The 127,035-nt window shown below is 45.8% G+C and overlaps 8 protein-coding genes, 1 long non-coding RNA gene and 3 pseudogenes across 11 annotated transcripts; 8 read left to right on the forward strand and 4 right to left on the reverse strand.

Moving 5' to 3' along the window:
* Positions 1-21,244: 21,244 nt before the first annotated feature.
* LOC117862461 (glyoxylate/hydroxypyruvate reductase HPR3) lies at positions 21,245-22,907 on the reverse strand. Its single transcript, XM_034745942.2, has 2 exons — positions 22,289-22,907; positions 21,245-21,890 (listed from the first exon to the last, which is right to left on the reverse strand). The coding sequence occupies exons 1-2, from the start codon at positions 22,766-22,768 to the stop codon at positions 21,366-21,368; spliced, it is 1,005 nt and encodes a 334-aa protein (XP_034601833.1). The 5' UTR covers positions 22,769-22,907; the 3' UTR covers positions 21,245-21,365.
* A 9,093-nt stretch (positions 22,908-32,000) lies between these two features.
* On the forward strand, positions 32,001-33,210 carry LOC140220125 (uncharacterized; annotated as a pseudogene).
* A 393-nt stretch (positions 33,211-33,603) lies between these two features.
* On the forward strand, positions 33,604-34,635 carry LOC117863629 (uncharacterized; annotated as a pseudogene).
* Positions 34,636-49,638: 15,003 nt separating this feature from the next.
* On the reverse strand, positions 49,639-51,065 carry LOC117865020 (uncharacterized). The gene has a single exon (XM_034749097.2). It carries the CDS (start codon positions 50,508-50,510, stop codon positions 49,782-49,784), a length of 729 nt encoding a protein of 242 aa, XP_034604988.1. The 5' UTR covers positions 50,511-51,065; the 3' UTR covers positions 49,639-49,781.
* Positions 51,066-54,703: 3,638 nt separating this feature from the next.
* LOC140223310 (BTB/POZ and MATH domain-containing protein 2-like) lies at positions 54,704-60,987 on the forward strand (annotated as a pseudogene).
* A 1,870-nt stretch (positions 60,988-62,857) lies between these two features.
* LOC117862479 (uncharacterized) lies at positions 62,858-73,982 on the reverse strand. Of its 3 annotated transcripts, XR_011898831.1 has the most exons (4): positions 73,166-73,979; positions 72,950-73,073; positions 64,408-64,489; positions 62,858-63,792 (listed from the first exon to the last, which is right to left on the reverse strand). XR_011898831.1 is itself a non-coding variant. In XM_072295197.1 (2 exons), exon 2 carries the CDS (start codon positions 69,623-69,625, stop codon positions 68,189-68,191), a length of 1,437 nt encoding a protein of 478 aa, XP_072151298.1. In that variant the 5' UTR covers positions 69,626-73,073; positions 73,166-73,982; the 3' UTR covers positions 67,894-68,188. The 3 variants fall into 3 exon arrangements, 2 of the variants coding, with proteins under 2 accessions (XP_072151298.1, XP_072151299.1); XM_072295197.1 differs by lacking the exons at positions 62,858-63,792; positions 64,408-64,489 and having other exon boundaries at positions 67,894-73,073; positions 73,166-73,982; XM_072295198.1 differs by lacking the exons at positions 62,858-63,792; positions 64,408-64,489 and having other exon boundaries at positions 67,894-73,073; positions 73,166-73,970.
* Positions 73,983-76,367: 2,385 nt separating this feature from the next.
* Positions 76,368-86,953, reverse strand: LOC140220087 (uncharacterized). The gene is made up of 3 exons (XR_011898862.1): positions 86,567-86,953; positions 85,983-86,036; positions 76,368-78,018 (listed from the first exon to the last, which is right to left on the reverse strand). It is a non-coding gene; the product is annotated as an uncharacterized lncRNA (long non-coding RNA).
* Positions 86,954-88,668: 1,715 nt separating this feature from the next.
* Positions 88,669-92,815, forward strand: LOC117863630 (uncharacterized). Its single transcript, XM_034747427.1, has 9 exons — positions 88,669-88,725; positions 88,923-89,371; positions 89,532-89,584; positions 89,689-89,720; positions 89,851-89,904; positions 89,980-90,054; positions 91,767-91,867; positions 91,970-92,071; positions 92,498-92,815. The coding sequence occupies exons 1-9, from the start codon at positions 88,669-88,671 to the stop codon at positions 92,670-92,672; spliced, it is 1,098 nt and encodes a 365-aa protein (XP_034603318.1). The 3' UTR covers positions 92,673-92,815.
* Positions 92,816-92,955: 140 nt separating this feature from the next.
* Positions 92,956-99,412, forward strand: LOC117865960 (zinc finger CCCH domain-containing protein 24). Its single transcript, XM_034750237.2, has 14 exons — positions 92,956-93,899; positions 94,068-94,160; positions 94,241-94,522; positions 94,620-94,692; positions 95,728-95,860; positions 95,935-96,088; positions 96,167-96,250; positions 96,352-96,474; positions 97,215-97,376; positions 97,454-97,588; positions 97,742-97,837; positions 97,964-98,473; positions 98,784-98,827; positions 98,909-99,412. Exons 1-14 carry the CDS (start codon positions 93,453-93,455, stop codon positions 99,150-99,152), a joined length of 2,580 nt encoding a protein of 859 aa, XP_034606128.1. The 5' UTR covers positions 92,956-93,452; the 3' UTR covers positions 99,153-99,412.
* Positions 99,413-106,063: 6,651 nt separating this feature from the next.
* Positions 106,064-109,440, forward strand: LOC117865456 (uncharacterized). The gene is made up of 8 exons (XM_034749670.2): positions 106,064-106,422; positions 106,787-107,239; positions 107,338-107,512; positions 107,598-107,898; positions 108,355-108,427; positions 108,537-108,627; positions 108,717-108,796; positions 108,889-109,440. Exons 1-8 carry the CDS (start codon positions 106,405-106,407, stop codon positions 109,159-109,161), a joined length of 1,464 nt encoding a protein of 487 aa, XP_034605561.1. The 5' UTR covers positions 106,064-106,404; the 3' UTR covers positions 109,162-109,440.
* Positions 109,441-114,801: 5,361 nt separating this feature from the next.
* On the forward strand, positions 114,802-115,525 carry LOC117862944 (uncharacterized). The gene has a single exon (XM_034746502.2). The coding sequence runs from the start codon at positions 114,895-114,897 to the stop codon at positions 115,315-115,317; it is 423 nt and encodes a 140-aa protein (XP_034602393.1). The 5' UTR covers positions 114,802-114,894; the 3' UTR covers positions 115,318-115,525.
* A 4,133-nt stretch (positions 115,526-119,658) lies between these two features.
* On the forward strand, positions 119,659-121,167 carry LOC117862895 (uncharacterized protein C594.04c). Its single transcript, XM_034746445.2, has 3 exons — positions 119,659-119,948; positions 120,105-120,368; positions 120,489-121,167. Exons 1-3 carry the CDS (start codon positions 119,730-119,732, stop codon positions 120,966-120,968), a joined length of 963 nt encoding a protein of 320 aa, XP_034602336.1. The 5' UTR covers positions 119,659-119,729; the 3' UTR covers positions 120,969-121,167.
* Positions 121,168-127,035: the final 5,868 nt, after the last annotated feature.

The raw sequence follows: 127,035 nt of genomic DNA on the forward strand, positions 1-127,035 counted from the left end.
GCCATCTTCCCGTCGCTTTTCCTCCTCCCCTCCAATGGCGGCACCTTCAGGCAACTCACCCGCACGCGATGTTCCAGAAATGGCACCTTCGGCGGAAGTAGCGACAGTGATAGCTCCATCATCGGAAGAAGGAGCTTCATCGGAGATCCCAATGGCGATCCCGATAGCGGCCTCATCCTCCGCAGCTGCACCGGCGGTTACGCCGACTACAAGAAACTTCATCCCAGAGGTTATTACCGAATCCTTCCTCTATCGGCAATATATTTACTTTAGATCTATTTCTTACTTTTCGCACCCCCTTTCCCTTTTTAGGTGGTTAGACATCGCATTACTATCCATCTTACAGGAAATCCCGGTCTTGTCTGTCTCGGACCCATGGGGAACCCAGATCCAACCGAGCTCATCAATTTGGAAACCCATAGAATCCCCTTCAAACAATCCACCATGGACCTGGATCACTGGCTAGGCACCTTTAGGTCTTGGCCGAATGAAACCCCTGGTTGGAGGGAGTGGTACCAACGGATAGCCGAACCGAAGAGGGTCCAATGGGATGAACTCAAAATCGGCCAATGCATCAACCTTTCTCTGTCCCAGATGGAGCGAAATGAGCCATTGGTGATAGCAGCCTCTTACTTTTGATCTGATGCCCTCAATGCATTCTTGTTTGGACATGGACCTATGACCCCCACACTGGCCGATGTGGTTCTGCTGACCGGCCTAGACATCTCCTCCCCGGACACACCTTTCCGCCTTTTAACCGCAACATCACATCGGCTGGACACGAGGGGAATCGGCGGGTGGAAAGGATTTTTCAGATGCAACAAAAGGGCCGGGTCGGTTGAGAACAGGGAGCACACGGCCTTTTTGATGATGTGGTTGGAAAAACACTTCTTTTGTGGGAGAGCAGCCGGTCCTTCAACCAATACCCAGGCCTTAGCTGAAGCACTGTCAATAGGAACTCCTGTTCCTCTCAGAAAACACTTGCTAGGAGCGGCATACCACATGCTTCATCAAATCGGCATCAAACTTTCTAAGGGGGAGCCGATTGGAAATCCAGGCGGACCCTGGTGGTTTATTAATTTGTGGTTGAACCTGTATATGAGCAAGATCTCCCAGCAGAGGGTGGAACACATGACGTTCCCCAATATCGAATCGGCAGAAGATCCCACTGCTCGTCGCCGATGCACATCTTTTGGTGAAGCGGCATCGGCCTTCCCCGGTTGCCTGTACTCTGCTACGAAAGTGGCCGAGTACTTCCGATGCTTTTACAACGGCTTCAATGAAGATGCAACCGTCTGGTTTCCTTATCAACGAGACGACCCAATCTTCGAACTCCCAACTTGCTTTGACTCGACCACTGGCCGATTCGACGAGGAGCTCACCGATGAGTTAATTAAACCGGGAATCCTGCCAGCCAACTTCTTCTCAGGGAAAGATGCTCCTACATATGAGTTCTACAATCCCTCTGCTGCAGCACGTCAACTCGGCATGGGTCAGCTGCCGATTCAAGTGTACTTTGCTGGCCGAGCCAAGTTCAGAGATGGGCTTACAACAGGTCTGGACTACAGTCGGCTGCGAGACCGGATCCCAGACTCCACCACCATTGACTTGAACAACTGGATAGTAGCTCCCTTCGCTGTCCAGCCTTTCAAGCTTTGGTGGGCCGAATGGAAACAATTCCTTTTCTGCAACTCCGCATCGGCATACTGCAATCTCCTGGACCCAACCAACATCGACCCGAACGCCGAGGTATTTTTCCTTAGCCGATTTTTACTCTTTTTCTTTTTTCAACGCGGTCGAATACTAATATTTTGCTATTTCTTCAGTCTGAGAATCGTGTCCCCCCAACACACAGCCGGAGTGGTCGGCTAATAGAAGATCATCATCCATACACCACCTACCCTCTCATCGGCTATGATGCCCCGTCCGTGGACGTGATTGCTGGCCGATCGAAGCAAGCACAGAAAAAGGTCACCAAGAAGACCAGTCGCCGAGTCCGGGCCCGTATAGAGTCGGCGGATCCTCCCATGCTCGTATCGGCAGAGACTTCGGCCGCACCACCCCCTCAAGCTACCAGAGAGATCGACACTCAAGTCGTCGCGCAAGCTGGGGCAGCCGCCGCATCACTGCTGTTAGAGGCCGCGCAGGTAAACTTATGTTTAACCCTTCCGATTGTTGTTTCGATATTAATCCCTCTTTTCTTAGACTGCACAGGTTACCCCTATGGACACACAACAATCGGCAGCAACCCAATCGGCCATCGACGCGTCCCCGCTTCCATCCGTTGAGGTATAACACTATTTCACCGATTCCCCTAGTATTTGAATAATGTGCTTATTCAACCTTCTGACACAGGTCATCGGCACGCCAAGCGCCCCTCAACCACTGGTCCCTTCTCGGGAAGCTGGTCCAAGCACAACACCAATCATCGTGGAGTCTTCTTCCTCTGATGAACCCATGGCACCAGCCCCCGAACCGAGGATAACGGCTTCTCAAATGCAGCTCGAGGAAATTCGATTCAAAGAGGTAGGAAATCTTTCAACTTTATTTAGCCGATTTGCTATTACCATCAGCCGATTTATTTTTCTTCTTTACTATTTCCAGGAACAGGACACCCCTGACAACAACCTCTTCTCTTTCGCGGTCGCCCTGTCTGACGACGAAGAAGTCGCCTCTCGCCAGGTCACCTTGAGCTCCATCCCCGATGACGTCCGAGCCAAGCTTACCAGCATCCGATCCCTTCTTCAAGGTGACATCGGCCGATTGGTAGAAGATGCCTCGCCGATTCGGCAACTTTTTGGTGACGTCAGCGGACGAGTGCCAGAAGAAGCGGAGGAAGCCTTGGCGCCGGCCGCATACATCGAGTCGATGAGGATCCCGGTCTTCAGAGCCCTTCGTGACATGGCCGATCGCGCCAAGTTGGCCAAGACTCGTGAAGAAGAGGATGCGTACAAACGTCAGGCTCAAGAGGTGCACCAACGTATTCATTTTCTGGAGGACTCCCGCCCGGGGATCGTCGGCGAGATAGACCGCCTCAAACGCCGAAGGGCAGAGCTCGCCAAGGAGATGGAGCAGGTGACCAAGGCAATCAGTGCCGAAGAGAAGAGGCTCCAAGAACTCCCTTCCGTCATCGCCGATCTAAAATAGGAGAGGCAGCATTTGGCCCATGAAGCCCTAAAACTCCACCGCAGTGCATCAGAAGTCCCCGGATCGATGGATGATGACCAACGGATTTGGGACTCTGCCGATCAGATCCGGCGTCGGGCGATTGCGGCTATCGATGCCCTTCTGGGTAATCTGTAAAAGCACTGACTATTTTTTACGAACCTTTAATAACTGCTTTGACCGTCCTTCGTGACGCCTCTTTTATTTATTACCTTTCCCACTTCCGACGGGACGCACCTTTACGCCTCTTTTTCTTATAAATGCCGGCCTAGACCCTCCTTCCGAGAGTACCAGTTTGGCTCGGCTTTGTTTTCTCAACCTGCTCTCGTCAGCGCGACCTTCAGTTATGTCTTCATCATCTTCTTCTTCCTCTGTCAACCAGGTGAAAATCTGGCCTTGATCCTTCTTCTGTTATTTAACTCTTTTGAAGGGGATCACCTTTTTAATCGTCCTTTTCTCCAGCCACGGCGTCTTTGCCCCAAACTTGAACGCGCCATCGAGCTCATGCACTCTGGTGAACCGTTGTCGTCAGAGGACAAGGATTTAATCAGGGCTCATCATGACGAACTTCAAGAACATGTCCCTGCTGACATCCGTCGGATCTGGGACTTTCTGGACGGCAACGCCCGCCGGCGACCTCAAGCCGACCGAAGTCATCCGCTTCCTCCACGAGTCGCCATTGAAGATGCGGCGGCAGGAACTTCGCGCCCGGCCATGGACCGGAGCCACCCTCTCCCCCGTCAAGTCGAAGCGGAGGCTTCAATGAAAGAGACAGAAGAAGAGTACATCCGTCGTATGATAGAGTTAGGTCGGGCTGAGAGAGAGCGTAAGAAAAAGAATGGTGAGGCTTCAATGAGAGAGATGGACGAAGAGTACGTCCGTCTTATGATAGAATTAGGTCGGGCTGAGAGAGAGCGTAAGAAGAAGAATGGTTAATTATTTTTTGTTCTAAGGGCGACTTGTACCTTGTCGGCCGTGTAACCCACCGTCCGTACCAAATGAATACATCGGCCGATTTGGACGATTACATGTTTTTTTTCTAGACGAACCGTTTTGTATCGGCTGTGTACTGTTGTTTTGTGGTCAATCCTTTATGCTCCGACCCATATACTAGGGTAGTATCTTTTCAGGTACCTTCCGTTCAGAGCCCTAGTAAACTCTTCTCCCTCGATTGTTTCTAAAATATAAGCATTTCCTGGAGCACATCTGCCGATTTTATACGGCCCTTCCCATGTAGGGGACCATTTTCCGAATTTAGGATCTTTCGACCCAATCGGCAATACTAACTTCCAAACCAGGTCCCCTGGGGAGAATTGTTTGACTTTGACCTTCTTATCGTACCACCTGGCCACTTTCTTCTTGTTTTCCTCAATGCTTATCAAAGCTCTCAATCGCTGGCCAGCCAAGTCATCAAGTTCCCTTTTCATGAGTGACGAGTAGTCGTCGGCCGTTAGCTGGTCTTGGAGCGAAATGCGCCTCGACCCCGCCCTTGACTCCCACGGTAGTACTGCATCATGACCGTACACCAACTGATAAGGGGATAACTTGGTGGCCCCATGGCAAGCCATCCTGTACGCCCATAGGGCTTCAGTTAAACATAGGTGCTATTTCTTCGCCTGCTTCTCTATTTTCCTTTTGATTAACTTAATTATCCCTTTGTTGGAGGATTCGGCCTGGCCGTTAGCTTGGGCGTAATATGGAGAGGAGTTTAACAATTTGATTCCCATATCGGCTGTGAATTCCTCGAATTCCCCTGATGTGAACATTGTTCCCTGATCGGTTGTAATAGTCTGGGGAATGCCGAATCGGTAGACGATATGGTCTCTCACGAAGTCGGCCATGGTAGCTGATGTCACGGCTCTTAACGGAATTGCTTCCACCCATTTGGTAAAGTAATCGGTAGCCACAAGAATAAATTTGTGCCCTTTGCTTGATGGAGGGTAAATTTGGCCGATAAGGTCTATTCCCCATCCTCTGAACGGCCATGGCTTGATAATGGGATTCATGGCCGATGCGGGCACACGTTGGACATTCCCGAACTTCTGACAATCCTGGCATCCCTTATAATATTTGAAGCAATCTTCGAGGATCGTTGGCCAGTAATACCCATTATTCCTAATCATCCATTTCATCTTATGTGCCGATTGGTGTGCTCCACATACCCCTTCATGGATTTCTCCCATTAGAGTCTTAGCCTCCTCTGTTCCCAGACACTTGAGTAGGACGCCTTCAATTGTTCGGTAGAATAAGTCGTCTTCAAGAAGTACGTATTTGGTGGCATGGAAACGCACTCGTCGATCCACTTTCTTAGACGGATCTTTCAGGTAGTCGGCAATTTCTCTTCGCCAGTCATCGGCCGCGAGTTCCAGAGCCATAGCGCCTAGAATTGGCCGATATCCAGATGCGTGCTGGGCGAGTTTGTTGGCATCTTCGTTGTGATCCCTTGGGATGTGCTCGATTACCGCCGATTTAAACTCTTTTAAGAGCTGCAAGCAGTCTTCGTAATAAATTCTCAATACATCATCCTTGCATTCGGATCTCCCCGTTAATTGATCCATAATAAGCATGGAATCTCCAAAGACTTCAACAGAATCGGCCTTGACTTCTCTTAGTAGTTGCAATCCCTTCAATACAGCCCGGTACTCTGCTTGATTATTAGTGGTGGTTGCTTCTATCGGTAGAGAAAAATCATAACTTGCCCCCCGAGGCGATATGAGAACGATGCCGATTCCTGATCCGACTCCACATGATGATCCGTCAAAGTATAAAGTCCAAGGTACCGGTTCCACGAAGGTGGTCTCTGGTCCGCAGTGTTGGGCGACGAAATCGGCCATGACCTGACCCTTGACGGCTTTCGCCGACTCATACCGTAGGTCAAACTCTGACAAAGCTAAGATCCATTTGCCGATTCGTCCTTTCAAGATCGGCAGTGACAGCATGTATTTGACCACGTCATCTTTGCATACGACCACACATTCCGCCGACAGTAAATAGTGCCTGAGCTTGGTGCATGAGAAGTATAGACATAGGCACAACCGCTCCACTGGAGGATATCTTGTTTCGGCGTCCAGAAGTCTTCTACTGACATAATAAATTACTCGTTCCTTTCCTTCGAACTCCTGGACTAGGGCCGACCCAATAGCTTTTTCATCGGCTGATAAGTATAATTTAAATGGCTTACCAGTTTGAGGAGGGACCAATACCGGTGGTGAGACCAAGTACTGCTTGATATCTTCCAGTGCCTTGCGCTGCTCCTCCCCCCATATGAATTCCTAGTCGGGCTTCAACTTTAATAGTGGTGTGAAAGCCTGGATCCGCCCAGATAGATTAGATATGAATCTTCTGATGAAATTCACCTTGCCGATTAAAGACTGCAATTCAGTCTTATTCTGTGGGGCCACGACTTTGTTGATAGCCGCTATAGTCTTCCGATTGACTTCTATTCCCCGCTCGTGCACCATGAATCCTAAGAACTGTCCGGCGGACACGCCGAAGGCACATTTATTCGGGTTCATCTTCAGCCCATGTTTCTTAGTGCATTCCAGCACTTTTCGCCAATCGGCCAGATGCTCTTCATGTCCTTTGGACTTGACTACGATGTCGTCGATGTAGATTTCTACCAGTATGCCGATGAGTTTGTGAAATATGTAGTTCATGGCTCTCTGATATGTGGCGCCGGCGTTTTTCAAGCCAAAAGTCATCACCACCCACTCGAATAAACCAAGGTGGCCTGGGCATCTGAAGGCCATTTTGGGTATGTCCTCTTCGGCCATAAGTATTTGATTGTACCCAGCGTTTCCGTCCATGAAGCTAATAATCTTGTGTCCCGCGGCAGCGTCTATCAGCACATCGGCCGTTGGCATGGGGTACCCGTCCATCGGTGTGGCCTGATTAAGATTCCTGAAATCAACGCACACGCGTAGTTTTCCGTTCTTCTTGTACACTGGTACAATGTTGGAGATCCACTCGGCATAACGGCATTGCCGAATAAATTTTGCTTCGATTAGCCGAGTTATTTCGGCTTTTATGTTTGGTAGAATTTTAGGATTGCACCGCCGTGCAGGCTGTTGGTACGGCCGATACCCTGGTTTTATGGGTAGCCGATGTTCAACAATAGATCGATCTAAACCGGGCATCTCATGATACTCCCAAGCAAAACAATCCTTAAATTCTCTTAACAAATTTGTCAGTTTACATTTGTATTCCGAGTCTAAATTTGCACTAATATAAGTCGGCCTTGGTTTGGTGCCATCGCCTAGATCTATCATCTCCAACGAATCGGCCGACGTGAACCCGTGCCCTAGCTTCCCATCTTCTCGGGCGTACTGATCCATTTAATCTGAGTCTTCGGAGCCGACTGCTCGGATCGGCTGTAGGCCAAAATCGGACACCTTCAAGAAGTCGGTATCCCATACTCTACCGGATATGCACTTGACAGTTTCGCAGCTCCACTGCTTCGTGTCGGCTGCCGCGATGCTGTATGCGGAATCGGCATTGACTACCTCGATGTTGTCGCCGACCCATTGTACGAGACATTGATGCATTGTTGATGGGATGCAGCAATTTGCGTGTATCCAATCCCGGCCGAGTAGCATGTTGTAGGACCCCTTGCCATTAATAATAAAGAAAGTAGTGGGGAGGGTCTTACTGCCGATGGTGAGGTCGACGCAGAGGGCACCGCGAGCGGGGGATACGTTGCCCTCGAAGTCTTTGAGCATCATGTTTGTCCTGGTCAAGTCATCATCGCTTTTCCCAAGCTTCCGGAGCACGGCATATGGCATGATGTTGACTGCGGCTCCTCCATCTACCATTAATCTGGTGAGGGGGCGGCCGTTGACGTGCCCTTTGAGGAACAACGCTTTCAGGTGTTGCCGTCTGTCGTCTTCGGGCTTCTCGAACGTGGCTATCATTGGCTCCAAAGCCAATTGTGCCATCTGTTCTTCTATTGCCGACACATCCTGTCGGTCGGCAGGAGTCATAAATTCCATCGGCAGTATGAAAACCATACCGATATCTGCTGCCGATTCGTCGCCTCCTCTGTCGTTTCTTTTGGGGCGCCATACCCGAGACCTGCCTTCCCTCTTGTCCGACGCGCACTGTTGTTCTTCCTCCTGCTGTTCCCACTGGCGGAGACGTTGGATCCTTCGTTTTTGACTTTTGGTCAATCCGTCGGGACACCACCTGGGGTTTACTGGTTTGGTTCTTGGCCTGGCACGTTCCCATTCCGGCTCACGTCCTAAGGGGTTTTCGTCTGTCACCCGAGCATCGGCCATCTCTTCAAGCCGACTATGAACGTTGGCCCTGTTTTCTGATTGGTCATGTAGATCAAACCTGCCCCCCGGCCTGTCATGGCATCTGTCTTCCGACCGGTCATATCGGTCACTTCTGCCCCCCAGCCGATCACGCACGGGAGGGCTCCGGTCATCTCGGTCGCGCCAGTTCCTGCTGATCGGTTCTGGTCTTCCGTCTCTGGAGCAAGACCTGTTGAATGGCCGATTGTTACGATATGGGCCGTTGCATTCCGGGCAATTATCGGCCGAAGGTAGCCTGAGGTTGCTCTCCCAACAATGGATGAAGAACGGGCACCTCCAGTGATCTTCGTGTCGCCGCATCGCTTCTTCCCGGGATCTTGAATGTTCATGTTGGCGCTGATACTTTTGGAGCAGGAATTGGGAAGTAATGCGTGGCTCACCTGATTCGCCATCATCGTCCTCCATCCGCCGCTTCCCCTTGACGTCTTCAGGCGTCGCTTGATTTTTGGGGTCTACGGCACCACTCTTTTTAGCCGATTCGGACGTTAGCACCTTTGTTTGGAGCGAGTTCTTCCCTGTGTCAACCATGTTGGTGGGGAAGGGGTGCTGGTCGATCTTCATCGGCTTGGCTGATTTTGTTGGCACATCAAATTTAAGTCTGCCCTGCTCAATGGCCGACTGTATCTGCTGCCGGAAGATTTTGCACTCATTAGTGTCATGGGATGTAGCGTTGTGCCACTTGCAATATTTCATCTTTTTTAGTTGTTCAGCAGAAGGTATCGTATGATATGGCGAGAGCTTGATCTGTCCTTCCTGGAGGAGAAGGTCGAAAATTTTATCAGCTTTTGACGTGTCAAAGCTGAAAGTTTCTGGCTCCTTCTTGCCGAACGGGCATGAAATCGGCTTCTTTCCCTTAACCCATTCCGCAAGACCGACTTCTGCGTCTTCTTCAGCTTCAACCTCTTCTAGGAATGCGACCTTCTTCTGGAAGTTCCTCCGTGGATCGAAAGAACGTACCTCCTGTCCAGACAATCGGTGGACAATTTGGCTTAAGCTCTCAAACTCCTGCGAGGCGTATTTTTCTTTGATGTGGGGCAGGAGACCTTGAAAGGCTATATCAGCCAGCTGTGCGTCGTTTAGAGCCAAAGAGTAGCATTTGTTCCTGATCTCCCGAAACCTCTGTATATATGAGGATATCGGCTCATCGCTTCTCTGCTTGAGGCTGGTCAAATCGGACAGCTTCATCTCATGCACCCCGGTGTAGAAGTATTTATGAAACTGTCTCTCCAAATCGGCCCATGTAATAATCGAGTTGGGCGGTAAAGTTGTGAACCATTGGAAGACCGACCCAGACAAGGATGATGAGAATAGCCGTACCCGTAGAGCATCTTGCGTAGCTGCCTCCCCGCATTGGATGATGAATCTATTCACGTGTTCCACGGTTGAAGTGTCATTCATCCCCGAGAACTTGGTGAAGTCAGGAACTTTATACCGATGGGGAAACGGTAGTAGGTCGTATGTAGACGGGTACGGTGTCCTGTAAGTGTAAGTCTGTACCTTCGGCTTCAAGCCGAATTGTTCCTGAATCACTTCTGCTATACGTGCCGACCAGTCCGGCTGTTGCTGGTAAACTGTCGGCTGGGGAACTGGCACGTGCTGGTATATCGGAGGCAAAACGGCTTGATGCTGAGTGAAAGTATGTGGCATCTGAGTGAAAGTCGGCTGTGTATTCAGGGTCGGCTGTTTGAATGAGCCACTCGTCTCATCGTATAGAACGAGCTCCGCTGCTTTGCTCATCTCTGGTGCGACAGGCTGATACGGCGGCATGGTTGGTCGAGTGGCTGCTTGAAAAGATGCCTGGAATTGGGGACTTCCCTGACTGGCTGATTGATCCTGAACGCCCGTAGCTGATGGTGCCCCCCAAGGCCCTAGGCTAACTGGAGGGAACGGCGTAGAGGACAGCTGGACGGGGTGTGGCTGAATGTGTTGTGTACCATTATACCCCATAGGAATTGATGATGAGGAAGCGCCTGAACCCCCAACAGGAAATTGGATCGGCTGAGAAACCGAATAACCCTTGTTTGGTGGAATCGGCTGAGTATATGCCGGTCCCTTGTATCCTTGAGGTACTCCGCTAGCGAAGGAGCTGATGACGGCATCGTATACCGTATTTGCAAGCACCGGGGATTGATCAATGAAGGCGTGATAAACGGACTGTTGGACCATCTCGGCCATCTTGTCCTTGTCCTCGGTGATTGTGATCTGGCGGGGAGTTGGAAACGGAGACTTTTTGATAGTCTCCCCGCTTCTGGTGCGACTGAAAGATTGCAGGCAAGCCTTCCGGAATTGTGCCGTATGCTTCTCCAGTTCTTCCTTCTGATCGTCCCTGAGATCTGCTTCCGTCACTTCGATGACGTTATCTTCAGAGACTTCAGCAGCTTTCGACATGGTGGCGGTTGTATAGGTCCCACCGGGCGTGCCAAAAGTGTGTTGGCGCTAGAAATCGGTCAACCGAATCCCCAGCGTCTGACACACGACCCGGGAGAATCTTCTTAACTCCTGTTCGGGTGATTGCCCTGGTGCGGTTCGCACGGCGTGCCAGCCAATCTGACCTGTTGATTGGCAAGGAAGAATACGTGTCAGATCCAGAAGTCACGATCGGCTAAATTTCCGATCTCGAGAGAGCTTATCAGCGAATCGGCCGATTTGCCGTAATAAAGAAATCGGCTATGAAGCAGCCAATTACTGTAGCAGTGTAGACAAAAAACTACTGGAGTAATCAACACAATGCTATAGCAACAACACCAGGAATAGATCTAATCGGCTATGTGTAAAATAAGTAAATTAAATAGCAAAATATAAGGAAAGCCGAAACTGCCGATTCCTAGCTGGATAACTGGTGATAAAACTAGAAAAACAGGTTAAACCTATGATTCTAGTAAATATCGATAACTAGTGAATAAATCTAAATGAAACAACAGCGATGCGCCCGAAGTTAAAGCTTAGAATTTACTCGGTAAACGGAACTTACAAGATCGGCCGGAGGTCAAGTTGATGCAGCCCCGCCAACCCGTACGAACTCGTGAAAAAGAAGAAAGTATTTGGCGAAGTCGCCTGCTTGAAAGTAAGTACGAGGAAATAGTAACTTGTTGTATTGAGTTTGTTGATGATTACAGATCTACAAAGGTAGCTATTTATAGCCCCGTACAGACGACTCCTTATCTGACTAGAACTCTATCCCTAATTCAAATAGAAAACGAATATTTACAGGTACGATTCGTACTAGGTTGGTTATTATACACTTTATGGGCTGATTTCCTCTTCATCTTCCTGCTCCCTTCCAAGCCCATACCGGCCCAATTACTCCAACCTCCTAATCGGCCGATTCCTTATTGGCAAAGGGTAACCGATCGGGAACCTGGCGCGTCCGATCCAAACCCCAAGGGTTAAGCGAGGCAGAATTCCTAAAGATCCATCGGCCGATCCTGTACTGTAGCATCAGCCGATCCTGGACTGTAGCACCAACCAACCGATCTCTAACTGTAGCGCACTTCGGCCAATTTCCACCTGTCACCCCTGTATTCTACTGTACCTTCCCATTTCTTCTTCTCCTGACGCCGATTTTGCTTGCGACGAAATCTGGCGTCAACACATTAATACAAAAAGGACTCAACCAAATGATTTGAATCCCACTTTTATTTGGCATTGTCGCTTAGGTCATATAAATGAGAAACACATTGAAAAATTCCATACAAATGGTTTGTTGAGCTCATTTGATTTTGAATCACTTGACACGTGCGAGTCTTGTTTCCTTGGAAAAATGACTAAAGCGCCTTTCACTAGTCAAAGTGAGAGGGCAAGTGACTTGTTGGGACTTGTACATACTGATGTATGTCGACCAATGAGCTTTGTAGCCAGAGGTTTTTTCAGTACTTCATCACTTTTACTGATGACTTTAGTAGATATGGGTATATCTATCTAATGAGGCATAAGTCTGAATCGTTTGAAAAGTTCAAAGAATTTTAGAATGAAGTACAGAATCAACTAGGCAAGATAATTAAATTTTTGCAACCTGATCGTGGACGTGAATATTTGAGCCATGAATTTGGTGATCATCTAAAACAATGTGGAATTGTTTCACAGTTGACACCACCTAGAACGCCTCAATGAAATGGGGTCTCTGAGCGGAGGAACCAAACCTTGTTAGACATGGTTAGGTCGATGATGAGCCAAACTGATCTTCCACTGTCCTTTGGTGGTCATGCTCTAGAAATTGCTGCGTTTACACTTAACAGGGTTCCAACTAAATCTATTGAGAAGACACCATATGAGATGCGGACCAGGAAACGTCCTGGATTGTCTTTCCTCAAAGTTTGGGGATGTGAGTTTTATGTCAAACGTTTGATGTCAGACAAACTCACTCCAAAATTAGACAAATGCTTATTTGTAGGGTATCCTAGGGAAACTAAAGGATATTATTTTTATAATAAAGCGGAAGACAAAGTGTTTGTCGCTCGCGTGTCTTCTTGGAGAAAGAGTTTCTCTCAAAAGGAGTTAGTGGGAGCAAGGTGCAACTTGATGAAATTCAAGAAACACCTGAAAACATTTCAGCACCCACTGAACCTACACGGTATGTACAAGATGTTGTGCAACCTGAACCTGTTGTTGAAGCACCAACCCCACGGACGTCTACAAAGGCACGTCGCGCACCTCAAAAGTTGACACTCCTAACTACGGAGCAGCGTGACATATTATTGTTGGACAATTTTGAGCCCATGACCTACAATGAAGCAATGATCGGACTCGACTCTAAAAAATAGCTTGGAGCCATGGAATCTGAGATAGAATCCATGCATGGCAATCAAGTTTGGAACTTGGTTGATCCGATCGATGGTGTGAGACCTATCGATTGCAAATGGGTCTTTAAGAAAAAGATAGACATGGATGGAAATGTTCACGTCTATAAGGCACAATTGGTGGCTACAGGTTTCAAACAAATTCAAGTTGTTGATTATGATGAAACATTTTTGACCGTCGCAATGCTAAAGTCTGTTCGAATTCTCTTAGCAATTGTTGCATATTTGGATTATGAGATATGGAAAATGGATGTCAAAATGGCTTTTCTTAATGGAAACCTAAGTGAGGATGAGTACATGACACTGCCTTAGGGTTTTGTCGATCCTAAAAATACTAAGAAGTTATGCAAACTTCAAAAGTCCATTTATGGATTGATGCAAGCATCTCAGAGTTGGAATCTTCATTTTGATGAAGTGGTCAAAGGGTTTGATTTCATCAAGAACGGAGAAGAACCTTGTATTTACAAAAAGGTTAGTGGGAGCGCACTTGTTTTTCTGATCCTATATGTAGATGACATATTGCTAATTGGAAATGATGTTTCAATGCTTGAGGCTGTTAAATCTTCATTAAGAAAGAGTTTCTCAATGAAAGACTTAGGAGAGGCAGCATATATTTTGAGCATAAAGATCTATAGGGATAGATCAAAAAGAATAATTGGATTAAGCCAAGACACGTACATTGACAAGATATTGCATCGGTTCAATATGCAAGATTCTAAGAAAGGTTTCTTGCAATGTCACATGGCATTACTCTTAGCAAGGATCAGAGCAAGAGAGGATGAGAGCGATTCCTTATGCTTTGGCCATTGGATCCATCATGTATGCCATGCTATGCACGCGCCCAAATGTCTCCTATGCTCTAAGTGTTACGAGCAAGTATCAATCAAATTATGGTGAGACTCATTGGACAGTTGTAAAGAGCATTCTCAAGTACTTCAAATGAACTAAGGATGTGTTCCTAGTGTTTGGAGATGAAGAAGAACTTGTTGTAACATTTTACACTGATGCTAGCTTCCAAACAGATAAGGATGATTCCAAATCACAGTGGTTTGTTTTTCTGCCTCAATGGAGGGGTAGTGAGATGGAAAAATTCCAAGCAAGAGATGGTAGCTGATTCGAAGATGGAGGCTGAGTATATTGCGGCTTCTGAAGCTGCAAAGGAAGTTGTTTGGATCACAAAGTTTGTTTCTGAGTTGGGTGTTGTTCCTAGTGCGTCCAGTCCAATGGATCTCTATTGTGATAATAGCGGAGCTATTGCACAAGCAAAGGTGCCTAGGTCATACCAAAAGTCCAAACATATACTGCGGCGCTATCACCTCATCCGTGAGATCATTGATCGAGGTAATGTGAGGATTTGCAAGGTGCACACAGATTTGAATGTTGCTGATCCATTGACCAAGCCTCTTCCACAACCAAAGCATGAGGCGTACACCAGATCTATGGGTATTAGATACTTACATCAGTGATCCTAGTGTGTGTGGGAGATTTGAGTCATGACTATGTTTATGTACCATTGAATAAAGTGTTATTTGTTCCTTGAGTAACTATTATTTATATTGATGAACAAGTATGTGACTTGGTTCGTGGAACTCTTTGTTGATTATGATGTTATTCTAAATGATCCCTAGTCTATATCATTATGTGGGACAATAATTACACAGAATGGCACATGTATTAATATGATCATGTTTCACGGATCATAGATATGGAGATATCAGATTAATAATGTGAACACATGTTAGTGAACATGGTGTTGGATTGACCCACCCTGAGACACTACCGGGATTGTTATTCTATCTGTACCATCAATTGGTCTCGAGTGGTACACTTGCTAGATCCTTAGACCTAAGATTGCCATTGTTTCTCACTATGTGTAGTGGTGCACTTTGGGACTTCCAAACGCTACTCCGTAAATAATTATAAAAGTAGTCTTCGGGTCTATCATGAAACATGGAATGGAATGTGAGCGGATCAAGATGGAATCTGCCCCCCTAATAACAGAAGAGATATCTCTGGGCCCCTTGAGATAGTTGGATTAGGAAGTGCATGGCCATGCCAATATGTTTAAGGAGTTAATCACAATAACTAAAGGTTAGTCATGAATTGAATCCACTATTTGATCGAGTGAATGGTCGAGCTATCACAAGGGTGGCACATATCTCTGTAAGAAAAATGGCCCTCTAGGCCATGACTATGATTTTAGTGATTGAATGATAATATAGTCATTAAGACTAACATGTGTATCATGAATGAGCACTTTCAGGGTTTCATAGGTTCCATGCATGCATCACAAAGAAAGATACCAAAGCCGAGACAAGGAGAGGAATAAATTGGACTTGTCCCATTAATAATTATTTTTGGGTTGATCAAATGGCTTGGATTTTTACAGAATCATGTATAATACTTCATAAGATTTCCATAGAGTCCAAGATTATTAAAATCGGACTCCGGAGTAGAAAGTTATGCCCAAAATAAGATGTGCTGAAAAATGGGCACAGGAAGTTTCGACGGTACCAGCAAACAAAGCAGAAGAACATCCGGTGCTTACAAAAATACACTCAACGGATGATTTGATGAACATAAAAGGGCATGCACCGGATCATCCGATGCTACCATCAGAGTTTGCATATTTACTTTGTCAAAATCTCTAGAGAGGTTGACAAATGGGTAAGGGGGGCACCGGAAGGTCCGACGCTCAAAATTGTATGCGTCGGATTTTTAGGTCATTCATCAATGGTAAAAGTTGATCAAAAGGTCTAGATTTTTTTGAGAATATTTTGTAGAATTTCATAATCTTTCTAACAAGTACAAGACCATCAAAAATAGAGTTCAGAGTAAAAAGTTATGACCAAAATATGAAGAGTAGCGACGTGGTGACCAGAAGGTCCGATGGTGCTCAAAAAGTGATTGATGGTCTGGATTTTTTGAGAATCTTGTGTAGAATTTTATAAGCTTTCCGGCAAGTACAAGTTCATCGAAATCGAAGTTTGGAGTTGGGAGTAATGGTCAAAATACGGAGCAGCATACGGTAGCACCACTTATTCCCATGCTAAAAATACATACCATCGGAACATCCAATGGTACACTTTAACTAGCTGTTGCAGCAACATCTCTTTGATGCCTTGGGCTATTTATACCCCCTTCACTCGTCCATTTGAAGTTGTTGGAGTGTGTAGGAGTCCACTGGAGTGCAAGACACATCAAGAACATCTAAGCCACCAAAAGTGCATAAGTGAGCTTAGCACAAGCTTAGAAGAGTGATTAATGCTAGGATATGCCTAGAGAGGAGAGAGTGCATGGTGTGTCTGCCTTGTGATCAGTTCAAGGAGTGAACCACAAGTGTACAAGGTGTGCCAGCGTCTTGGAGCCTTGGTGGCTCGCTGGTAAGTCTTCGACCCTTCGGCTTGGTGTGGAACGGCATCGACAATCGTGTACGGGGGACTAGGAGATCCCCTCCTTCATGGAGAAGCTCCGTAGTGATACGGTGTCAAGGTGATGGGAGGAGAGGGAGTGGTGAGCCTTGCCTTAGTGGCAAACTTTTCATCCGGCTTGGCACAAGCCTTTGTGGTGAGTCCAAAACCTTGACCAGGAGAGACTTGGTGACCAGGAGCATATCCTTGGTGGAGCTCCAATGTGGACTAGGGGTGGCATTTGCCTACCGATACCACGGAATAAATCATCGTGCCGAGATTGCATTCTTCCTAACCCACTCCTTTACGTTTCCGCATTTCATACTTGCAACTTGGGTGCTTTACTTTCTGGAGTAGTATCTTACTAGGATTGACTTTAGGTTGCAAAACTTGTTTTGGGTGGGAAGAATCACTAGATCAACCATAGATTGCACATCTAGATAGCATGATCTAGTTTATGTTTTGAAGCAAATAGTGGAAGCCAAAAGTTAAGGATTTTAAGTTGCCTAATTCACCCCCTCCCCCTTAGGCTACAATCAGCGATTCCTTACAATCTCTCCTTGAGCTTGACTGGTATCGTGTGGCGGTGGGATTAGTATGTAAATGAATGTACCTAGGTTTGGTCAATAAGATCTTTATGTACATTTGGAAGTCAGTGTCCTGCTAGGTACCGCTGATGACTTGTGGTTCAGAAACGGTTTCCGGTCACAGGGGTTGGAATGTTGAAAACTTGCGATTGTCTCTAGTGCAAGTGGGAGATTGTATGTGATATACTCAAGAGGCAATCATAACAATTCAGATTAAAGACCCAAAGGATATTGATCCATGAGCGATTATGGTACTAATGGGCCTACAAGGTGAAAGCCCATTAGCACGCTCTATATATATGTGGAGGGGGCTGGGGGCGCCACCACCCATCTGGCCCAAACCCTAGCCGCCCTTCCCCACTCGACTTACACCTGAAACCCTAGCCGGGCACGCGGTGCTAGCACATCGGCACACGACATTCCATCCTTGCACGTGTGGACTCTGTGGAGGCGTTGCTGCTGTGCTGATTGGCTACGGCGGCGCGAGATTGCTGCTAAGACGAGGACGTGGAGATCGGTTCGTGGGACGAGATCGACTACTTCCTCTACACCGACGCGCAACTACGTTGGATCGGCTCTGCTCCAACTTTTCTTCCGCTACGCTACGCGTCTAGTGGTAACGATACATGACCCCTTTACTCGCAAGTTTTCTGGGTGATGCGGCTTGTGAAAGTCACACAATACTTCCAAGTGTATTGATTTTCCTCATTTGGTTCCTTCTTGAGTTCTTGTTGTGCTACTTATTTATGCCTGTATCACACTTATAACCTGTATGTGTTTTATTCTTGTAAAACCATTTTATCCTTAACAAATGGTGGAATTTTTTCATCCCACTTATCTGACCAGACCAATGCATCGAGCAGGCTTGCATTTACCTGGCCAAAGATTATCAGCACCTTGCATTTACCAGGCCGGCTTATGCCCGTAAGTTAAGTGTGAAAACCCAAGAAAATCCAAAAGCATTTGGGAAATACTATAAGCCTGATCCAAAAGACCTAGTATCATTGTAGGGCTCGAGCCTGAATTTTCAACACGTCGGGCTCATTGTGTTTTTTGGTTTAGTGCGGCTTATAATCAGGTCTACTTCCACTTGAATCCCTCCAACAAATCTAAATCGATTAACATGCCAATTATTCAAACCAATACAAGTAGGCTAACAATTTTGTCATCTTGTTTTTTTCCCTCAAATCCACCTAGAAGACCTTTGTATAGCTAAGTGAGACCCGTGGATTTGCGCCGAGTTTAACCCCAAGTGTGCATGGGTGAAGAGACAATTAAATAAAAAAAATCAATTTCTCTATTCTGTGTCAAACTACTAACCACGTGGTCGTGTGAGATTATTTTGAGGCCAGTTGCTCCGTGGAGGATAATATACAATGATTTTTCTCTTTTTCCAGAGCAGCGGAGTGCTGACTGCCGGGCTGCATAATTTGCATAATCACGGGCGGGCGGGCGCTACAGAATAGTATCTTCTCTTCCGTTCGAAAGTGCTGTCTCTATAATCGTCTTCGTAATAGATGGAGTAAAATTAATTTTGCGAAATGAGACACGGACTATATTCCGAAAAGAAGAGGAAAAAAAATAGAGAGAGAAAGATGTAGACTATAAGCATGGATTAATTGGATGCCGCGAACCTCTTTAAGTTTCCTGGCAAGCACTTTTTTGTTTCCGTGATGATGATGTGTACAGGCCACCAAAAACCATTATTTTCTGTGACTTTATTTAATAACTACTCCGTGGCCGACCTTTTTGGGTTGTTGTATTACATAGCATGTAGTCTGGTTTTCGCCTGTTTTTTAATATAAACGATAACTCTTGTTTTAGAATTGTATATGCCACAGTACAGTAAAATAAGTGTATATCAAAAGGTTAGAGAAAATAGAAGAGTGTTACCAGAAAATCAGAGGAGACGACGACTTCTCACCTACCAGTTGTTGACATGGAAAACACGAGGGTTTCGTGCTCTAGTGGCTCTTAACATATCTTTAGAGTTTTGATGAAGAACAACACTAGCTCGATAGACTTAAATAACCTGTCAAAGGCTCGACGCATTTCTACTTCTAAGTAAAACCTGATAAATACATATTAACATGAATTTCAACATCTTTCTGTCATTAATAACAGATGCTCCCTCCGCCCCAGAATTCTATTCATTTTAGCTTTTTTAGGTACATGATTTTTTCTATGTATCTAAACATAATATCAATCAAAATGCGTATCAAAAGCTATGCACCTATAAAAGCCAAAACAAATAGCAATTGGGACGCAGGGAGTAAATTTCAAACCTTAAGTTTTAAGAGAATTATTGCACCATCATCAACATAGCATGCTAATCTCCCATATGCAAGAGGACACACTGAACACCTACGTACCTACAAGAGTTGCTAATGATCTGCAAGCCTGTAACGAGCAAAATCTGATACACCATTTTCGGAAAATAACAAATATCAGAGAAATATGGCACCATTTGTGAATGGAGAAACACAGCTCAGGCTAGAAGGAAAAAGGTTACCTTCATTACTCATGACTGATTGCACGAAAAGTGAAGTACTAGATGAAAAATCTATAAATCATTCTGCTACTTCACTTTGCGTGCAAATAGATGAGATGAACATTAGGTCATGTAAGTATTATCATCTGTTCAGCAACCTAAAAATTCAACTCATATCATAGTAGACTTACACCATTGGATTGAAAATGAGATAGTCACAAATTTCCTCTGCTTTTTGCAAGGAGATTCTTATGAAGTTTCCTCTGTTTCTTGCATGGAGATTCCTACAAAATTTCTTATCTCTTTGGATTCTTACAAAATTCCTGTTGAGCATACAAACATCTTCAAAGAATTATCTATTTTGTATTCACTATAGAAACTATTAAAGAAGGGTATCACAACCAATTTTCCGTCAATTAATGTTTTTTTCAGAGAATTCATTCATATTCTTTCTTAGATAGCAGATAAATCATGGGCAGATTAATAGAAGGCACATCAAAGAGCAAGTAAGTACACCTGTAGTGCTGATATACTCTGAAATGTAGATAGCATATCATCCAAAATTTGTGAACACTATCCCAAGGTTAGGCAAAGATCGAAATTCTGCTGGCCATCAACTGCTAAAATATCAAATCACAAAAATTACATTGCTGGGCACGCACATTCTTTTGAATACATTGCTGTAGATGGCTTTTGAGACATTTTGCATGGGCTGAAAACAGTAAAAATGCAAAAATGAAATAGTATAAAATGGAAAGCACACTCTTTAGCGTGTCATTATAACTAGAGTGGTGTTTTACAGAATATCTTCATGAGACAAGGTAGTAAAGCGATACATTTTTCAGATGCAGTGCAGTAACTTTGTACTACTATTCAGCTTTTCAGCATGCGTATCGGTTCCATCTTAAAAGGAACTATTTTGTATGCACCTTTTTTTTTTACTGTAAATGAAAAGATATATTTTCAGAGTACACTTTACAACAGCCCAAATGGTGACTAAAACTACCTGTAATCATCTAGATCGGAGAAAATAAATATATTGGTGAAAAATGAAGCATTCACCGTCCAATAGTTGGACTGATCGACTGACCTGCGATACGACCTGCCTTTTCAGGGCAGCACCTGCGATACGATTCTGGAGCAAATGCCGGGTCAAGGCAGTCCACATCAACTGAGACATACACTCCCTTGCCAGTAGTATACCATGCATCCAGAATCCTTAGTTACCTTAAAAAGGAGTTCTTGGATCATTATCCAGATCTGACTATTGATCAACACCTATATTAACTGGACTGCATCTACAGGCAATGGGGTTAGCTGTTTCTGAGCCATCTTCCTTCCAAGATACCTATTACATCCACAATTTCTTCTTTTTTGTAAAAGGAAACTATTAATCTACAACGTTACCCAAGCTCAAGTTAGTACAATTGAAACAAAAAGAATTTTATGAGCTAGAAATAATTCGTGTGATGAACAGATGATGTGTGAAATAATTTACTTTATTAAATAGGATCCTTACTGCCTTCAAGAAAAACTGTCACCACAAAGAAGACAACACTCTCGCATGGGGTATGCTTTTTTCATTTCTTGCAATGTGACCTTACTTACCAGGGAAGCACCTGCGTGAGCAACGGCTTCCCGGAGAAGAAGGCTTCAAGGTTACCGATTGTGGTGTCACACAAGTCAGACCTGGACTCTGATGTGAAAACTGCAACATGGGACGTCATTACCACATTGTCCATGGAGAAGAGCTCTGCTGGCACCTTGGGTTCATTCTCAAAGACATCAAGGCCAGCTCCTGCAATCCTTCCCTCTTTCAGCGCCCTGACCAACTCTGCCTCATCAATGTTTGCTCCTCGACCGATGTTTATGATGATCCCATCCTTTCCCAGGGCCTCTAGAACATCCTTGTTGACAATGTGCCGTGTGTCCTTATTCAATGCACATGCCACAACAAGCACATCTGATTCTGAAGCGAGATCGTGAACGTTAAAGAAGTATTTGTAGGGGACTGAATCCCTCGATCTTCTAGAGTTGTAGTGGATGATACAGCCAAATGCTTCAAGCCTCTTTGCAATCAGGGAACCGATGTTCCCTAATCCAATGATGCCAACACGCTTGCCACCTAGCTGAAAGCATCAAAGTAAGAATGTATTATTGTAGGGTTATTGGACTGGAAGTTGAGAACACTACATGAACTCCATAAGGTTAAAGCTTCACACGAACTTGAATCAGCGGCACTGGATGGTATAAAATGTCTAAAGGATCCTGCTGTGATATCAAGCCGGTTAATTCAAGAGTGTAACCAATCTAAAGGTCAATCCAACTATATAAATCTTCATCCTTTCATGATAAACAAGTTCTTGATACTAGTTCCGGCGTTCTGTCAAACATTTGAACCCAAAATATTCCAGGGTGGGTGTGCAGATCTCTTCAAATTTTGTACCACTTGATTATAAAGAAATGAAAAGATCAGTTCAAGACGCTAATAAATAAAGTATGACTCCAGTCAAGAAAAGATCCGGACCTTGGTGCCGAGGGGGAAGTCCCCCTGCGCCGGCCAGAGGCCGCTGCGGACGAAGCGCTCGGCCGCCGAGACGCGCCTCAGCACGTCGATGAGCATGCCGACGGCGTGGTCGGCGACGTCGGCGGAGTAGACCGTGCCGGAGTTGGCAACGGCGACGCTGCGCCGCGCGCACTCGCAGAGGTCGATGTGGTCGACGCCCGCGCCGGTGCTGAAGACGAAGCCAAGGGACGGGACGGCGTCGAGGAGCGCGGCGTCCACGCGGACGGCGCCGCCTCCCATGACGACGGCGGCGCGGGGCGGGTCCGGCAAGGCCGCGGCGCCGGCGAGAAAAGCCGGGAGGGGCTCGCCCGACGCGAAGAAGTCGAGGACGCGGAAGCGCTGGCGCAGCGCGGCGGCGAAGTCGGCGTCCAGGCGGCGGAAGAGGAGGAGGGCCGGGAGGAGAGGGGCCGGCTCCTCGCCTGACGCCGCGGAGGATGCCATGGCTGGTTCTGGTTGACAGTGACAGAGACCTGGAAGCCTCGAGGCCACACCGAGCGACGCCGTCCGCAATGTCCTGGGAGTAGTCGAACAAGTTGTGAGCTCATGTCAGCTGCAGCAACCAACTTGTGGTCCAAGATTTGACTTCCCGAATTTCGCTGGAAACTGCCACTTATCTTAGAGCTAGATTCCTTTGACAGAGCTTCGGAAAGGTGCTTCTCTACCAACTTCAGCTTCTAAAAAAAAATCCTCAAATCCCACTGAGAGGAGAGGAGCGGGAGTAAAAAAAATGTAGCTCCCAATAGTTCCTTATTTTTTCCATCATTATCCTCGGGAGGAGCTCGTAGGTGGAGCGAGGAAGCTGGTAGAAGGTAGCATAAGGTGGGCAGCAACGGGAGGTGGGGGCAGCAGCAGGACGATCGAGGGACGTCGCGGTGGTTAGAGCATGAAGGCGGCGAATCGGATCCCTGTGCAGGTGCTGAGGCTATATGTCGCATACGCGACAAAAAAATAGTGTGTCACCATCATCCTTTTTCTCCGCTCGCCACCGGCGCCACTAGGGTCTTCGGACGCGGGGTTGTTAGGGAGCTCCAATAGATTTCGACCTTGAAAAGGGAGGAGAGGAGCGCGGCAACGGAGGTGGGTTGTGGGGCGGCACGGCGTGGCGGCGGGGACGCCACCGGCCGAGGGTGGCGGCTTGACAACCGGTGGGCTAGGGATTGGCCAGGGGGTGGGACGTGGGCTCTCTCTGGTGAGCGGCCACCGGGTAAGCACGCGGTGGGGAGCGGCCGCCGAATCCAGCGGTGAGAGCTGCCGGAAACGGTGCTGGAGGCGACGCGGGGGCGAGCAGCCGAGGTGGAGGTGGCGGCGGCGCATGGATTAGCCCGCGGCGGTCGTTGGCCGCACTCTTTTTTCTTCAGGTGAATTGTGCGGTTTTATCACCTTCGGTGATATGTAACCGCACCCCTGCGCAGGAGCTACCCTGGAGTGGCGGTGATGGACGCCATGGCGTGGTCTGCCGGCTCCAGCTCCGGTGCTTGGCGCGCGGCCTGCCCTCCACACCTTAGGGCGTGTTTGGTGTCCTGCACCGGCGTGAACCAGGCTCACCGCATGCACCCTCCTTTTAGTTTGGTTGCCTGGTCGACCCCGCGAGCCAGGTCCTGCGCGTGCAAAACACCCCCCGCAGCCAGGCTCCGTGGATACGAGGGGAGCGGCCGTTCCGCCGGGCATGGCTCCCGCGGTGCGACAACGGGCACGCGGGAGGCGAAAAGTTGGCTGGCGGGAGCTCGCGCCATTTTGCTAGGGTTACCTCCCCCTTTCGCGCCACTCACCGCAGATATATCCCCCTCCCCGCCGCCTCCGCTCCCCATCGGTCACCATTCGTCTTCTTCGCTAGATCTGAGGTGCTCCCCTCCCCTCTCTTCCTCTGGTTTTCATTGATTCGGTTCATCGATTCACGTCGTATTGATCCTCTCCCTCCTTCATTGCTTCCTAGGTGCTTTGGATCTGAGTTCTTGCGCAGGTAATCTGGTTCGCCTCCCCCTCCCACCCCCGTGTTCTTGATCTCCTTATTGGAGGTATGCCCTAGAGGCAATCATAGAGATGATGATATTCCATTTGTATCCATGATTTGTATATTGTGTTCATTGAATATCCATTAAAGGCTACTTGAATTGATTTGCAATTATGTGAATTGTATGTGAAACTCTTTACTTGTATGGTTATTCTAAAGTTGTCCCTAGTCGGAGTTCATGTGAGGACACACATGAATATTAGACTAGCACATGTATTAGTTGATGACTATGTTTCACAAGTCATGGACATGGAGATGTTGAACTAATAATGTGGACACATGTGGAGACATGTGTTAGGACTGACCCAACACGAGAAGTAGTTCTCTCTTTAAAACAACATATACGCTTTGTCCTTAGACCTGAGATTGTCGCATGTATTCTAGATGTGGATCGACCTACTTAGGGGCTATCAAACGCTACACCGTAACAGGGTAGTTATAAAGGTAGTTTTCGGGTTTGTCAAGAAGCATGCTATGAGACATGGTCAATCAAGATGGGATTTGCCCCTCTCTGATTGAGAGTGATATCTCTGGGCCCCTCGAGTGATCGGATCCGAAAATGCATGGCCATGCTACGTACGGTTAAGAGTTAACCTACAAAGGGATTCCGAATCACAGGATCGAGAAAGAGCGGTCGGCTTGAAGCTAGACCAAATATCGTGAGGCAAAGGGAATAGCATGTATATTATGTTGTGATGGTTCGTCTGATATGATCTTCGTGTGCGTATAGGAGTTGGCACGTCTTGCTAGAGGCCGCTACCGACTATTGGGCCGAGTAGGAGTACTCGGGCCATGTCTATGCGTATCCGAACCCATAGGGTCACACACTTAAGGGGCTGGAAGCCCAATTCGGATCAGATCCGAGTTGGATTAGGTTTGGAAGTGCTAATGGGCCTCGGATCCAGAGGCCCGTCAGGAACCTCTATAAATAGAGGGGTGGGGGCGCCCTACGGTTTACACCTTTTGGCGAAACACACCTGCATGCTGTGAATAGGTTCTATGGAGATGGAGATCACCATATGAAAACGGGCCATACTGTGTCACAACTGTGTGAATGCTATTCTGTTTTACTTTCTGCATGCTGTGATGTTAGAAGTAGAACGATCCCTCACAAAGTTTAAGTTAGTATGCCCTCCCAACTAAAACTTGCACCGTCCCATGTCTTGTACAATTAGTGGTGGGTCTATGAAATTAGGGTGCCACTAGTTTTCCTTGACTAGACGGGTTTGTGTCGGACACTTACACGCATAAGGGTTGGTTTGCTTAACAAGGTTATCTTAACAGTTAAGGACCTTGGGGCATAGAGGTTGGGCGCCGAGACATAGAGATGTCACCCAACAACAGGAGTCATATGTGATATGATTAGCAAAAGTTGCTTACCGATCTACCTCGTTTGCTAGCGGTGATGCTAAAGCTCACTAGTGGACTTGTTAGTTGTGGATCCTGAATCACTAAGTTTCAATAGAGGGATATTGATTTTAGTGGGAGTAGATTCTGTTAAAATAGTTTAATGTCATTTGCTCTATCATGGATACGTTTGTCTTAGTGTATTTTGCATTACTTTTGTTGTAGATTAAATGGCACCTAGCAACACCACCACGTCGTTTGCTTTGCGTTCGGTCCTTGAGAAGGACAAGTTGAATGGAACAAACTACTCGGATTGGATCCGTAACCTGAGAATTGTTCTCAGGGCTGAGAAAAAGGAAGATGTTCTAGACAATCCACTACCAGAAGAACCTGCTGATGATGCACCCGCTGCTGCTAAGAATGCTTACAAGAAAGCATGTGATGCTAACCTCGAAGTAAGCTGCCTTATGCTTGCTTGCATGGAACCCGAGCTGCAGATGCAGTTCGAAACAAACCATGAGGCACACGATATGATCGTGGCGCTTAGAGACATGTTCCAAACACAGGCCAGGACTGAAAGGTTCAATGTGTCTAAGGCCTTTGTTGAGAGCAAGTTAGCAGAAGGCGCTGCAGTAGGACCACACGTAATCAAGATGGTTGGTTACACTCAACGGTTGGAGAAGCTAGGCTTCGCACTGGGCCAAGAGTTGGCCACTGATTTCATTCTTTCGTCTCTTCCGCCTAGCTATGGGAACTTCATCTCGAACTACCATATGCATGGGACGGAGAAGGGTCTGAATGAGCTGTGTGGCATGCTTAAAACAGCAGAGGCTGACATCAAGAAAAGCGCTAGTACCAGCCATGTGATGGCGATACAGAACAAGCCCAGCTTTAAGAAGAAGGGCAATTCTTGGAAGAAGAAGGGCAAGGCTGGAACGTCCAAGCCAAACCCACCGCCCAAGGTTAAAGCTGGAACTGGACCTGCTCCAGACAAAGAGTGCTTTTACTGTCATGAACTTGGTCACTGGAAGAGAAACTGCAAGCAGTACCTAGCTTCCTTGAAGAATGGCGGAAGTAAGAGTACTTCTACCTCAGGTACGCTTGTTGTTAATGTTATAGACAACATATTTCTCGCTGATACAATTATTAATTCTTGGGTATTTGATACCGGATCGGTTGCTCATATTTGCAATTCGATGCAGGGAATGATAAGAAGTAGAAGCGTGGAAAGAGGAGAAGTTGATTTCCGCGTGGGCAATAATGCAAGAGTTGCTGCTTTGACCGTCGGGACGATGCAACTCCACCTCCCGTCAGGATTTATTATGGAGTTGAATAATTGTTATTTTGTTCCTAGTTTAAGTCGAAACATTTTATCTCCTTCATGCTTGATGAAGGATGGTTATTCATTTGCGAGTGAAAACAATGGTTGTGTGATCTCTAAAAATAATATGTTTATGGCTTTTGCACCCATTGTGAATGGATTATTTGTTTTAAATCTTGATGGTTCACCTGTCTGTAATGTAAGTGCTAAAAGGCCTCGGCCTAATGATTTGAGTCCTACCTACTTGTGGCATTGTCGTTTGGGTCATATAAGTGAAAAGCGCATGAAGAAGCTCCATTCTGATGGACTTCTAACTTCGTTTGATTTTGAATCATACGAGACATGTGAGGCTTGCTTGCTAGGCAAGATGACCAAGACGCCTTTCACAGGATTTCCTGAGAGAGCAGTAGACTTGTTGAAACTCGTACATAGTGATGTATGCGGACCAATGAGCACGACGGCTAGAGGAGGATTCCAATACTTCATAACTTTCACTGATGATTTTAGTAGATATGGCTATGTCTACTTGATGAGGCACAAGTCTGAAACCTTTGAAAAGTTCAAGGAATTTCAGAATGAAGTTGAAAATCAGCGTGGCAAGAAAATTAAGGCCTTACGATCTGATCGTGGAGGCGAGTATTTGAGCCACGAGTTTAGCAATCATCTAAAGAGTTGCGGAATTGTTCCACAACTTACGCCTGGAACACCTCAGAGAAACGGTGTGTCCGAGCGACGTAATCGAACTTTGTTAGACATGGTTCGATCAATGATGAGCCAGTCGGACCTACCGTTGTCATTTTGGGGATACGCTCTAGAAACAGCAGCTTTCACACTTAATAGGGTACCATCTAAATCCGTAGTTAAGACACCATATGAGATATGGACTGGAAAGGTTCCTAGTTTGTCTTTTCTAAAGATTTGGGGATGTGAAGTGTTTGTCAAGCGACTTCAGTCGGACAAGATCACACCCAAGTCGGATAAGTGCATTTTCGTGGGATATCCAAAGGAAACTTTGGGATATTATTTCTACAACCGATCAGAAGGCAAAGTGTTTGTCGCTCGGAACGGGGTTTTCCTAGAGAAAGAGTTTCTCAAAGGAGAAAAGAGTGGAAAGATAGTGCATCTTGAAGAAGTTCAAGATGAGCCAATCGGGCAAGAATCAATGAGTGATGCTAACGTAGCAGAACAAGTTGAGATACCCATGGCAAGAGAAGCACCGCCACAACCACGAAGGTCGGCAAGGCTCCGCGAAATGCGGGAAATATTATTGTTGGACAATGATGAGCCTGCGACATATGCAGAAGCAATGATGGACCCAGACTCCGAAAAATGGCAGAGTGCCATGCAATCCGAAATAGAGTCCATGGGAGAAAATCAAGTTTGGAACTTGGTTGACCCGCCTGATGGTGTTAAAGCCATAGAGTGCAAGTGGATCTATAAGAAGAAAAAGGACATGGATGGAAATGTTCACATCTATAAAGCACGACTTGTCGCAAAAGGTTTTCGACAAGTTCAAGGAGTTGACTACGACGAGACCTTCTCGCCCGTAGTGATGCTTAAGTCCATTCGGATTATTCTAGCTATAGCTGCATATTTCGATTATGAGATATGGCAGATGGATGTCAAGACAGCTTTCCTGAATGGAAACCTAGCTGAGGACGTGTATATGATACAGCCCGAGGGTTTTGTCGATCCGAAAAATGCTGGAAAGGTATGCAAGCTTCAGAGATCCATTTATGGATTGAAGCAAGCATTTAGGAGTTGGAACATTCGTTTTGATGAAGTGGTCAAAGGGTTTGACTTCACCAAGAACGAAGAAGAGTCTTGTGTTTACAAGAAGGTTAGTGGGAGCTCTGTAGTATTTCTAATCTTATATGTGAATGACATATTACTGATTGGAAATAACATTCCTATGCTTGAGTCCGTAAAGACTTCACTGAAAAATAGTTTTTCGATGAAGGACTTAGGGGAAGCGGCATATATTCTGGGCATTAAGATCTATAGAGATAGATCGAGAAGGCTTATAGGTTTAAGCCAAGATACTTACATTGACAAAGTGTTGAAGCGGTTCAGCATGGAAGAGGCAAAGAAAGGGTTCTTGCCTATGTCACATGGCATACATCTCAGCAAGACTCAGTGTCCTTCGACTGCTGATGAGCGGGATCGCATGAGTAGAGTGCCATATGCCTCGGCTATTGGATCTATCATGTATGCAATGATAAGTACTCGCCCAGATGTTTCATATGCGCTAAGTATGACAAGCAGACACCAATCTGATCCAGGTGAGAGTCACTGGATAGCGGTGAAAAACATTCTTAAGTACTTCAGAAGGACTAAAGATATGTTCCTCGTCTATGGAGGTGAGGAGGAGCTCGTTGTAACAGGTTACACCGATGCTAGTTTCCAAACCGACAGAGATGATTCAAAGTCACAATCAGGATTTGTGTTCACACTGAATGGTGGTGCTGTTAGTTGGAAGAGTTCCAAGCAGGAGACGGTGGCCGATTCTACGACAGAAGCCGAGTACATCGCGGCTTCGGAAGCCGCGAAGGAAGGTGTTTGGATAAGGAATTTCCTCATTGAGCTTGGTGTGTTCCCGAATGCGTCCAGCCCATTGAATCTCTACTGTGATAATAATGGGGCAATTGCACAAGCAAAGGAGCCAAGGAACCACCAGAAGAACAAACACGTAATGCGGCGATTTCATCTCATTCGAGACTTCGTTAACCGGGGTGAGATCAAGATATGCAAAATACACATGGATCTGAACATTTCTGATCCGTTGACAAAACCACTCCCGCAGGCTAAGCATGATGCGCATGTAAGAGCTATGGTTATTAGGCACCTTCTAGATTGACTCTAGTGCAAGTGGGAGACTGTTGGAGATTTTGCCCTAGAGGCAATCATAGAGATGATGATATTCCATTTGTATCCATGATTTGTATATTGTGTTCATTGAATATCCATTAAAGGCTACTTGAATTGATTTGCAATTATGTGAATTGTATGTGAAACTCTTTACTTGTATGGTTATTCTAAAGTTGTCCCTAGTCGGAGTTCATGTGAGGACACACATGAATATTAGACTAGCACATGTATTAGTTGATGACTATGTTTCACAAGTCATGGACATGGAGATGTTGAACTAATAATGTGGACACATGTGGAGACATGTGTTAGGACTGACCCAACACGAGAAGTAGTTCTCTCTTTAAAACAACATATACGCTTTGTCCTTAGACCTGAGATTGTCGCATGTATTCTAGATGTGGATCGACCTACTTAGGGGCTATCAAACGCTACACCGTAACAGGGTAGTTATAAAGGTAGTTTTCGGGTTTGTCAAGAAGCATGCTATGAGACATGGTCAATCAAGATGGGATTTGCCCCCTCTCTGATTGAGAGTGATATCTCTGGGCCCCTCGAGTGATCGGATCCGAAAATGCATGGCCATGCTACGTACGGTTAAGAGTTAACCTACAAAGGGATTCCGAATCACAGGATCGAGAAAGAGCGGTCGGCTTGAAGCTAGACCAAATATCGTGAGGCAAAGGGAATAGCATGTATATTATGTTGTGATGGTTCGTCTGATATGATCTTCGTGTGCGTATAGGAGTTGGCACGTCTTGCTAGAGGCCGCTACCGACTATTGGGCCGAGTAGGAGTACTCGGGCCATGTCTATGCGTATCCGAACCCATAGGGTTACACACTTAAGGGGCTGGAAGCCCAATTCGGATCAGATCCGAGTTGGATTAGGTTTAGAAGTGCTAATGGGCCTCGGATCCAGAGGCCCATCAGGAACCTCTATAAATAGAGGGGTGGGGGTGCCCTAGGGTTTACACCTTTTGGCGAAACACACCTGCCGCGCCTCCCACGCCCTCGCCTGTTGTACTCGCGGATCTAGCAGTCCGGCTTGCGACGCTTCCTCCCTGCACGTGTGGATACCTTGGAGGTGTTGCGCCTGCAGCACTTGGACGAGCCGCTGACGAGCCACCAACGAGCCACGACGAGCCGACGACGAGCCGCGGTACCGGAGGCGATCTTGCTGCACGTGGACGAGCTGCTGAGGAGCTGCTGGACGTGATCGACTACGTACGACTACGTTGATCGACTACGTACGACTACGTGATCGTCTTCACTGCATCGACGCATATCTACATCTTCCGCACCAGTAGTGCGTCGAGTGGTAATCCCGTGATCCTTATACGGCAGTTCTTCCTGGTTATACGCGGTAGAAATTTTGATTTGCGCTAGTGTAGCCTACCTCGTATCCCTACACTCCTAACCCTAGATGCATCTCTCACTGGTTCTTGTTCAAATCGATGCAGGGATCTCAGATCTGTGTTCCCCGCTTGGTTCCAAGGTACGAATCCATGTTCTTGGTTAGGGTTATTTTTTCCTATTTATTTCTACCATTTTCCTAAGGTATGAATCCATGTTGCTTAGGGTCCTAAGGTATGAATCCATGTTGTTGGTGCTAGGTTGTAGATCTGCTGTCGGTTGTTTGTTCGTCTACATCATTGTTTGGGTGCTTGCCATCCTCGTTCGGTATAAGCAATCCTCCCCTCCCTGTCCACCATTTCTGATGAATGCGGGTGCTATCAATGCTGATTGCGTGCGCTACAGATCTGATAATGCTATTTTTTCTGAGCTTATGTCCAAGTCAATGATGTTTTCTCTTTTAATCTGAGCATATGTCCATGCCAATGCTGATGCTTGTTTTAATCTGAGCACTTGTTCAATGCCAATGATGTTGTCTCATTATACCTTTAAATCTGAGCATGTGTTGAATGGCAATGATGTTTGTCACCGTTTTGCTGCTTTGTTAGTCATGGTAATTGTCTTGTTTGCTTAGATGGCTTTGGAGGACCAGCAACGCTTGCTGTTTGCCCGAGCTACTGCTCTTATCACGGCTATGTATGCATTATTGTTTAGCAGGATAAGAATGCAACATAGTTCAAGGCCACATATCAGTTACGGCCCTTTGAGCACCATGGATAAGGAACGCCAAAAGAACCTGGACAAAATTTACAATTGTAATGATATAGAGTGTGTTGCTATGCTTCGCATGAGAAAATCATCTTTTTTTGCACTATGCAACTTGCTTAGGGAAAGGAATTTGCTAGCAGATAGCCTTCATAGTTGTGTTGAAGAGCAACTAGCAATGTTTCTACATATTGTTGGCCACAACCAACGCTTTAGAGTTATTCACCAATATTGGAAAAGGTCAATAGAAACAATGCATAGATATTTCAAGGAGGTCTTATATGCTATTGGGGAACTTAGGCAAGAAATGATTAGAGCTCCATCTAATGAGACACCAGTTAAGATAATCAATAGCCCAAGATGGTACCCATATTTCAAGGTAATAAATTTGTCATGTAGTTTGTAGGTTATTGCTGCATACTTGGGTGCATATCATGTAACAAGCATGTATTGGGTTTTCATGTAGGACTTTGTTGGGGCAATAGATGGACTCATGTATATGCTAGAGTGCCAGCCAAGATGCAAGCAGCATTTAGGGGAAGGAAGCACTACCCCACACAAAATGTTCTTGCTGCTATTGACTTTGATCTAAAATTTACTTATGTCTTAGCTGGTTGGGAAGGGTCTGCTCATGATGCTACTGTTCTTGCTGATGCACTAGAGAGGGAGGATGGGTTAAGGGTTCCACTAGGTAATTAGCTGAATTGGGTACCTAAATAAAAATTGTAACTTCATAGCAATGGACTTAATGCATTTCTGTACTTGTTATAGGAAAATTCTACTTAGTAGATGCTAGATATGCTTGTCGTCCTGGATTCCTTCCTCCTTACCGTGGCATTAGGTACCATCTGAAAGAGTATGGTGCTAGGAACTACCTAACCAACCCAAGGGAGTTGTTTAATTTGAGGCATTCAAGTCTGAGAGTTTCTGTTAAAAGGGCTTTTGGTGCTTTGAAGAACCGTTTTAGCATAATTGATAATAAACCATTTCATCCCTACAAGACACAAGTGAAGTTAGTACTTGCTTGCTGCATATTGCATAATTGGATACTTGGGCATGGGGTTGATGAGGTAGTTCATGCTGAGTTCTCATGGGTGCCCAACAATAATGCAAGTCCTAGACATGGGGTCCAGATGGATGACAATGCTGTTTGGGCTCAAAGTAGGGATGAATGGGCTCATCACATGTGGTCCAATAGGGGCAACTCTCACATCTAAGATGTATCTGTTTTGTATTCTATCTATGTTGAACACTGTTGTTTATTTCTGTTCTGAGGTATTGAACAATTGCAATGATGATTTTACTTATTTCATTACAAAATATAGCTAAGGCATTGGACATGTGCAATGATGTTACACCAATTTTGATACTACACTAGACCTGAGGCTTGAGACATTTGCAGTGATGATTTTATTTTCCCTGATACTTCCTTAGAATTGATACTTCTTTAGAACTGAGGTATGAGATATGTGCAGTGATGAATTTTTATTCCTAATTTCCTCTTGAGTGCAATGCATATTGATGATATAGGCCAGATGACACATGCAATGATGTTTCACCAACTATGTTGGTCCTGTTTCTGAGTAGGGGTGTGGCAATTGGAAATAGGAATGGCTGAGGAGATGAATGCTGAGATCCTTGCTGCTGATGAGCTTGTTTTCCCTGGTGGGGTTGTTGGGGCTGATGGGGATGATGGGCCTGCTGGGGCTGTTGGGGTTGTTCCTGGTGGTGCTCAGCAGAGACCTGCTATGAGGTGGACAGATGTGATGTCTGGATTTATTCTTCTCCGCATGTGCCAGCTAATTTCAACCGGTGTCAGGACTGATAAAGGTTTCAAAGAAGTCCACCTCAACCAGGTTGCCAAGGCTCTGCATGAGTTCAGTGGCAATGAAGTCACTGGCACACAAAGTGTATAACCACTTGAGGAAGTGGAGGCAGAGGTGGGTTAAAATCTCAAAGTTGAGAGAGCTGAGTGGAGCTCTGTGGGATGGAGACAATTCCATGATTCTACTTGAGGAGGAGCACTACAATGGCCACATCAAGGTATGTAGTAATGTTGATATTTTATTTCTTCAATGTTCAACAGTTAAAGTATCTAACTTCAGTTGTTGTAATGGCAGGCACACCCCAAAGATGCTGAGTACCTGAACAAGCCAATTCATCACTACCAGGAGATGATGGTCATCTTTGGTAATAGTCAGGCAACAGGTAAGTATGCTATGGGGTCAAATGAGGCTCTTGGTAGTCCTTCTAACTTTGCTGACAGCCCAATGAAGCATGACGTGCCTGAGGAGCTTAAGAGTGGCAAGACTGAGGCAGCTTATGTTTCCAAGTCATAACCACTTGTTGGAAGCAAGAGAAAGAGGTCCATGCTGTCAGATGAGGATGTCCTTGTGTTCACTTGCATGACTGATGCAGTGAACAATGTTGCAGATGCTATACGTTCTACCAAGGTTGAGGATTCCCACCCTAACTTGTATGGTGCACTGATGTACATGCCAGGGTTCAGTGAGGAAGCTCTAATGGTTGCATATGGTCACCTGCTTAACAATAAGGCCCAGGGATCTGCTTTTGTGAAGATGTCTGACTCACACCGTGTTCTTTGGCTGAGTACCTACTTGGCCAAGAACTACTACATGTGAGGGCCTAGGCATAGTGGTTGAGCTGGTCTGGTTGGGCAGTGATACTCTTTTGGATGAGCTGGTGCAGTTGTGGCTTCTTTTGTGCATACCTGTTGGCTGATCTGGTGGTCTTTTGTGCAGCTGACATGACCCTGCATTCTTTTGGACAGTTGACTTGATCCTGTCTCCTAACTATATGGCTAACTGTAGCATATTGTTGCCTGACTTAGATTGGCCTACTATAAAGTCATCTTATTATGTTTGAGTGAGATATTAAACTGAGCATGTGTCTATTGTGCCTATTGTGTCTGTCTAAGCACATGTCCATGCCAATGATGATATGCTTCTTCTTCTTGATTCCATGCTGTTGATATGCTTCTTCTTGATTCCTTGCTCATGATATGCTTTTATTTCCTGATACCTTGCTCATGATATACTTCCTGTCTGATTCATATGTTGCATGTTCCTGATACTGTCTGTTGATGGTTCTTGCTTGCTAATTCTGGTCTGTTTTTGATCCTTTCTGTTTGTCTGAGCACATGTTCCTGATATGCTTCCTGTGGCCCTTTCTAACCTTATGATGTGATCCTTTGTATCCTTCATATCATATGCACCTTTATATTTATATACGTTACTAATGTTTCATGAATTGTAGACATCTATGGCCTGGTGTGTTGTTCATATTGGCCGACAACCTGGAGTTTACTCCAATTGGGTTGATGCCCATGCTCAGGTCAGTGGCTACAAGGGTGCTTGCCACAAGAAGTACAAGTCAAGTGAAGAAGCATTTGCAGCCTTCTACGGTCTTCAAAATAAAGAGGTCAAGCCAACTACATCACATGAACCTGTTGCTTCGAAGAAGATGGAATTATGGAATGTTAAATATGTAATTATAGTTGTTTAGTTTGTAATCATTGCCTTTTTGGTTTGCAAGTTGCTGTAATGTCGATCACGTTTGCAAGTTCCTGTCATTTTAGTTATGGTTACCTCCTTGTGCTGAACAAGGCAGTAGTATTCTTACCACTACATGCAGGGGGTAACCTCATCTTGTTGCATGCGACTAACCAAACACCGTTCCCTGCATCTAGTCTTTCAAATTTGGAATACATTCAGGCAACCAAACACCGTCTCTGACGAGCCTGGCTCATTGCACGCACTCAACCAAACAAGGAGGTCTTGCATGCGCTCGACCTGGCTCCGGGGAGCCTGGCTGGCTGGTACGAGCCAGGCTACCCTCGTCTGGACACCAAACACGCCCTATATGTATTGTATCAGCAGCGAAACAAACATGCTACATGCGCCTGCACTGCACAATATATATTTATCTCGTTGGCAACGTACACAAAGGAAAAAACAATGTGGGAGCCGTAAGTCAGCTCAATCTCATGGTTATGTTAGGCAGATCCCTGCAGTATTTAAGACCAGACGGCCAAAACTCGACTGATCATGAGGATCTGATTTCGCATTAAACAAAACTCGACTTGTGCACTATGTGATGTTGATGAATGAGCTAGGATACATCGCCATCACCATCACCCAGCACACCAGACCAAACCATACCAGAATACATGGGGCCAGCTTCAGAGGAACTCGCTTGGGCTAAACACAGACCACTCTTCAGCTGCTTTTCCATTTGGCTTGGTTGGTTCCAAGTCAGTCAGACAGATGATTGATGAGAGCAACAGCAGACGGCGAAGACCGGCCCTTCCTTCCAAACTGATTTTGCCAACTTTTGTCGTCAAACTATGCTGCGGTGCAACACATGCATGACCGTGTTCTCCTGGATCATATCAATGCAACAACACAAGCTAGCAAAAGTGCTACGGTGGATTGCCACCAGACTCTGCTGATTGCCATGGCAGAATCTCCGGCTGACCTTGTTCTTTGGAGACTACGCAGAAGATTTGTGCGCTTTTCGTTAGGAGAATTCTCTAGCAGACTTTGGATGCAATGCAAGAAATAAAAGAGGATGATCCATTATGCACCCAAAAAAGAAAAGAAAATTCACAGACATGCTACCTAACCTCTGTTTCTTTTAGGTTCCCCCTCTCCAGTCTCCACAGCCTTTTATGACTAACACTGGATACCATACGGTGGTTTGAAAACTGGTACTACTAATAAGAATCCAACGCCAAGTCAAACTGAAGAGAAGCAACACCGACAGAATACATCAGGGCATCAGGCCATACAGGGGCCAGCGACCGGACCTCTCTTCCTAACTGAATTCGCCAACTTTTGTTGCCATCACGGACAGTGATGGATTGTTGCCGACGAACTAACTGTGATTGCAAAGGGCAGCATCATTTTCAGGGCGATCTTCTCTTCTTCTTTGGTGTTTTTCCGCAAAGATTTGCGCACTGCTTTAACATAATCAGTATCTGACTTTGAATGCAAATGTAAGAAACAAGTAGTGTGGATGACACATTGTGCACCAAGAAAAATGGCATACATGCTACCTAACCTCTGCAATCTACCAAAGCCTTCATCGCCATCACACCAGGAATGCAAAGCGGACTAAACCAAGACTACACCACAATATATGGGCCCAGCTTCAGAGGAATTCATGACTCCCGCCAAATAAACACAAACCAATCTTCAAACCCTTTTGGATGATTGGATCGGTCGGTTGCATTGGTTCCAAGTCAGACAGACAGATGATTGATGAGAGCAACAGCAGGCAGCAACCACCCCTTTCATCCTAACTGAATTCGCCAAACTTTATTTTTTCTCATTTTCCGTCAACACATGCTACAGTTGAAATAGTACAGAACATCACATACGGCAGACCGTGATGGACTGCTACCAAACTCTGATTGTCATACAAGCATCTCCAGCTGACCTTTGATTCTTTGTCCTTTTGAGGAGAAGATTTGTGCGCTTTTCATCAAGAGAATTCCTAGCTGACTTTCTTGATGAAGTACAACAATGTCAAGAGACTAGAGCGGAGAATCATTATGCGCCAAGAATGATCAGAGACAGGCAACAAAATTAACCTTTGTTTCATTTGGGTTCCCACCCGGCCACCCCTCAGTGACCCTGCTCTGGGTAGAGACCAGTCTGACAGTATGTCAATGTACTTGTGGAACGGATAGTCCAACTTCATTCAGTTGACATTCATGGAGATAAATATGTATGATGATGCTTGCAGAAGCATCCGAGCAAGCTAAAGTTGAATTACAAGCTTGGTAGGGATAAACAGAGGGGTGAACCTTCATACACTGGAAAGCAGGGGGCAAACAAAGGAGGTATTATTCTATTTTCTAACTTATGTATTATTGTTAGCTAACACTGATAACTTATTTTTAGCATATGGTCAAGACTACAATGATAATTTATTAATATTTATTGCTGCAGCAGGTATATAGGCAGCCCAATACCACATCTACCAAGTCATCTCTAGTGAAAATTACAAAGCATGTGCAGATAAAGAGAAGGCATGGTAATAAAGCAAGTTCTGATGTTTGGGATCATTTTACTCCACATGAAACAGAAGATGGTCCAGTCGCAGTATGCAATTATTGTCATCAAGTTTATACATGTGACCGATCTTTCAATGGTACAAGCACACTTCGAAGACATGTGATGAATCTGTGCACATCATCTCCATTCTGAGACCCAGAAAAGCGAAGAAAGACAGCTGAACAACAAGATCACCATTTTAGTATAGAAGATTGCCGTAGAACACTTAGAAAGATGGTTATACTTGATGAGATGCCTTTTAATGTCGTATGTAACATCCGCAAAATCACCAACCTAAAATCACCCGTTAAAAATCGCTTTTAAAATCTTTTTACCGCTGAGCTCCCGGAAATCTAACATCTTCCCGGCGATTTCGCCATCCCGGCACCCAAGCCGACCCCCATCATTTTATCCGTGCCCGTAATTCTCGCCGCGTGCCGTCGTCATACGCCGCGCGCGTGCTCCGACCGCGTGCCGCGAACGCCGCCGGTCTCTATAGCGCCCGTAAAAATCTACCAAATTAAAGCACTCGTTAAAAATGCATTCCAAAATTTTCCGACCACTGAGCTCCGTCAAATCTTTTCCCTTCCGTCGGACCTGTCGTTCCGGCCCCGGCTCGTCAACCCTCTTTTTCCGCTCCCCGTAATTTTCGCCGCGTGCCCGTCCAATCCATCACGCCTGCCGGTCAAATCCCAAAATTTTCGCCACTTTTTCCCCTTTTTTTCCTCCTTTTTCCTCTCCTTTCCCTTCTTTTTTTCCTTTCTTCGTTTTCTCCTTCTTCCTTCTTCTCTTCTTCTCCCTCTTCCTCCTTTCCTTCTCTCTCCTTCTTTTCCTTCTGGCGCCGCTCTGCCTGGCACCGCCCGCCTGGCGCTACGCGCCTGGCGCTACCCGACCCAGCGCCTGCCGCGCGCTGGCCCCACCGTGCCGCACGCGCCTGGCCACGCCTCGGGCCACACTGCGTGCCCGGCCGCGCCGCGCGCGCCGCCCCGCTCCGCTCGGCTCGCCAGAGCGCCGCGCCAATACCGCGCCGCTCCGCCCGACCCATCCCGTCGCCGCCTCCTGTGCACCGCGCCATCCGCCGGCCACCACGCCACCTTCCCGGCGCGCTTCCCCACGAGGTCGCCGCCCCCTGTGCCTCCTCGACGACCACGCCGCCACGCCATCCACGAGCAAGCTCACTCCGGCACGCCACCAGCCGGAAAAGTCCCGGCCACCATCATTACCACCGGCCGCCCCCTCGCCGGCCTATAAAAGGGGGGCAACGCCCCGGCTCTCCGCACCACCACCGCCGCTAGCCTCACCGCCGCCCCTCCCCTGCACCCTCCCGTGCGCCCAACCGCCGCCTCCGCCGTGCGCCGCCGCCCCACACCATTGCCGGCCGCCCCTTCCTCCACCTCCCCATCGCCAAGGTGAGCGGCAAAATGGAGCCTCCACGCCTCCCCCGGCCCCTACTCACCGTCAGGGCCCGCCGCCGGCAAGGCCCGGCCGCCCAGCCGGCCACCGTCGGCCAACACCCCCTCCACTTCCTGTAACCGGCCAAAGGAAGAAGAAGGAGCCCCTTCAATTTCGATCTACCCCTCTACTCTCACCTATTTGCAATCCGGCCCTCCCACCTCTCTCAGAAAAGTTTCACAGATATGCCCTTCCACCTTTCAGAAATAATTACAAATAGGTCCCTGGTTCTCGTGGTTCAGTCCTAAAACTTGTTTTAAAGCCCCTAACCTCCCTTTAAGCCGTCATTTCATGCGCCAAACTTCCTCCAATCGATCCCAAATTCGACCACGGCCTCCTCTCATATATTTCTGCCGAGGCATATCCAAATTTCATGAAAATACCCTTCCTACCTATTTTCCGTTCACATTTCCTGTTCGGAGCTCAACGGGTAAAATCTTTTTCCTTTTTATTTATTGTGTGCTCGTTTGTGTGTGCCGTAGATCACGGTGTACCCGAGGAGGAGCGCGAGGAGGAGTTCGACCGCGAGCCCGAGCCCGAGGACCAGTACCGCGAGCAGGAGCTCCCGGAAGGCTTTGAGAACAGCTAGTCCAATCTCACCCTTGATGCATACTTAATACCCAGTTTTTCAGACACAACCTATTGGCCTGTTTTATAAAATGCATGTTGTTTTATCACAAGACATGGTTGGATAGCCACCCCTTGATTGTTATGATTATTCCTTATCGTCCCATATTTATCTCTAAATATGAGTTGCTCTGTTTAGATGATAAATACTGCTAGAATGCTTAGGAACTCATTATCCAAATTCAATCATGACTACATTTATTTATTCAGAAAATAAATGTGTGAGTGTGTTCAACTAAGGAATTGGGTTTTTCGGGTGAAAAGAGAGGTGGTGGATGAGATGGATGGGCATTTCTTGTGTGGAATGCTGGTTTGTTGAGCTCGTACCTTGGTGGTTGAGCAGAGTTGGGAGATATCCGTCTTGTCATGGCTAAGGACCGAGTTGATGTGTCATCCTGCCTAATTCCATCATCGTGCAACCACTTGACCGTTGTATGGGCAACGGCTTAGCATAAACCCCACTAGCTAAATTGCTAGGCTTCAGGTGTGCTGCTGAGCAACGGGAGCCCTTGGAAAACGACTAAGCTCTTGGTGACTTAGGCCCCGGTTTTGGCCCCGTGGATGGGTTGCTAACCCCTTGGGTTCTTCCGTGTTGACTAGTCAGTGTTGGCTAAGGTGGGTAATGGCTTTGTTAGGATCCGTACCGTCACTAAGGTGATCGTGATACGGTACCCTACTTGTGGGAAAAGTGTACAACCTCTGCAGAGTTAAAACCTATCCGGGTAGCCGTGTCCACGGCATTGGACGAGTTACGGCTCGGTCACACAACTAGCTTTTGGGAGATGACTGGTTTTGTGTGTGTGTGGGATTTTGGAAGTGTCCGGCAGTTGTGCCGTGAGCTACGGCGGACGGGGAGTCCGGTAGCGATAAAACTTGGATCCTTTGTGTAGGATCAACCCCACTTGATATATCATTTATTAAGAAAATGTTTTATGAAAATTCTTTAAAATGAAACCCTGCATATGTCAAGAACCTAGCTTTATTGCAAATAAACCTTAACCATATCCTTGTTGAATCATATGCATATTCTTGTTGTATCCCCCTCCGTGGATGGGGTTGGACTTGTTGAGTACTTTCGTACTCACCCTTGTGTTGTTGCTTCAGAGGAGGATCCGGACTTCGTCGCCGAGGACTTCGAGTAGGAGGTTGCGTCTGCACCCAACGCTGCCTGCGGTGTTGGCCCTTTTGCAGGATGCTTCCGCTGACGCATAGTTCCGATTGCAGCCCGGAGTCCGACTGGACTGCAACTTGGATTTGTATTGTTATCGCTTTAGTCTTGCTTTGGGTGTGGCTTGCTCGCCCGCTCCTTCGGGAGTTGTACGGTTTCTGAACTATCTGTTGAATAAATGGGTTATCAGCCTCCTGGGACTGATAATTGGATCATATTTAGTCTCTACTTATGTGGGGACGCTTCAGTCTCCCCCTTTTCTTTCTCTTTTTCTCTCCCTTTTTCTTTTTTTCCCTTTTCCTTCTTCCTTTCCTTTTCTTCTTTCTTCTTCCTCCTTCCTTCTCTTTCCTCCTCCTTTCTTCCTCCTGGCGCCCACCTACCCGGGCCTTAACTTCCCCCCCGGCGCCACCTCTACTGGCACCACGCCGCCTGGCCGCCTCGGGCCGCGCCCCCAGGCCCCGTGCCGCCACCCCGATGCCGGTCCCGCCCGGCCCGGCCCTGCCAGCCCTCGCGTGCACGGCGCGCCGCCGCCGGCCCCTACCCCCACCCGAGCACCGCCTTCGGCCGGCCACGCCACCGGTGCCGTGCCGGCCACCGCCGCCCGCCGGCCCCGAGCTGCACGCCACCCTGAGCCCTGCCGCGCCTGCCGGACCCCGCCTCCGCCCATACCGCCGGCGCCACCTCCTGCTCGGACCCCCACCCCGCCGTCGGCCTATAAAAGGGCCGCCCGCCCGGCCTCCCTTGCCACTCCACCACCGCCCTAGCTCGCCACCGCCGCCTGTGCGCCGCTGCCTCCTAGCCATTACTGGCCACCCCCTTCCCCATCCTCAAAGCTCCGAGGTGAGAAGCAAAATGGGCTCCCCTCCACTCCCTCCACCGCCCCGACCCTCGGCTCACCGCCGGCAGGACCCGGCCGGCCGGCCGCCGTCGGCCACCCTCCACTCCCTCTCTCTCCCTCTGATTCCTGGAAGAAGAAGGAACAAGTTTCCTAAAAATTCCGATCTAACCCCCAACTTTCGTCAAATTATAGATTAGTCCTTCCACCACTCTCATAACCCTTTTCATAGATAAGCCCCTCCACCTCCAGAAATATTTACAAATAGGTCCCTAGTTTATCGCAAATCAGTCCTAAACCTCCTTTTTAAGCCCCTAATCCATGTTTAACTCGTCATTTCATGCGCCAAACTTCCTCCAATTAATCCCAAATTTTACCATGTCATCCTCCAGAATACTTCCACCGATCCATATCCAAATTTCCCAAAAATATTCCTTCTACCTATTTTCCGTTCGCGTTTTCTATTTGAAGCTCAACGGATAAAAACCGATTTTCTTTTATTTATTTGTGTGTCCGTTTGTGTGTGCCGTAGATCGCGGATTACCCGAGGAGGAGCCCGAGGAAGAGTTTGACCGCGAGCCCAAGCCCGAGGACCAGCAGCACAAGCCGGAACTCCCGGAAGGCTTTGAAGACGGCAAGTCCAATCTCACCCTTTGATTCATACTTAATACCTAGTTTTTCAAACACAACCTATTGGCCTGTTTTATAAAATGCATATTGTTTTAATGCAAGACATGGTTGGATAGCCACCCCTTAATTGTTATGAACATGCCTTGTTGTCCCATGTTTATCTCTAAATATGACTTGCTCTGTTTAGATGATAACCACTGCTAGAGTGCTTAGGAGCTCGTTACTCAACTTCAATCGTTATTACAATGGCTTTTTACGGAAAAATTCATGTGTGTGCGCGTTCAAATGGGAAAAAGGTTTTTCGAGTTCAAGGAAAAAGAGATGTATAGATAAGTTGGATGGGTGTTTCTTGTGTGAAATGCCAGGGTGTTGTGCTCGTACCTTAGTGGTTGAGCAATGTCGGGAGATATCCATCTTGTCATGATTAAGGACCGAGTTGATGTGTCATCTTGCCTAATTCAACCATCGTGCAACCACTCGACCGTTGTATGGGCAATGGCTTAGCATAAATCCCACTAGCTGAACTGTTGGTCTTCAGGGGTGCTTGTGAGCAACGGGAGCTCATAGAAAAGGAGTAAGATCTTGGTGACTTAGGTCCCGGTTACGGTCTCGTGGATGAGCCGTGAACCCCTTTGGGAGCTTCCGTGAGGATTAGCTAGACTTAGCTAAGGTGGGTAATGGCTTTGCTAAGATCCGCACTGGCACTAAGGTGATCGTGCTGCGGTACCCTACTTGTGGGAAAAGTGTACAACCTCTGCAGAGTTAAAACCTATCCGGGTAGCCGTGTCCACAGCATTGGACGAGTTACGGCTTGGTCACACAACTAGCACTTGGGCATGGATGGTCACGGGTGTGTGTGCGTGTGTGTGTTGGACTTTGGAAGTGTCCGGCAGTTGTGCCATGAGCTATGGCGGACGGGGAGTCCGGTAGCGATAAAACTTGAATCCTTTGTGTAGGATCAACACCACTCAATGTTGAAAAGCTTTACAAAAACTTGTTTGAAAATAAGCCCATGCATGTGTTGGAAATTTAGCTTTACTGCAAATGAACTCTAGCCTATCCTTGATATATCTTGTGCATATACTTGCTTGTATCCCCCTCCGTGGATGGGGTTGGACTTGTTGAGTACGTTTGTACTCACCCTTGCTTCGTTGCTACAGAGGAAGACCCGGACTTCATCGCCGAGGACCTTGAGTAGAGGTTGTGTCCGCACCCAATGCTGCCTGTGGTGTTGGCCTTTCCAAGATGCTGCTGCTGCCGTGTAGTCCCGAGTGCTGTCTTTTGGCAGTCGCTTGGTTAGCCACTGTTGTTTATTTACTTCTTATCGCTGCGTGGCTCTCACGCCCACTCCCTCGGGAGTTGTACGGTAACTGAATTATCTGTCGAATAAATGTGTTATCAGCCTCTTGGGACTGATATTTGTATCACATTTAGTCTCTACTTATGTGGGGACGCTTCATCGTAGAAGGTGAAGGATTCATGGAATACTCGAAGACACTTGAACCAAGATTTGTGCTACCTTCGAGAATTACTGTGGCAAGAGATTGCATGAAAGTTTACTTGGAAGAGAAAACAAGGTTGAAGAAAAGCTTGAATGGACATCGGATTTGTCTCACAACAGATACTTGGACGTCAAACCAAAATCTTAACTACATGAGTTTGACTGGTCATTGGGTGGATGATAACTGGAAACTTCAGAAAAGGGTTCTGAACTTTTGTGTGGTACCTGATCACAAGGGGGAAACACTTGGAGAAAAGATCGAAGAATGCCTTTTAGAGTGGGACATTGGCAACATATTAACTATTACCGTCGACAATGCTTCTTTAAACAATTCAGCAATTTCTCATATGAAGATAGTGAGCAAGGATTGGCAGGGGGTCATTTTAGAGAATGAGTTCCTACATATCAGATGCTGCGCCCATATTGTTAATCTGATAGTTAAGAGTGGACTAAAATTCATTAGTAGCTCTGTGACAAAAATAAAAAAATGTTGTTCTATATGTGAGATCCTCTCCTGGAAGATTAGTTCAGTTCAAGAAGTGAGTGGAAAAAGAGAAAATTTCTGAGCGGAGCCTCCTCTCGTTAGATGTAGAAACTAGATGGAATGCCACTTACCTCATGTTGGAGTCCGCCATAAAATTCGAGAAGGCACTCTTTAGATTAGCTAAAGTGCAGATGGTATTCCAGATGCAGTGGACTGGGCATATGCAAAGGAGTTCCTTATGGTTATGAAGCCATTTTGCGATGTGACAGTAAGACTCTCTGGTTCGCAATATGTGACATCGAGTATCTTTGTCCATGATTTTATCTCCATACATGACAAGCTAGATAAACTATCTAGAATAAATGACCATGCTTGGAGTATGATGGCTGTATAGATGAAAAAGAAATTTGATAAATATTGGGGAAATTTTGCCATCATGAATCCATTGTTATTTATGGCTGTTGCATTGGACCCAAGGTTCAAGCTGAAATTTATAGAGTTTTCCTCTGAAATTTTGTATGACAAAGTGAAGGCAAAGGAATTTTGTAGCACAATTGAAGCAGGTCTCAGTCACTTATATGATTTTTATGTTGAGGCTGCCGCTGGTACTTCATCATATGGTGCTAATCAACTTCCAATCGATATTGAAGAGCATGTCGATGACATTTCTCACAGCTTAGTGTCACAGTTTGCTCTTCACCTCAAAGAGATCGAAACCAAGGAAATCAATTCAGAGTTATCAAGATATCTGAAAGATAATTGTGAGAAGAACACAGAACAGTTTGACATCTTCAATTGGTGGAAAGTGAACTCAAGTAAATATCCTGTATTGTCAAAAGTAACCAAATATGTTTTAGCAGTACAAGTGTCTACGGTAGCTTCAGAGTCTGCTTTTAGCACCAGTGGTCGAGTGGTTTCTCCCTTTCGGAGCTCTTTGTCACCCAAGATGGTTGAGGCACTGATATGTGCACAAAACTGGCTACGTTCATCGCCCAGGAATGTGGATCTAAAAGAAATCATAAGAGATTTAAAAAATTGTGAAACACTTGAAGAAGGTATCAATCATATTCATTTGTCATCAAGGTTTCTGATTATAACTTAGCTTACATTAATCATCTCACTATTAGCTTACATTAATCATCTAACTATAGAGCTTGCAGAGTTGAATTGTGGAGATAGAGTTCCTTCCTATCATTTGAAGCAAGAGGTATGTCACCAATCCTTTGGATGTGAGTATGACATGTTAGAAACAGGCTCCTAGTTACATGCTTGTTACATGAAGCACTTGAAGAAGGTATCAATCATATTCATTTGTCATCAAGGTTTCTGATTATAACTTGTTAGCTTACATTAATCATCTCACTATTAGCTTACATTAATCATCTAACTATAGAGCTTGCAGAGTTGAATTATGGAGATTAGAGTTCCTTCCTGTCATTTGAAGCAAGAAGTATGTCACCAATCCTTTGGATGTGAGTCTGACATGTTAGAAACAGGCTCCTAGTTACATGCTTGTTACATGAACCATCTTGGTCTATTTGAAATTTGAAGCAAGAGGTATGTCACCAATCCTTTGGATGTGAGTCTGACATGTTAGAAACAGGCTCCTAGTTACATGCTTGTTACATGAACCATCTTGGTCTATTTGAAATAAGACCTTGTTACAGTCAGGACCAAATCCTTATATAAGTATCCAATTGTCTGTTCTATATTGCTGGTGTAACTGATAAAATATTGATTTTACAAATGGCTTATGTAATACCATTGTGTGGTTCCACTATAAATGTCTATTTACCAATGGTTGCTCAACGCTATTATTCTATTGTGTTTATTTGAACTGCTTCATTTTGCTTTATTTTGAATTGATGAGTGATTGTCTTCTCTGTTTTTATTGTCTTATAGGCTGATTGAAGATGCATTCTTGTTCCCGTCACTCACCAGCAAGTGAATACATTAAAATGGAAGTCTCACAAGCAACACTGAAAGTTTGTCATTTAGCATGATGATGGATAATTAGTGACATAAACTGAGTGGTTGTTTATTGTAATAATTTTATTTTGTAGTAACATACTAGATGGCCACTGCAGATTTGGACCAACGCCTTAATGGCGAATGGCCTGGGTATTATATTAGTAAAGGCATTAACTTAAGTAAACACTGTTTATTCTATGAGAAAAGAGGAAATATTAACTGGAGTAGCTCTGCATTTAACTGATGAAGCTAGCAGTGAGGCAATCTTTGGTCAAAGGGTAAGGCAACAGCAGCCTGCGAACTGATTCCAAACCAATTAAACCATTGAACCAGCCAGCACAACCCGCTTAACCACCACTTGCTTATGGCGCTCAGACCAGACCAACCCAGGCAAACCGTCCACTGACGGGCTGGGCTCAAAAACCAGCGGAAACCGGCGTAACCCTCGAGTGAACAGGGCTACCTGAGATCACAGTTTCAATCCCTTCTTTTCCTGTATCCGCTCAAGGCCCTTTTGATCTGGACATTACTATTTCCAGCATCAAGTTTGAGTAGTTGGTTGATAACTTGATAGGGCAAATTAAAGTCATTTGCCGGAGCATTCTGAAATATGCTAAGATGCCTATGAAGGATATTGATGAAGTTATATTGACTGGGGGAATGGCAAGAGTTCCAAAGATACAGAGAATTATTGCTGAAGTTTTTGGCCACTACCAAAGCACAAGAACGACCCCTGAGGAAGCCATGGTTATATGTTCTGCAATACAAGCTGCTCTCCTTGTGGAAGATGAGCTAGGGCTCAGTGGAAATATGATTCCACTCTCTATTGGAATCGAGTCTGGGGAAGGCATTTTTACAAGGGTGATTCCAAGGCACACCACAGTCCCGACAAAGTGAACGGTAAAGATTCCAACGGAAGCTTGTCCGAATTAATTTTGGGCAGCATGTAATGGTTGAGCATAATTTGTGTTTGGGAGAGGTGGAAGTGACCGATAGCCGAATATGTCAAGGCTCTGTTGTTTTTGAACTGATATTTGAAGTTGATAAGGAGTTAAGGACTATTGTGGTTAAAGTGTCAGAAATGCTGTTGATCAGGGTGAATCTGCTGATGATGGTTGGAAAGCGTTTCAATCCTTGCAAATAAAGGAGGACAGGTGTAAAGGGAAAGTCAGAAGGGATTTACTGGACTGGGCGACGTATGAGAAAGGAATTGATGCTTGATTGAGAAATCTGGCAAGGCATACAATGAATACTCTTTGTGATATCTTGTCCAACAGATGGGATGCATTACAGCATTAGCTGATTTGCAGAACTCATTGTATGGAGATGCTTGTATTTTGAGAGATAAGATGATCTATGCCCTGAAAGTGGAATCAATTGGACAACAGCATCAAAATCTGTTGGCAGCGATGGTTCAGATTTACCAAAATGCAGATAGATATTGTTCGAAAAGAAAAATGTAGATAGATGAACAGGGCAGTTGAAACCTTCTTTTAGCTAACTTATGCTTCAAAAATCTTTCATGGTGCAGTACAAGTTTGTAGGTAAATTTTGTTAGTGAAGTTGGGAACTTGCATTGATTGGAAGGCACTGACATTCAATGTCAGGATGACATGTTAGGAATGGTCACCTGCTAGGGTTCCTAAACATGTGATCTTTTGTAGGGTTTTCACTTTGCAATTGGCTCATTTCTGTATGTAAGTAAATTTTATGTCCTGAAGTTGGTTGCAATCTGCCCTAAGAGTAGGTGTCATCCTTGCGGTTGAACTGATAGTTCTGAAGCCTGGATGTAATGGCAGTGGTTCCTTAGTCGTATTCTATGCTACTGTTCCCTACTTTTCATTTGAATTCTGGATGCTGTCTGCTCTGTCTATGTGTATGTGTGCGGAACTGCAGTGTTTGAACTCGTACAAGGATTTAGCTAAAGCAAAACCATCATTAATGTGGTCCATTTGCCCAGTTTAATAAACCCAGGCTCCCAGTTTTTTAGTCTCTTGCAAGTGCTCACACAATCAGTTGCCCTCTCTAAGCTTTTACTGCTCGACAAAAAATGAATTTCTAACCGACACAAAGTCTTTCCATAACCCTGCTTCGCAAACTCGTTTCTCAAATACGCATGGAAGTCAACGTGAATAAGAACTCTGTAGTTCTCCCATAACAATAGCTGCTAATCCTGATGATGCATACAAAAGCTTAGGAGGAATTTAGTTGGACATTCACAAAAAGATCATCGACTCCTTTTGGATGACGCCTAATTGACAGCTAGAGACAGCGACCGATTCCTTCCAAACAAAATTTTCAAACTTCTCTTCATCGTCAAACGTGGTGCAATAGATGCTTTTTTAGTTTCTATTATTATTATTATTATTATTATTATTATTATTATTATTATTATTATTATTATTATTATTATTATTATTATTATTATTATTATAGCCATACTAGAACAGGAAAAAAAACACAAGGCTACATATAGCAACTGGTTGCCACCAGACTGATCATAAAGGACACCATCTCCAGCTGACATTTACAAAAAGAAAATTGCATGCTATTTTTTTCTCAGAATTTGCACCTGACTTTGTGCAATACAAGAAACAAGTGTGGGTGACTCACTATCATTATGTTATGCACCAACAAAAAACACTGACATGCCACATCTCTGTTCTTTTTCCTCCTCCACATCTGTCTATTTCTGGAATAAAGTCTATGGAGTTATAAACAGATGCTTACAAAAGAGCAAAACTCTTAACACCCAGCTCCATGACTCCAGATGTTAGGTATATAGTACGGTGATTTGGAACTTGCTACAAGTGAGAATGCACCAAAACTGGAGAGGTGACAACACAAGACATGGACCTACTGCTAAAGCATTTTCATTTCCTCCATCTAGTAATTAGTTCCTTGAAAACAAGGTGCATCAACCATCTAGGGCAATGGAAGGAGTGCAGATAAAGAACATGATTTTCAATCGGGGTAAAATCTATTGCAAATAATAGTGAAAACAACATCAACCAGCCTCCTAGTTATGCATACAAAAAAACTATGTCTCTTTATTAGATACCTCATTGAAAGATAAGTCAAGGTACTCTGCTAGGCTCAGTCCCGATGTCGACTTAATCTGGCCTTGAGCTGGTGTTTCCTTCTTTTCCCTCAGCGATTTTGGAAGCCACGACTCCGAGTCACCCTTGGGTATCAGTATGTTGCCAACAATAGGTTGCAAGCCCAGCCAAGGGTCATCAACCATGGACTTAATGAAGTAGGTGCGGTCTTGCCAACCAAATCCGCACCTTCCCCCTCTTCCCCTTGAACCTGAGCTACCATAGTTATTGGGGCCCCTGCCTCGTCCATAAGATGAGTTTAGGCTACCTCTTGGTCCATAATTCATCGGGCTGCCCCCTCGGCCAGGATTAGGGTGCCTGAACCCAAGCCTAGGTGAATTTGGATAAGATCCTCTAGCTGGAGGACCAGAATGTGGACCCCAAGGAGGTGGAGCACCAGGAGGTGCTCCTTGGTATCCTGACATAGGATCCTGGAACTGCATAGGACTTCTCCATGGACAGCTCCCTGGTACACCTCGTGGAATCAGGGGTGGGGAGTGGATTGGCGATGGAGCCAAATGATGCTGGTGTGGAGGATTATTGTCACCATAGTTCCCTGGTCCAACAAAACATGAAAAGTTTGAAGAAATGATTAGGATGAGATTATGAATACTTATGAATATCATATCCCAGATTAAAACCGAATAAAAAACAATTAGCAAGTTAAGCATGCAGAAAACCAAAGGATGAAACAGCACAGTTATGCTAGACGCATGAGAACCAATAGATGATGGTAATCCTCACATGTTAATGAAACCAGCCACTCAAAACAGTAATGGAATCCTCACATGTTAATGGAAGCAGCCACTCAAAACATGAAGCTTACTGCACACAGTACAAGCAAAATGATTTAGACTTGAAAATCGTTAACCTAAAAATCTAGTATAAGTTTCTTCAGACAATTAATATCCACGATCCACTGTACCATTGCTGTAAGGTTACTGTTCTCATCATGGCAATTCAAGTCTTAGTGGCTTCTCTGGTTAACCAATCCCAGTAAGATGGAGTGTTATAAGAAACATGTATGAATGCCCAGAAATTTCAATCTTACATTAACTAAACTGGAATCCAATAACACCAGCCTGGGGTGAACTAGATACAACCATTTTTTCTATGCCTTGCTGCCTAACCATCTAATTCCTTAGCTAAAAAAATATTAACAGGCCAATATGTAAAAGTGCAGAATAAAGATTCCTAACTGATCTGCTAGTGTCAGACATGCAACATCCCTGTATTCGAATTTGGAATCAAATAAAACAATCTGCAATACACTCAAGATATGATTACATAAACTGAGACATCACAGATCAGAACAAAAGCAAGGTTCCATTCAACGGTAACACTTTTAGAGACATTAAATCTGAATGTAGCCCCATTCAAGCAAAATTATGTATGAACTGACCTAAGAGAACACATAGAAACCCCCAGGATGGCACCACTATATGCATCATGCACCCAAGAACACTATCCTTAATAATAGGTTAGTTATATTATAACGTGTACACCGCATACAGATGACCTAAAATAAACTGAAAGCAACGATGATTCAAACAATGGAAGGTTGCTTTGATTCATCTTCAACTCTCCCTCTCTCGCTCGCTCGCTCGCTCGCTCGCCGGGACAGCGTGGATTGCGGCGGAGAGCGACGGCGCGATTCCGGAAGGGGGACGAGCGGTGGCCACCTATAGGCAGGCAGGCCGAACGGATCCCAACTCTGAACAGGGATCGGTCAGCCCATCGGCCCATGTAGCGAGCTTTTTCTCTCTTTTTACAACTTTTTCTCACATATAATTTGATAGATATGATTATTTTATTCTCAGAAGAAACTGATTCCACAACTTTATAGCCCTAATTTTGAAAATGTTCTCACCTGATTTCGCATTTTAACAGCCATGTTAAACAAGTTGGGATAACATGTATCGAATGTTTTATATGTATATAGTTGTTGGAAAGGATGGTGTATTTCAATTATTGATATACTAGTATATTGGGTTCCACGTTCCCTTCAAATATATTGTAGAAGTACATTCCTGATGCATACACTTCCCTGTCTCAGTTTGTAATTGCCTAGCGTGCCCTCCTTTCATTCATCATGTTGTGGGGCTCCTATGTAGCTTCTGTGTGCCGGATAAGCAATATAACTTTAAAGTTCATTAGACCTGAATAAAACATCTAAAATTCAACATTCTAGAAATTAGATTCAATATTTTCTAAAAAATACATCAACATTTAGAAATAGTTGATTCAACATTTTTTCACATGTATCAACATTTTCAAAAAGACTATCTTCAACATTTTAAAAAACATATTTCAACATTTTTTAGAATTGATTCAACACTTATCAAAATCAGATCAACATTTTGAACAATTTTTTCACTATCTTCCCCAGCAACGGCAGCAGCACACGGCGGCGGTCCGTGGGAGTGGTAGCGGCCGTGCAGGCTGAGACGGCGTGCAGGGGTCGCGGCGGCCGCATCGGGTGGTGGAGCGCTGGGATCGGCAACGGTTGTGTTGGGCAACGGCGCACCACAGAGTTTGAGGGCACGGGGCTCGTCGGCACGTGAAGGGAGGCGAGCTGCCTGGCGTCGCGTAGGGGTAGCGGCGACCTCATCAGGCAGTGGAGCACCGGGGCTCGGTGGCTGCCGCATGAGCTTGCGGCGTGCGGAGCTCGAGGATGTGGCAGTGGTCGTAGGGGGCACCACACGCGACAGCGGTGGGCCGGCGGCACGCGGGATCTCAGCTGGGGCTTGGAAAAGTATCTCACTCCATTCGACCATTCCTCCTTCATGGCCTCCTCGAGAAATGCTTCATTAGGAGGATCAGGAGGAGAAGGAAGGAGGTACCGTAGGCCTGAGGGAAGGGCCTGAGGGAAGGTTCTGTCAAGGATTTCTAGATTGATCGGTGTGGATAGAAGAAAGTTCCTTCCGTAGTTGGGCATCGAAGAAATTTGAGGTGTTTCTATGGTTTCTAGATGGATCATCCTCGAATTGAAGAGGGAACTTTGGAGGTTGAATTTCTTCTCTCTCCGATGTTCTTGGTTCATGTGAGGGTTCTCTGGCTAAATCTGAGGATGTGGAATGTGAAGGATCGGATTCGGCTGCTAGAAGATCCTCATGGCTCGACTTGCACTCTTCTCGGAGGGGTTTAGGCTTGACTGTGAAGGTGGTGTACCCAACGATGTTATCTAGGATTTTCCTACCTTCAGCCGGAGCCTTATTGAGAAAGGACCCTCTAGGGATGACGTCGAGATAATAGGTGAAATTCTTACCGAGACCCTCGTAAAAGTTTTGAAGCAACGTGGGATCAAGTATAGTTAAGATAGGGCAAGATCCCACAGGGTAGAGAGGATTCCTAAAGATAGCACTATAGGTGAGTTAAAGGTCAATCTCTTGGGTCAAATACTCGCTTCGAGCGCTGGCTTACCCTGAATTAATCAGGCGTCTTCGACAAAGAGCCTACTATATATCCGAACGTGGAGGATTATAAAGGACCAATAGGGCTGTCACCACCTACAACCTACCTCTAGCAACCCATGGGATATACGGTAAACGAAGGATAACTCTTAGCCAGACACCACGTCTACGTTATTGATTACTACTACAGCCTAACTATGTTTGGGCCCCCATAGCAGACTACATCACTTGTATGAATACAGAGCAACGTACTCGCGAGTAAGAGAACTTATCTCACTCAAATATAAATGCTACTAGTGTATACTATAGACATACATGAGAGCTCTCAAGCCTGTACTATGATAGCAAGGGTATATGACTAGCATACGAGCATATAAACCAAGCATACTAACATAGAAAGGGAATAAGGCTATTCATGCAACCAAATATAACACTATAAGAAGGAATCACGAACGCTTACTTAACTTCAAAGATTGTAGCAGCATCCATAGAGGTACAAGCTGGGAGGGGAGTACTGACACTCCAGCACTCCTCCCAAACACCACTCACTCTCTTTCTACTCTAAGTATAAGCTAGGCAAGGCTTTGCCTTTGGAATGAGGCTCGAAGCTCTCTTGGATGGTGTTGGTGGTGTCCTCAAATGAGCCTCCTCCTCGAGAGAATATTCTCCTCAAACTCTTCTCCTCGTGCCACCTAGCAAGATCTGAGGCTTTGAGGCGGTAACTCCTGGGATAACGACCACAACCGCCTTTAGGAAGTCACTAGGGGCCCCCACGTGGAAGCTAAGCATGAGGGGAGCCTGCACTGGTTCGGCCGAACCATGGGCACCGCCTCTCATATCGCCCTTCGTCTGGGACACTACCTAATGGGCCCTCGAGTCAGTCCTAGGTGCACGCGCCAAATTAAGGCGGTTTACCCCCTCTGGTGGGCCCATGGATCCGTGTGCTCTTCCCTGATTGGTTGGAGTTGTGTTTCTTTGCCACTTGGGTGTGTTTCCCCCTCCTGGATAAATGACCTGCATACAATTATTCACCAACACTTGTGGAAATGGTTAGTAATAAATCTCTACCACTAGATTGATGCTCATCTTTTTGGCATTTATGTAGGAGTTGATGGTCTAGAATTGGTACTTAAGAGTCATCAATAACGAGGACAACATCCAATGGATGTAATTTCTCGCACGAATCTCAAATATCGGGAGTCACGTAATATATGTATGGGCTTCCGGAAGCTGGATAGGATCGGCATCATGCTGTTTGTTACACCTTCACCCGGCCCACCATACCATGTGATTATGGCCCACTGCCAGAGCCAGAGCCCAACATTGCTCTCTCGCATCAGTTTCCAAAACCATCACGAGAGAAGGCAGGCAGCAACGGCAAGTTAAAAAGCAACGGCAACTAAGAAAAGAATCCTAGCTGGGCGCTGCCTCACGTGCAACCAGCCGCCGCCATGGCCGTGCCTGCTGCGCTTGAACCGGCGACCACCGACGACGAGCCCCACTCCACCTCGGCCATTGTCGGGGGATGGGTGACCGGGCGCCACGTCCTCCACATCGAGAGCTACTCGCGCACCAAGGATGAGCTCCCCACGGAAATTTCATCGAGTCGCGCCCTTTCAGGATCGGAGGCCGCTCCTGGAGCATGAGGTATTACCCCAATGGCCTCACGTCCCAGAACTCCGACTTCATCTGCATCGTCCTCCAGCTCGTCCGATCCTCCTATCCTCCTGTTGTCAAGGCGAAAGCCATATTCAGTTTGCTCGATCAAGCCAGCAAGCCGGTGCCATCTCACACCCGGACCACAGTCCTACGCAAGTTCTCTGACGTCCCTGGCAACAATGGCGCATGGGGCTTCTCTTTGATAAGGAGGGACTTCCTGGAGAAGTCAGAGCATCTCAGAGATGACTGCTTCAGGTTCAGCTGCGACGTCATTGTCAGGGAGCGCCAGGCGATGAACGCCGGTGAGCTCAAGAACACTCGCGAACACTGGTGGGCGCAAGAGGATTTGTGCTGCAATGAAGCTGCATCTTTTCTGTTTTGTATTCTCCCTTTTATTTGCTGATTACAACCGAAAACAAGCACACGAGCGCTTCTCTCGCCGCGACAATGCCCCGTCCATCCCCATGACGCACGACGCGAGAGAGCGTATCCCGTAGCCCAAAGACTCAGTCTGCTGCGAGCTATTCTCGCCACGACCTGAACTAACATGCAAGGCCATCACACAAATCGTGAGCTCATGCACGTGCTGATACAAAACGGGTTCAGAAACTAAACTAAACTAAGACCTGTACAAGATTTGGCTAACAAAACTCCCCCCAAACCTTGTACTTTACTTGATGTTAACGACGCCAATCCTGGACCGCAGCTCCGTGAACTTCACGCACCCAAGTGGCTTTGTCAGAATGTCTGCAAGCTGCTCATTTGTGCCAATGTACTTGACCTTCACCTTGCCCTCCTCAATGCACTCTCTAATGTAGTTATAGCGAGTATCGATATGCTTACTGCGATCGTGAAAGACAGGATTCTTAATGAGCATGATTGCGGATTGGTTGTCGATGTTCAGTGTGATGGTGTTGGCTTCTTCTCCTCTGAGCTCAGCAAGAAGTCGCGCCAGCCAAACTCCCTGGCAGGCAGCAGTTGTTGCTGCAATGTACTCTGCCTCACATGAGGACAGAGCTACTACCTTCTGTTTTTGGGACTGCCAGGTGATGACATTGTCGCTGAGGAAGAAGAAGACTCCTGGAGTGCTCTTGCGCGTGTCGATGTCGCCCGCAAGATCACTGTCGCTATACCCCACGAGCTCTACGTCTCCGGTCCTCCTCTTGTAGCAGCACCTGTAGTTTATAGTGCCTGCGACATTGCGCAGCACTCTCTTCATGGCCGCCTGATGCTCTGCTGTGGGAGCAGACATAAACCTGCTCACGTAGCCTACAGAAAAAGCCAAGTCCGGCCATGAATTTACCAAGTATCTGAGTGACCCTATGATCCTCCTGAATTTGGTGGCATCAACAGCTGGTGCAGAACTTCTTTTGCTCAACTTGAGGCGAGGTTCCATGGGAATCTGGCTGGGATTACACCCTGCCATGCCAGCAGCCTCCAAGATCTTCATGGGGTAGGCACCTTTGCTGATGGTGATGCCGTTCTCGGTCTGGGACACCTCCATGCCGAGGTAGTAGTGCAACAAACCGAGATCACTCATCTGGAACATGGCCTTCATCTCCAGCTTGAACTACTCGAGCTCCTTACGGTCACCGCCGGTGATGATGAGGTCGTCAACATAAACTCCCACCACCAGGCGATGGTCTCCAGCTCCACGTAGGTATACAGCATGCTCGGAGGTGCTCCTCTGGAAGCCAAGTGCCACAAGCGACGCGTCCAGCTTGGCGTACCAGGCGTGCGGTGCTTGCCGGAGTCCGTAGAGGGCCTTGATCAGTCGCATGACCTTGTGTCATTGCCCATCAATCTCGAACCCAGGTGGCTGGACAACGTACACTTCTTCTTGCAGCTCGCCGTTGAGAAAAGCAGACTTGACATCCATGTGGTGAACGTCTCAACCTTCGCCCGCCGCATGAGCCAGCAGCAGGCGCACGGACTCAAGCCTCGCCACTGGAGCATATGTGTCATCGAAGTCGATGCCCTGCCGCTGCACGTACCCTTTTGCCACGAGTCGTGCCTTGTGCTTGGTGATGTTGCCGGCGGCATCCCTCTTGGTCTTGTACACCCACTTGAGCCCGATTGGGCGTTGCCGAGGTGGAGGATCAACGAGCTGCCAAGTCCTGTTGGATTCAATGGACTTCAGCTCCTCGGACATCGCTTCCCGCCAGCAGTGCTCCTACTGCGCCTCTGCCAGGTTTGCCATCTCCTCAGTGCTCACCATCAGCAGGTCCTCCTCCAGTTCTCGTGTGGCAAGTCCCGGCGACGTGGCCGGGCCAAGCACGTTGTCGATGCAGCGAAACTGGAGGGGGGCATCGTTGTGGTCGGCGTCGAGGTCCGCCTCTGCTCCAGAAGGCGGTGTTGCCAGCTCGATCGGGAACGAGTCAGACGCAGGTGACGAGGTTGGTGCGGGGCTGAGCGGGCTTGGTGGCGATGCCGATGCAGCCTGCTCCACAACTTCCTCCTGGATAACGATGCTCGGCTGGTGCACGGTCGTGTACTTGATGACGAAGTCGCCGTCATCGTTCCCAACCTAGTCGGCACCCCACTACCATTGAGCTTGCTCGTCAAAGATCACGTCACGGCTGATGTGGACGCGCCTGGTGGACGGGTCGTAGACACGGTATGCCTTTGAACCCGGTTCGTAGCCGACGAAGATCATTGGCTGGCTCCTGTCGTCGAGCTTCTTGATGTTTGGTGAGGTGGTCTTCACATGCGCCATGCACCCAAACGTGCGGAGGTGGTGCACGGCTGGCGGGCTCCCATGCCGGAGCTCATACGGCGTCTTGCCGCCGATGCTCTTGGAGGACGACCGATTGAGTAGGTAGATAGCTGTAGCGACATCCTCCCCCAAAAACATACCTGGCAATCCTTTGGCCTTCATCATGCTCCTCGTCGTGCCCACCACCGACTGGTTGCAGCGCTCGATGACACCATTTTGCTGCGACGTGTACGGTGCTGTGAGCTCACGTCGCACGCCGATCTCCGCAAAGTAGTCATTGAAGTCGTTGGCAGTGAATTCTCCCCCACAGTCCGTGCGAAGTGCACGGAGCTTGGCACCGCTCTTGCGTTCAGCGGCGGCTTGGATGCGCTTGATGGCGGTCGGTGCAACATCCTTGGAGGGGAGAAGAGCGATCCACATGAAGCGGCTATAGTCATCGACGAGCAGCAGGAAGTACTTGTTCCCGCTAGGCGTCGGAGGCGTGATGGGCCCGCAAAGATCCCCATGTACGAGCTCCAGAGGCGACGTCGCACGGTGCTGTGACCATTGGGGAAATGGTGCGCGCCGGTGCTTCCCAGCTAGGCATGCCTCACATACTTGTTCCACTTGATCCAGTATGGGCAGCCCGATCACGAGCTGCTCCTGACCCATCTTCCTCAATGCACGGAAGTTGATGTGGCCGAAACGCGCGTGCCACCGCCAGGCATCCTCGCCTGTGCGCGCCGCCAGGCAGACAGGTCGGGCGATGTTTAGGTCGATGGTGTAGAGACGGCTCGAGCTTTTATGTACCTTGGCGAGGAGGCGTCAATGTTCATCGCGGATCCGCATCATGCCGTCCTCTATCAGCACCTGGTACCCGAGCTCATCGAGTTGGCCGACACTGATGATGTTGGCGGTGAGACGCGGAATGTAGTAGGTGTTGGTGAAGGCATGATGTTCTCCGTTCTTGCAGGTGTACAGTACTGTGCCGCACCCTTCGATCCGCATGATAGAGCCGTCGCTGAACCGCACCGTCCCCGTGATGCCAGCGTCGATACTGGAGAATGCCGCCCGGGACCCCGTCATGTGGTTGGTGGCCCCGGTGTCCAGCACCCACCGCCCTGGATCCTTCTCTTCTTCACCTCCTAGCGTCGCGAACACCTTCTCCTCCACAAGATTGATGAGCCCGCAGGCAGTACCTGGGCTCGAAGGAGTGGAAGGAACTTTGCCCTCCACCAGTCGGAGCAGTTGCCCACCGCCGGCGAGCACTGGATTCTCACCGACGGGTTCCACCAGCGGAGAGGAAAGGGGATCTGGCGAGGTGGTGTTGTCGATGAGCTCAACGTTGGCTTGAAGAAGCAGTAAGGTGGGCTCATCGTCCTGGGCCAGGTTGACCTGCTCATCTCTCCTGGGCCGGCTGCGGCAGTCCTTGGCCCAGTGGCCTTTCTTGCCGCAGTTCCTGCAGACATCATCGATGGTGACCCGGCCCACGCCAAAGCCAGTGCGCGCGTCCTTGCTGCTGCCGCTGCCACGCCCGCGAGGCTTGCCACGGTGCTTGCCACGATTGCTAGAGCTAGAGCCGTTGCGGGCGGACTCCTGCTTCTTGTAGCGTTCGAGCCATTCCTCCTTCGAGAGGTAGAGCTTGCCTCCGGCGCCGGATGCCGGGGCGGCTCGAACCTTTCCTCTACAGCCTTCAAACGTCCTGTGACTTCTTCCACCGAGAGCTTCGACATGTCAAGCATTGTTTCAATGGAGATGGCAATTTGGGAGAACCTGGGTGGTACGACACGGAGATACTTCTCAACGACCTTCTGCTCGTCGACCGGATAACCAAGGGTAGCCAGCTGATTAACCAGCCCGGTGAGCCGCAACGAGAAATCTTTGACGGCCTCGCCATCCTTGAACGCGAGAGTCTCGAACTCTCGCCGCGCCTTCTGTGCCGCGGACTTGCGGATGCGCTCGTTGCCGATTCGCAGCGTGGCGACGCAATCCCATGCTTCCTTGGCCGTCTTCTTGTTTCCCACGGTGGTGTACATCTCCGGGGGAATGTCGCTGCACACGGCCTCCAGCGCCATGTGATCTTCGACGTAGTCGGTGGTGCCGTGCTCGACGGCATCCCAAAGACCGCGCGCCTGGAGCTTGATCCTCATCATCACGGCCCACTGCTCGTAGTTGCTCTTCGTCAGGATGGGCTAGTTCGCCGATCCTCCTGCCTCCTTGATCACGTGTTGAATCACCAGACCGCGGTTCTGGTTCCCGCCGTTGCCCGAGCGCGGTCGCTGGAAGCTGACGGAGGGGAGGCGCTGCGTCTGCGAGGCATGAAGATGCCCTCGAGAGCACGATCGCGGACCCACAGCCTGTACCTAGCTCTGATGCCAATTGTCAGGGAGCGCCAGGTGATGAACGCCGGCGAGCTCAAGAACACTCGCGAACACTGGTGGGCGCAAGAGGATTTGTGCTGCGATGAAGCTGCAGCTTTTCTGTTTTGTATTCTCCCTTTTATTTGCTGATTACAACTGAAAACAAGCACACGAGCGCTTCTCTCGCCGCGACAATGCCGCGTCCATCCCCACGACGCACGACGCGAGAGAGCGTATCCCGTAGCCCAAAGACTCGGTCTGCTGCGAGCTATTGTCGCCACGACCTGAACTAACATGCAAGGCCATCACACAAATCGTGAGCTCATGCACGTGCTGATACAAAACGGGTTCAGAAACTAAACTAAACTAAGACCTGTACAAGATTTGGCCAACAGTCATGATCCCCAGGGAGCTTCGAACTGAGGACAGGATGGTACGTCCCAGCAGGACGCCTACCCTCGTCGCTGTGCTGCCGCCCGATCTCAGCCGGCATCTCGGCGACCTCCTCGCAGCCGGGCATGGCTCCGACGTGACGTTCCAGGTTGCCGGCGAGACGTTCAGGGCGCACAGGTACATTCTGGCGGCCAGATCGTCGGTGTTCAAGGCACAATTCTTGGGCGCCATGAGGGAGAGTAATGTCAGCAGCCAAGCGTACCCGATACGCGTGGCTGACATGGAGCCACAGGTGTTCCGGGGTTTGCTCGCTTTCTTGTACGCCGACGCACTGCCAGATTATTGCTCTTCGGGTCAAGAAGACGAAGCAGCCGCGATGGCTCAGCATCTGCTTGTCGCCGCAGACAGGTACGGCATGGAGAGGCTGAAGCTCGTTTGCGAAGATAGCCTGTGCAAGCACATTGATACAGGCTCTGTGGCGACCATCTTGGCTTTGGCTGAGCAGCACAACTGCCAGGGGCTGAAGAAGGCCTGCTTCCGGTTCATGATCAGGTCCTCTTCAGCTCTGAATGATGTACTGGCAACTGATGGGTTCAACATTTACCCCGAAGCTAGTACTGGTGTTTAACTGGCGTCGGCAATTTTCTACTCCATCCGTTTCAAATTGTAGGTCATTTTAAAGACATATCAAAAAGTATGTATCTAGAAAAACTACAACGAATAGTAATTTTGGATGGAGGGAGTAATTAATAAGATTTGGTTTGGTGCTGTAAGAAGTAGTGATTGGTGCATCATCACCCTGATTAGACACAATTCCTCATTTCCAATATAGTTCAATAGGCAGTGCTACTTGTTCAGTTTTTTTCTTTAAAAGATATGCAGTTCTTTTCAAAGGGACGGCAAAAGCTCTTTGCCCGAAAAATGGATCCGTACGTCGTAAAGGGAGGCAATACATGCACCTTTTCTTGTTTGTTTGATCGTTTTTTTTTTCCAGCGGCAACTATCGACTTACAAGCCAAGCTACCTAGCTTGTAAGCGAGAGTTGGCAATTGTGACAACGTGATGAATGGTCGAGTTAATTTGCATGGACCTGTAAGTTTCTAGTATTCTTTACATGTTCCTAGCAAGAGTTGGCAATTGTGACAACATGAATGCTGTAAGAAATTTGCAGCTGGTAATCCCTAGCTCCAGAAATTATTAGAGCTAGAGTTATATTAAACATGCCCTAAATTGCTTAAAGGTACGGTACTAACAATTTGTTCCAGCCCTGATGGCTATCATTTTGTCCATCTCTTTTTAGTGACTTGTTTTTTGTCTAATTAGTGACTTGTTTTTTGTTGTAATCTCATTGGAATTGCTAACCACAACGTGTCCTATGATTAGCTTAACACTGAACAAATAATATATATATCTGTAATCCAAAATAAGCACTACAGCCCACTGCTATATATAAAATCTTAATTGAAGAGTTTAAGCACCTAGCTGTGATGTACAATCATAACGTTAAATAGAAGTGATAAAACACATGTTTGTGTTTGTCTTTAACCAAAAGGTCAAGTGTAGCCTACTCATGAAAGGAGATGCTTTATGTCGATTGTTGATGGCAATGTGGGCAGGCAGTGGTTTTTCTCTTAGATGATGGCGTTTTTTTATCGAATACGCAAGAGAATTGCGCATCTTTGCATCAACGTGCATCACAAATTGTGCGCCTACGAACCCCCGGAACTACGAGAGACTATTACATAAAGAGTAACAACGTTTTTGGTTCGGTGACTCCCATGCATGGGCACCTAGGTCTACTACTCGCCGACGAGACAAGCTAAGTTCGCAGCTCCTGCCTTGATCCAGAGTTGGCCCTCCGTCTTGATATTCTGGAGAAGGAGGTTGAGCTGTAGATGATCTCCTCTGAACACACTACATGTACACAGGTTGTGTACATGTTCACTGACTCACTCACACACTACATGTACACAGTCAGATCTACAACTACACGGTTGTGTTTGGTTGCCTGGCTAAGTCTCCTACCAGGCTAGTCTAATGCAGCTCGTGATTGTTTGGTTACCTGTCCAAAGTACATAGTTAGTCCAGCGCAATGCAAAAAGAGCACCTAAGCCAGGCCACACTAGTATGCCCGAATCGGATGTAGTAGCTGAGCCAGGCTAAATCTTAACCAGGCTAGATCTAAGCCATGTAACCAAACACAAGCACAAGTAGGATGAAAAGTAATGTGACAGATGTATGATGTGTACCCTTGGGCACATGCCAACTTTGCCAAAGCTGAGACAACAAGTATCTTTTCCCTCAACAAGGCTTTCCTAATAGAAGCATTGAACAGTCAAAAATTGAGATGGTACGAAATGACATGTTACAACAATACTCGGAATCAAATATAATTTCTCAAGTGAACAGCAAAAACTGTTGCAACTAATAAATAAAAACTAGATGCTGACAGTGCAAATGCTAGGAAGGAATAGTTGTTAACTCGAGTTTTACATAAACATAGGTACTTATCAAGTTTAAAACGCATGAGGTTAAATGAGAAAAAAAAATGAGCATGTCTGGTGCACAAATCCAACTAAAATCCAACATGTTCTTTTACACACTTGACAAGTCCACCACTTGACACAGACTTTTACACACAGATTAGATAAATTGCAATAGTCTTTTACACACATGCGACACAAATTGCAACATAGTCTTACTAGTGCAACACACTTGAGACATGTAGACGTCGATCCACCGAGATTCACTCCCAAACCCAGATCTGCAGCAGATACGTGCACCCTCCAAGATTTGCATCCCTTGCAGTGCATCTGCAAGCATCACACAACTGCCTGTACAGCCAGGCGAGCATCGTTGAGCCCCAACTGTAGCCACGGATGTTGTCCCAATCCTGATCCAAAATTAGAAGAACCATTCAAGACATGGTGTTCCCGACCGCATCAGTTAGCAGGAAGGTGCTAACAAGGTGCCACAGCCAAACACGAGCATGCCTCTCCACAACCTCGTCAGCTGCTCCCGGTGGGCACACGCTGAAGTGCTCCCTCAACCATGCAGAGCTCACCCCAGAGGTCTTCTTCGAGTTGTCTCCCTCCTCGGGCTCTGGAGGCCTAATCCCAATGTGCAGCTCAACCATGTCACGCCAGTTCTCACTCTGAATGATCCCCATTACTGGAAGCCCCTCCAGTGGAAGACCAAGAATCATGGCCACGTCCTGCATGGTGACGGTCATCTCGCCGCACGGGAGGTGGAAGGTGTGAGTCTCCGGACGCTAGCGGTCGACCATGGCAGTCAACAAGGGTCCATCCATCGGAGGAAGGCCCGCAGCAACCTGAACAACAATGTCCAAAAATCCAGCTCTCTAGAGGTATGACATGTAGCGCTCATTCCACCTAAGTGGGGAGTGCACTCGCGGCCGTAATGGCTTCAATTCCTACAAAACAACCAAATAATTAGAAATAAGATTGTTTCATACCATACAAGGAAATGTAAATAAATGCAGAAAAGTTCTTTGCAAATAAATGGAAACAAATAGTATCATGTCAAATGGTATATTATCATTCAACTACAAATAACAATATACAGTGATAAGATTTACGCAATCATGCAGACCGGTTCTAAACAAGCAAAAATGGACCACAATGCAACTCACCACTGAACGGGTATCTTTGTGCAAACATGTGTCCGTTTTTAGGTATGTCAAAAAAGCATGAGTCCAGCATGAAGCATGTTCACTGCCATAGCATATTTCATGAAGAATAGCTAAAATTATGAATGTAAAAAACGTATGTAAAAAAAATAAGAATGGCCTATGTGATTCAGATATCAAGTCAAGAGGGTTTGAATTCGTTTTTAAACAAAAGGTATTTATCATATGTGCACTCAAATAGAAGATACATGCAAGTGCGAAGTATATGTATGGTCAATGTTGCTATGGGCCAAAATATTAAGTTGCACGTGGTTTCTAACATGTGCAGTCTAAATACCTGACTTTCAGGTGAATATACAAAAAAATCGCACATAATCTCATTCATATATTATATAGTACCTCGTGGAGGTCGGCGAGGAGGTGGTCGCGGTGCTGCACGTCGTACGTGGTCTTAAGGAATGGGTAGACTGGGGCCACCGTCCTAGAAAAGAATAAACAATATTCGTTAGTAAAAAGGTTCTTTGCATGATAAGTGGAGTAAAAATGAAAATTTACTATCAATAAACATATTGTACATATTAATTGGACATACTGTATAAATAAACCTATCAATGCTATGTACACTACACAAATGCATGAATATCTACCTAAATCGAAGCATGCAACAAGTTCTACCCATCAATATCGCGTGCAGAGAGTCTAGTGCGTATGAACTAAACATCATCTAACACATAACAACATTGCATTTCATCAAAATTTTAAATCAACAACCTAACCCTAGGTCACCTAAACATCCTCCGATCTACCTAAAGGAACAGTAAAACAAGGTAAAAAGTTAGGGGATATCTTCCAAACGAAGCGGTGAACGATTCCAACTACTTCTCCCAACCGAAATCATCAGATTTGGGGGAGATTTGGGGGTGGCAGGGGTCGGCGGCGAAGGAGTTGGTCGGGCTCGAGGGGTTCTGGAGGAAGGAAGAAAGGAGGGAGCCGGCGCGCGGCCTGTCAGGCGCTGCCGCACCAGGCCATGTCAGCGCCACAAGCGCGAGGCCATGTCAGCGCCGCACCAGCCCCGCACCGCGCCACCTTGGCACCTCCACTGCGTCAATACATGTGGCGCGGCAGAGGCTTGCTAAAAGGGTTACCCAGTGCTAATAAAATTGGGATGGGTTTTTTATAAATATATTTTTTAAAAAGTTAAAAATAAAAAAAGTGTGTTGTCAAAAAAAAACAGAAAAAACATTGTTCATGTGCCATTCATTGTTTTCTCTCGTATCTCCTGCATGCGTCGAACGCTCTGCTCCTGCTCCTGCTCCTGCTCCTGCTTAGTCATACACTCACACCATGACCAGAGTACCAGACCACCTCTATTCTGTGAAAAATTTAGGGACTTGCTAGCGCCCGGACGTCCGACGGGAGCAACTCCTGTTGGACGCATGCATCACCATAAGTTTTAAATCTGACGGCTACAGTAGTACCATAATAAATACAACTAATTATCCGACATTCCATTGCAACATCAAAACAAAATAGCTGCAACATCGAAAATCTATGGTTGCAACATGAAAAAGATGCGAAAAAATAGCTCAATGTAAACATAATATTCATGAGGGAAAATTCCCATCGCAACATTGAACACATGTTTCATGCAACATTTCCAAAAAATCATCATATGTTGAGTTGGGGTTGAGCTCGTACGGGAAGAAATATTGCAACATGAAAAATTGCCAGATGAAACAACAAAAGCCAACTATTGTAACATCGAAACATCTCAGAAAATCAATCATGCAACATTAGACGATACGTTCATCCGCAACACCCGCGCGCATCTACAGCGCTTGCAACATCCAAGAATCCCTACTGCAACATCATGAGATACCTATTGCAACATGGCAGTCGGGGGCTATCCGTTGATGATGAGGAAAAAAACCCGCCACAACATCTGTTTCGTGTTGCATGGAACATTCAAATCTTTTATTGAAAATGCGACATCCAGATAAAACATGTGTGAAACATATGCAACATCTGGATCTACTTTGCAAACATCCACATGAAACACTTGCAACATTCTTCTGAAATACTTGAAACATACGCTTGCAACATGAAGCAAACCTTAGCAGGAGGAGCACTGCACAGAGGGATCCGACGCTAGGAAACGGTGTTGGAGGAGGATGGCGGCAGCCGGCGTGGCTCGTCCCTAGCCACGGGGGAGCTGCAGCCCGCGCCCGGCAGCACCCCGACGCCCGACAACCTTCCTCGTGAATCTTCCAGGCGGCCAAGCTCATTGTGGGCGGAGCAACTCCGTTAGCGGCCGGCGTGGCTCGCCCCCTGGCCGCGAGGGAGCAGCGGCCCGCCCCCCCCCCCCCCGACGCTCGAGCAGCACCCGACGCCCTTCCCAGGCTCTGGAAGTGTGCTTAGATTGGCCACGGCCTTGCCCCACAGAATCCATAAGCTCACGGGAATCGGGCGAAATCACGGCAATCCGCTGCCTCGCTCGTCGGAGTGCTGCCCGTGTCGCTGTCGCGCTCACCACACTGACGCCGCTTCTCGCTGCCACGCTCGTCAGAGTGCCATGGCGTGCTGCTTATTCCTCGCCCGTCCGAGCGCTGCCCCGATGTCGTTGCCCCCATGCGGCCACTGCACTCGTTGGAGTCTCATCGAGCTGAATGGTTGGAAATTGGAGAGAGAGAGCAGTTGGGAGAGATAAAGAATGAAAGTAGAAAAATGTGTGGTGCAAGTTAGGCCACGTCATTTTATACTGTTCTAATTTAATTAACTAACAACACAGAGGTGACGGAGATTAGAGCGTCTGATGTGTTGGACGTCCGCTCCTGAGCATTACCGAAAGCCCGCAACGTCACCCAAAGCCTGCAACGTCGACGCCACAAAAATTAGATGGTAAGACGTATAACTCACCACGAAAATGGACAGATCAATTTTGACCTCATCCTAATCGTAGTAAGAATGTTCTCTAGTTGTGGTATATGAACACATATCTTAGATCAGTCTCAATGGGACTTTCATATGAGTTCATGAGCATTAAATTTGGTTGCCACATCAGCAAAATTGCTGACTTGGCAAGGTCATGACGAGGGGAGTTCCATCAGATGAGAGGGAAGTTTCACCCCCACGACACCTAATGAAGCTGTGCATTGAGATTGGCCTTATTAATTGAAACAAGATAAAATAATTAATCACCCAACACTATGCAGCCAACTTCATTGATTACAAATTTGTTTCAAGAATGTTTCTCGAAATCAACATCGTCACACCATGGGGTTCCAGGGGACTGATAGACACACAAAACAACACAGTCCCATCAGGCCCTCTTATTTCAAAGCGCACATACATAGCAAAGCAAGACCAAACACATATGGTATGTTTGTCCGAGACGCATACAAATCAACATAGAAAAAAGCATAATAACACACTGAATTTGGCAAATACAGGAAGCATCGGACGTCAATTGTTTATTCTTGAGGAAACACACCAAAAACTTGGCTAAGCAAACAGTTGGACCCTCGCGGCGAGGTAAGCACGTGATAGAAAGCAGAGCTTGCCGCTGTCGTCTCTCCTCAAATCCCCACGAAATCTATGGATGAGTTGATAGCACAAGTGATTAATGGAACGTGACATGAAACTAAAAGAAAAACAATGAAAAGGAAATAACTCATGTGCACGTACCTGGACAAGCAAGCAAGCAGCAAAGTACGTGAGGCCGGTTCACCGGAGAACTGTGGTTCTCAGCATTCGCTTCTTGTAGTACCCCGAGTGGCGCGACGCAAAGAGGGAGGGCTGGTGGCCGACGTCCAGCCCATCCCACTCCAGGTTGGCCCACCAGTCCTTCTCGCAGTCCACAGCAACAAGACGTCCGTGTCGATGATGGCGGTCAGTGGCCGGGAGGCGCCTCAAGCCCCAGCAGCCCCTGATGCGGACAGTCTCCAGCTCGGGAGCAAATATTTTTGCCTCGCATATCTGCTGCAGGCAGGAGAGATCGTGCAGGTACAAGTGCTTGAGCTTTGGGAATTCCAGCATGCCGTTTGGATGCCCGGTAGCGACTCGCTTCAAAAAGCCAGACTCCACTGGGAAGACCTGTTTGAGGTCACGGCAGCAGACTATGTGGATGGTCTCCAGGCTGGACAAGGTATGTCCCCATGACAACGGGAGGACAAATTGGAGCCTAGCGCACATGTGCAGATGTATGGCCCGCAGTAGCTATCCCTTCAATGCTGATGTCATTGTAGATTAATGGCTTGTGTAGATTTGACGACCGAACAAATTTTTTAGTGCAGTTCTTTCCATCAACATTGCTAGTGCACGACAGGTTGAGATTCAGCTTAAACAGGGTAGTGATCCAGCGAAACTCTTCCATCATCATTGCTAGTGCACCATCTATTGTCACCAACGACTGAAAGAACCTCATGTCTGTGACAGAAACACGTGCATGGCAATACTTTTCCTGCTCTGGGCAGACAAGAGAATCACGTGATGTTTCCGTCAACACTAATTCCTGTCGCGTATCAATGCATACTAACCTCAGTTGTTCCATCCTTTTTTCTGGCCAAATAATTGAACGGAGCTGCTTGCATCCTATCAGGAAGATTCGTTGAAGATTTTGAACTTGGATCTCCTTTTTCAAGTCTAGAATTTTCACCGGTGTGCCAGAGAGGTCCAGCTCCTCAAGCTTTGAGAGGGATCCAAGCAATCTGAACTCGACCAGTTTTGGACAACCGGCCAAGGTGATACGTGATATTTTAGCTGTATTGCGACCATCATCCCCTGCTCGGGCATCGAAACTGAATGACTCAAGTGATGGAGGTAGTCCTGGACCAACATGATCCAACTCAGCACAACCATCTAGGATGAGAGTTTTCAATCCAGTTGCCCCACACAAGCTCGGCAAAACTTGGATGGCATTGTTTCCAGAGAGGTCAAGGATTTCCAGCTTCAACATATCCATAAATTCATTTTCTAAACCTGTCTCCCAAGAGCTTGTAGGCTTGATTACTCGAAGCTTGCGAAGGTTCTGCAGCTGTCCCCATGCAAGGTTGCTGCGCCAAATCCTTCCATTCTTTACATGAATCTCTCTGATGTTTACAGCCATCTGCTCTATCGAGTCTTGCAATAGATCCAATTCCCAATCCATGTTCCTAACATCTAGCACCCATAGGCTATGGAGATATTTCGTTGTTGGTCTCGTTTGCTTGTCCTCTTCTTCCTGCGGTTGATCTTTGCATTTGTCTAATCCAAGGAATCTTAGGCTATGGCAACAGCAGAATGGAGGGGAATAGAAGCTGAAATTGCATCCAGACAGTTTCAGTACACGAAGTCTATACGACTGTTGAAACATTTTAGGTGGCAATGATAATCCGTTTTTGGCACTAAGGAAATAGGATGATGTCCCTTCTTCAATGTTAGATGGATCTTCAATGACAGACTTCCAATGTTCCGTGTATTCATCACCACGGATGTTGTCTATTTGACATGAGCAGTCCTCCAATCGCATCTGTTGATGGAGAGCGGTAGAGAGCTCCCAGGAGTCATCAGACTGACCTTGTTCGATAATTCCATCACAAACCCAATAGTTGGAAGCGTGGGTAGTCCAATTGTAGTCCATGGTACCACCACCCCTTCTATTATTCAACCACTTTTCATGATTCAACCACAATATGTAGGAGATACACTTGGCAGCTATTGTTGGGGTGATGCTCTGCTTATGCTGTATGGACTTGACAATTTCTGTAGCCTCATCCAATATTAGTTTAGCATATATGTCATCGTCGAAGGTCCTGTAAAGAGGCTGATAAATATACAAATGTGAACTGTCCACCTTGTCTTTTACTTGCGGGTTGAGCCGAAGCCTTCCTCTGAAAGTCCACAGTATCTTAGAACCAAGGAATTCAGGTCGTGGAATACCACAACTAGCCAAGTCCACCGTATCATTGCTTCCATTGTGAAAGACAACTAAGTATCTGCATCATACCAGGGATTCAGTTATCAGCCACCAAACTTCTCCAATCTCAGCTCTAGAACCTTCATCTACTCCGCTGAAATCATCCTCCTCATCTTGCCTGTTGAAAGCCGCCATTACCCTCTGAGTAAGGTTGAGTTCATCAGCGATCACCCTCTGGAGTGCCCTTCGGCTCTTCCACATCGAGCAATCAATGTGGAGGATCTTGTCAAATTTCTTCTTCAGAGATGGTGGAGGGTCCTCTGCTATAGCTCTGAGCACAGCAGAAGCAGCCAGTCCATCCCATCCGTCAAAGTAGATGGCCTTGTGTGCAGTTGTTCCGGTATCCTCCAACAAAGGGATTATTCTTTCAACCGCCGCCTCGACTCTGTACTCATCAAGCTGCATGACACGATTTATCAGTTGACGTCACTCTCGACCCCATAAACTTGGATGGCATTGTTTCCATACAGGTCAAGGAGCTTGATTACTCGAAGCTTGCAAAGGTTCTGCAGTTGTCCCCATGCAAGGTTGCTGCGCCAAATCCTTCCATTCTTTACATGAATCTCTCTGATGTTTACAGCCATCTGCTCTATCGAGTCTTGCAATAGATCCAATTCCCAATCCATGTTCCTAACATCTAGCACCCATAGGCTATGGAGATATTTCGTTGTTGGTCTCCTTTGCCTGTCCTCTTCTTCCTGCGGTTGATCTTTGCATTTCTCTAATCCAAGGAATCTTAGGCTATGGCAACAGCAGAATGGAGGGGAATAGAAGCTGAAATTGCATCCAGACAGTTTCAGTACACGAAGTCTATACGACTGTTGAAACATTTTAGGTGGCAATGATAATCCGTTTTTGGCACTAAGGAAATAGGATGATGTCCCTTCTTCAATGTTAGATGGATCTTCAATGACAGACTTCCATTGTTCCCTGTATTCATGACCACTGAACTTGACTGTTGGAGATGAGCAGTCCTCTAATCGTATCTGTTGATGGAGAGCGGTAGAGAGCTCCCAGGAGTCATCATCAGACTGACCTTCTTCGATAATTCCATCACAAACCCAATAGTTGGAAGCGTGGGTAGTCCAATCGTAGTCCATGGTACCACCACCCTTTTGATTAATCAACCACAATATGTAGGAGATACACTTGGCAGCTATTGTTGGGGTGATGCTCTGCTTATGCTGTATGGACTTGACAATTTCTGTAGCCTCATCCAATATTAGTTTAGCAGTGTCATGATCGAAGCTCCAGTCAATAGGCCGATAAATATACAAATGTGAACTGTCCACCTTGTCTTTTACTTGCGGGTTGAGCCGAAGCCTTCCTCTGAAAGTCCACAGTATCTTAGAACCAAGGAATTCAGGTCGTGGAATACCACAACTAGCCAAGTCCACCGTATCATTGCTTCCATTGTGAAAGACAACTAAGTATCTGCATCGTAACAGGGATTCAGTTATCAGCAACCCAACTTCTCCAATCTCAGCTCTAGAACCTTCATCTACTCCGCGGAAATCATCCTCCTCATCTTGCCTGTTGAAAGCCGCCATTACCCTCTGAGTAAGGTTGAGTTCATCAGCGATCGCCCTCTGGAGTGCCCTTCGGCTCTTCCACATCGAGCAATCAATGTGAAGGATCTTGTCAAATTTCTTCTTCAGAGATGGTGGAGGGTCCTCTGCTATAGCTCTGAGCACAGCAGAAGCAGCCAGTCCATCCCATCCGTCAAAGTAGATGGCCTTGTGTGCAGTTGTTCCGGTATCCTCCAAGAAACGGATTATTCTTTCAACCGCTGCCTGGACTCTGTACACAGTAGGACCAAGCTGCATGACACGATTTATCAGTTGACGTCACTCTCGACCCCATAAATATACGTAGTAAGTAGTTATTACTGTATCAATTAATTAGCCCGCTCTCAGTCACTCTCAGTCGAAGTAGCTGGATATGTATAACACTTCTGATTACAGGCGAAGTTTACCTTACTGTGTGTGACACACGCCATGCTAAAAGGCCATCATGTGCATCGTTAAAGGATGGACCCAGGGGGAAAAAGAAAACTTAGAATCTAAATCTACTAGAGAGAAACTACACGATCAGCATTTGGTCACAACAAATCATCTCCTAAATTTAAATAGTATATAGAATCATGTTAGAACACTTGTTAGATATTGTGTCGAATATTTGTACAAGTCCGATTGCGATGAGACTTGACTTGTATTTAGCAGTATAGGGTAGAATTAGTGTCATACTATATAACCCGAGCGTCGTCGCAAATTTTAGAGGAGGCCTGCTATTGTAACCATGATGGCATAGCAACAAGCTCGCAGGGGGAGGCGACACGATGCTGGACTCTAGAATGACCGGTGTTGCAGCATTGGGGATCGGAGGAGCACCCGTAGTCATGCCACGGGGATGTAGGCTTTGGACAAACCTCATCAACAAAAATCGTGTCTCCGGTGTCATCTGTGATCGTGCAAATTTGTCTCGGTAGATCTTCCGTTGGTGAAAATTAGTAGGCGACTCGTTGCTGCGGAGGGCTAATTTCTAACAGCACTAAATAGTCGTGCACAGAAGAGAAACACAGGCAACTATAGCATAGCATTTCGCGGGAATAACAAATTGATGGCCCTTCCTATGGAGATTGTGCCTTGCAAAATTGATGGCACTAATTGGTGACCTCGGAAGACCTGATCGACAATGTGGAGCATCTCGGGTTTGGTAATATAAAATTTGTTTGCATATAGTGGGTACATGCCCTGATGATTTCTACAGCTAACGATATACTTCATGAATTTCAGTTATCCTGTCAATGGATCCAAACTCCGTGGGCAGCCATGTCAATGGGAAATTCTTCCGGTTAAATAAAAAATTTGTAACCGGTTTTCCTATTTTATTTAAGTATAGCACCAACATTCTAGACTCGTACATTTGAGCATTTTCACATATCGCTGATATAGTACAAGTAACTGCATGGAGCGGAAAAGGAGGTACCAGCAGTCGAGGCATGGTGAATTTGTCTGTGTAGGAAGGACCCCGAAATTAACGAAAGAAGCTCCAGAAATCTAACCCATCTCTGCACCTCCAGATGAACCTCCACTAGCACCGAATAAAAATTCTAGCCATACAAGAACACATTTGTTAATCAGTGTAGCTATTCTTGAGAGATTAGACTAAAGGTGCATCTAGCAATTGATAATATAAACGTACCTCTTGGGATTTGGCAAGGTAGCTGCAAGGTGTTCTGTTTGGAGAAAACCCCAAGAAACTCTCTCCAGGTGAAAATTTCTTGTGGCCAGGGAGAAGTACACAGAAAATTAACCGTCAAGGCAAACAATTTGCTGGTGTGCAATGAACTCTTCTATTGGTTAGTTGCTCGGGCTTCGGGTAGTAGCTGTGGGTGTGGATTTCAGAAAAGAACATATGCGTTGCTTTCCCTATAGAGGAAGAAAACAGAGCGCCATGGATCTAGGCCATCTCAGGAGCTCCACATGGAAAGCACAGGTCTTTGCTTGGGGTTGGAGGAAGAATAAAGATGAATGGGCTGTCGTCCAGCTATGCAAAGTAGACTGGCAAATCGTCGATGCGGCACCAAAGAGAAACCGTTGTTATTCCCTCCGACTCTCCCAGTGCAGATGATGTGTTTGGTAACATTTTTATAAGAGCTCTTTTTTTATGGTGCATTATACTAGGCTATACTAGTGTTGAAAAAGAACTAGTATAAAAATATCCAACAATTAAGATTAATTGTATACTACTCAAAACTTCTCGTATGGTATAGATAGCATACGTGAGTAGTATAGTTGGTATATGGGTATTATAGGAAAGATTGTAAATGGCATTAATGTAATATAGAGACCCCATTCACCTCTCCTCTCCATTCATATCTCCCAATCTTGTGCGGCGGCGATAGCAGTGAAGGAAAGAACTTTGATGTGCCGTCTTGAACTTGGAGACAGAGGGTAGTAAGTACTGACCAGCTTCCTTGTAACCTTTGTATATACCTGAATGAATGAATTGGTGATAGGTTGAAATACAGATTCATGATAGCTGACGATAGCTGACATCTGACAGTTGTAATTATTAATAATGTATGTCTGCAGTCATGTTTCTTGAATGTAATGTGACAGAATGCTATCTTGATTTTATAAAAATCATGATAGGAAATTTACATATTAAAAATTCTGCGACACTTTGTGTTTCAGGCGATTTTTGTGACACCTGAATTTTCTTTTCAATGCAAAATTGCAAATGAATCAGATTTCACTGTGACATGCTGCGCTACAATTCTTGTGTGTCAAGGAAAGGAGTTCATCCACCTGAATCTTCATTCAACGTTGATGCCAATGAATCAGATCACAACTAAGAAAGTAGGCAAGTAATTTTCATGTAATTGTGAGCTTGCTTACAAAGTTTTTTCAACAATACGCAGGAGAGCTGCGTATCATTATATTAAGAAAAAAACTAATGATACAATGCGGGCCTTTCCGGACGCACGCACACAGTTTCTTTGACAATAAAAATCTAAATTGTAGTAAAAAACAACTATTGATCGGGCAACATGGATCGCTATCTGAAATGCTTAACCGGCGATATCTAACTCACTGCTAGTGTTGCTCCCGAATGCGGCCATGGGAGGGTAGCGAGAAGCCTTGCACCACCTGCACACCATAGGAAGGCCTCATCCAAGATCTCCCATGTCAGTTGCCCAGGATTCTTCTCAGTTCCCCTTTGATAAACGCGATCGTTCCTTTCTTTCCAAATTTTCCATGCGATCAGCATGAACATTGAATCAATACCTTTCCTCCTTGCTAAATCGATCAAACCCCCGTCGTCTGATGATCCAGTAGTCTGATAGCGTTTGGTCTGCAGTAGCAATGACAGTATGAAGGTGCAACATGCTGGCGATTGAGTGCCAAATCTGCCGGGTGTAAGAACAGGTAACAAGCAGATGGGCTGCTGTATCAATATCCTGTTGGCATAGTGCGCATTGGACACTGTCCTGTAATCCATGCCAATTTCTCCTTGCCGTTGTCCATAATCTATCTTTGATAGCCAGCCACATGAAAAGCTTAACCTTGAGAGGCGCCCAAGCCTTCCAGATGAACTTCGCTGCCGTGAATTTGTAGTGCCACGGAAGAATGATTTGTATGCCGATTTGGCAGAGTATATGCCCAATGCTTCCCATCTCCAAGAGACCCTGTCTTCAACACCAGTGAGGAGCTGCACGCCTGATAGGACATGCCAAAGTTGGACATATTGAGAAATTACTGTTACTGTAGCTTGTCTGGCAATATCCCTAATCCACTGTTTTTCACGCATGGCTTGAGCTACTGTCCTTGACTTCTTGATCCGTGGCGTGATGAGGTTGCAGCGATCGGGTGCAAGAAGACATGGTGATGATTGTGCTAACCAGTGGTCGATCCAAAACAAGCCAAGGTTGCCATCCCCTAAGTGAACCTGGATTGACGCCTGAAACATCTGATGGAGCATGGTGTCTTTTCTGAACTACACAGGTAGTAGCTTCCATGGTCTTTCGGCATCCGTTTTGCGCAACAAAAGCCATCGTAGCCGGAGTGCAAATGATGCAATGCGAAGGTCAGGTATTCCCAGGCCACCAAACTTAGTTAGCCTATAAGCCGTCAGCCAGTTAACCATGCAGTGCCCCCACCAGTGCTTTATGCTTCCCTTATCAAAGGAACCCACGTCGTCTTCTATCAATTTCTTGAAATACCCATTCAGGGATCTTGAGGGAGATCAAGGTATGAGTACATATTGAGCTCATAACCACCTTAACCATGGTTAGTCTCCCAGCTTTGTTCATTAATGGCGCCTTCCAGGTGGGAATATTGGCTGAGACCTTGTCAATCAATGGCTGAAGATGTGTTTTCTTCAGGCTTCCCACAATCAAAGGCAAACCCAAGTGTTGAATGGGGAATTCAATAGCTCGGGCAAGAATGATGTTACTGATTGAATTGAGCAATTGTTCTGAGCAAGCTATGGGTGCGGTGGGGCTGTTGTGTAGGTTAGTACGCAGTCCTGAGGCATCTCCAAAGAATTGCAAAATCTCCCTAATTGTGATCATATCCTGCAGCTTTGGTGATACAAATAAAAATGGCATCGTCTACATACAGTGAACACTGATGAAGGATTGCCCGATCTGCAGGGGCTGATAGCACTCCTTGCTCAACTGCCATCTTCAGTAGCCTATTTAGGATCTCCATCAACAAAATGAAGAGCTTGGGAGATAAGGGATCTCCTTGCCTTAAGCCTCTGGCATTATGGATTGGAGGACCTGGTGTGCCATTGAGAATGGCCCTCGTGGTAGCTGTGGAGATCAGCACAGAAACCCAGTCTCACCATTTTGTCCCAAAACCCATTGATTGCAATACCTGAAGTAGGAAAGGCCAGCCAACTGAGTCAAATGCTTTGGAAATGTTCAATTTCAACAGCAGGGTGGGTTTCTTCTTTCTATGCAGTGTCTTAGTGAAGCGTCCCCACATAAGTAGAGACTAAATGTGATACAAATATCAGTCCCAGGAGGCTGATAACACATTTATTCGACAGATAATTCAGTTACCGTACAACTCCCGAGGGAGTGGGCGTGAAAGCCACGCAGCGATAAGAAGTAAATAAACAACAACGGCTAACCAAGCGACTGCCAAAAGACAGCACTCGGGACTACACGGCAGCAGCAGCATCATCTTGGAAAGGGCAACACCACAAGCAACGTTGGGTGTGGACACAACCTCTACTCAAAGTCCTCGGCGACGAAATCCGGGTCTTCCTCTATAGCAACGAAACAAGGGTGAGTACGAACGTACTCAACAAGTCCAACCCCATCCACGGAGGGGGATACAAGCAAGTATATGCATAGGATAGATCAAGGATAGGCTAGAGTTCATTTGCGGTAAAGCTAGATTTTTAACACATGCATGGGCTTGTTTTCAAATGAGTTTTTGCAAAGCTATTCTTTAGTAACCGAAACATTGAGTGGGGTTGATCCTACACAAAGGATCCAAGTTTTATTGCTATCCAACTCCCCGTCCGCCATAGCTCACGGCACAACTGCCGGACACTTCCAAAATCCAACATCCGCACACACACACACACACACCCGTGACCATCCATGCCCAAGTGCTAGTTATGTGACCAAGCCATAACTCGTCCAATGCCGTGGACACGGCTACCCGGATAGGTTTTAACTCTGCAGAGGTTGTACACTTTTCCCACAAGTAGGGTACCACAGCATGATCACCTTAGTGCCGGTGCGGATCCTAACAAAGCTATTACCCACCTTAGCTAAGACTGGCCAGTCCTCACGGAAGCACCCAGGGGTTCACGGCTCATCCACGAGACCGTAACTGGGACCTAAGTCACCAAGATCTTACTCCTTTTCCATGGGCTCCCGTTGCTCACCAGCACCCCTGAAGACTAACAGTTCAGCTAGTGGGATTTATGCTAAGCCGTTGCCCATACAACGGTCGAGTGGTTGCACGATGGTTGAATTAGGCAAGATGACACATCAACTCGGTCCTTAACCATGACAAGATGGATATCTCCCGACATTGCTCAACCACTAAGGTACGAGCACAACATCCTGGCATTTCACACAAGAAACACCGATCCATCTCATCTACACATCCCTTTTTCCCTTGAACCCGGAAAACCACTTTCCCATTTTAACACACACACACATGTATTTCTCCATAAAAACCATTGTAATAACGATTGAAGTCGAGTAACAAGCTCCTAAGCACTCTAGCAGTGGTTATCATCTAAACAGAGCAAGTCATATTTAGAGATAAACACGGGACAACAAGGGATGTTCATAACAATCAAGGGGTGGCTATCCAACCATGTCTTGCAATAAAACAATATGCATTTTATAAAACCGGCCAATAGGTTGTGTTTGAAAAACTAGGTATTAAGTATGCATCAAAGGGTGAGATTGGACTTGCCGTCTTCAAAGCCTTCCGGGAGTTCCGGCTCGTGCTACTGGTCCTCGGGCTTGGGCTCGCGGTCAAACTCCTCCTCGGGCTCCTCCTCGGGTAATCTGCAATCTACGACACACACAAACGGGCACACAAATAAATAAAGAAAATTGGTTTTTATTTGTTGAGCTCCGAACAGAAAACGTGAACGGAAAATAGTTAGAAGGAATATTTTTGGGAAATTTGGATATGGATCGGCGGAAGTATTCTGGAGGATGACATGGTAAAATTTGGGGTTAATTGGAGGAAGTTTGACGCATGAAATGATGAGTTAAACATGGGTTAGGAGCTTAAAAAGGAGGTTTAGGACTGATTCACGATGAACCAGGGACCTATTTGTAAATGTTTATGGAGGTGGAGGGGTCGATCTGTGAAATAGCCTTTGAGAGAGGTGGAAGGACTAATTTGTAATTTGGCAAAAGTTGGGGGTTAGATCGAAAATCTGGGGCTTCTTCTTCCTTCCTTCCTATACTGAGACAGAGGAGATGGGAGGGAGGGGCGGCCGCCTAAGCTCGCCGGCGGCGAGGGGAGGTGGCGGGAGAGGCTAGAGGAGGCCGTGGGGGTTCCGTTTTTCCCGTTACCTTGGAGCTTCGGAGAGGGAAGGGGGCGGCCGGCGGTGGTTAGGTGGCGGCGGCATTCGGGTGGAGGAGCACGAGCGGCGGCGGCGGCTCGGCACAGGCGGCGGGTGGAGGAGGTCGGGGGGGTGCGGCGCGGCTTGGGGAGAGGGCGGCCGGGGTGGCTTCCTTTTATAGCCGGCGAGATGAGGGCGGCCGGTGTTGCAGTGGGGCCGCTGGTGGCGTGAGGCAGGAGGCGGGCGGCGCCGGAGGGCGGTAGGGGCCGGCAGTGGCGTGCGGCGGGCGGCGACGTGGAGCGGGGCCGGGGCGCGGTGTGGTGGGCATGCCGGCGGGCCTGGGCCGGGGCCGGCAGTCGTGCTGGCACCGGCGACATGCGGCGTGGTTGCCGAGCGTAGGCGTGGCAGGGCCCGGGCGCGCGGGGCCGGGGCGGCCAGGCGCCGGAGCGGCCCAGGCAACCGGGGGAGTTAAGGCCCGGGGAGGGGGGTCCGGCCAGGGGTGGTGGTGGAGCCGACCGGGAGGAGTGGCGCCAGGAAGAAGAAGGAAGGAGGAGAGAGAAGAAGGAAGGAGGAAGAAGAAAGAAGAAAAAGAAACGAAGAAGGAAAAAGGAAAAAAAATAAAAAGGGAGGAAAAAGAGAAAGAAAAGGGGGAGACCGGCGGCGTTCGCGGCACGCGGTTGGAGCACACGCGCGGCGTCTGACGACAGCACGTGGCGAGAATTTCGGGTACGGATAAAATGATAGCTGTCGGCTTGGGTGCCGAGACGGTGAAATTGCCGGGAAGGTTTGGATTTCCGGGAGCTCAGCGGTAAAGAGATTTTGAAAACAATTTTTAACGGGTCATTTCAGTTGGTGATTTCTGCGGATGTTACACTTAGTTGCTTGCTCCACAAACTTAAAGTTGTCATGGATGGATCGTCACTTGATGAATGCACTTTGGTTGTTGTTGACCAAGTGATCCAATTCTGGTGCCAGCCGGTTAGCTAGAAGCTTTGCCACAAGCTTAGGGTTGCTGTGTATAAGGCTTATTGGCCTGTAGTCTGAAGGTGATTTAGGGTGTTGTCCTTTTGGAAGAAGTATGATTAGAGCTCCATTTACTCTATGCATTTGCTCACAGCTTACTCTGTAAAAGGCATTGAAGGCCAACAGGATGTCGTCTTTAATTAATGGCCAAGCCGTTTTGTAGAATTCAGATGTGAAGACGTTGGGGCCGGGGGATTTTTCATTGGGTAAAGTCTGAATTGTCTTCCAGACTTCTTGCTCGGAGAAGGGGGCGTCCAAATGACTAAGGTTGGCTTGTTGCACACCTATGGTAGTGAGGTCAATGATCTCTTTCCTTTGTGATGGCGTCCCTAGAATCTCCTAGAAGTCGCTACGCAGCATTTGCTCTTTCTTTTCATGTGTGATTGCCACTATCTGATTGCACTCAAGTTTGGACACGAACTTCTTGTTAGTACGGTGACTACATTATAGATGAAACAATTTGGTGTTTGCATCCCCATCCCTTAGGTAGGTCAATTTTGATTTTAGACGCACCATGGTTCATTCTAGCGATGCTAAGCCCATTACTTTGCATTTCATCTCCTTTCTAAATTGGCTTTCTTCCTGTGTGAGCATCCTGTGCTCTTGTGCCTTGTCTAGCCAGAGGATCATTGTCTTAGAAATTACTATCTACATTCTTACCTGACCCACGCTGTGCTGACTCCAGCTTTGGAGTTCATGCACCATGTTCTTGAGCTTTTGCTCCAGCCTGACAAAAGGATTAGCAACATTGTGCTGACATGACCATCCACATGTGACGGCGTCCATGTACCCTGGCATTTTCAACCACCAAGCCTCAAAATGAAACCTTCTTTTGACGCTGAATGCCGCGTTCATGGACAGGAGCAGTGGGCAATGATCTGACATATCGGAGGAGAGAGCTCGAAGGAAGGAGAAGGGAAAATTGATGTCCCATTCGACTGAGACAATCACCCTGTCAAGCTTCGCCAAAGTTGGATCAGCACGTTCATTACTCCATGTATATCTACGACCATGGAGGTAGATGTCTTTCAATTGCAGCTCATCAATCAGTCACTGAAAACGGGCCATGTTCCTGCGGTTCACAGTGGTCCTGTTCTTGTCCCCCTCGTGAAGGATCAAGTTCAAGTCGCCGGCAATGAGCCACATCGGCATGATGGCGCTATGAATATGGCATAACTCATCCAAGAACTCCATCTTTTCAGCATCGGTTTGCGGTCCGTAAACCATGGTGAAACACCACGGATCTGTAGCGATGTTCGTGGACATGGTGATCATGATGGAGAACCTTCCTACATGTAGCGTAGAGCATGATGTGTCCGGACCCTTGCAAGCAACAAGAATGCCCCCGCTAGCGCCAACAGACGACAAGTACGCGAAACTGGAGAACATGCTCCCAAGTTTTCCAGAATCAATGAATGGCGTGATTACATGTAATTTGGTTTCTTGAATGCACACAATCGAGGCTCTGGACTCCAGTGCAACCGTGCGTGGAGTGTCCCGGCGGCACCGCGCATTCAAGCCGTGGATGTTCCATACCAATATATTTTGATTTTCAACTTCCATGGGAGGTGGCAACAATGTGAGTTGGTGGATCCTTCGACAGCGACTGTCAAGCGTTGGCGTCACCCACATCGCTCGCGATCTGCAAGAGATCAGCATCAGTAGGATGGGTTGCCACCGGGAAGATATCTTGCAACATTGCGAAGTGACACGGCTGCATAGTGGCGGCCAAGAACTTGTCAAAGTCCTTTGCTTGCTCTGCATCGCTGTCGTGTGCAATGACACCAAGTTTCTTCATTGCTAGGACCTCACCCTTTTTAGATGGTTGGATGGTGACATTCAAGGTTTGCTTGGTGAGGCGGTCGCTCCTTCTTGGCATCTGTGTCATGGTCACCGGTGGTGGAGGTGCCGACGGCTGGCAGGCAAGCGGCACCTACAACGCCAAGCATACTTAGTTAAGGAACACGACCATTTTCTCTTTCGCTGACTCAGCGTCATCTACTGGCTCTGGTGCGCGTTCTGCTGGCGCTGGTGCACATTCCTGTAACACTGGGGCACGCTCATCGTGTGTCCTACAATCACAGCGGCACAGGTCACTTAGCCCGATACTCTCACTACTATACTTCAGTTTTTAGCTCAGGGGCGGCAAGCTACTGAGGAGACGCAATAACAGATGCATGCACAGTTAGCTCACCAGCAGGAGACCCTGCAGGTAATACTTGAGGGCATTCAGCAGCAGCTCCTTCAGCAGCAGATGATTAACTCATATATGTTCACTTTCTTTTCTAGCTACTTGGGATAGTTGTACCGTCACACAAGACTTGAGGCTCCTCCAGTTCCTACTTCTCAGCAACTCAAGCACGACCCTATGGCTCCTCCTCCATCGATTGGCGGATTTGTGCAGACACCCTTGGCTACCTTCCCAATCTCGCCATTTCTTTAGATAGGGATGTTCTAACTTCCACAATTGGAGGCACAATGTGACCAACAACAACAGTCCTTCCTTGAGCAGCTTCGGCAAGGTCAGTTCTCCAGTCAGCTTCAGTCAACTCAGGTCACCTTTGAGCAGACATCGTAGCCTTTTCTCACCAGCATGAGGTCTAGCTCTCCTCTTTTGTCCTTTGTGTCACCTCGGTTCGAGGGACTTGACGCGACCGATGCCACTCTTCGCGCTATCACTCAACAGATTGACATAGAGATGGCTTCAGAGGTTGAGGTGACAGTTTCTCAGGGCGACACAGTTTCTACTTCTTCTGCACCTATCACCACAGTTGTCGCTACTTCAGCTCCTACTTCTTCCACTCCAGCTGACCCCATTCATCCCGAGGGCTCTCCTACAACTTTGGTCTCGAGCTCCGATGATCATGATGCCGACATCTCAGGCTACTTGATGCAGCCCTCTGGAGCACCTGCGACCTCTTCACCGTCTTCTCAACCCTAGCAGGACTAGAGCTTTTAGGTCTCCTTTTTGGTGCATCATTGCCAAAGAGGGAGATAGATAGGGGGAGTAGAGATAGGGGGAGCTTGGAGGGAGTGTGTTGTTTCTTTTGTGGATCTTCATGTCTAGACATGTTATTTTGATCTTGTGCTTGTTGGTGTGTTGACATGTCTACTCATGTGTGGTTTACTTTCAGTTAATGCTTGTGTGCTAGTTTACCTTCTCTATATCTTGCCATGTGTTAATTGTGTTGAAATGTGTTTTAGATTCAAATTCTATATCTCTACTTGTTGTGTTGTCATCTATCACCAAAAAGGGAGAGATTGAAGCACCTAGGCGTCATCTAGGCCCTTTCGCACCTTTGATAATGGTGTGTTTTGGTGATAAATGATAACCATTTACTTGTGACTAACCTATGAATTTTGAAGTGAATCAATATTGGTTATTATGTCATGAGTTAAATGGAAAGTGACCCCTCAATTTGAATTATCAAGCGAGCTAAGGGCTAATGCAACAAGGCTAAGGACCTTTCTATGATGAAGGACACTTAGTGTAGTATAGACTTTGCTAGTTTGTAGCTCTTGGGCCGTACTATTAAGAGGGGTTTCAATGTTAGTAGCTTGATCTTGTGAACCTAACCATGAAAATGATGCACACTCAGAATTCTCTAGCACTTGGTAGCTCAATGAACTCAATGAAGTATTTAAGAAGCGAAGAAATTGATGGAAAACTCAAAGGTGATTTCATTGTACGAGTGAATATGAAAAGGGGACCGTCAGATGTTCTGACGCCCTGATTCTTAGATGTGTCGAAGCAATTTTTCAGAGGTGAAAAACTAAAGGTCAAAATCAGTTGTTCCGATGGTAGAGCATTGGATGAATATTGCGTAGCACCAGATGTTCCGATGCTATGTCAAGAAGACCGTCAGAGCAAGCATGTTTTCTTTGCAAATTTCCAAAGTGGTTCTGACAAAAATGCCATGTTCCGACGCTTGTCATGTGACCATCGGATCAATGTTTCGGAGCAAGCATATTTTCTTTGAAAACTTAGAGAGGTTTTGGCTAGAACCCCTTCAGCACCGGATGATCCGACGCTACTTAGGGGACCATTGGAGCATTCACCAGAGCAACTTTTCACTGTTACTTGTCATATTTTGGAGATGTGAGTGACCTGATGTTCTGACGCCTTAGGGGATGGAGACAATCGAAACAGCCGATGGTGTGCTTTTCTGCAAGCACTTTTTGACAGCTAGCTACGGTTGCCTAGCCTATATATACCCCTCCCCCATGTCATTTGAGCTGCTCTTGACACTTGAAGACTTCAAGCAGCCCATGTGTAGTTGAGAGTGTGCTAGAGCCAAAGAGTGAATTGTGATTTGCAAAATCTCAAGATTAAGGACTCCTTTTAGTGTTGGAGGGTAGCAAGTGTGCATCTATTCATGGTTTAGCTGAGTGCTGATCAAGTGAAGTCATTGAAACTTGTTACTCTTGGGGGTTGACGTCACTTAGACGGTCTTGGTGATCCGAAGGTTCTTGGTGAGCTCTTGGAGATTGTGGGACCCCTAAGAAGAAGATCTTGTACATGGTGTGAGCTCACCATTTCGAAGATGGAGAATGAGCATTCTTAGTGAAGCACTCTTGTTTTTGTGACTTGAGGGAGCAAAACCCTTAGTGGGTACTCCAACGTGGATTAGGGGGGAGCGTCAACTCCTCGATACCACGGGAAAAAATCCGGTTGTCTCGTGTCCTCACTCTTTACATTTTAGCACTTCTTTTGAGCACTTACTTCCTACAATTTACTTGTCTTTTTGCTCTTGATCAAGTTGCGTTTGCTTTGCTCATATCTTGCCTAAGGAAATGATGATCATGTTAGTGTGCTCTCCTTGCTAGGTCCTTTGTTTGCTAGTGTGCTTAGTTTCTAGGTTTGAACCTTGTAGATTGGGCAACACTAGAAATCTAGACTAATGTTTACTTTTATTGTTCTAGAAATTTTAAAAAGTCCCAATTCAACCATCCTTCTTGGCCACCGATCCTTACAAGAATTCAGAAACTTCCTCCAAGAGAAAATGTAGTGTTTTTTTTAGAAAAGGGAATATGTATTAATATTCCAAGAGAAAATGTAGTGTTGCAAGGGAGAAATGCAGATCCAGCAATGAGCTCTTCGATCCATTGGTAGTGAATTGAGAGATGCAGATAATAGCTGTTGCCGTGGCTTTCAAAAAAATACTATATGCTTGCTATTTACTCTTTGCTTGGAGCATGAGCTAAAGATAAAGATGGAAGGAAATTTTCTTTAGTAAAAACATAGTCATACGGAATGAATTTTGTTTGAAGTACTGACATGCAAGGAACCTTTTCGCTTTAAACATGGAAAGAACCATCGTCTAGGTAAGAAAATTATCTTTAATTTGAAGAAGCTTTTTATTTCGAATAACTCTCTTTATTGAGGCTTCATGTATCGGTCACATTCTGCTTTTTCCCCCTCATCTAATGCTTGCGTGAACACTACTCTGCTATGCTCCTGTCTAAGCACGACATGACCAGATTACCACTCTTCTGTGAAGGATCGACACGAAGATTAACTGCTGGAAATGCAAACTGCAACATGGATGCCACTTGTCACTATAAGAATGACATAAAATTCCCACCTTCTAAGCGCATTGTGTTCAGACATCTTTTCCCCAGAGGAAATTAAGGCATAACTGCAGAACATTAACCCTCAAAGCAAGTTAGTTGAGGTTTTCCAATGAGCTCTTGGGTCCATTGGTAGTGAAGTGAGCTTCAGGTAACAGCTCTTGTCGAGGCTTTAGTTATAAAATAACATATGAAATTGCTCTTTGCTCTTTTCTTCCGGCTGCAGCTAAAGAACAAAGACGCAAGGAACTTTTCTTTTCAAAAAACTAGTCATATGGAATGAACTTTTGTTTGAAATAATCATACGGAAGGAACTTTTTTTAAAACAAAAAATAAAGAGATGGAAAGATCTGTCGTCCAGGGATTTTTTTTTATTTTTAACCTTTTTTTAAAAAATATTTTTAAAAAAAATCTCTCCCCACTCTATTTGCACGGGTAACCCTTTTGACCGTGCCAGTGCCCATGACATGCACTGGTGTGGTAGAGGTGCCACGCTGGCACGGCGTCCCGCGCCATGCTAGCGCGGTGCTAACCTAGCCTCGTGCTTGCCACGCCACCTCACCTGGTGCGGCAAGGCTGCCACGCGGTAGCACCTGGGTTACAGGCCACGAGCCGACTCCCTTCTCCTCGCATACAACGTAAGAAAGCCCTTGTTTGAAGCTAATATTAAACAGTATAAACAGTTGGAGGAGAGGAATGACCATGTTGTTTAGTAATTTAAATGAAGCAGAAATCAGCAAAATATAGGTGCAAACACTTGGACTTGGAGTATCCAAAACATTTCACAGTAACATTTCCATTATATTTTTTAGTAATTGAGCATTACTAAACACAGGAAAACAATATAAAGTAAATCAGAAATACTAACCCTCATCCGTTTCATGCTCCTGAGCTCCTCAGGTCCGAATCGCTGTGCATCCTCCTGCGTGAAAACATCAAGAAAGATGGTAAGAGATAGATAAGTCATTACACATTTATACCAACATAAGCAACTCCAAGAGTATCTTAAAAAATTCTTCCCCAAAACTATGTATTGGGGGTTCTCCCAAAAAAAATTTCCCCCAAAAACATATCAATCCACAGCAGATCGCTAATAAATAGCCCCCAATATTTCAAACACAGGCCACGTCATCGTATTGGGCCCATCGGAAGGGACACGCGGGCATGCGGGAAACAGGATTGGGGGAGGAACGCCAACGCTAAAATATACGCGGTGGCAGGCTGTTTTTTAGCGTCGCTAAAAAATTGGGGAAGGTTTAGGTGGATTGTTGGAGTTCATTTTTCTCTCTTTTTTCCTTAAAAAAGGTATTGGGGGTAAGATTAGCAGCCTCTTGGAGTTGCTCTAAGACGAGCATTTTCATTACGATGCACCTTCTGGTCTCCATGCCAGGAGCAAAAAAACAAGCATCATACAGATCAAGAGATATATTACTAAAAAATACTCAGATTTACCTCTTTCTGCTGTGCACTGTGTTTGCCACAGTATGCTTTGTGCTGTGATGTAGTACCAAACCCTTTTGTGTTCATGTTAGCCGTTGACGCAATCGTGTGGCCGTCGCGGCTCGTCCTTGGCCAGCAATAGAGGCGGAGCAGCAGTTGCGGCACAGCAAAAGCGTTGCAGCAGCAGGGGAGCAAAGGCAGCAGTAGAGTCGGAGCAACGGCGGCGGCACATAGAAAAAGGGGACACAGATCAAATGCAGTGGCCACTGCCACTACAAGATAACACTGCACGCAATCTCAGCCGTCCGATCTCCCCGCGAACAGTCCAGATCTGACGCTACATTGCTTATCTTGCAGTGGCAGTGTGCTACAGTGATCCGTCTCACACTGCCCATTGCTTATCTTGCAGTGGCAATGGTCACAGCACCGGATCCATATCCATAGAAAAGACAAGGTAAAGAAGGGAACGGATAAGGTCAAACAAGAATGAATGGCTAGAAAAGAAAAAATAGAGGAAAAAAGAAAGAAGAAAAAGACGTGTAATCCCATCGTAAAATACCAGGTATCCTAGAGGTTTTAAAATATATTAGCAGTGTTGGGGGAAATATTAACGATATCCTAATGACCATTAAAACAACAATCATGAAGGCTCAGGCCCACCTGCGGCAATGGCGGCCGCCGTTGGCCCAACATGGGAGGGAAGCGCCCCACTCCGCCTCGCTCGACCCAGTGCCCCGGGGTCGGACGCTCCCGACCCCTCGATGACCAGACTCCGCCTTGCCCGACCTCTCGTCGCAAGACTCCGCCTCGCCCGACCCAGGGCGCAGGGGGTCGGACTCATCCAGGCCCACAAGACAAGTATCCGCCTCAGGCGCAGACTGGAAGATAAGAGTGCGGATCTCGTGGGCCCCCCTGCCGATCTTACCATAAATGCGCCGCGGCTCTGGTGCGCAGAAAGGTGCCCGCGCCCCTGACGTGACCCGCCACAAGTACCCATGCACGACCGCACAGCACAGGCTACAGTGGTCGCGGCTCTCCCTGATTCGCTGCAGGACACTCATGGCCTGCGCCGCTCGGCACAAGAAGAAGCCCCGCCCGTTCTCGCGTCCCGCGCGTCCGACGACAGGGATGCGACGTCCGTGTCCCACGGGCCATCAGCAAGATAACAGGATTAGCCGTCTCCCCCCGACGTGCACAGTCACCACGACCGAACACCATGATCATGTTTGGAGGCAACAATCACCGGGGAGATCGTCGACAGGACCCGAGGGCGGCTGCCCTTCCCCGGCGGACACGCTGACAGGATCTGAGGGCCGGAGCAGGAGACGGCGGCCCTGGAACTTGATCCTTCTCCTTGTATTTTACTTTACTTAGCTTGTCTCTTTTACTTCTCCTCACACCCAGTCTCACCTATAACCCCGGTGTCCTCCTTGCGCTATAAAAGGAGAACCGGGGGCCCTGAGATAGGGGACTCGCTCAAGCGAAGAGAACATACACACTCACCATTAGAGCATCAGTGCACACCCAAGAGACTTGGCACCAGCTTCCTCTCTCGCCCTCCTGTAACCCCTACTACAGACACCGCGTGGGCAACACGAGCAGCTCCTCATACTGGACGTAGGGCTTTCCCTTGTTCGAACCAGTCTAAACCCCGTGTCTCCCACGCCACCATCCAAAGCCTTACGCGCATAAAAGAAATTTACTAGTCTTAGTCTTGATCCGCTAATCTTGACAACGACAAGCAGGAGTAGCAAAAGACGCATGCACCCCTGAATTAATAGTAGTTGCAGATAATAAGGAATTTATTTTTAGCCACCTTATCTTGTTAACTATAGAAAGAAAGAAATGAGTAATCATTCAAATATACTTACAATGCCTTGTATTCAAGAACAAATTTCGAAAGATTGAATGTTTTGTATTATAAGACGGAGGGAGTAAAAAAGAGAGAAGGATTGGATTGGATAATAAGTAATAAAGGAAAGGGATAAGAAAAGAGAAAAACAAAAGGAGGGGATAAGAAGGAAAAAGAAAAAAAATGGTAAAGGTATTATTCTCTACTATATAAAAACCAAAGAGGACATAAAAAAGCGGTCCGTCGTTTGCCCACGCGCTCGATGTCCCTCGCTTCGGTGTTTTTCGTCCGTCGGTTCCGCGTCATCCGCTCAGGAGCCGTTCAATCGGCGCTTCCGTGAATTGAGGCGCGCGGCCCTTCTCTTTCGTCCGTTTCCCTCCGCGCGGAACACTCCGTCCCTAGATCCTTCTCCCTGCGTGCCATCTGCCGCCGCCACTTCCCCTCCTTGCGTCCTTCCCTGCGTGCCACTAACGGCGGCACCACTTCTCCCTGCGTGCCATTGACGGCGGCGCCTAGGGTTCGAGCGGGCTCTGTGGCGCTTGGGCTTCGACGCTGGCGGCCCCCTCCCACTCCGGCGGCGCCCCTCTACACGAGCATCCGTGGTCCTCTTCTTTCCCCTCCGGATCCGCTCCTCCCTGGCCGGCGCAAGCAGAAGGCTCTGGCGGCACGATTGGTGGCCGCCGGCGGCTCTCCCGGGCTTCGTCGCCAGTGCAGGATGGCCCCTCTACAAGAGCATCCACGATCCTCTTCTTCCCCTCTCCGGACCCGCTCCTCCCTGGCCGGCGCAAGCAGAAGACTCCGGCGGCGCGACTGGTGGCCGCCAGTTCCTCACCCGGGCTTTGTCGCTCCGGACGTTTTGGTCCGCACCCCCGCACCAATCTAGATCACCAACCATGGTATTCGGAGCTCTCATCGCGTCAAGGATGGCCAGGTCCAGCCGCACCCTCGCCTCTGCCGTTGCCTAGGTCCGCGCCACCTCTGTTCCCCTACATCTGATAGTGCTTCTCGGTCAATGCCCAGTTCCAATCTATCCAAGATTCTCGCAATTTTTGGTGCTGTGCATTCGTTTGATGATGGTTTGGGTTCATCTGTTGTGCTTATTTGTTCTGCTTGCAATCTGATTAGGGTGAACGGTGCCTCCTCTGTTGTCCAGGCTTGGAGCTGTAGCTCGTGCTTAGGTAATTAGGAGTTGGGGTTGTCATATCATCAACCATTCTGCATCCATGACAAGGTTCTTCGCTTTTTGGATGTTAATGTGTGTGTTCTGTGCTTCTGTGTGCAGCACAAAGCTGCTGGCGGCGGCAGCACAAAGCAGTTAGTTTCCACTTGTACTTAGTAGAGATAATTGATATTCAATTAGGTATTGGAGCCTCAAGTATGCTTGCTGTGCCAGGAAAAATTGCAAAAGTTGTCAATTTACCTAAAACTTTCTGTCACCTTGCAGAGGCAGATTGTTCTGGAACAGAGAGTAATAGATGCTGCTAGCTTAAAGATACAGGTAATTTTAGTTAATTGGTCGTTGATTAACTGTCATGTGGTATAGCTCAAAGATTCTCTTTGTTCCTCTGTGAAGAAAGTGGCAGAGCATTCAGGTAGAGCTGTACATCTGGAGCCATCTACCTCGGCCACTGTAAGCTTTTGCTCACAGGTATTTGCTATCAGCTGTAGACTTTATTTTCAAACTAATTACGATCCTTAGTTTAAGCATCCATTCTACTATCATATAAATAAAAATAGTAAACAAATATATCTTACCCCCTTACCTTAGAATCAGGTTTGCATCTCAACCATAGATAACAAAAATAATAAACAAATATAACTTGCCCCCTCTACCTTAGAATCAGGTTTGCATCTCAACTGCAGATCTATCATTCGCTAATGAGGGAGTTAAAACAGAGGAAAGTCCCCTCCTTAGTTTTTAAACTCATGGTCACTGGGCAGCTTAAACTTAGAAAACCGGAATGCTTGTGTGATTTCCTTGCGTTAGTGAAATGGCAGGTGAACTGGTATTTAGGAAAATACATGTCATGTAAAACCTGTCCTCAAGCACTATACACAACATCTGTACCCGTGCACTCTCAAGAAGCTCTGGTATCTAGACTCTGACAACTACCACTTATATCCAATCCAAGCCCTCAATTACCATGATACTATGTTGTATTGCTACAGAATATAGCAATTTTAGATGAAGAACTCTTCTCTACTACATACTGATGCTCCATGAAACAAACACACCTGCTTATATTTGGGAGGTGTTATATATCAGAACCCTGGAGAAAATGATTAATTCCAGGTGACTGATATCCACCGCATGATTATGATCCATTGGTAAATATACCTTCCTCCTCCTCTTGACAGGCCATCTCTTTGCGCGTGTCCGACAGTAACTGCTGCAAGGCCAATCAACCCACCCTGCTAACATCAATGCGACAGAGAACTCAACAAATCTGACCCTGTCAACACCGGAAGCATAAAAATCATAACATAACAAAAATCATAACATAACTCAAGGTATTTCCAATACTAACTATTCAAGGTATTTTGCAATTGAATTTGTGAAGCATAGTTATGTACGTTTATGGTCATTTATCCATAAAGGACAGCAACCAGAAACTTCCAGACCACATCATCTCTTTCCGGGGAAATTGCAACAAATTTTCATGTCACGAAGGTTGCTGAGTGAAATCATACATGGTTATCGGCTGCCCGGTCATATTGCTTAGGAATATCGACCCTGCGAATGGGCTGTGCAATGGTACAAGGTTGGTGGTTTGAGGCTTCCAAAAAAATTCAATCGATGCTGAAATTGTGCTGGGACAGCATGCCGGAAAGAGGGTTTTCCTTCCTCGAATACCGCTGTGCCCCTCTGACGATAGATGTTCCCATTCCAATTTAAGAGGAAGCAGTTCCCTATTAGGCTCAGCTTCGCCATGACGGTCAACAAGTCACAGGGCCAAACTATACCAAATGTGGGTGTGTACCTACCCGCCCCTGTGTTCTCTCATGGTCAGTTGTATGTTGCTATGTCTAGAGCCACAGCCAGAACGAATATCAAGATCCTCGCCCTCCCACCAAACGCAGAGGCAGACGAGGAACAGACTAAAAAGAAGAAAAAGAAAACTGCTAATAAGAAAGTGAACGGTCAGGGTAATCAAAATAATAATGAACAAAAAGGTAGTTCAGAGAAGAAGAAAAGGGTACCAACAGTAGATGGCACGTATACGAAGAATATTGTATACAAGGAGGTTCTAACACCTTAGGCGAGGTAATATAATGATTATTCGTGCGTGTCTTACACTTTTCATTTATTTTTTTTAAAATACTTAACTCATCAATTTCATGTTTCTTTGGTCTTGGCAGTTGCTAGACTTGAGTGGCATTTTCACTGTATTTTTTTGTGGTATTGTGATGTCACACTACACTTGGCATAATGTGACAAAGAGCTCAAGAGTGACAACCAAGTAATCATACTCACTCCATAATTTATTCCACCAGTATGTTCATAGCAAGTTAAATAAAAAGATACCAATTGATTTTCTTTGGACTTTTTTTTATCTACTCAGGCATGCCTTTGCAACTTTGTCCTTCATTGCTGAGATGTTCCTTTTCATGTATGTTGGTATGGATGCGTTTGATATCGAAAAGAGGGAGTTTGCCAGTAACAGGTCAGTTTAATGCACTTTCTAAAACTTTCTGGTCCGCAACTTGTTCAGGTACTTTTATGTTAAGAGATGTTGACAGCAATTCCAGGATTATCTTGCATTTTAAATTTGAATGCACTCAAATATCATATCGATTCTCTACTCAAATCATTTTAACACTTCATTTTTGCGTGATGGAAGGGTTACAGTTGGTCCTGATAAAGTAATAAACAACTTATTTACTTAATTCTGCTGTGTGAAAACTTTGATTTCCACTGCAAACTCTGCAATATTTTTGGGTTTAATGATGATATTTTGGGTATTGCATTAGATCAGGATATGTTTTGGATCCATTATTTGCCTCATAATGGTTAACCGTGTTGTGTGAAATGTTGCTGGGTCCAAACAGCAAGCACCAATAAATAACAATATTTTTGTGAACTGTTGCAGATGTTCATCGGTGATGGAGCCAAGCTTGTTCGAGATGCTTTTCAGCTGGCCAAGGAGAAAACCCTCTGCATCATATTTTATTGATGAAATTGATGCTATTGGAATAAAGCGTTTTTCATCTATCTTCTGGCGCAAGAAGCGAATGCTTGTAGGACAAGACTACCAGGCATTGTAAAACATTTTCTTTGGTGCATCACATGCAAAAAAAAATAGGATAGATGTGGTGGCATTTGGATGACCTGTTTTATATTTATTTCACGAATTCAATCTTAGATGATATACTTATTTCATATTTATACATGTTTTATACTTTTATTATCCTGTTGAATCCAATATTTTGCAATATAAAAATTTTGTTGCCCGTAGCAACGCACGGGCACGATCCTAGTAGTATATAACAATCTAATTACTGGGTAATATATAATTCATACAAAACTTAAAATTTTGGTTAATCTAATTTCTATTCATTATTTTTTTAAAAACTTCATATGACAGATCACATTATAATTGAAGGCGAATATAAACTCATGTGTACATCTAAAGGCATATAGAACATTTGAGCTTTCTATTATATATCTGGCTGGATTCGCTCCTTCTTTCATTACTAGCCCGTTAACCTAACTAAATCAAGACATATCCTGATAAAAAAACAGATCAAGACACCGTAGGTCCTTTGTCTTTTATTTCATCGATGCTATCTCTTGCATTTGTGCTTTTGGATCATTTTTCTTTCACCTTTTTCTTTCTTTTTCGCTTTCTTTTTTCAATGGGAGGAGATAGGCAGAACCGATGGCCCAAGAACACAGCGAGAAGGCCGTTTTCCATCCAGACGAAAAGAAAAGAGGAACCGACGGCCCACTAGCTTTCCATCCAACTAAAAGGCCCAAGACAAGTCCTCCGGCTGCAAACTGCTATTCTGCAACCCTCCGCGCACCTAGCCGCCGCCATCGCCGCCATGGAGGACGACAAGACGCCGCCGCAGCCGCAGCCCGAAGTCGTCGGCGAGAAGCGAAAGAGGGAGGAGGGTTCGCCGGACGCGGCTACCGAAGACGCGCCACCTGCCTCCGCTGCCTTCGGTGAGGATGCGGCCAGCAGCGGCCGGCACCCGATGTGGAAGACGAGCCTCTGCTCCTACTTTCGCCGCCGCGGCGCCGGCGCCGAAGGGTGCAGCCACGGGGAGTCCTGCCGCTACGCGCACACCGAGGAGGAGCTCCGCCCGCGGCCCGACGGCACCTGGGACCCCACCTCCGACCGCGCCAAGAAGCTCCGCAAGGTCGCCGCGGAGGCCCAGGAGGAGACCGAGGAGGAGGTCACGGTGGATGAACAATCGCTCGACAAGTGCCTCGTCGGGCTTCCCAGGGGGTGGACGGCTGATAGGCTCAAGGGCTTCCTTCAAGACCAGGCAAGTAGATGATGGTTTTACAGTGTACCATAGAAGTCGAACTAACACATATGGAGTGTAGTCCTTTTCCTTCGAAGAAATTAGGGTATGACTTTGCATTTATCAAACCTGCTTTTTTATGCCAACTCCACCAATCGAAATTTTATGATTCAAATGATGGTGCTGCAGGGAATCTCCTACGCGACAGCAAAGAAGAAGAAGGGAATGACAGTTGGTTTTGTGACTTTCGAAAGTGTCGAACAACTAACAAATGCAGTTCAGGTAATTATCTGTCTGTTCATACAGGGAACTTGGGTGTTGTAGAAAGTATAAGCTTGACCTTTTCCTCTCGATTTGATTAGGTCCTCAAGGAGAACCCTTCTGGTGGAAAAGAAATAAAGATAGCAGATGCTAATCGTAGGTCTCATCAAAAAGTGCACGCTGAAGGGCCTGCATCGGATAATGGAACTGCAACAGAAAATGGTAGTAATGCTGCTGCTACCGCTGGGGAAGCATCTGCAGCTGAAGCGGTTGCATCAAATAAAAAAAGTGCCCGTGATGCTGTTACTCCCCTTGCCCATATGTCTTACAATGATCAGCTAGAACACAAAAAACATTCAATGGCGCAGATACTGAAGAGACTTGTAAGAACAATTTCAGGTCCTTGTGCTGTTTTAAACAGTGCTTAACTATGTTTCTGCAGAAATTGCTAACCGGTTTTCTTATTGTCTTCTATTGCAGACTCGCAATGCTAGAAAAGCTTGCCCGCCTGCCATTCCCCTTCCTAATTGGATTTTTAAATCAAAGGAAATTGGTAATGTCCTAACCTTATTGTGTTGCATTTTCACATTTTATTCTCAGTAATTGTGGTAACCTCTAGTAACAGACAGCGATTGAGTTGATCTAGCTCCCATCATGATCGTATAGTTTATGTTCCCTTTGTGTTTCAAGGAAATGTCTATACTAGTACTGTATCTTTTATCTTACACAACTATATGGATAAAGATGGTTTTACAGCATATTTTTTTGATTTGGCGGAATGTCAGAAACATAATGCATATCTGGGCAATCCATCTGGGATTGTGAGTAAACTGATACAATCTCCATCCTTGGAAGAGTTAAATATAGTATTAATGGGCATGCGTTCTAGTGCTTACTTAATATTACCCATAAGTTAATGCAAATTTCTAGGTAATATAGACAATATTAACCATCAGTTACATATATTATATGTATGTGCTGAGGGAACATCTTCTTGTCCACCATGTTGTTTGTTTATTGTATTTTGCATTATCCTATCTCAGCTGAAGACTAACTCTCATAGTTCCACCCAAGCATTACTTCTATCTTCAATGCTTCCATAATTCATATCAATAGCAGACAAACTGTTAGAATCTCCAGGAAAATACATGTAAGATGCAGTGCTTGAGTATAAAACATGTGGCAGCCATGCCTTTCTTTTGGTGAAAAGTGGACATTAGTGGCATGCGATCTAACTCTTCATTAAAACAAACAAAACTAATACACTTCGCTTACTTGAAACATGTATAAATTGGTTTTTGACCAGTATCTGTGATGCTTGGCAATTAATCTCAAATATCCGGAACATGCACTTCTCATTGTTCTGACTTATGAACATGGGGGTAAGCAAGATTGTTTTTTCAGCTCAGCAGGATGCATTTATTGTGGTCATTGCAATGACCTTTAGTGCTTCGATTCTTGGAAATGGCCTCTTGTTCTCTCTTTTTTTCCCCCTATGGAACAGGAAGGAGTTCTGTGTATCATTGCATTAGGGGAAATGCTATCTACCTTTTTATGGTATGTAGTAATGATCTGTGCAATTTCCCAGGTGGTCTTCCTTGCAAGCTTGAAGGCATTTTGGAGTCCCCCATTGTTGATGGATACCGTAACAAGTGCGAGTTCTCTGTAGGATATTCCTTGGAGGGCAAAAAGACAGTAGGATTTATGCTTGGGAATTTCAGGTTGGCTTATTTCTTTACCTTTTTCTTCACTGCTCTTAATTCCAGTAATAATGACTGGTACAACATGATTCTAGGGAAGGCGTGACTGCTGTTGAGGAACCTGTGAACTGCCCAAATGTCTCAGAAATTTCCTGTAAATATGCTCAGATCTTCCAAGATTTTCTGCAGTCATCAAGCTTGCCTTTGTGGAGCCGAGTTGATAATTGTGGGTTTTGGCGCCAACTCACAGTATGCTCTCTCAACTTTTAAATCCTCAGTGTGATGCTTCTGTTTTATAATTAACACTTTGCACTGGGATTTTATTAGGTTCGTGAGGGAAGGTATCCAGCGGAAGCTGTTGTTTTACAGAATGCGGAATCAAAAATATCAGAAGTCATGCTTATTGTGCAGGTTGTTTGGAGCAAAAATGCACTTATAGTATCACTCCAGTGGTTATAAAGTTTCCTAGTGGCTGACCAATGACACTCATCAAACTGCATCTATACTTTCAGGTGTGCTCAACAGATGTCGATGAGGCTCTAATGAAAGAAGAGTTTGACAAGCTGTCCGCTGCCCTGATAGAAGGAGCAGCAATGTGCTCACCTTCCTTGCCACTAACAACTATTGTAGTTCAAGTAATGTTTTCCCAGCTTATTCAGAACTATGATTTATGTGCATGTTTCCTTTCGTATGTTCTACGCAATTTGGATAGGCTTCCCTTTTTTAACTTTATTTCTTTTACTATTTTGCTTGTAAAGTAATTGTATGCTGTTTAGCAAAAGCTACACTTTGTTGCGGTGGTCTGAAATCTTGCTTAACATTTTGCTGAGAGTACTTAAGAATGCTACTAATTTATATGGTTCTGCCTAACACTGCGCCTATTATTCATTTGTTTTAGAGGCTGTTTGGATCATGTTAATCTAGCAATAAGATTTATAGAAAAATAGGATTTAGCAGAAAAAGATTTAACAATAAGATTTTTAGAAAATAGTTTTTTATGATTTTTCAGGGAAAATGATTTTAAATTTGTTATTTGGTTGGATAAGTTTACATTCTGTTTGGATGAGTTGTTCAACAGTATAAAAAATCTAGATTGGAAACTGATTTCATGAGAAACAAGGGTTGGTATGTCATAAAACTCATGATATGAGTGTTGGCAAAAAAATGATGTTTCTTTTTATCTAGGTTTTATCTTTCCTAACCAAATCAGATTTTAGGTTGTTAGGCCCTAAAATTGAGTTTAGCAAAATGTTCTTTTGATAAAAGATGAGATCAAACAATCTCTTGGGGATGCTACTTGCAGTTTATGTTAATAAGTTGACCGTCTTTTTTCTTGAAATATTTGAAGAATAATGAGACCTACTTATGCATGCAGGATCATAAAGGAATATCAAATGCTGCACCTGCTGATTGCCCGCTGATCCCACTATTGGTGCCAAAGGGAGATCAATTGGGTGGCGGAGCAGAAGATAAAACAAGAATCCATGATCACATCAGCAATTTAAAGTTCTCCATATCACCGACAGCTTTTTTCCAGGTCTGTTGGTGAAATAGCAAGTTACTTCGCCAATCTTTTTCTATGGTTAAATATAGTAATGACATAGTACTATGCAGGTTAATACTCTTGCTGCAGAAAGATTGTATAGCCTTGCTGGTGATTGGGCTAACCTCAATTCGGACACGTTACTTTTTGACGTATGTTGTGGGACTGGAACTATTGGTCTGACCTTAGCACATCGTGTTGGAATGGTGATTTCTTTTGCCAATTCATATGTTTTTAAGTGTTTGTCATGTAATATAATACATGGGCCAGATCTGAGCTCTTATTAACTTATGTAGCTTATTAGAGGAATCTGTTTTCTTTGGAATAATCTTTTCAAATCTAGTTACTAATTGTGGCAGGTTGTTGGGATTGAAATGAATGAATCGGCAGTTTCAGATGCTCACAGAAATGCTCTTATTAACGACATAAAAAATTGCCGATTTGTCTGTGGGAAGGTGAGGCTCATATCCCGTACATGAAATTACAGAACTTCTCTCATTTTAAACTACCATCATTCTGTTCAGTTCCACTGACCTTTGCTGAAATAATCTCATTTGAGTTCATATGTTGGGATTAAATAGGCCGAAGATGTGATCGGGTCCCTTCTCACAGAATATCTTGGTTCACCACAGCAACACATTGCAGCTTCTGAAAGTAATTCCATAATCAATGATACAAGAGAAAATGAAGATACAGTTGATTGCCTAGAAAGCAATGGTGAAAATATGGACAGTTCAACAGAGACAAACAACAATGGTGAAAGTGAGCAGCCTGGAGACATGTCAGTTGATCTTCCCACTTGTGCTGGTGATGAGGAAATAAAGGAAGATTCAATGGATAGGGTTAACAAAGAGGTTGATTCCAGTCATAATGAACACAATGAGGCTGCTGGTGAACAAAAATGTGGGGAAGCATCATTGATCAATGATGAGTGCACTGATACAACATTATCTGATAGTTTGGAGCCTGGCAGTGGCAAGACATGCCAGGATAGTTCTATTCCAAACAAAAATGTGCTTGATTCTAGTGCATGCAAGTTCAAAAACGTTGTTGCAATTGTGGACCCCCCACGTGTTGGCCTTCACCCTACTGTAAGTAAATTTCAACCTTTTGCTGAAAGTCAATTTCAAAAAAAAAAAACCTTTTGCTGAAAGGATTGTGATGTTAATTACTGAAAAATCTACATGTTTTTTCCACTGCACATTCAAAGGCCTGGCTATCTTAGTGTATTCCTCCATATGCCTTGAAATTATTCCTTAATAAATCTAATAATAGGTCTTGTTATTTCTCAAATATTTTCGTGTTAATACCTAGCAACTACTAGCTGATAAATTTGGATAGTGATTGTATTTGTGTTATATAATTATGTTTATTATACTCACATCCTGAGCATCATTATAGGTGATCAAGGCATTGAGGACTCATCCACTCATTCGACGCCTAGTGTAAGTATTCCTCGTACCATCTTAGTTGAATATACAACCGGGTCTGAAATTCACAGCTTTTCTTCTTTTCTTTAATTGCAGGTACATTTCCTGCAATCCAGATAGCCTAGTTGCCAATGCGATTGAGCTGTGCACCCCAACATCTGAGAAACAAGAAAAGAACAAAGGCAATCGAGGGTGGCGATCTATGAGTGCTGCTGGTCTTGCTAGGCAGCGGACGAAGTCCATGCCCAACTCTGAGCCTTTTATACCCAAGAGGGCGATGGCCGTGGATCTGTTTCCTCACACCTCGCACTGTGAGATGGTTATGCTTTTTGAGAGGTGAAGGAATGAATTGTCTATCCATGCAAGGCAGCATGCCTCAATTTCTTGTTAGACATTTTAACCATGCTGTCGAGGACCACATCAGTTTTCCTCAGCTTGGTCCTCATGTTGTAACATTCTTAGTAACATCTATTTGATTTAGAAGGCATGGCATTTGATGGTTACTGTTTGAGATCTGCATTACTTTGATAGGATCGGCTACTTCAGATTCGTTACACATTTTGTTTCCCTGTTAAATGGAAGCCACAGGATTTAATTTAAGCACCAAAATGTACCTGCCTCAGCTTTTCTATGGATGGTCCAACCTGGAGTGGCATCCTTTTTCTTTTAGAGGACCAGGAGTGGCATCCTAGTCAGGGAAAACCGTACATAAGTACTGGGCCTATTGTTGGCCCAATTCCAACTGTGATTGCACTTATCTTTTTGTTCATTGTTCTACCAGTGGGTCTGTTCCTTTTTATTTGATCTGACAGGATTTGAAAGAGAACGACATGTTCCTACCGAAATTGCATCATCCTAAATCATGCCGTCTCATTTCGAGTATGACGTGTTAACAATAGGGTATTTGACAATACTAGACCCTTTCATATTGGTTCCTAGGATTAAATTTCAATGCCATTAAGGGAAAAAAATATTACCTGTTCTCTTTTCCTGCTACAGTAAAGAGAGGCGAACCGGAGGCGAGCGCTGTTCCGGCGCCAATCCCTCCGGTTCCCCCTCTTCTCCGGTGGTCGCGTCCGTGCTGGAGAGGGAGGGGAACTGGGGATTTGGTTGTCCGACTGTATAGCTCCTAGTCTAGCCTAGATTTAGATAGAGTAGCTTAGGGTTTCTGGGATGTCACCGGCGACCATGTCTTGCGGACTTGTCTTCCCCAGCGGTGGCAATGGCGACGGCACTGCTTTGGGTCAAGATTCAAGGAGGAGATTTGTGCTTTGGGTCAAGATTCCGGGTTGGCGAGTTTGTCGGTGGCAGTGGATTTGCTTTGGGTTGGTTTCCGATTGGGCTGCTTTGGTGCTCCATGGCGGCCTGATGTGAACGGTTCGGTTTCTGTGGTGCTGTTGGTCTCTTCGAAAGTGTCAGAACTGTGTTCCAGAAAGTGTCAGAACTGTGTTCTGGAACACAGGAGGTGGAGAGAAGGGGTTGTTAGGGCCATGTTTAGTTACTCCCCAACTCTCAACTTTAACACTATGCAAAAAGAAGATTCTCCATCACATCAAACTTACGGTACATGCATGGAGTACTAAATGTAGATGAAATTAAAAACTAATTGCACAGTTTTGTTGTACTTTGCGAGACGAATCTTTTGAGCCTAATTAGTCAATATTTGGATAATAATTCACAAATACAAACGAAACGCTACAGTGTGCTACAATGCTGGCACTGTAACTTTGCATCTCCCAAATTGACCAACTAAACAAGGCCTAGATTGGGAAGCTTGACGGCCAATGTTCGTTTACCGAGGACTTCTTGCGGCTTATACCTTTGTGTGTCGGCTTCTTGGTCTGGATGCGAGGTAACGACGGCGGTGGTGTGTTATGGAGTGCAGCGATGCAGTTCGAGGACCGAGCAGCATAAGAAGAAGGGCTTCGTTGTAATTTCTCAATTACCTAGGGGCCCTTTTGGAAAAAGGGATGCACTTGTACTTGTTTCTGTTCTCTTTTAACATGATGTTATCCCTTCTCGCAAAAAAAAAAAGGAAAACAATATTAAACCAAAGTTCAAAGGTTTATTAGAGATGAGGTATTTTGTCAGGAAGATTAAGCAAATGTGAGTGCTTGAATTTAAATCGAACAGGAGACAATGGAGAAATCACTATGGTACTGTAGATGAGATCGCTGTCTGTTGCAAATCTTGTCTTTTGGAAACTCGGTGTTCTCAGTGATTGGCCAGATCTCCTTTAATAGGGCCCAGCCATCACAAAACTAAGCAAATATCTAATGCATGATGTGATCCTGATGGTAGGATTTCTGGTGCCCAAAAGTAAAGCAGAACACAAAAGAAAGGCCTTGTTTAGTTCAACCCCAAATCCCAACTTTGACACTATGCAAAAAGAAGATTCTCCATCACATCAAACTTGCAGTACATGCATGGAGTACTAAATGTAGACAAAATTAAAAACTAATTGCACAGTTTTGTTGTACTTTGCGAGACGAATCTTTTGAGCCTAATTAGTCAATATTTGGACAATAATTCACAAATACAAACGAAATGCTACAGTGTTGCTACAGTAATTTTGACACCCCGAAGTTGGGCAGCTAAACAAGGCCAAAGTATCAAAAGGAAAAAAGAAAAAGAAAAAAGAAAAAAAATGATTCCCAGAGATTGAGTTGCAGTAGGTCCAGCATGAGGCATCACATTCATGTCTGCAATGCCTTCATTGATGGTAGCAGCAGAGTCGCGGGCAGGCATGAGATTTAGGTGGCCAGCATGCAATAATTCATTATTTCATTTATTATATAAGGACATCTCCGTTGGCTGAGACTTTGAGACCAGGTTTCTTGCTGCATAAATTCTGAGCTAACAACCGCTTGACTGCCGGTGGGGGTTGTTATTTCACCACTGCTGCTGCTTCTGCTTCTGCTTGGCATGAAATGGACCACACCGACGGCATGTGCAACCGTACCTGCAAAGTCAAACCCTCAATTTTGCTTTTAGAATTGGAAGTAACAGAAGGTCAGAAAGCCTGTTTGTGACAGGGGATACTAAAACATACTCCTCTCTGTTTTATTTTCCAACATTCATGGGCTTATACAAATATGGAAACACTCTTGCATGCATGAATCATGGACACTAGCATTCGAACGTTATAGCGGCAGCGATACCTTACCGCTACCGCTACAAGGTAGCGGGCTTAAGATAACATGTTTGGACTTAGCGGTCACTATTGTCCACTATTGCGGCCACTATTGCTCATTTTAGACCGCTATGCGCTATATTATGGTTCAGTTCAAGTGATATATTAATATGAATTAAATGGTAATAATAATATTTAAAATGATTATTTAGGTAATGCTTAAGAATTATGGATGACAAATAAATTTTTTATTCATTGATACTAGAATTCTGAGCAAACAACCGCTTCACTGCCGGTGGGGGTTGTTATTTCATCACTGTTTCTGCTTCTGCTTGGCATGAAACGAACCATACCGACGGCATGTGCAACTGTACCTGCAAAGTCAAACCCTTATAGTAGCAGAAGGTCAGGAGGCCTGTTTGTGACATGGGATACTAAAGCATAAGAATTCCTCCTTTTCTTTTCTCCGATTACAAGTCGCGGGCAGGCATGAAATCATTCTCCCCCGTGTGGTTTGTGCAAAAATCATAAATGTTCATTAAGGTTTTGATTTCTACTAGTAGGGTTCCATTTGTCCACATCTCAAAATTTCCCCAGGGCATGCAGCAAGAACCACATATTTTCCCAGATGGGCGGCTGGTTGTGATCATCTTGCTAATGCTTTGTTTGTGAATAGTGTTTGCTAATCTTCACATGCGCAAGCAGATTAATTAGCGCCAGCAGTGATGTCAAGCAAAGTTGGTCTGACTAGAAGTGCACTTTTTCTTTAAAACCCTACATGCATGTGGCTGCTGGTTAGCACTTTGTTCTGAATAATGTCATCTCCATATCCATGGGACGTGATCCTCCTCATCCAATGGTTGCCGCCGTCTTAACGTTAACAAATGCCCGCTCCTACGTGGCACGCAATCTCTCGGGAGATCATTGCAGGACGTCAGGATCCTACGTGTCATCCCCATGGGCCACAGCTGGAAACGGCCTCTCATGAACCTCCAACCAAATATGCCTACCTACTCACTCACACGAGTCATCCACCTGCCCAGGTAGAAACCCTTTGACATTGTACAGAATTGGGCTTTCATATATAAAATGAGATCATGGACATGTGGCAGTTAGGTTTGACACCCGTCCCTTCTTGATATTGCCCCATGCTCAAAACTAAACATACAGGACAAACACTAACATTTTACTCTATTTTTTGGGCCACCATCAAAGCTATTAGCTACTGGCCTGGTTTTGAACTATTGATTTACTAACTCAGAGTGAGAAATAGAGATTGTAAATTTACTTTATTGTAGTACTAGTACTTTTTCTAATAGAATCAAAGCCATACACTCTTTTCTCAGTGTCAATTATTGCTAACATTTGCAAATATTTTTTGAAGCAATGCAGACCATTCATTCTGATTATATTGCAGAGGTAGGTGAATTCATAAATGAAAGGTGTGCATTGCTAAAAGAATTTGCAGGTGAATTGATAAAGATAATTTGAGAGTGAATCCTCATCTTCTTGGCCAAAATATACATCAAAGTGTTTTCCTTGTAAAAATGTCTGGATTATAATTTGACTTGTACACCAAACGGGACCACTGCACACTGGGGGGGTGGGGGACTACTATACTACAAGCTAAGCTAGAACTCCTGTACATGCGCACCAAGTTAAAGCAGCAGTGCACCAAACTGCTAACCATGGTGCATGGTGGGTGTCCCAATCCATATTAAAAATTCTTTGGTTTGTACAGTACTAACCACTAACCACACCCTCCAGCAGTAGGGCCATAAAAGAACATCATTTTCAGAAATCACCATCCATGTAATAACTAAGTAGCAGATAAAAGAGCAAATGCATGTTTCATCATGCATGCTGTCGATCTTTAATTTACTCCGTGATGACACATCGATTTTGCTACAGTAGAGAACGCGTTTTATTTTTGTAGTGTTGTTCCCATCAGAATCCTTCTTTTGTCAAAGCGAAGTTGACCCAAGCTAGGGCTTAGAGATTTGTACTAATGCACAGTGATCACCAAAAGCGTGACACTTACAGCCACCAAACAGCATGTCCCCTCTACGCCTACCGGTGGACTCTTCTCAGAAACTGACATGCGGGTCTGGTGGCATCGATAGCGTTCGCTGGTCCCATCATTAACACTTGGCACAATCCTCGGCAGCGTACGTAACGAATTTCTCTGGTTCCTGATTTTCTTAGATATTTCGGAGTGTTCATTTCACGTCACGTGCAGGTAAAAGCAATACAGGAGTGTGGTGGTATTTTAACTTGATACCACTTGAGTAAAAAGGCTGCAGTGTTAATTTTGCAAACAGGACGTCAAGCTACTCTGATTCTAGAAACAGTTTGTATATTTATGGAATACTTATTAGACTGCAGGCACTAAAGGATTTTTTTTTTCCTTTTCTTGGGTCTCAACACTGAGATCTTTAGAAGTGAATAAAATGGAGATAGATAGAAATTTGTAGTTTCGATAACCTTCTTAATGATGAAAACTACATAAACTCATAGATGCTTACAAGGACAACCACTTCTATTTCTTTTAAGAAAATGTTGATGCCATATCTTTACGAAGAAATTAAAATAAAGCACCATCTTGTGTACTGGTGGTGTAAATTACAAAATTAAATATACACTAGTTAAATGGCCATGTCGTTGTTATGTGTACCGAAAACTTTTATGAGATAATATTTGTTTTAACTAATGATGCTTTAAAAATATCGAAAATAACTCAACATAGAGGAGAAATTCCAAAGCTACAGCTACGCATGAGAGCACCAGTGAAAATTTGATCTGTCTGTATGCTGTATTAAGGCAATACAAAAGTTTTTTTTCCAATTTACTGCAGATGTACATTTCTTCTTTTCTTTACCAAATTTCAACACCATGTACCAATATCGCCAGTCAAATTATCCGAGCTTTCTCCGTTACCTACTTGAGAGACCCTAGAAAAGAAAAAAAATAGCAAACATATTTAGATGTGTGTACATGTGGCGCATAGCATTCTAGAGAATACCAAACATCTCTATACTCCAATTTACACGAGATAAATATTGTTATTGTATATTCTATTTAGGATTATTTTCATTTGTTAGGACATTTTCAAAGTTCTCCTACCCTATAGATTTGACACCATCATACTTTTGTTTTCCACTGACCTAATGCAATATGTTCTGCTTAGCTAAAAGACTGAACTTTATTATAGTATTATTAATTGTACATCAACTATTTTACTTTCTTTTTGTGAAAGGGCCTTTAGGCTAGTGGTTAGAGCACCTAAATAGCAGGCTCAGGTTCGACTTCCCGTGGGAGCGAATTAATCAGGTCTGTAATAAACAAATATAAAAAAATAGGTTGGGGTTTCCCTACTGACTTTGATCAAAAAACTATTCTACTTTCTTAATTTTTCAATCTTATTTAGATGTACAGATGCCTTTGAAATAGCCTAATAACCAGACAATGGCCTCATTAAGAAATGTGCCAGTAAAAATCTATGTCCTGGAAACAATAATGCTTGTGCTGAAATCATTTTACTGACTTTAGTGCAAACAATGCAGATCTTTGAGGTACAATGCAGATCTTCTAGGTCAACCATCATCCTTGTCCTTTCCTCGTCCACCAACTAAAAAAACTCAACTGGGAACGAAAAGGAGGTACAATGCTGATTTTTGAGGTCGGCAACAATGAAACCTTTTTGTGATGATCACAACAAGTTGAAACATTTGTCTGTCTTGTTTCGAAATATAAGCATATTTTTCCAATGACACTAGATATACAACCATAGTGGAACACAAATCGCCGTCACATAACATGTATAGAAAAATTACAATATGGAACTTATTCTGAAATTGTCTGAAAAAAGAATTTGGAAGATAATAATACCCGTAAAAAGATTCACCCCATGATTAGCAGTGGGAAAATTGAAGCAGCAAATAAAGGAGCTGGTGGGTTTCCCTTTCCACGCGGGGTCCAGCCCTTGCAAGCAACTAGGTGAAACCGAGGAACGTCGCTGCTGCGGTTGGCTTTCCCTCTCCGCGTCCTCCTCCTCCGCAGCAGCACTGGCCACCTCATGCTGTCGCCTCCACTCTCTTCTCCACCACACCACACCACTCACTGGTCAATTCTCTCGCCGCGCTCCGATCCCCTCCCACCCCACCCCTATTTATGATGGCTGATCGTCGCCCACTCCGACGAGTACCAATCCATCCATCCAATTCCAACCATCCTTCTTCCTCCTCCTCTACTCCCTAGCTAGCCCCTGCTCCCTACTACAAGCTGCAGGCAAAGGAATCTGCTAGCAGGAAAGCTTCGAATCGTATCCATCCTCCACTACATTTATATTCCGGCATCGATCGATTGATCGCCTCCCTTCCGTTTCCATCACTGCCCTGCGTGAGTACTTGGTCATCGGTGACGGCAAAGGGAACCGAACCCAAGATTGCTTCCTTGTTGCATGCCGGCGGCCATGCAGGTGAGGATGCATCGCTCAACTCCTCCTCCTCCTCTTCTTTCGTCTTAGCATGTGTGCAGAGTTGGATCTGCCGAGTCAGGGTTCCATGTCGATATCACTAATTGCCCTGCCTCTGGTTCCTTGTTTCTTAATTGGGGGTCTTGCCATCGAATTCGGCAGCTCACTGCTTTCATGTTTCATCAATCACTCATCTTGTCAGATGAGGACCTTAGTTGCTCTGAATTTAGAGTGTTGTTCTCATGGTAGTCGGCAGGTCATGTGAAATTCTTCTGATTTTTCGTTTCTGCTTGCATGTTCACCACTGAATATATGCAGCTTCAGCAAGCACTGAATACTGATCTGAATATTTTTTACTCTTTTCTAGGACACCACTGCACCACCAGCACATGAACAGAATCCTGCATCCGACCAACGACCGCGCCCACATCTCTCGATCGACATCCCGGCATCAAACCTGACACCAACGCCGACAGAAGGCGACATCACCCCAACCCCTACAGGTTCTTGCAGCACCAGAAGGGGGGGAATCCCCATCACGCCTGTTTCTTCTTCCTCCAGCACAAAAGGCGCGCAGAAGCCGCTGCGCTCGCCGTCCTTCATGCTGAGGCAGACGGTGAAGAGCCTCCTGCCGATGGGGAGCTTCAAGTCGTCGGTCACCAAGAGCTACGAGGCCTCCTTCTCCAAGCTCTTCAACTCCAAGTCCAAGGTCATGGCGAGGACTTCCTCGCTCCCTTTGGACGACGTCGCAGGGGTGGATGCTCTGTCACACTCACAACATGCCGTTGACAACAAATCCTCAGCAAGTTGTACCGCCGCTGTAAGAACATAATTTTCATGTCATCCATTCTTGTAAATTTTACTTTTTGTGATCGGTCTCATCATCTGATTTGGATTACATATGTTGGTGGCAAACAGGAACCTGCACTTCACATATGCCGCTCGCAGTCCCTCCCCATGAACATGAAGAAATTCAACGCCAAGAGCTTCAAGAGGATGGACTCGCTAGGCGGCATGTACCGTGTTGTTCCTTCGACACCGAGAGCCCCAGCTGCAAGCAATGTCATTCCTGATATAGTCCCTTCAGAGTCAGGTGGGTGCTGTGCCAAGCTTGCTGTATCCTACGGCGGTCACTGAAAATTGTTACTGACAGACTCTGCATTCGCTCCTTCATTCAGGGGTCGGCGAAGACGATGGCGAGGACATTCCGGAGGAGGAAGCCGTGTGCCGGATCTGCATGGTTGAGCTGTCCGAAGGCAACGACACCCTGAAGCTGGAGTGCTCCTGCAAGGGTGAGCTTGCTCTAGCGCACAAGGACTGCGCCATGAAGTGGTTCAGCATCAAGGGCACCAGGACCTGTGAGGTGTGCAAGCAGGATGTGCAGAACCTCCCGGTGACCCTGCTACGTGTCCAGAGCGTGCAGCGCGAGGCGAACCGCGTCGGCAACGGAGGCAGCAGATCAAGATACGATCGGTACAGGTAGCTTGTTAACAACCTTGCAGCTCTCGTCGTCAGCATTTGCGTTCTCTGTGGAAGCAGAACACCTAAGCTAGTGCTGGAGAGTGACACAATGCTAGTTTATTATTGTCGAATGACAAAGTTTGACCAGAAATGCAGAACATCATGAAAGCAGTATTGATTAGGAAAAAAATGACTAAACAAAGTGATTAAACAATATTTTTACCTTATAAACAAAGTGAACAAGCCATGCTAGGATGCTACTAAGACCTGCATCATTAGCATCTAATCTTCATGGAGATAACACCTGTACCTCCATTTTTGGAGGGATGCAATATAATAATTAGGACACGATTAGCTGGTTTCCTACTTTAAGCAGATCAGACACACACGTGTCGTCAATTTAACATGTGATTGATGCATGTGTGCTAGTGGTACACTAACTCTCATCTGAAACTAACAAACTTGAATCTTCAGGGTGTGGCATGGGACACCTATCCTCGTAATCATTAGCATCCTGGCCTACTTCTGCTTCTTGGAACAATTACTGGTACACCTTCCTCTCCTCTTCTTGCCACTTCTCTACAATCAATGGTTAACAAACATATGGTTTGCTAATGTTTTTTTTCTCTCTCCGGTACTGTGTGTGACACTGACAGGTGGGCCATGACGGCATTGCTGCGCTGGCGATATCGCTGCCCTTCTCATGTATCCTGGGCCTCTTCTCCTCATTGACCACAACAAGCATGGGTATGACGTGACATCCAGAAGTCAACACGCACACACGATTAGCTAGATGCTCTGATTTCAGAACCATGATATCATTAGTAACGTTGCAGTGGCAAGAAGATACGTGTGGATCTACGCGGCAGTCCAGTTCCTCTTCGTCGTCTTCTTCACCCATCTGTTCTACAGATACGTAAGCGCGCATCAAAACAGTAACTTCTGAAGAGATTACTACCGCGCACCGTAAAAATGCTGAACCAGTGGTCTTTGCAAAAACTTCTGCAGCTCCATTTGCAGGCCGTGATATCCATCATCCTGGCGACCTTCGCTGGGTTCGGCGTGGGGATGACCGGGAACTCCATCATCGTTGAGATACTACGGTGGAGGATGAGGCGGAGGGCGCCTCCTACCCAGGCACGCCGTGATCGCAGAGCGCGTGCAGCTCAGCAGCATGCTCCGGCGTCTGATCAACCTTCCGGGCAATCTTCGGTTGCCTCCGGGGGACAGAACGACACCGTCACCAGCGATGTTGAGAACCCTGCCGTCCCTCAGGCATAGAAGAACATATATATGCACAGTTCTTTTTTTAGTTACATGTCTAGCAGTTGTAGTTTACCTGAGAGGTTGGGGCCTTGTTTACTGTACAAATGGGAGAAAATAGGTAGTCTAATTTTTTTTTCTAATGTCAGAGATCCTGATCTCATTCCACATTCCAGTTTTTTTCTGCAGCATGTATGTAGTGTAGCAGCACTGAAAAGAATCAGTGCTAATGTCCTTTATCAGCATGTACTGATGCATGCTACCTTATGAAAGGAATATTCAGTATGCAGTACTTCACTTTATGGTGTATAAAGGTTGTTAGACATATGTATGCATCCTGTTAGAAATCTGAAGGAAAACAAGTAAATTGTTTGGCATGCTTTTGGCTCCTGAATTTGACCGGGAGTTATGTCACAGCACTGACAAAGAGGACTTTCATGGGTCGTGCCACAAGCTCTGTGCACGGCAGGTCATGTGTACAAAGTGTTCTCATTACAACACCGACGAAATTCGTAGGCAACTTTGCCAGCCAAAATTGGCAAATTCATATCTCTACAGTTGCAAAACAGTCACATCAGTTAGAAAGAAATAAGTACATACATAAGTGATCCTTGTACAATTGCAAAACCGTAACCCCGTACCAAGTTTATTGCAGATACATAGTGGTTCAAACCGTGACAATAGCAAGGTACTAAATAGCATTTAGTGATTCGGCAGCGGATTAGTGCCAGTGTAGCAGATCGCGGATAGCGGGTGCTATAGCGGATGCTAAGTCCAAATAGCAGAATTCAAAAAATAGTCATAAATTTAGAGCATATATGAATATTAACATCTAGTTTACATAAAAAAAGTTAAAAGTATTAAGTTAGCCATTACATTTCACAGTAAGAATTACAAATAAATAGATATAATTAAGATGTATAGATACATATATTAATATTAAATTCTCATATTAATGAATAAAGTTTATTTGTCATCTCATAATTCTTCATCATTACCTAAATAATTCTTTTAACATTATTATTACCATTTGATTCATATTCATATGTCACTTGAACCGTAAATGTAGCGAATAGCGGCTTAACATTAGCTGGCCGCAATAGCAGTCAATAGTGAACAATAGTGGCTGCTAAGTCCAAACATGCTTTCTTTGATCTGCTACCTTGTAGAACAGTCACTATTGCGGACGCTACGAATGATATTTAATACCTTGGACTGGAAGCATTCATACTCGTTTTCTCACCGCATTCAACAACTCAGATAAAGCTTACGAACTACGAAGTCACAAAGCCCAGAGAGATCATTTTTTTTTTGAGAGAGAGGAAGCCCAAAGAGATCTAGGCAGTAGTAAAAGAAAACGCGCTTCTTCGCCTTTTCTACCCCACAGCATGGCCCATTGAAAATTTAAAATTGGAGCCAATGGGCTTTTAATCCATTATTGAGGCATGGATAGCTCACTTGTTTTGTTAGCAGCGAGCTGCCTGGAGCTTGAACTTGAGCTGGTTTCTTTTACTCGTTTCCTTAATGACCCAAGAGCTAAGATAATCTCATAACATTAACAAGCTTATGAGCCACGTTGGCTCGCTCTCCAGCCGTACCGCATTGCAAAAAACGTTTATTTTAATCTCATATGCTTGAAAATTGGTTAACATGTATTAAAACAAGATAAAACTTTAATCTTTATGGGGTGGTAGCCTTATATGGGCTATTTGATGTGCACGTAACGATTTAGTGTTTGAGAAAAAATGTTTCAATTCATTTATGCAGGTCATTTTCAAAAGAGCATATTGGCTGCGATTTTGATCCCATTTAAGTATGAGGACACAAGGGAGATCATCTGTTAGCATCATGGAAATAGGGGTCCCTCGAGGAGGCGCTTGACAAAGGGGCCTACCCGTAAGGAGGGGCTCCTACCTCATGAGGCCCAAACGAGGAGATAGGCCGGGGAGTCTCAGGCCCTGGGAAGGCAAGGAAAATATCGCTCTTGCCTAGCGGGACCTACATGTGGTCCACGTGGAGGGAGCAGGCCACACCCTGGAAGGCCTCCCGGGGGAAGGCTCCCTTCGAGGCAAAGCAAGTGGTGGCGTATCCTAGCATGGGAAGGGCGCGACAGTCGAGGTAGGCCGTCAGTAGGCGCCCCATCGCCTAAAAACACCATCATTATGGTTGATGGGACGCGCATGGGTACCTCAAGGACCGATGGCCTCACCTATCTCGTGGATCCTCGCACAGGGGCACGATGGCCTCCGGTAGGATCCTCGTCGTTGGATCCTGCACCTCCACGATCAGCATAAACAGCTCCGAGATTTCCGTCTTGGAGAGGTTTGTGCCCGCCCCCCGTAGGGTGCGTGTCGTGTCATTGTCGTCGGTGTAGAACCACGCCGAGCGGACCCACGCGCACAAGGGCATAAGGCATTGGTGGAGGAAGTCTGCCACCACCATGGTTGATGTAAGCCTAGCCTGCCGAAGTTGAGCAATCCGGTCCAGCACCGGCTGCCACACTTTGCCAAGGACCGGCAAGGCAAACCACATGTCAGGGATGGCAACCGGGGGTCAGGCCAGAAGGCAGAGGCGCTGGTGGGACACGATGGTGTTCATGTGCAGCCACTGTCTCTTCCAGTCCTCCTCTTGTCGCGGAGGACATGGTGATGTACTCCCCCTCACGTGCGGCCTGAAGCTTGAAGAAGAACACCCCCACCACATGAGGAGCACTACCGGTCGACACGCTCAGACATTGGAGGTAGAAGAAGTGGCGGAAGAGCTCGATGGAGGGCCACACACCGACGAACATCTTGCACAGATGGGCAAAGATGGCCAGTGTGAGGACATCGTTGGGCGTGAGGTGTAGCAGATGCACCTGGTACTCCTCTAACACGGGGAGGAAGAAGGCGGAGAACGGAGGAATGAGCCTATAGAAGAAGAAGGGGAGGAACATGACCACCTCCCTTGGCTCATCAGGGGTCACCGGATCCGTCACCCCACGGATCGCCGTGCCACTATCCGTCCCAACCGGAGGAAGCATCGCGTGGATCCGCTCCAGGGCATCTGCGACCATGATTGTGGAGCGCCGAAGGTGGGCAACCCGAGGGTCACGCTGCGGTAGCGGAGGAGCGCGGCGGCTGGAGCGATCACTCCTGGCCATGGAAGCAAGCAGAGGAGCGGTTGAGACGATTGAGGTGAAGGAGGCAAAAGGTTGAAGATGACAAGTGGAGATGAAGGAAGCCCTAAGGGCTCGCACATGCGGTCTTATAAGGCAGCATGCGTGGCGGCTAGACTTCGAGAAACAACCGCTGAAGAATAAGTGCGGAGGGTTCCCAGAATCTAGGGGAATCCCAACCAAAAGCTTGAGTGATGGTCCCGAGGCAGAGACGGAACGTCAAGAGGAGGTCCCCTTTCTTCTACTAGCCCCCAAACCTGACCTGGAGGGAGACAGTCCGACAAAGGGTTGGGGGCTGCTGTCAAATCCATGGGAACGGGGTTCCTCGAGGAGGCACTTGACAAAGGGGCCCACCCATAAGAAGGGGCTCCTGCCTCATGGGGCCAAACAAGGAGATAGGCTGGGGAGTCTGAGCCCCAGGCAGGCAAGGAAAATATCGCACCTACCTAGCGGGACCCACAGGTGGTCCACATGGCGGGAGCAGGCCGTACCCGGGAAGGCCTCCTAGGAAGGCTCCCTTCGAGGCGAAGCAAGTGGTGGCGTATTCTGGCATGGGAAGGGCATGATAGTCGAGGTAGGCCGTCAGCAGGTGCCCCATCCCCGTACGTAAAGATACTATCATTACAGTTGATGGGACGCGCCTGGGTGCGTCAGGGACCGACAACCTCACCCATCCCGTCCAACAGGTAGCGAGCGCCACCCTCGTGTCAAGAGCGCCCCGCCATGCTCCCGGCTGCCCTTTGTTAAAGAGGCGGGCCCACATTGAGGACCCAGGAGGTGGAAAAAGGCCTCCCGGGGACACTGTCAAAAGGAAGGCCCCCACACTTAGGGCCCAAGAAGCGGCGAAGGGCTCCCGGGAAGGTCCCCGAGAGCCAGGTTCAGTGCTCCCCGTCCCGAGATGTTGGGCTCGGGACGATAAAAGTAAGGATTACCAAAGTAAGATGGTAAAATATGAGATTGGTGTACAGAGGACTTAGGCAGGGTGCTCCAGCGCCGTGCGTACCAAGGCAAGGAAGCATCAAGGCAAATGGATGGCGTGTCAGAGGAACTGTAGCAAGGAGGGCAGCTATTGGGCCGCCGTGTTCACACACACAGTGTAAAGGGATGGATTGGGGAACAAGGCTCGCCTCAACTCGTCCCATGGGCCTGGCCTATAAAAGGCCGGCTCTTGTCCAAAAATTGACAAACAACTCTAAACAACATAACACACATAACGTAGGGTATTACGCTTCCGAACAGCCTGAGCCTAAAAACTCTCTCTGAGCATAATCACACACTAACTCCCCCCCAACGCTTCTCGAATCCATACGCACGAACTAACCCAGACTGGATCTCTAAGGGGTCCCATGGATCCCCGCTCTCGGTGCTTGACCACCGTCAGCATCTGTTCGTCACTAGAGATCGTCGCTTTGGATATATTCGCAAAGAATAGATGGAGAAATAATAATAGACTATGCTTTTGAATTTTTTATGCTCTATGTGTACCTATTTCTCTATTTTTTTGTGTTCGGCTTCTAAGCTGAGGATGATATAAGAATTTGGCTATGTGAGGTCAGAGAGACTTTATCTAAGAAAATCCAGCCGTACCGCTGCTTTGAAGCGCTCGTTTCCTGTGCGGGTGAGCTCCCTACTAAAAAATAAAGAATTCCTTGAGCACTAAATTTTGAATTGTTCTAGCGACCGACAATCTTTTTTTACCCAAAGCATAGAATGAAATGTTCCCTGTGCCTATTTTTTGCAACCTCAACTACTCTACTCTTGTATTAAGTTTTTTTTTCCTTTTGGAGATTTAGGGTTGAGAGAAGCAAGAAGAGGCACGAGCATTGAGCAGTGAAGGCCTGAAGGAGAAAACTCTGGACCATTCTTTTTTTAAAAGCCTTTCACTTCTCAATCCTTCCTTTCTGATGTCTACACAGTCTTAATAATTAATAAATACAAACAACTTGCACCAACAATCAGTAAAGAAGGTAAATGTAGCATTGGAGCAGTAGTAAAAAGATTCATGTTAGCTGTGGATGATGAATGGAGACACACACCAAAATATTCTTTCCTTTGCGATGCAGTCAAAGGTAGGGCCGATCGACCACCGGTTAGCCAGACACACACACACGCACGCACGCAGTACCTTTTGAGCGATCGATTCCTAATTTCCCATGCTGTTCAGTCCACTTTGCATCCAGACACACGATTAGCCAAGACTCTGTTAATTAGCCAAGTTCCTACTGCAGTGCATCGCTCGTATAGTCGTATGCCATGGATTTTGTCAGAGACTCCTCCTGTAGCTTCTGCTGCTTCTTCTTTTTCCAGTGGCATATATCTGCGTATGAATCTGAAGAAACCCTCTGGAGCAAGAAACATATACGCAGCAGTACATGCTTTGGGCAGAGGCTCAAGCCTGGAATAATCGAATCGCTTGCGCTGAGGTCTCAAGTTTCCCCTTCACGCACGCCACCACGCATCGCCATCTTCCAATGGTTTTGTTGTGCCCTATATATACGTGCATCCGGATCAGAGCCAGCTTCATCGATCACAACTGCATTTCATCGATCGAGTTACCTATCGATTTTCTGCTCCACCACCACATTACACAATCAATGGCTTCCAACAACAATGCCGTCGCCGCCGAGGTGAGCACCGCCGTTGCCAAGCTCAACGACCACCTCGCCGCCGCCCTCACCGGCGCCAACGACGATGCCGCCACCAACACCATCATCACGCTGGCGGGGGAGAACAGCGGCGCCACCATGGACGCCTCCGCCGCCGCGGGCGACGTGGAGGACCTCGTCGTTGTCGGCAACGCGGACGCCGATGAGGACAACGACAACCAGGAAGGAGAGCAGGAGGAGGAGGACGTGGTGATCAGCGCCTACACCAACAGCAACTATCAGGCCGTCAACAACTCGGTGCTCGTCTCCGGCAGCTGCGCCGTCAACGACCCCGGCGTCCACGTCGTCGTCGTCGAGCACGTCGACGAGATTCGCGACTACGACGACGACCTCGACGCCCAAGAGTTCTAAGCCCCAGCTGCTAGCTAGCAGCTAGAGGTGGTCATTGCAAATGGCTTGGTCGTTTGATGAGCAAACTAACAGTGATTTCTTCAGCATCAGTACTACGTAAATGATGTTCTAAAAGTCGATGATGAGGTGATCCATGGGAGTTACGTACATCACATATATTGTATCCATGCATGGCATATATCTATATATTCTGGGTTCGTTTATTTTATTTAATTTGCAAGACTTTGGATTAATTTCTTGCTTTAACTGGTTCATGTATTAATTAGTACTAAATGTGTTGTGTTTGCTGGAGTCGGTCGACTTTATTTGCACTGGTACCACTACTGTAAGTTTCTTGAAACCATCACACACACACACACACACACAAGGTTTTGCCAAAAAAAAAAACAGAACCATCAACCACCAGGCATCGATTTAGCGGTCACCGACCGTACCATTGCTACTTGATCCCTTCATCATCTGGATCCCTAATAATTGAAGCTAAAACAAATCATGCTCAACCAATAATTATGTTGGGGGGAGAGGAGAATCTTAGGGAGAGATAGTGATGAAGCAGTTCGGCTACTGGGATCCCACCGGACGGCGCCGTCAAGAGCAATCATATATGCATCATCGATTTTAGGATCCGTTTGATGTTTCAGGAATTCAGGTGACCCTAGCAGCTCCTTTTCAATCCCTAACTTTTACCATACCTCACGCATAATTTCTTCTGGTCTCTTACTTTTTTCACCTTTGCTATTTTATTTCTTTGTCCAGTATAATGTGGCACCCGTTACAACCAAATGTTTGACAGCGGTTCATAATCTTAATCGACAGCGGGTTCAAGGATAATCTTAGCCTCTTAGGTCCCGTTCGACATGGCTTAATTATATGCCATTTCGGTTTACTAGACATGCATGCATACTGTAGCTGAGCCATTTTCCAAAATGATTTGAAATGTACTAAAAAAGGGGGTGAGGAACGCCTAAAACGAAACAATTCGCGCTTCCGGTGTCAACTTCTCAAAGGCTTGCAAATTAGATCCCTTATGTTGTGAGGCTTGCGAATTGGGTCAAATTCTGAAAAATCTCTTAATTGACAGAGGGATCGAGGATACTTCTTTTTTTTTTTAGTATGGTCCCCGCAAGGAAAAAGGACCTGCAACTGCGAATCCCTGCATGCTCGCCTTCGGTTGCACAACTGCTAATCTTTTTAATTTTTTCCCCACATGGCCACACTGCAACTGCGACGCATTTCTAGCTGGCCGGATTTCATTTTGGTAGACAAAGTTTGTGGCACGATCACTCGGAGTATTAAGAAGAACAAAGTCACAATCTGAAATAACACGCATGCCATAGGGATCGCATCAGCATCGATGATCAGCATGAGCGTGAGCAATAGCTTAGGGTGCTCTACTGTTACATTAGTAGCCAGGTGGATGCATGCCTGTAAATAAAAGATCATATCAAGCTGATCGACCTGAAGATCACCCACACTAGTAGTGAACTGATCTGTCTGTCCATCAGCCCGTGTGGTCCTGAATTAGGACTGCTAATCCCCCATCATTAGACCCACTGCACATTGAGTTTGAGAGATGGCCTCCTAGCTACCTTAATCATATGATCCATCACTACCCAACACTTTTGTGTTCACAAATTTAATTTGCACTGCTGGTTTGTAATTCTCTACTGCAAAAGAAATCTAGCTAGCACAAATATGAAAATCTGAAAAAATAATAAAACTATTTCTCTTTCAACTCGCAATTTGGCACCGTTGAGTTTTATGATTCTTTTGCGATTGTGTAAGGGGGGTTCTGTACTTTTCTTACCATCAAAAGTAAAGTTACACAAGTACATCAAAGAACTTTCTGTTCGAGATCCCGAGCTTTGGAAGCAGGGAAAATTTTGAATTCCCAACTCGAAGCATCTCTTGCCCTAGTAGATTTTGTTGACGCAGAATCTGGACCTCAAGCTTCTGTGTTGAATAACATGGAGGACCCGAGAGATCGGCTTAACTCCAGTGCAGGTTCCAAATCGGCTCGCGAGTGGTGCAAGACGTGCCAGTCAATTTGATCTGCAATTGACAAGGTAAACGTAAAATTCATGAGCCGATAGGCGGCGAAGCCTTCGAGCTCATAAGTAGGTGTTCTTTGAATAAACATCATTAAGATATATTTGATGTAATCATGCGATGTAAATAAACAAAATATTAATGACTGTGCCATCGGCTATGTCAGCCAACGGGCTAAGATAAAGCATTATAACACAACAGCCATAGAACGAAGCCCTTATTAACCACTCACTTATCAGATAAGCTAATAGATCTAGCCAATGTCTTGATATGTGTATTGAACTCAGACAGGTAAGAGGGCATTGGTATCAATTTACTAACTTAAAAGATTAGAACATAGCAACAAGGACCAGTCGATGCTGACTGTACACAAGCTAGATACATTAATAGATTTTAATTAATGTCTTAATAAGTGTATTGAACTTAGACAAGGCAACACGAATGAGAGGGCATTAACCTCGATCTGACAATATAAAAGACTCGAGCACAATCACCAAAAACCTCTTGCCTACTGTTTGCAAACTGATTAAGGTAACAAAATCTAATCAATGTCATGACCGTGTAATTGAACTTAGACAAGGTAACACGGTGAGAGTACATTAATTTCGTCTCGTTAATCTTAACAGACAATCTCGCGGCAGCAAGGCCTCGTACGCACCCCTATCGGCTCAATGATGTCATCATGCTTCTGTGAGATACGGATAAGACCCGTCCAAAGCATCACTCTCAACATACGGTTAGCAATACGAGGGGCATGGGTAAAGATCTATTGGATCTACATGTAAAACAAGAAAGGCATGCAAGATCCACCAATCGATACGATCTAATAACTATGAACGTTTAAACAGGGCAAGGGAACCGATAAAGATAACCTAACTAGATCTAAGCCGTTCGATAACCATAAGTAACATCAAAGACAAGCAGAATATTGGACAAAGTTTAGAAAGTTCTACTTGCGATCTAAGTTAACTCGATAACTAGCCACGTGACCGAATATCAGAATATAACACTTAACTTAGAAAGTTCCGATAGAGATTGTAATGACCAGGTGATGGTACTTACAGGCTTGTCTGAGATCGAAACCGTTGCAGCCCTGTGTGCAAAAAGAAATTCATCAAGAAGCTACATTACTCCTACTCCTAAGGGTTGACGGCGTGGCGCAAAAAGATTGTATTGATTGATTGAGAGATTACCCTTTACAAGCTTTACGGGTATATATTTATACTCTAAAACTAACAGAACCAAACTTGACTAGCTACTATAGAAATCTTAACTAAATAAAGGAAATATTAAGATACACGGACTCTATTTTCCTTATGTAGAATTCTCGCTGATCAAGCTTCCTTGCCCGGCTCATCCGCAAAAAGACCGACTCCTTCAACATGGCACATGTAAAGTAAACCAACAATGCCGTATCCTTCCTTTGTTTATTCCAATTATCTTCACATGCATGTGCTGGCTCTATCTTCTTTGCATGCACTTTCTTTATTTAGCTTGTCTCTCCTTGTTTGGCCGATCCCATCAAATTAATTCTTGTATTAACCAGTCCTCAATTAGACATGGTATTTTATCAGCCAAAATCCGGTGTCAATAGATTTATCATCGACTCATCGAGTTTTGAAATCGTTTCATCAAATTTCAAACTTTCAAGTTCAGGTTCTAGGACATTTGAAGTTTTTAAATGGGAACTTGGAATTCTTGATTGCCAAAATATATAAATTTTGAATTCCACTATGCATTTAGATTTGATAATAAGTCAAACTTTATATATTTTTACGAATATTGAGTTTAATTATAACTATATTTAGTGTATAAAGTTTGTATAGTTACATTTATAGTTCAAGATACTTTTCATATATAGTACATTGTTCTTTTAAGCTATAAATAATACTCTATAATTGTGAGAAAACAGTCTAACTTTATAGAATAAAATATGTCTCACATTCTTAAACGAAGCGATTACTGCTGGACATCAAGCATTATCCTAGTTCGAATAACATGATTAAACATAATACGCATGAACCATATTTTTAAAAGAATAAACACAGGGAAATATTAAAATATCTAAAAATTTTCCCTATCAAATATAATTGGTTGATTAGATTTATGCGTAGCAAAATACCAAGACATATCCTCATACCCAAAAAAGGCCCACACAAGATTTATGGGTAGGCAGCAGAAGAAGCATCAAGCTTATTGCCAATCATCATTAACAAGATAATAAACTGCTACAGTGTTAATTTCACGGCTCTGCTTGGATGCACTCACTATAAAATCCATGGCATCGCATCCTCCCTCCTCGCACCACTCCACTGCAAAGGCGGAGCAGTTCCACTGCCGCTCACCACGCACGACCGATCGCCATGGCCGGCGGCAACCTCAAGAACTTGGTCGTCGCCTTCCTCGTCCCGCTCCCCTCCATCCTCTTCTACCTCTCCTTCGTCCGTCCCGGCGGCAATGCCGACGCCGGCCCGCTCTCCTCGTGGTGCGCCGAGCACCCGCTCCTCCTCGCCAACGTCCTCTTCTTCCTCAACGTCAATGTCCTCTTCTGGCTCGTCGGCCTCCTCCTCTCCAACCACTGGGTAAGCACTAGTCACCCCCTCTCCAATCCAGCACTTTCTTTGCTTAATGCCCCCCGGCGTTTTGTTTCGTTCCCCTGCAAAGCACTTTTACCTGCAATGTGTTCGACGAAATGCCGACTAAGTTTGTGCTGGCTGTCACCCCCTGTTGCATTGCAGCTCATCGACCTGTACTGGACCGTCATCCCGGTGATGCTGCTGCACTACTACCGGGGCCACCCGTCGTCCGTGACGGATGCAGTGAGGTCAGCAGTGGTCGTAGCGCTCACCTGGGTGTGGAGCGCCAGGCTCACGCACAACTACCTGCGCCGCGAGGGTTGGGAGTTTGGCAAGAGGGAGGACTGGAGGTTCAATGAGATGCGGGGACAGTACGGCAAGACCTGGTGGTGGATGTCATTCTTTGCCGTCTACCTCTCCCAGCAGGTATTGGCTCAATTCATAAAATTTCTCAGTGTATCTGAAGAAATGACAATCTGGCTATGAACATTCATGGTGGACAGTATCTTACTCCGAATTCCAAATCACACGTTTTTTTGCTGGCAGGTGTTCCTGATCAGTATCTGCCTGCCCATGTACGCAATCCACTCCAGCAACCAGCCATGGGGCATTTGGGACGTCGTGGCCACAGCCACCTGCATCGCCGGAATTATCATCGCTCACTTCGCCGATACCCAGCTTCACAAGTTCGTGACCAGGAACGAGAAGCTGAAGCAGCTGGGCGAGCCAACTGTCCCCACCCTCGAGGACGGCCTGTGGCAGTACTCGCGCCACCCCAACTACTTCGGCGAGCAGCTCTGGTGGTGGGGCCTGTATCTCTTTGCCTGGAACCTGGGCCAGCAATGGATGTTCGTGGGGCCCCTCGTTAACACCCTTTGCCTTGGCTATGTCACCGTGCTCGTGGAGAGGCGCATGCTGAAGCAGGAGCACCGAGCTGAGGCCTACAAGCTGTACCAGAAGAGGACCTCTGTGTGGATCCCCTGGTTCAGGAAGTCTGTCCCAGAACTGAAGCAGAAGGAGACCTAATCTCATGTTGTAGTTTACAATTTGGGTCTTTGCCACTTGTCCAGGTTGTTCACCATGCTGTTGTTCCATCCTGTAATGTCGAGTACTTGTCGTTTCATCCCTTTGTGCAATTAACTGTGCATGAACTGTACTAGCTTGTATCATGATCACCTGTTTAAGGTGTAAATTAATAATAATGTATCTTCAATGATCTGCCTAATCTCAAGCTTGCTTCCTGCTCATTTCATCCATCAGAAGGAACAAATATATTGATCTAGACTGAGATCAGATCATGCTTTCCAGCTGGGACAGCAACTTGGATTATCAAATCTGGTCAGTTACATTCTGGTCATATACTCACATCCACCCTTTTTTCCCAATGTTGACAGGACAAATGTTTATACCAATGTTATCAAATGTTTATATCAAATCTGGTCATATACTCGTATCCATTTTTTCCTAATATTGACATGAAAAATGTTTAGATCAAAGATATCTACATATGTAGTCAATTTTGTTTCTCTGCTGCAAACCCCTTCTCGTCAGTGATGCTCTTGGTTGGTTCTATCATTTCAGACTCTTGGTCCTGGACCATTAGAACCTGCAGCTCTATCAGGATCAAGCTCTTCCACCACCTTCTGAATGCCAGTGCCTGGTATGTGTTCCCATGCTTTTCTGGATATTTGAAATCAAATATGGACCTACCGACTGTTACTTGCCGCCATTTGCTCTGATTCCAGTGTTATGTTCCTGGCTGCCACGGTGTATAAAGTGGCAATGGAGACATAATAGATGACGTATTGCAATTGCTTGGTGCAATTAGTTTGTAGCTAAAAATGTAATTACGGCTTTCAGTATCTGGATGTATGGTCATAGTTTGTGCTGGATTAAGTGAAATTTTAGTTCAAATATTTCACTATATTGCCCCTATCTAGACAAGGCATTAGGCGAGTACTGACTTCTGAGTAGATTAAACTGAGCTGAGGGGAACTACAATAATTTGGCAGATGAATATTATGATGATACCCACCCAGAAAAAAGTTAGGAACATTCGATTCCTCTCCGATGAACACCAACTTTTTAAGGACTATAATCAAATGATTCACTTTTGCAGTTACTTTCGATCAAGAGCAGCACCTTTAAACTTGTGTTACAGTAGAATGATTACACGGTTACTTTGCAGCGTTGTTTATCCCCAGCCAGCTGCTGCATATGCTTGCTTGGCCGAAAAGAAGAGTGGCGTGCAGCGCAGCCTGAATATACAAGTTGATGAAAGAAGCCGGCCGCATGAAGCACTTTTACTTTTGGTTGGGTTGATGATCTTTGTATCATTATCCGAGCTGTTTGTTCATCCATGGGCCCCCAGATCTCACCAAGCTATTACAACTCTAATATTTCCCATTACGTATTCAACACACAGTTGCTAAGCAGCGGGGTAAACTATTGTATGCTGCTCAATCCAACTTGATCTGCTTTTGGCACGCAATGATGCTTTGTCAACTTTTTGGCCAAAGGGAAGAGAAAGCCACCACCGTTCGGCATTCTGAAACTCCGATTGATGCTTCTGTTCTTTGAGTTCATGGTCCTGTAAATAGTGTCTGATACTAACCATACCAAGCTTCTTTTCATCCCGGCTACCAACCTAATTGTTTTCAGCCTGAGCTATCCATTTTTATGCCAGCGCTATTATCTAAGTAAAGATTAAAATTCAAACATCCATTTCCACTGTTGTACTTCACTTGTATGAGAAACTACTGTATGCAGTGATGCAGTGGATTTCAGTTTTTGCCTGCGCCATTCTGTTTGTCTGTCAGTTTTAATATTATGCAGCTTAACCAACATAGCACGTTGCCCTCAATGCTCTGGGCGTTCTGTATGAGAACTACTTACAAATTTTTTCGACCAATCAAGATTTTTTTTACAAAAAACAAAATAAAATAAAATGCACAGACCACAGTTAAGCATCGATCTCAAAACATGAGTGCGTGCAGCCTGCACGATTTGGACCATATGTTGCAGAAACTTCCTCTACCCACTGGTCATCTCTGTTTCCAATTGAGCAATTGCTTCAACGCCAGGATTACTGTTAGTATCATATCCTAACGAGGTAAGTCTTGGGCTCTCATCTGAGTGGTTGCAATCAAAGTGTAGAGTTGTCGACACAGATATGACATGCATTATGTATAATAAAAGCTCTTTTACTGCACACAATACTACTACTTAGGGGGCGTTTTCTTCCACTGACTTATTTTTAGCACGTGTCACATCGAATGTTTAGATACTAATTAGAAGTATTAAACGTAGACTAATTACAAAACCCATTACATAAGACGAATCTAAACGGCGAGACGAATCTATTAAGCCTAATTAGGCCTAATTAATCCATCATTAGCAAATGTTTACTGTAGCAACACATTATCAAATCATGGACTAATTAGGCTTAATAGATTCATCTCGCCGTTTAGATTCATCTTATGTAATGGGTTTTGTAAATAGTCTATGTTTAATACTCCTAATTAGTATCTAAACATTCGATGTGACGGGTGCTAAAAATAAGTCAGTGGAAGAAAACGGGGCCTTAGTGGTATATAAAGTAGGACCTTTATATATAATAATGAACTATCAGCCTTCAATGCCAAATGATGCTAGGAGAGGTGCAGGGGGGATCCGCAGGGCAAAGATACAGCTTGAGGAGCGAGCCATTGCTGAGGGTGCTTTGGATGAGGCCGCTCCAGAGGACGAGTCACTTGCTGCAGCAGAGGCACCTATGCCAGCTTACCTTCCCACTGACTCAGAGGACTCCGATGAGGATAAGGACTACATGCCTACTGAGCCTACTTTCACACTCCATCGTGCTCATGACGATGAAGCAGGGACCTCTCTTTCAGGACAATGTGTGCCAGCACCGGCAGTTCCTACAGTCAAAGCAGCATAGGTAACTTAGCCTGATACTCTCACTGCTATACTTCAATTTTTAGCTCAGGGGCAGCAAGCTAGTGAGGAGACGCAACAGCAGATGCGGGCATAGTTAGCTCGCCAGTAGGTAATACTTGAGGGCATTCAGCAGCAGATGATTAACTTATAGATGTTCACTTTCTTTTCTAGCTTCTTGGGACAGTTGTACCATCACACAGGACTTGAGGCTCATCCAGCTCCTACTTCTCAGCAGCTTTAGCACGACCCTATGGCTCCTCCTCCATCGATTGGCGGATTTGTGTAACCCTTGGCTACCTTCCCAGTCTCGCCACTTCTTCAAATAGGGATGTTCTAACTTCCACAATCGAAGGCACGGTGTGACCAGAAAGAGTAGTCCTTCCTTGACCAGCTTTAGCAGAATTAGTTCTCCAGTCAACTTTAGTCAACTCAGGTGCCTGCTTCATTCTCAACAGCACCACTCACCTTTGAGCAGACACCGCAGCCTTTTCTCACTGGTCCGAGGTCTAGTTCTCCTTTTTCGTCCTTTGTGACACCTCGGTCCAAGGGGCTTGACGCGACCGATGCCACTCTTCGCGCTATCACTCAGCAGATTGACATAAAGATGGCTTCAGGGGTTGAGGTGACAGTTTCTCAGGGCGACACCACCGTTTCTACTTCTTCTGCTCCTGTCACCATAGTTGTCGCTACTTCAGCTCCTACTTCTTCCACTTCGTTCGTCCCGAGGGCTCTCCTACAGCTTCGTTCTTGAGGGCTCTCCTACAGCTTCGTTCTCGAGCTGACCCCGTTCGTTCCGAGGGCTGACCCCGTTCGTCCCGAGGGCTCTCCTACAGCTTCGTTCTCGAGCTTCGATGACGATGACGCTGACATCTTGGGCTACGTGATGCAGCCCTCTGGAGCACCTGCAACCTCTTCACCATCTTTTCCACCCCAGCAGGACTAGAGCTTTTAGGTCTCCTTTTTAGTGCATCATTGCCAAAGGGGGAGATAGATAGGGGGAGTAGAGATAGGGGGAGCTTGGAGGGAGTGTGTTGTTTCTTCTGTGGATCTTCATGTCTAGACATGTTATTTTGATCTTGTGCTTGTTGGTGTGTTGACATGTCTACTCATGTGTGTGGTTTACTTTCAGTTAATGCTTGTGTGCTTGTTTACCTTCCCTATATCTTGTCATGTGTTAATTGTGTTGAAATGTGCTTTAGATTAAAATTCTGTATCTCTACTTGTTGTGTTGTCATCTATCACCAAAAAGGGAGAGATTGAAGCACCTAGGCCCTTTCGCACCTTTGATAAGGGTGTGTTTTGGTGATAAATGATAACCATTTACTTGTGACTAACCCATGTGTTTTGAAGCGAATCAATATTGGTTATTATGTCATGAGTTAAATGGAAATTGGCCCCTCAATTTGAATTATCATGCAGGCTAAGGGCTAATGCGACAAGGCTAAGGACCTTTCTATGATGAAGTGTCACAGGGAGATGAAGGACACTTAGTGTAATATAGGCGTTGCTAGTTTGTAGCACCGTACTATTAAGAGGGGTTTCAATGTTAGTAGCTTGATATTGTGAAACTAACCACGAAAATGATGCATACTCAGCATTTTCTAGAACTTGGTAGCTCAATGAACTCAAGGAAGTATTCAAGAAGCGAAGAAATCGATGGAAAACTCAAAGGTGATTGCATTGGATGAGTGAATATGAAAAGGGGACTGTCGGATGTTCCGACGCCCTAATTCTTAGATGCGTCGGAGCAATTTTTCAGAGGTGAAAAACTAAAGGTCAAAATCAGTTGCTTCGATGGTAGAGCATCGGACAAATATTGCGTAGCACTAGATGTTTCGATGCTATGTCAAGAAGACCGTTGGAGCAAGCATGTGTTCTTTGCAAATTTCCAAAGAGGTTTTGACAAAAATACCTTTAGCACCGGATGTTCCAACACCTGTCATGTGACCATTGGATCAATGTTTCGGAGCAAGTATAGTTTCTTTGAAAACTTCCAGAGAGGTTTTGACTAGAACCCCTTTAGCACCGGATGATCTGACACTACTCAGGAGACCATCGGAGCATTCACCGGAGCAACATTTCATTGTTACTTTTGTAACGGTCATATTTTGAAGATGTGAGTGACCGAATGTTCCGACACCTTGGGGGATGGAGACCATCGGAACATCCGATGGTGTGCTTTTCTGCAAGCACTTTTTTAACGGCTAGCTGCAGTTGCCTAGCCTATATATACCCCTCCCCCAGGTCATTTGAGCTGCTCTTGACATCATGCAGTTGCAAGCAACCCATGTGTAGTTGAGAGTGTGCTAGAGCCAAAGAGTGATTTGTGATTTGCAAAATCTCAAGATTAAGGACTCCTCTTAGTGTTGGAGGGTAGCAAGTGTGTGTCTATTCATGGTTTAGCTGAGTGCTGATCAAGTGAAGTCATTGACGCTTGTTACTCTTGGAGGTTGACATCACCTAGATGGTCTTGGTGACCTGGTTCTTGATGAGCTCTTGGAGATTGTGGGAGCCCTAAGAAGAAGATCTTATACACGATGTGAAGCTCACTGTTCGAAGATGGAGAATGAGCATTCTTAGTGAAGCACTCTTATTTTTGTGACTTGAGGGAGCAAAACCCTTAGTGGGTGCTCCAACATGGATTAGGGGGGGCGTCAACTCCTCGATACCACGGGAAAAAATTCGGTTGTCTCATGTCCTCACTCTTTACATTTTAGCACTTCTTTTGAGCACTTACTTCCTACAATTTACTTATCTTTTTGCTCTTGATAAAATTGTGTTTGCTTTGCTCATATCTTGCCTAAGGAAATGATGATCATGTTAGTGTGCTCTCCTTGCTAGGTCCTTTGTTTGCTAGTGTGCTTAGTTTCTAGGTTTGAACCTTGTAGATTGGGCAACACTAGAAATCTAGGCTAAAGTTTACTTTTATTGTTCTAGAAATTTCAAAAAGTTCCAATTCAACCGCCCTTCTTGGCAACCGATCCTTACAAGAATTCAGAAACTTCCTCCAAGAGAAAATGTAGTGTTTTTTTTAGAAAAGGGAATATGTATTAATATTCCAAGAGAAAATGTAGTGTTGCAAGGGAGAAATGCAGATCCTGCAATGAGCTCTTCGATCCATTGCTAGTGAATTGAAAGATGCAGATAATAGCTG

This window comes from Setaria viridis, chromosome 7 (assembly GCF_005286985.2).
Source record: "Setaria viridis chromosome 7, Setaria_viridis_v4.0, whole genome shotgun sequence".
In the NCBI taxonomy this organism is placed as follows: Eukaryota; Viridiplantae; Streptophyta; class Magnoliopsida; order Poales; family Poaceae; genus Setaria; species Setaria viridis.

What these genes read in the sequence shown, in the direction of transcription:
- LOC117865020 (XM_034749097.2), bottom strand. Translation starts at nt 50,510, where the DNA reads ATGCTTAACTTGCTAATTGTTTTTTATTCGGTTTTAATCTGGGATATG.
- LOC117865960 (XM_034750237.2), top strand. Translation starts at nt 93,453, where the DNA reads ATGGAGGACGACAAGACGCCGCCGCAGCCGCAGCCCGAAGTCGTCGGC. An exon ending in AACTAACAAATGCAGTTCAG is followed by an intron (nt 94,161 to 94,240) that starts GTAATTATCTGT and finishes CGATTTGATTAG; the next exon opens with GTCCTCAAGGAGAACCCTTC. An exon ending in GCCGATTTGTCTGTGGGAAG is followed by an intron (nt 97,838 to 97,963) that starts GTGAGGCTCATA and finishes GGGATTAAATAG; the next exon opens with GCCGAAGATGTGATCGGGTC.
- LOC117862944 (XM_034746502.2), top strand. Translation starts at nt 114,895, where the DNA reads ATGGCTTCCAACAACAATGCCGTCGCCGCCGAGGTGAGCACCGCCGTT.
- LOC117862479 (XM_072295197.1), bottom strand. Translation starts at nt 69,625, where the DNA reads ATGGACTACAATTGGACTACCCACGCTTCCAACTATTGGGTTTGTGAT.
- LOC117865456 (XM_034749670.2), top strand. An exon ending in TATAGTCCCTTCAGAGTCAG is followed by an intron (nt 107,513 to 107,597) that starts GTGGGTGCTGTG and finishes TCCTTCATTCAG; the next exon opens with GGGTCGGCGAAGACGATGGC. An exon ending in TCAAGATACGATCGGTACAG is followed by an intron (nt 107,899 to 108,354) that starts GTAGCTTGTTAA and finishes TTGAATCTTCAG; the next exon opens with GGTGTGGCATGGGACACCTA.
- LOC117862895 (XM_034746445.2), top strand. Translation starts at nt 119,730, where the DNA reads ATGGCCGGCGGCAACCTCAAGAACTTGGTCGTCGCCTTCCTCGTCCCG. An exon ending in TCCTCCTCTCCAACCACTGG is followed by an intron (nt 119,949 to 120,104) that starts GTAAGCACTAGT and finishes GTTGCATTGCAG; the next exon opens with CTCATCGACCTGTACTGGAC. An exon ending in CCGTCTACCTCTCCCAGCAG is followed by an intron (nt 120,369 to 120,488) that starts GTATTGGCTCAA and finishes TTTTGCTGGCAG; the next exon opens with GTGTTCCTGATCAGTATCTG.
- LOC117863630 (XM_034747427.1), top strand. Translation starts at nt 88,669, where the DNA reads ATGTCCCTCGCTTCGGTGTTTTTCGTCCGTCGGTTCCGCGTCATCCGC. An exon ending in GGCGGCGGCAGCACAAAGCA is followed by an intron (nt 89,721 to 89,850) that starts GTTAGTTTCCAC and finishes GTCACCTTGCAG; the next exon opens with AGGCAGATTGTTCTGGAACA. An exon ending in AGCTCAAGAGTGACAACCAA is followed by an intron (nt 91,868 to 91,969) that starts GTAATCATACTC and finishes TTATCTACTCAG; the next exon opens with GCATGCCTTTGCAACTTTGT.
- LOC117862461 (XM_034745942.2), bottom strand. Translation starts at nt 22,768, where the DNA reads ATGGCATCCTCCGCGGCGTCAGGCGAGGAGCCGGCCCCTCTCCTCCCG. An exon ending in ACTTCCCCCTCGGCACCAAG is followed by an intron (nt 21,891 to 22,288) that starts GTCCGGATCTTT and finishes TGATGCTTTCAG; the next exon opens with CTAGGTGGCAAGCGTGTTGG.